This window comes from Lytechinus pictus, chromosome 11 (assembly GCF_037042905.1).
Source record: "Lytechinus pictus isolate F3 Inbred chromosome 11, Lp3.0, whole genome shotgun sequence".
NCBI lineage: Eukaryota > Metazoa > Echinodermata > Echinoidea > Temnopleuroida > Toxopneustidae > Lytechinus > Lytechinus pictus.
The window spans coordinates 34,547,173-34,691,351 of NC_087255.1; the positions used below are offsets into that span (position 1 = coordinate 34,547,173).

Genomic DNA, 144,179 nt, shown 5'->3' on the forward strand with positions numbered 1-144,179 from the left:
CACATTCAAAATTAGATAAAACATTGAATTTCTGTCTGTAATATGTAATTTCACCATTAATTGGCAGGATTATTATAACTGTAACATGAATGGAATTTTTGCACCTATCTGCTCCTAAGCAATTAGCTGGCACTATTCCATTGGCTTGTATAAATATCTTTATATGTTAAATGGATGATCCTTGAAATACAATGAGGGCATGCACCCCTGGCATCCCCGCCTGGATCCATCACTGCTCATTATAGGAATAGTTTCAACAATGTCTCCTTTACATTGTCTAATCACATCAATAATATTGATTTTGTCATAGCACACACCACTACATGTTTATATTGTACCCCATCACAAGAGTATAGAGAATACACGTATCAAATCAAATCAAGTTGCTTCCAGTGAAAGCACAATAAATATTTGGTCATACTGTACAAGTTTACCAAGGTGACACAAGCATTTTTTTTTTCTCAATGATCTTGACTCATATTTTATATTTTGTAAAAAAAAAATCAGTAAAACTTCTGCAAAGAATAGTCAAAGGATCTGTAATCCATAAATATGTATAAGTATTTTCTTTCAAAAAATATGAAAGCATTGTATGATGGATATATACATGAAACAGATAGGCACTTTCTGTACAATAGATTGGAAATACACATGAAAGGGGCAACTGTGCTTGAGTAAAAAGGGATGGTAGTCTTTCACACAAATATTAAAAGTCCAATGAAAAAGATGTGTATTAAGTACCAATAACTACACAAGTGCTTAATGTATCTGTTTATATCTGTAATTGCATTTGGTTATACTTTTTTGTTTTAGTTTACTAGTAGTAGCCTATATGAATACCTTCCTTGGAAATGACTGATACTGCATATCGTTTTTCCCCTAATGGCTCTTTTAAAACAGATTTGCAGGAAAAGTGCATTAATGACTAGCAGGCTCTCATATGCATAATAATACTAATCTTAATATTACTACCATAAACTATGTTGACTGAATACAAACTACATTTTGAAATCACTCACTTAAGAAAATCAAGAAATATGGAACAAGGTGGAAAGCATTCAATTATATAAGAAATGAAAACAAGATAAAGGACATATAAACAGACGTAAAACTCAAACAGTATTGCACTACATGGACTTTCTAACTTCAAACATGGCAAAACTTTAATTCATTTCTATATCAAATACAAATTTTAAATGCTCTACCTGACCTTTAAACTATTCAAAATCACATTTCACTTCTAGATAATCTTTATAGCAAATGCAACTACAAATCATCTGCAAATAGTACTGCAAACCTTACCCATAGTCATTTAACTATTTAAAAAGTGATCATTTGCTATCTGTGGACTTTTATTGTATAGCATTGAAAAGTAGTTGTTGGGGTAGTCTAGAGAAGGATAATGATGGATGGTAGCTAGGAACACAAGACGGATTACCAGCATAAACAGCGGATGGTCTATTTACACTACCTATCAGTAAAACCTCTTCTGGATGAGATCCTGTTGGATCAATTAATGACAGGATGTGACTATTGTATTCCACCAAAAACCATTACTTTACCCCAGCCAAAACAATAATCCATGCTGTAATCTACCATCATTCTCCAACTTTATACTGGCATTCCTAAACATAAGGATGGCTGGATCACAACAAAGCATGAGAGGGGGCGTCGTGGTCTTATGACACTAGTCTTTCAATCTGGGGGATGTGGGTTCAATTCCCAGCCATGGTGTGCTTTCCTTCAGCAAGAAAATTACCACACTGTGCCATACTCAACCCAATTGAGATGAATGGGTACCCGGTAGGAAGAAATTCCTCAAATGCTTGAGCGCCTACTCCTGTATGTGGTGGCTTGGCTACAGCCAGGGTAATAATACGATACCAAGTGTCAAGAACAGTAGAGTAGTAACTGTGCTATATTTAAACGGTCCATATTATTATTACAGGATTATTTAGCATCAAAACCATTTCTTTTCCCCATGCTATACTATACAAAGCACATAGATTTTTGTGTACCAAATGAACACTTTAAAATTGACTATGGATCAGGGTGATGGTATGTAGGCCTGTCATAGCATGATAAAGACAAACAGAAAACTACAAATCTCATGAATTCCAAAGCCTCAAGGTCATTCTATCACACTTAAATCACACATAATAATATAATTTTGTAATCCTTCTAGAAAATGATCTCTTGCTTTCATACCACTTGCACATTTAGACAAGTGAATAGAATAAAAACCCACTAAATAGTACATTCTGTATGAATATATCCCAATTATCACAAGATAGGCACAAATAATTTGGAAATGTACATTCCCCATTAAATCATTTCTAAATCACTTCAAAATATCACTCTGATTTTATACACTGCATTTCAGTACGATAGAAATATATTGACAATAAATAGCAGAAAATGACTGAACTATTTACAGAATTTTCACTAGCCTATTTCATTGGACGGCGAGTTGATTAGAATCCTATTACACATAAATCTTTCTTTCAGAATTTAACACAAATTACATTAGGGTTCACATGATTTCCTCACAATCATACTGAATATAAATCTGATAATCTAATAATCAAATGTCTTTAAACCCAATTAGGCTGAGGAGGGGCTCTCACACTCCTTAGTGTTTTGCACAATAAGTTTAAACTGTAAAAAATTTGCAACATCTCCTGACTTTTCCTTGAAAGTCTTGCACAACATTTGACACCAAATTTGAAAAGCCAAGGTATGCAGTTTATCTGCACGTGAAACCAAAAATGACTCAAAAACATAATTTTGTGTAAAATTTCAATAAAGGTAAAACTGTGTTTTCAATACAAATGTAGGGAATGCACGATTACTTTTGTCATTAATAAACAAAATTTATTGATAAAAAGGTTTTCATTACTACAAAAGTGTAGCCATAAAATATCAAGGTCCAAATGCAAAGAAATACATGATGAATTCAATAAACAAGAAAATACACAGGAAATATGGGGGAGACTTTTGCTGCAAACTCAAGTGGAACCTCTCAGTAGTATGATCTCCTTAAATAGCCCAAACTATTTAGTGTTAACATGTAAAATGTCATTTAGTATGACATATCATATTTTTGTTCCACTCTAAGTCTCTATATATCCAATTCATTTGGACATTGCTGCCAAAAGTACACTAATCTTAGTCAAATGATTCACAAACCTTAATTTGTAACTAAATTGAATTTGTTGTTATTTAGGGAGGCGCGATAGCTCAGTCGGTAGAGCGGGGGACTCGCATTCCGGTGACCCGGGTTCGATTCCCACTTGGTGCGCTAGTGCCCTTTGGTAAGGCATTAATCCTCAGTACCAGGTCCTTCGGAGAGGACCTTAAGCTGTCGGTCCTCTGGTTGCTTGCTTACAAGCATTCATGCTTTCTTAGCAATCAGGTAAAAAATCACCACCAATACCAATAAATGTCTCCAGAATGGAAGAAAACTAAAGATATAAAAAAATAGTTTAAGTGTTTTTACTCTCTTTGTTATCAAGCATTTGATGCAGGACGACTGAAGGCTTAAATCTTTTCTCCCCAAGAAGAATCTATGTTTAAATTTATAGCATTGACATTGCATAAAATCCTCTTCAGATATAAGAGGGAAATTTAGAGCAAAGCAAGAAACTAGAGTAGTCAATTTGAAGACAAAGGCTATCACGCCAGTCATTGTGTACGTCAGACCTGCTTGATCAGTGTTCTCAAAGGATGGCACAGATTGTACACTTGGTAACTGCTACCTGTTGAGCTTGTCTCTGCCCTCCTGCACCTCCACCAAGGCTAGCTCTCCCAAGACTACTCTGGGTACGAAGGGACTCCCCTCTGCTTGGGCTACGTAGACTCTGAGGGGTTGTAGAGTCACCTGACCTGGAGTTGTTGGTTGCGATGATCTCAACGGCAGAGTCTTCGATCTTAACTGCTGGTTCCACCTGGATGGGTTTGGTGTAGCGGGTGATTTGATGGATCACATCCTGGTATTTCATCTCCTTATCAGCCTTGACCCCTGACCCTCCATGACCTCCAACCCCTGAAATATAGACAAAGTCACCACATAAATTTCATTGAATTGTATGTACAAGTACACAGAGTTAGTCAACATTTTAGCACGCAGATATTTGCATGGTTCGGGCCGATTCAGCATAATCATTCGCTGTTATTTTAGCTTATTTGATTTTTCTTTCATATGCAGCAATGGCAGTATTATGAGGTGGAAATGTAATGTTAGCAGTTTCTGACTTGCAAAATTAGCAGAAACAATACAACTGACAGTTTCAGCACATAGAGCATCCAATTTGTCAAGAACATATAATCGGTATCATGCAGATATGTAAATAAAGTATCATAAATTAGACAAGATAGTCACATTGTGTTGCTCTAGATGCATACCGTAGTCACAATTCATTCACATAAAAAAATATGGTATAAATGAGACCTTTTTTGTATTGGAGTGACAATGTACTCTAATCCAGCTTGGACCTACTGTCAGGGCTGCTTCAAAGACAAAGTTCTATCTTTTAATAGCTCACCAAATAAAATGCTAAATTCATACTTTATCTTGAACCTGATTTCTCATTGCATAGTGATACACAACAAAGAAACATTTACAGAAACCTTCTTACAAAGACTACTTTTTTGAAACCCTTTGGAAAAATCTCACTTACCATCAAAGGTAACATAGATGAGCTGAGATACAATGAGGGCCATACCCCCAGGAGGTGGCCAAGGAACCTTCTTAAAGATGATAGGTATGATCGGTTTCTTGAGCTGATCAGCCAGGCTTAACTCTCGATTACAACTCTCTGAGATGATGTAATGAGGCGTGATGCAGCACACGAACACCTGTATCAACATGGAAGAAAAGATCAAAATTATACTCTTGCTCATATACTGCTTATCAGTAAACCTTCTTATCAGATGTCTCTAAGCACAGTTACGCAGTATTATTACCCTGGCTTTAGCAAAGCTTCAGCGTTATGCGAACTGCGTATGAAGGAATAAGTTCCTGCAGGTACCCATTTACCTCACCTGGGTTGAGTGCGGTACAATGCATGTGGATCAAGTTCTTGCTGAAGAAAATTAGCCAACGGCTTGAATTTGATCCCATGACCCTCTGTTTCAGAGTCTGGAGATTAATCCACTGGATCACAATGATCATTAATGGTGATGCAGATGATTTTCACCAATATTTTAAATGGCACAACAAAGATGATCACCACCCACTGGTAGAGTGCAAACTTCATCAGTGTACAGACAAATGGAATACAATATCTGAACAGATTTTAAATTGACAATGATTTCAGAAAACAGGCTTAAGTATTCATTGATGAAACATTCACATATAGGTCACATGCCTAATCTCGCTTGTGCAGTATTTATTCATTTTTAACACTACATAAATAATGGTATGCTTCAGCCAACAGATTAAGCAAGGATAATCGTGGCAGATCCAGCCCTATACGCCGAGGATCAGCTATTGAACATAAATATTAATTTCATTAAATCTTAGTTAACTGTAACCCCCTCTATTTTCATATTTGTTCTTTGTGCCCTCTCTATTTCCAGATTGTGGACCTGCCACCAAAACCTACATGGATATTCACACATTACCTTTGCACTGTGAATGCCTTCATAGATCTTATTGTAGAGTTGGTCACCTCCTCCCATCTGACCGATGTCCATCCAGCAAGGAAAACCAGTCCGTTCTAAGTAATCTCTTAAATTCCTCACATCTTCCTGAATATCCCAGTTGTAACTAATGAAGACTGTAGGGGGCGCCTTATTCACATCTACCATGCAGATTAAAAATAATACACAGTTCATGTCATATAAGAAATCAATACAATTTAATCAAAATTTTTATGATTGCAAGATTTCATTTCATAATTTAACATATTCTTTTTCTAGTTGTAAGCACTTTGGGCTATTCTGGAAAGAGTTCAGTACTGTGGGTAATAATAATTATAATAAAAATTATTATTAACCATATCAGACATCCGAGCAGGGCAACTTTAATACATTATTGATTGCTTTTGACTGATCAAAAGGTCGGTCAATAAGTTTCCAATTGTTTATCCACGGACCCAATTTATTGCCCGCTCAGGAAGTCAATGAGAAAATGCATGTATATGTAGCGGGCAATAAGGCAAAGATAACATCGGGGTATTCTACGCGGTTTTTGTACGCGTCCTTGAACCGCGCAGTGCTATACGTCACAATGTTAATCAAGTTGAGACAACGCTGGATACTGGGTCCCTAGGCCAGGGACGCGTCATTTCAATTACGTCACAATGGTAAAGTTCAGAGGCCCAGTCTGCTCAACATGACAAAATAGATTCCCATTCTTAACTCTAAAATATCTAAATTTTTAACGATTTTTGCTCTAGATGTCTGATTTGGTTAATAATAGCAATATTGACTGGCCTGGGGGCGAAAGGACATATATAAATATAAATTGATATAATCCTCGTCTGCGACTCGGGCGATATAAATCTAGTTTGGGTGATATATGTCATATCGCTCCAAGGCCAGTCAATATTGCTTTATTATTACTATTATATTAATAATAGGTCTCACAAATTTTCTAGAACTCAAACATCAATTGAAGAATGAGGGGATAATGACAGGATACCTAACTCATCATATTCCTAAAGAAGCTGCACACACATTTATGCTTATGAGGGATATACTCCCGTTTGGTTGGTTAGTATGGTTGCTGTATGTAGCTTTCAGGGTCTCAAATATTGCTAAAATGATAAAACCTTTGCCTCTTTCCTTGAAGCTTGTATCAAAGGCAAGTTAAAAAGTTACATTTATCTACACATCAAATGGTATCATTTGTTTTGTCATATATTTCTACCATTTACTGCTTACAAGACTGATAAGTCTAATGAAATAGGGCCCTGCATACCTTGACCTTTCTGAATGACCTCAATGACATCATCCCTCTTCATCTGCTCTAGGTATGAGAGAAGCATCTCAACGGATAGAGCTGTATTGCCGCTGGTTTGGAACCAGTCAATTAGGATGCATAATGCAGGGTTTGGTTCATCCTCAGTAAGCTTCTGTATCTTGGTCTTCTTGTATCCTACATGGTAAAAATACATGAACAGAGTATTCTTTCTTACAAGTTGCCCTTTCTTGTCTAGTGTCATTTGTGCATGACTAGTGCTTGGAAGGAAATGTGACCCTGCCCAACCCCTCCTATGCAACTAACGGCCCTGCAAAACTAAGAAAAAGAGCCCCTGGAATTTGCATAGGAACTATGACTACTTTCAATAAACAAGTGGAATGCCTCTGGCCGTCTCACCTGCATCACGCGATTCAATATAGCAGCAGTGCTGATTTTGAAAACTACTATAACTCGCACAAGATGTTCAGTGATACTTGGTTACTCTTATTTCCACGTTTTATGAACTAGACCAATACACTTATAGAGATATGATGGCAATTCAACAAATACCCCCAACGTGGCCAAAGTTCTTTGACCTTACATGACCTTTGACCTTGATCATGTGACCTGAAACTCACACAGGATGTTCAGTGATACTTGATTACTATTATGTCCAAGTTTTATGTACTAGACCAACACACTTTCAAATTTATGGCTGTAATTCAACAAATACCCCAATTTGGCCAAAGTTCATTGACCCTAAATGACCTTTGACCTTGATCATGTGACCTGAAACTTGCACAGGATGTTCAGTAATACTTGATTACTATTATGTCCAAGTTTCATGAATCAGATCCATAAACTTTCAAAGTTATGATGGTAATTCAACAGATACCCCCAATTCGGCCAAAGTTCATTGACCCTAAATAACCTTTGACCTTGGTCATGTGATGTGAAACTCAAGCAGGATGTTCAGTGATACTTGATTAACCTTATGTATAAGTTTCATGAACTAGGTCCATATATTTTCTAAGTTATGATGACATTTCAAAAACTTTACCTTAGGTTAAGATTTTGATGTTGATTCCCCCAACATGGTCTAAGTTCATTGACCCTAAATGACCTTTGACCTTGGTCATGTGACATGAAACTCAGGCAGGATGTTCAGTAATACTTGATTAACCTTATGGCCAAGTTTCATGAACTAGGTCCATATACTTTCTAAGTTATGCTGTCATTTCAAAAACTTAACCTCAGGTTAAGATTTGGTGTTGACGCCGCCGCCGCCGCCGTCGGAAAAGCGGCGCCTATAGTCTCACTCTGCTATGCAGGTGAGACAAAAAACTACACAAACATGATTTCAATAGCTCACAACAAATAGGCACATGCTAGTTTTTGGAAGGCAATTTCTCCCATTTCAGGAAATACTTTTCTCCAAATGCAATTATGCGATAACTTCAAATATCAACACTCTGCCACACACAGATTATTGATTTTTTAACTCTGTGGCAGAACTTGTGGTGATTCTAGAATAGGTGGTCTCCCCACAGCATTAACTTTGGGGAATTTTAGGGGCAATTTTTTGGCTGCAATGAGGGCGAAATCGCCCGTCGTGCTTGCATGTTTTCTAAGGTTATGAAAATTCAATATTCTCTGGTGAAAGCACTCAGTGACATACCAAGCCTATAGGCTAATGAAAGCCAGTCTGCATTCTCTGCTCCCGAGTTGAGTAGTTTAGCTGCTACACGAACCCATGATGGCACATCCTCCTCTTTGATGGTATCCGTTGTACTCACTTTGACTGGCAAGGGGGCTGTGTAATGAAATGGTAAGAGAGGATATATTTAAACGTAAAGATGTATTATCGGGAGATCCTCATCTAAATCTATATTTGAAGTTCTGAATTCAATTGAAACAGCCGAACAAAGTTCATATTCCCTTTTCTATAAGCACTTTTTCTTCACCTTAGATAGTCCTTATACTACATTGGCTAAACCAATTTGTTCTAGCATCGATGTAGTACTTATTCAAACAGACATTGTTTAAAAAAAGTCAGGAGACTGAAAAAACAGTCACATACTTATACAGGTATAGCAAAGTACAGTGATTTGTGGTCTAATTTTATTGCCCTTTGGTTTATACTACACATTGTCTTATACTACTTAGATTAATTCTCGTTTAGTCTACTGCATTTATTTCCACTCTGTCAGCTTATTAAATCATACAATAGGGTCTCACCAGGGAGAGCTGCTTTCTCTGAAGGAAACCACTTCTGAAAGACATTGGTTCTGATCCGTCTTGACTCACACATCACAACTTTCTTAGTAAGGCATTCTTCAAGGTTTAAGAAATGGAGGCAATTGTTCTCTTGGCAAGCTTGTTTCCCATGAGCCAGACAGCGCCGGTTGCAGGGGCACGCAACAACAAGATGGTAACGTACTCTCTTCATGCACATCTGCCGAAGGTCTGCCAGAGTACTGTCCAAGAAGTGACGAACCTGTGCAGAGAAAATCAATTCAATATCCCGTCTGCTACACCAAATCACCTTGGATATACTTCACTGCATATCCTTGAACTTGGAAGGAATTTTTTACTATCGATAGTCAGTATGACCAAGTATGTGCTACATATGCAGTAAGGAGAATTTTAAATACTTGAACTTGTGCAACCTGGGCAACTTGCTATACCAAAAATGATTGATAATGATAAATACTATTGATAATTATTGGCACAGGGTAAGCGTTGTATGTCAAAACCTGGCCTGCCATTTTTCATGTGGGCATGCTGTTTGAACGCACATGTATTAATATAAGTTGCCACTGCTTTGGCCTTGCTGATCTGAAGGTTCATGTTGTCTTTTCTACATTTACTTTTCACAAATGATGAAATAGTTATTAAAGTTTTTATGCTGCACTTTCAAGCTGTTGTTTTTTGTGCCAATAGGGTGTGTTATTTGCACAAACACCTACATGTTTTCATAATTGATGATATTACATGTGAATTTCTGTATTGCTTTTCACTCTGGAAATGTTATTGCAATACAGCTAAACCAGGAATTGATTTAATCATAATTTGCGATGAATCCTAGGTAACATATCCTGATAGCTTGTATAACAACTTGCATGAATTAAACAGAAAGCCTACCTTAGCACATGCTTCCTGGTTGGCCTGCTCTTGTTTAGCTACATCTGTTCTCTGATCTTCAGCATCGTATATATCAACACTTAACACCATGACCTGCAAAAAACAACCCACATTTTATAGCAACACTTCAACACCATAAGCTGTAAGAAACAAAAATAGTTATAGCAACACTAAACATCATATTAAACCTGTAAGAAACAACAATATTGTATAGAAACACTTAATGACATGAGCTATGAGAATAAGCAACACAAAACACCACGAGCTATAAGAGCAAGCAGCATAAATATGAACATATGGGCATGTGTATTATGATTGATTGAAAAAAGACAGAATGTCATGCATATTTTTCTAAAAAGTGAGCAATTGCTCAATTTCTACTTGAATTATCAGCCGCATAATATTAATTCATAAATTGGAAGACTTGGGATGTTATTTTATTGGATTCTATTGAATTCATCTTGTGATCAATCATGACCATATTTATTTATAATTTATGTTCAAGCAGATCTATAATACTTACCTTAATTCTGGCTAGCCTAGCAGGTGCCATCTCAAGAAGTGCATCATGTTCAGTATTGAGGAAAAAGCGAGCTTGTCTGAAGAATAGACGAGGCTCCCTACCGCCCTGCTCCTGGCTCCAGCGGACCGCTCGCGTCAAGATGCGATGGAACAGACCATCTTAAAGCACAAAAAAACACGATCTAATTAAGATGGGATTCATTTAACTTTTTGATACGAAATGTACATCTTTAGTACTTTAGGTGAGGTGAATGGGTACCTGGCAGGAATTTATTCCTTGAAATGCGTGTGCGCTGTAATCTTAGTAATTACGGCTGCCAAGCTACAGCTGGGGTAATAATATCCAAGTCCTTTGGAAGCGCATAGAGACATTATTCATAATCGTGATATGCGCTATACAAGAACTGTTTATTATTATTATTATTATTACTTGCAATTTTCTCCTCATCAAGTCATATATGAAGTACTACTGTTGCAGCTACAATTTATATAAAAAAATGGTGGATTAAAGATTTGACATAATTTGTCATGGATTAAGCTTTATAGATTTACCAAAATATAACAATTTGTAATGCTTGCCATAGGCTAACACATGTTTAAAAACTAAATTGACATTTCATAAGTATTAATGTGATGTTAAATCATACAGAACTAAATTTTAAATCTATCAGTTTGTTTCAGGATAGAACTCGCCACATATAATTCCGTCAAAGTGCAAAGTTTAAAAATCTCTCCACAAGGTATCTGCACAATTTAGGTATGCAATTCCACAACATAATTCGTATTCAAAGCATATAAACATAGAAATATTTTTTTCTTCCATTTTTAACAAAACTTTCATTTCATACTGACCAGGAAGAAAGCCATTGAAAGTAATATAGAAGGCCACAGATGCATTAGTTTCAGCCATTAGATCCTCTTGATCTGGACATTCACGTAATCTTGAAGGCACATAGTAACTTCTCTCTCCTAAAACAGCTTGGGATGGCTCATCTAGACTTGGTACCTGGAGACAATAGAAGTAAAAACAAAAGAATACATCTCAACTACATTATACTGCCCAACGTCTTTCCATAAAATCAAACTCATAATTCTTTAACACAGCGGGCAAATCTTATTCCATCTTCATCACAACTAGCTAATGCCTTGTGGAAGTGGTTTACGGTACACCATTGGTGTACTGTTTGGGAACAACATTTTCCTGAAAACAGTGAATATCGGCTAATGACATTTGAAGGTTTGTATGGTGTACCATAAACCGTGTACCAATTCCGCAATTGTCTATACCACCTTGCAAACCTTCAAAAAACATCCATCTAGCTAACTCCTACTACTTTGAGAAAAAGGTTGCTCCCAAACGTTTGCCTAACAAAGTTAACTGTGAGGGAATGGAGGAAGCTTATCAGCAAATTATCATTTTCTGATGATTTCTTGAATAATCCCAACAACTTAGAGCCCGTTTAAATATCTTTCCCCTTTTCAACAAGACAGAGCCAAAACAGATATTTTCGAACAGACTGAAGCATTGTCTGTGTGTCTTGGTACTTCACAGATCTGTGTCAAACAGATATGATTATCTACATGTTGGACTGACCTCTAACATCATCATTTCAAAGATATGAATGCTCATGGGCACAAGGGCCATGGCTGGATTTTGAACCACTAACTTTCATCTGTGTATAGACAAAAACTTGAAAAAGGATGGACATGACCTCATATCATTTGACCTTTTTACCCCTAGATGACCTTTGACCCCATCATCCTCATGGACACACATGTGGTATTACCCAAGGATCGTATGTACCAAGTATGAACATAATTGATGCAGAAATAAACAAAATGAGAGCAAGTTGAAAAAAAAATAACAGTTTTGTAACAGACTAACAGACCAACAGGAAAAGTAATTACTAGGTCTCTGCAGAACTTTGTTCAGACGACAACAAACAAAAATGCTATAGAGTGAATGTAGATGAGGAGTATTGCAGATGACCTGAAAGTATCCAAAAGTATTAAAAGGCCAAACAATACACACTTTTCCTCATCACAAACCTATTTCAGATTTCAGTTTTCCTGAATCCCAGACATCTTCTAGTGATGAGCACAGACCCTTTAACTCTTTGTGCGTTGGGCCATGAACCCCTCTGTGCTTAATTATTTTCAAGGAGGGGAAATAATGCAAAGTTCATGCAGCACCAAGTGTGCATTGGTGTGAAGTGCGCGTGGAAAGGGTTAAAAATACATTGGCTGTTGTAATCAGAATTTCTGAAGATGATTTGTCTAATAATATTTAAGAATATAGGCAATCAATGGGACATTATCTGCAGCCTACCTCACTTGTAGTCTGCCGTTCGCATAACAGATCAAACTTTTCCATGAGACCCACCAGGACTTGCTTCTGGTCTATCACATCATGCCACATATGGTCCAGAAGTTGGTCTTGTAGAATACCATACTCATCAAGCTTAGTCCAAGCATCCACCAGTAACTATACAAGAATAAAGAACATAAAATAAACCATTTAAATCTGCATGGCAATTTCAAAGAGGTTTCAAAGGAGAAATATATTGATTGCAAAGTTGAAGTTCATGGGTCACATTAATTGTAGAGAAGGCCTAGAGTTTTGGTTTGACAGGGGGAAGCAAAAAATAGGAGTAAGACAAATCTTTGGATGGAGAGTCTACAGAAAAGAACATACATAAATAAACATAGCGTAACCCTAATAGTCCAAAAGGGGTCGGGGGCATTATGGGCCCCTATCAACATTCTTCACGATAAAGCTGTAATGTGAGGGAATATTAGGGTTATAGGTTAAATTGAAAATGAAGTGAAATCCTCCAAAAGTATACCTATACCAATACAGTAATCTTTTATCGTTATAATACTTAATCAAATGATAACGAAAGTTGAATACACAAACAAGAGAATTCTAAGACAAAGGACCTTATCATTGACATCCTTGACAGCGATGATCCTTCCAAAGATATCAACCAACCACTGTGGATTGAGTATGACTGTATTCCTCAGGGATGTATCCGTAGCCCCAGTTCCACCGTAATAGATGATGACCCCAAGATCATGATAGAACTGAAGCATTGTCTGAAGGCCAGCTTCAGAACTGATTCCTACGGAGGATCCAACCTCGCTCATCTGTATGCAACAAGAAAACAAAAGCAGGGTTATACCTTTCTCAGTAGTATATGGTTTTGACATCTCATATTGCCTACCGAAGGAAACATTCAAGTTTACTTTAAAACAAAGACTGACAATGATCTCACAAACACCAACAAATATAAGATGTTTTATAACATGTTATCATCCAAGACCAGGTTCATATTTCATGTTAAAATCCCTATATGAATGACCAATAACAGGTTCAAAATGTCTGTAAAAATTCTTGTACTGTATGTCAATAAATGCGACCATTTCAACAACTTTAAAAGATAATCATCTTAAAATTTTCAAAATATTACAATAACATAATAGGTATAAAATGGTCAACAAAGTAAAGGCTTTGAATCTGAGTGTGCAGTCTTCTACATGTAATCTTCATTTCTCATTTCTAGACTAAGATTTCTTAAAATTATTTACGTGAAGGTAATGACATTGTTTTGGGAATTCATCTTATGATTACTCACATTATCTAATGACATGTAGTTAATACCCTGAGAAACCAAGTCTGCTATCTTCTGCTGGAATCGTATCCACTTCAGGGGTATATGTTCTCCCATGTAAGGCTCTTGCCTGGCAATATCTTCTACATGCTTACGAAGCTTTACAACCTGGCATAGTAGCAAGAAAAAAAAGGAGTAAATCATGGGTATATCTAATACGCCTAACATTATCCAATATCAGTCCCCTCTTTCGACTCTCCCCCTTACCCATCAAGAAACCGTCAATGTTGAATGAAAGAATGTGATGTTATCTGATCATTTTCCACTTATACAGGTACATGCATATATATATATATATATATATATACCGTATATATATATATATATATATTCATATACTGTTTATACATGAAATGTAATGCCCACGTCACAGAGTATAAAAGAAGGCCAACATATATATTTTTTTGACGGATGGTGTTAAAATATTCTGTTCTTTAAAATTCTCTTTCTATCCTCATTCACTCGTTTTCAATATTTTTTTATTTAATTTGAAAATAAAAGTAGAAATGACTTATTTTTGGTCAAAGAAAAATAATGAATAAAATAAAGTCAAGCAACAATCTTTATAAAAATTTTTTTTTGAAAAAAAAAGTATTAAAAATATATGACAGACTTTTGTTGCGACAAACTGGCTAAGGGTTGCGCTCCTTTATTTTGTATGTTAATGATTTAATTTGGCATACATTGCCGAACCCCAAACTGAACCAAAGTTCAGAAAAAATTGCCGAACCGAACCTGAACATGCCGCGTGACTTGCAGCACTATATAAAAATCTATGTGCGACACGCCTTTCAACATCCTGCTTTTGCATGCAGGGTTGAATTTCGTTTTTAATAAATTCAAATACAAAGCTGCCAATACCTGTTCATCATCTCCATCATCAATGTTATTCTCCACTGCATAAAATGTAGGAATGATGTGAGGATAATATGGCTTGCCAACAAGACTCTGTCGTATCCGTACAAACTTCTCTTCAACCTGTATCAAACAATTAATTCACAATAGAATTTTTTTTCAAAATGTACTCTATACATCTAGTAGGAATAAATCTAAATTAAATGCACCTGATGGGGGTTAACAGGTGATGATAATAGAATTATTGACAGGTGGTACCTGCGGAAGATACAGATATTTCCATCTCTAGACCTATACTGGCCTCATATTTTCCCAACTAGCTTGGGATATATATATGTCGTATTTTCCTGAAGGTAAGTCAACACTATATGAAAATGTATCATGAAAATATGGTAGGAAACATATAATTCCTATGTATTGTTGGTAAAGATCTGGAAGTGTTAACATATTGCACCACCCGAGACGGTCTGTCCATTTATTGTGCAGCTTTGCTTTATTGGTGGCAGCGGTGGGATGTGATCCAAAGGAGTCAAACTCATCTGTGCTTTAATCCCCCTAAAATTATGTCCTGTATACATTTTTTTTGTCAGAAAAAGATGTTTGGCATTCAAATCATATCAAGCTGATTTATCAAAATGTGCATAGAGTTGAACACCAATGAATGTGTCCCAGGGTTTGATCACAGCATGGATCACAACGTGAAATCCTTGGTAAACTGTTAAAATAGAGCATTTTAACAGTGTTAATCACAAATTCACACATTCCACTATGTGAACACACTGTAACATAATTTTTTCCCCCTAAAGTTCCAGTAGGGATAGTAACATTTTCTTCAAATATGCTGTTTGGTTTTCAAATCATCTTTCTTCCCTATTCAAATATCACATTACAGTTTATCTACATACATGAAAATAAGTTGTCACTTCAATCTCCATACTGCCTTTGCATTCTAATTACAATTCCTTACTACATTCAAAAGAATATTAAAGTTGAATGTATGTACAACTCACCATCCTAGCTTGTTCTACTAGGTCTGTGCCAAGGCTAGCCCTGTGTGTTCCAACCACAATGATAGGAGGAGCTAGCATAGTATTATCCAATGCATTCTTCCTATTCTCAGCTGTATGTGCATGGATTGAGTGCATCCAATAATCCATAAAATCAAGGTTGCTGAATTCACTCTCTGTGTATTCCAACTGTATGAAGTAGAAAAGATGATTTCATCAAATATTGATATTCTATTTTTTTTCTTTTAACCTGCAATCATATCTGTGAGACTGCATGAATATAAATCTGATCCTTTAGATTGAAAACAGCTCTCTAGTAACAAAATCATCTGCTGATCTGAATTACTCTCTTATTTCATAGTCTTATTATATTGTAAAAGAAATGACCAATATTACTAAATCCATTTCCAACCAGCATTTCGCTTCAATAAAGCCACATTTCGCCATTTATCATTTCACATTTATTCATAAATTATTCACATTTACATCCACTGCTGAACACACTTAAAATAGCATATTCAATATATGCCCCACCTAATAATTTTATGTCATGCACTACATTGTCATCTTTTAAGGTCTTATTGAAGAGACAGCTCGTCTCTTCCTTTTCCTTGTAACTCTATTTTAAGTACCTATGTATCATGCATGTCATGGTGTGTGTGTGTGTGATGGTGTGTGTGTGTTTGTATTATATCGTAACATGTGTTTCTTTTCCCTGTTTTGGGGGACTATGACTCACAAGTTTTTTAAACTTTCATATTAGTCTCAAATTTCATTCATTAGATTAAATCTCGATTGTTGCATGTTACTTTGTATATCTTTTATGATTTTATGATTGAAATAAAATTGAAATTGAATTGAATTGAATAATGATATTTTGTCATTCCTCATTGAGAATGTGTCATTCAGTTATAGAACAATAAATTGAAATACTTATGGTATGACATAAATAACCATAAAACAAGAAAATGAGCAGTTCTTACTGCATCGTCTCCTCTTCGTATCTGTGTCTGTGCTGAACCATCAAGATCATGAGTTAGATTGAAAACTAAAATATAAACTGCTCTAGATGAAAGAAAGACCTGGAATAAAAAAGAAAAATACACTATTAAAATTACTTTCACAAAACTGAACAAAAACCTGTCCATATTGATGCCATCAAGTCATATACTAATATTGCTACCTAACACTAAATGTTTTGAATTACACTCATCTATCGCACTGCAGTTTTAGACATCTGAAATGCAAATTTTTGTGTAATGTCTTTTCACCCATACTGTATACAACAATAAAGTAGTACAAATTAAAGGAACAACAGTTTTTCAATTTTTAGTAAGCACAATGGAGAAACACCATTTAAATCTACAAATTCCACTTCTTAAAACATGTGGTCAGAATTTAAGACCTGCAAATAGCTATATGGAACAGCCTCGTGCTATCATTATCCAGAATGTTCAAATAGATTCAATGAACATGTTTACCTGATGGGTAGTGTAATAGACTGATTGTCCAGCAAAGTCCCATATATTTAAGATAGTTTTCTTGGATTCATCTTGATGTGTTTCCATGTCTTCAAGAAGATCAGTCTTGCCATCCTCTGCTTCCTTGAGAAGTCTTTCAACCTGGGAGGTCACAAGGTTAAAGGTCACTTCATCCAGTGACTTGGCCAGATCCTCAAGCTGCTCAGCCTCAACATCAGTCTTTAAAATTTAAAATTTTAAAAATCGAATTACGATGATGGTTCTTATTGTACAGAATGTCACTATAAGTGAACCAAAGCTGTTGGAGCAGAGGGCACTTATCCTCCTTCCCCTACAACTTTCAAAACTTATTGGTTTTACTGAAGAAAAAAATATCCCCAAATCCAGCCAAAATGTATACCAATACTTCAATATCAATGGAATGATATAAAAAAAATGTCCAAATTACCACCTTTGTTGCTTCACTTCCCTTTTACATTTGCATATGTTGTGGTATAGTCAATATACTCTTGCCATTTGGCTGGAATGCCAGGCTTGTGTTGCTGCTTTCTTAAGAATTACACAATTCCTTCCAGAAGTTTTTGGCAAACATAGTTTTGTACAATGTATATACAGACACTTTGGTGGTAATTTTATTGGATTATCCAACAAATCATTTTGAAATCATCACAACTGGAAAAACAGCTTCGAATGATTCAATCTTACCTGATCATCAGTGGCATTATCACTGCTGCTATCGGTAGCACTAGTGATCCACACATCATCTTTAGAATCTTCTTTGCTCTGAGATGAATCTTCCGGCAAGATAACGGGACTTGACCTCTTGACCTTTTCTTCCTGGGACACCTTTTTCTTCCACAGGACCCTGGCTATATTGAGAGCCAATGCCTGTGTGTAGCTGTCCTGAAGACTTGATAACTCATCTGAGAGTTTAAAGAAAACCAACAGTATTTAATCAAATTTATATTTTTTGTTTATTTCCAATTTTGTTGCGAAAGGGTTAAGATATTTCTAATCAAGTTTGACCACAAAGAATGCTTTCTCAAGCATAATTCTTGGATGGAAACTAGTCATGATTGAAAAGGTTTACTTACCAAGAGTGTTTTTTGATGTTTCATCTTGTAGCCCTGTTTGTATCCTCCATCCTGATGCATTCTGTGTATTGATTTCACATGTATCCTTTGTATCGATCCCATCCGTGCTGACCTCTTCAGAGTTGTAACTGGAAATAAAGTAGGCATATAATGCATATTTTTTAATATGATTATATAATGTTAATGTGGTGATGATGATAATGCAATGAAGATGAAGATCATGATCGTGATGATGATGAAGTTGGTGACAATGGTGAAGATGATGATGATGGTGGCGATATTGGTGATGATGATGGTTTTGGCGATAATGTTAATGATTATGATGATGATAATGATGACGAGGATGTATTATATTGGTCATCCTTATCTATTAAGTTCTATAGGTTTTTGCACAAAAATGGTGAAGTCTGCACAGCATTCTGATCTCAAAACTTTGAAAATAATAGGTGCTACAGATCAAATTTCTATTTATAGAGTAACTCTTAGCGATATAAACATTTTTGGAGGTTCCAATGATTGAAAATTTAACATGGCTTTAAAAAAAATATTAGGGGTATATTAAGCTTGTATCAAATTGAAGTCCCGAGCAAAGATCCAAGCTACTAGCAGTAATATACCTTTGGCCCATAAGTGAGCGCTTCAGGCTAGTCTTGCCAACTTGGTCGTGGCCCACAAGCATGAGTCTGGTCCTGAATATAGGCTTGGTCCCGTTTGTTGCTGCTTGCTTGAAGGCCTCCATAGCATCTGGACCCCGGGATAGGATCTCAGATGGAGCTCCACCTTCCACAAAGAAAGAAAACAATAAATCAGCATTAGAGCAATTACTATTTCAAAAAACATCAGCTTGCTCAATGCATCATGAAGATCGTGTATTGAACTGTTTCACCAAAATTATGAAAACCTAAGTCATAACACTGCTATTTCTTGTCTAATTTTGATAAAATTGTCAGTGTTCTAATTGCAAGAAATCTGTTCACAACATATTATTTTCAGCCTGGAGTATCCCTTAACAGAAGAAGATAAGATTGCCTAAGCCTATCTGAACACTGTAGGAAAACTAGTAAAGGTTTGTCATACGATATCCGAACGAGGTCTATTATACCTTCTCCTCTGATTGTAATACTAGTAGTAGTGCCATAAACATCTAGGATGACCCACACAGGCATGTTCACATTAACGTCCTGAGGAGATAGTTTGTCTGTGGTAATGTTCTCATTGTTCACAAAAGAATACACCTCTCTATCTCTGGTCAAATAAAACGAGAGTATATTGCCCTCCTGGTTATGCCGGGAGTGCAACCCCCTGGCCCAATAGCCTGGTTGTGAGGATAGATGTGGCATCACAAATGGAGGGAGTTGGTCGGCATTAAGTGTCTCTGGAGACTTGTTGGTGAAGCCATAGCGGAGAGCCCCTGGCCAGGAGCCACCAACCGCTCGGATCTCCATCGTAACCTTCTCTCCGATGGGATGAGGCTGCGCACTGAACACGATCCCATTGCTGGAGCCGCCGGAGCGTGTGGCTGTGTGGTCATCCTCTAACACAATGTTCCTGCCATGACATGTAGTGCATAAAGTCATAGGCTGCATGATGCCAGGTTGTGGGTGACAGGCAGGATTCTAGTGTAGTCCCACACTGACACCTTCATGCAATGTTTGTGGTTAACTTCCTTCCATGATTTCAAATGCTTCACACACATTTAACAGTATCAAGTCATCTTGCACTGATGTGATTCATGTTGCCGTGTGTAATTCTGTATGATAAAAATAGACAAACATTAGAGGTTTTAATTCAGATATAGGCCTAATATAATTACTGAATTGTTCTTTTTGCTACATGTTTTTCATCATTAGGAGTATGGAACTCAGTCTATACCCAACGAAAGTAGAGGGCAGCAACACACGGTAGTGTTGCTATTAGGAAGGTCCACTTCCCCCACCTTTTTTCCAAAACCGTGTACAAAATCGTAAAAACGAACATATGATTATGATTTTTTGCATGGTCAGCCCCCCACTTTGAAAACCGTTCCGCAGCCCCTGCAGAGTCTGTGACAAGTCTAGAAATGAGTATATAGTGATTGTATTACTGACCAGCCTTGTATTACCGAACGCGCGCATCTTGCACGTCAGAAAATTATTTCATACACTAAAATTTTGCAATATGGGAGAGCGAAGTTGGCTCAGTCGGTAAAGCGTCTGCCCGTCGAACCAAAGATCGTGGGTTCGAGTCCACCCCGGGCGGATGACTGAAGCCAGTGCGTTGTGTATAAACGTCTCTCCCCTGTTTCATTTATGCAGGCTATAGTGGAAAACACTCCATCCCTCAGATAGGACGTTAAATGGAGGCCCCGTGTAGAGGAGAATCACCACCTTTGCACGTTAAGAACCCACTGCACTATTCGAGTAAGAGTAGGGGGAAACCCCGGTGTATAGTGGTCCACCTGCATTCCCCCAACCAGTTATCGGGAGGAGAGACCTGCAGGTCACTGTTCTGTGTGCGAGCCCTTCTTGGCGACCAAGATTGGCTGGCTCCTCCAATGCGCCTTTGAATGTCTTTGACAGATATATGGCACTATACAAATGCTGTGCATCATCATCATCATCCTTCCAAAGGGAACTTCAATAAAAGGCCATTTGTCATGAGGTTGCCCATCAAAAAGGGTGGTACTGTTACATATTTTGGTTGATTTGTTGAGTTATTCCTAAATATTTTCGAAACCAAAGGAGCAATGTCAACAAGTTTGGTATCATTTTAATGATGGATTAAAAAGAATGGCTCGAATTATCTTACAAGCTGATACTAGGATCCCAACTGTAGAAGTGCTGCAGAAGTTAGGATGGGTTCCAATAGAGGAGAGATGGAAATTCCAAATAATCAAACTTGTTTAAAATGCCCTAAATGGTAGTTGCCCACAATATATTTCAGATTTGTTCATCCAATTTATCAAACACCCACTCATACCGTACCAGAAATGCTGATAGTTAGGGGATCATAATACAAAAGTGTAAAACAGAGAAGGGAAAGACTGGGATTTCAGTACACGGTTCAATTCTGTGGAATAATATTCCATCTGCAGTAAGAAGGGCTGCAACCTTGCAATCATTTATTTCATACTATTGGAGAAACCGTAGATCTCAACCCAGGTTATAAGACACAACTCGCAAAACTTTATTCTGTTTGTAACGTTCTATTTTGTTGTTCTTTGTTTTTTTGTTTGTTTTTTTTTGGTATGTGTTTAAATGTAGCAGGGCCCTCTGGGAGAACAGTGTAAGTCACTGATGAGGCTACCCTGGATAAATAAGACTTTATAATAATAATAATGATTCATTGGCTAATAATCCAGAAAGTTTCATTACTTTAGAACTTCAGTTACACGTCTTTAAAGATGGAGCACCAGGGCTGGTGCCACCTGTATAAAGTAAATGGGGTACTCTCAATATTTTGTCAGGCATGATATTCTCCCGATTAAAATTGGAATTCCAATTTTTTTTTAATATTTCTTTTCCTAGATTTTTCTCTTTTTTAAATTTATTTCTTTATGTTAAATTCTTTGCCCAAGAACATTCTCCTGCTGTTTTTTTTCTGCTTTTTAAAGTCAAATGATAAAGCAGACTCACCTTGAAAAACCACTTTTGATTTCTTTACTATGCAAGAGCTTGTCGACCGGGGCATCTCGGACTTCTGCAGATACTTGGCCACCCTTGGCTACTTTTCAGATATTTTTTCAGAGGGGAACATCATGCCCGATTTTGTGCTCTTTTGGGTAAAAACGTTAATAATTTTTTGTGAAAACTGGACTTCCAACTACAAATTTGGTATCAAATTAAAGCTAGAACATTCTTCTTGTACTGTTAATTCATTGAAACATAAGTTTAGCAATATCATAGTCATGTAAAACCAAAAACAAGTTCAAAACATTGAAAGAAAAAATAGAAAAATTGTCAAAATTTTTCACTTTTTTTTAATATTTTCTTTGAACAGTTATTTTTAATTTCATTGTAGTTTTTTGTAAAAAAAAAAAAAAGAAAATGTGATTTATACTCTTCTGTAGGATAAAAGTGATACTTGAATTTGTTACAGATCTTAAAGTTCACATGACACAGGTAAGATGCATTCAGACCAACATTATGTGAAGAATATTATAAATATTATTTGGTCTACATGTAATGCTATTAATATAATTTCTTTCAAATTATTTTATACATTCAATCAGATGAACCCACCTTGAAATGGCAATGCACGCAAAAATAGCACAAACAGTATATATAGGGCCTACATTTCTTTCTTTTTTTGGGGGAAAAATTTGAATAATTTCTGGTTGATTTTAAAATAATTTCTTGACCATTAACCCAATAAAATCATGCATTGTTTGAAAGGATGTATACCTAGAAAAAAGAGACTTGAACTTGAAAAGGCGATGCACAAGCAAAAATCACCATGTAACGTAAAAGTAGGTGACCTCATGGTACATGACCAAAAAGATGATGAAAAATGGCTGGATGGGGGGGGGGGCACTCAAATTATTTTTTGATGGGGGTGTGCCTCACGAAATTCTGAAAAGGGGGTCTAAGGAACTTACTACAAGGATAAAGAATGGGGTCTTGGGAACTAAATATATCCCGGGCGGTGTGAATAAAACAGGGTCTACGGAACGGGATCGGGGCACTGTTACGCGCAAACTAGTAATATCTCTATGGGTGCATGCCATGGAGCATGCCAACGCTGTGCATGTGCTAGCCATGCATTGAGTGGATACTAGTTATTATGGAGGGAGTTGCGAAGCTGTGCGTGCATCTCTCGCATGCGGAGCTCGCGCTTGACGAATTTGGTAGGGCTGGGGAACTGAGATGTCTCGTCACGGGGGTCTCGCAAGAGGAGCAGGGCGGCTTCTGAACTTAAATTTTGTCATTCAGATTATCTAGAGAACTGAAAATTAGGTCTGAAAAAGGTGGTCATCAAAGCGGCACGTCCCTGTAGTAGGCTACTGTACCACCAATATATGTGAGTGCCCCCACCCCCGGGAAAAAATTGTCAAAAGCACACGTTCAAAATCAAATGGTCTTTATATTCTCAAAATAATAAAATATGGTCAAAATAGCTCATCAGTGATTTTCTTGTTTTCCCAACTTTTCCCATAGAGAACACACGTTCAGAAATTAAGATACCTTTTTCAAGTGACTAAAACATATTTCACATGCGAAGAGGCGGGTCTGACTGGAAGCTGATGTCGTAATAAAAATGATTTTGGCAAAATTTTAATCATGTTCTATTTTGTAGGTCTTCGTGTATTTATGGTGAAAGTTTGGTGAATTTTATGAGAAAAATGTTTTGAATTCATGAAGTGTTTAGTAATACGATACCATACACAACAAAACCATGAAAATGCGGAAACTAGACATATTTTCACCTGTCCTTTTCTTTACTGAGAGCCAATTGGATAAACATTTATGTGAGATTTTGAAAATGATATGGCAGTGTATCCTATTGCCAGACACCTTCAATTCAGTGCTTTAAAAATGACAACTAGAGGAAATACAATCAAGAAAAATTTGCACTTGCTATTCCAAATATTATGAAAATTATGTGATAAAATTGTTTTATATTTACTGTTTTCTTTGCAACGCACTTGCCACATACCCCTACACGAAAAACAATTGTTTTTGTGCGTGACAAATAACATGATTCATAATGATGTAAGAAAGAATTGGTGTGATTTTTTCTTCATATATCATATCATGAGTAAATTCTAAGTTTTTGTTTGCTTTTCTTTTACATCGAATCTGAGCAGGGGCCTGTTGCAGAAAGAGTTGCAATCAAACGCAACTCTAAACAAGTGGAATGCCTCTGGCCGTCTCACCTGCATCACGCGATTCAATATAGCAGCAGTGCTGATTTTGAAAACTACTATAACTCGCACAAGATGTTCAGTGATACTTGGTTACTCTTATTTCCACGTTTTATGAACTAGACCAATACACTTATAGAGATATGATGGCAATTCAACAAATACCCCCAACGTGGCCAAAGTTCTTTAACCTTACATGACCTTTGACCTTGATCATGTGACCTGAAACTCGCACAGGATGTTCAGTGATACTTGATTACTATTATGTCCAAGTTTTATGAACTAGACCAACACACTTTCAAATTTATGGCTGTAATTCAACAAATACCCCAATTTGGCCAAAGTTCATTGACCCTAAATGACCTTTGACCTTGATCATGTGACCTGAAACTTGCACAGGATGTTCAGTAATACTTGATTACTATTATGTCCAAGTTTCATGAATCAGATCCATAAACTTTCAAAGTTATGATGGAAATTCAACAGATACCCCCAATTCGGCCAAAGTTCATTGACCCTAAATGACCTTTGACCTTGGTCATGTGACGTGAAACTCATGCAGGATGTTTAGTGATACTTGATTAACCTTATGTATAAGTTTCATGAACTAGGTCCATATATTTTCTAAGTTATGATGACATTTCAAAAACTTAACCTTAGGTTAAGATTTTGATGTTGATTCCCCCAACATGGTCTAAGTTCATTGACCCTAAATGACCTTTGACCTTGGTCATGTGACATGAAACTCAGGCAGGATGTTCAGTAATACTTGATTAACCTTATGGCCAAGTTTCATGAACTAGGTCCATATACTTTCTAAGTTATGCTGTCATTTCAAAAACTTAACCTCAGGTTAAGATTTGGTGTTGACGCCGCCGTCGCCGTCGCCGCCGCCGCCGCCGTCGCCGCCGCCGCCGCCGCCGCCGTCGCCGTCGGAAAAGCGGCGCCTATAGTCTCACTCTGCTATGCAGGTGAGACAAAAATCACACGCAACTTGATTTTCAACCAATCAACAGCGCGCATTTTGGACTTGCGATTGATTTTTTGACTTGCATTTAAACGCAACTCTTTCTGCAACGGGCCCCAGAAGTTGGTAATAAATTTGTGTTTGCTAACCAATTTTCTTTTTATTTCTCATTTTTTAAACTGCATGTTCCATGGCACTATATAGACTATGCTCGTTCGTATCGACTATCGATGCGCCGTCAATCGTAGACGGCTCTGATCACGGTAAACCTCGCGCACGGGTACCTTGAGAACTAGCCGTCGACGATCACCCACAATACACCACACCTCAACATACGATCGAAGGAGCGGACGAGATTGAAATTCGGCAAATAGGGCCCATATTTCCGTCAGAAAATACATCAATTGTTAATGCAAAACTATGTAATAATATTTCAAGTATTTTCTGTCATTTCAGAAATAAATAAGGTAAAACTTGGATTTTTTCAGCTTGTTTTTGCAATCTTAATCCTTATTCTATGTATTGATCTTTGAAATTGAACTGCGGAAGTCCTCACAAAAGTAATGGTACAAAATTATTTTCGTATAGATCTACGGGTAAGCAGTAATGTGCGTGCCCGGAATCATTGATAGTGTCTGATAATTATCGGATAATACAGTCAATATACGTGACTCACCCAAGGCAAGGGTTCATTACATGCCGCCGCGCACAGAAAAATCAAGCCATAAAAGTCGTGTGTTGTGGACACCAGAAGTGAGATCCCAGCACGCACGACCCACTAGTAAGAAATCCACTGCCAAACGCGGTGCGAGGCCGAGGTACTAGTACTACTAACTAGTAATACCTCGCAATACCGTACGTGTGAGTGTCATGAGTGTACGTGACTATACTATTACTATCTTTTTATTTCACATGCCTACAAATGATTGGACGAATTAAAGTGAGAATATTCATATAGATCTAAGCGATCATTCATTCAATGAACAAGGTTATGATACTATTACTATTACTAATACTAGCGATGGGCATGATGCCAATGGGGTATTATTCTTAAACTGCACTAGCTCCATTTTCATGTCAACTTGGCTTCTACTCACAAATACGAAGACGAAGTTCAGTTCAAATTCTTCGTTATAATCCAGAACAAGATGATGTCTCCATGTTGATAGCACACGAGGTCCTCATCTACAAATAATACAAGGGAAGCCAATACAAGAAAACTACAAATTACGCAGCTTCCAGATCTCTTTCTATAATAAACACCGAAACAATTACACCTGCACCGTTGACTCGCTCGAGCTATACTGTATACAATGAATGCGCATGCATAAGTGCAACACAGGATCTTGCAGACGTACGTACGTACGTACGTCAGTCATGCACATATACCCATATGCACCGGCCCCATAAATTATGGCTTCGATCGTCGTGAAGGTGACGGAATTTTAGCGTCTGCGCAGATTGAACTGCGCAATCTATGGGCTGCCAAAAAAAAAGAGCCAGAAAAGGCTACTTTTAGCAAATTTTATATCCCGTGCATCATGAGAGTATGTATACGTCCATCTATGAATCGTATGATACAAATGACTTTTGAATATGCTTATAAATTTGATCATTAACCAATTCAAGACATCATTTGATACACTGGCGTGAATGTTGGGGAAGTCATACTATCCTAGCATCTATTTTTGGAAGCGGGGGATAATTTGTACAAAAAATATAGGCATACTCTTTACTTCAATTAGTGTACAATGAGTTATATACTGATCGGACTGGCCAAAAATCTATGTCGTTTATGAAACGCAGGGGCGAGTTAGGACACTGCTATTAAAAAAACAATTTCAGGGGCGGAACCAGGATTTTCCAAGACTGGGGGGGGGGGGCGCAATTTTTTTGGAGGAACTGATTTTGATAAGCAAAGAAAAAAAAAGAAAAACGTTTTCAACCACAAATTGAGGATATATCGTACCCGAAAAAAAATTGACAAGTCTTCAATTTCAAAAGAGGGGGCACACCTCTGTTTTAATGGCATTTTACATTACAAATGTTAATTTTGCTTCTCAAAGGGGGAGGGGGCACGTGCCGGCATTTCTTTACTGATTACTTGTGTTTTAATCCTTGACCCATGAAAGAACAGTACTGTATATTGGCAGAGCTGAACTGGGTGTCATTTCGTTACAGTCTCATGTCTCTTTATAGGACAAGTCCACCCTAACAAAAAATTGATTCAAATAAAAACAGAAAAATCCAACAAACATAACACTGAAAATTTCATCAAAATCGGAAAATAAGAAAGTTATGACATTTTAAAGTTTCGCTTGATTTCACAAGACAGTTATATTCACATCCTTAATTGTCGGTATGCAAATGAGGAGACTGATGACATCACTCACTCACTATTTCTTTTGTATTTTATTATGTGAAATATGAAATATTCAAATTTTCTCCCTGTTGTGGTGTGAAACCCCGGTGTGAAACAACGATTAATTCCTCCCTGAACATGTGCAATTAGTATTGTTTAATACTAGTGCGTCCCAGAAAAAACGAAACCGAGATTTAGCGATGATTTATCATAACTTAATCAAAAATAAAATAGACAAATGACCTACCAATGTAAAGCTTAGAATCTCCTCTTTCATCTGATATTACTTAGATTATTCCTCATTCACGCATGAGTGAGCAAAAATAATTTGAAGGAAGGATACCAAAAACTCATTTGGCGGGGGTATATGAATTTCAAAAAGAAAATCACATGTCTTAAAAGTTCAATATCTGCTCTTTAATTTGATACCTCAATTACAGAAAATGGTCAAGAAATAACAAAGTTCTGTTTATTTGAAATAAGGCTTGAATTTCCATAATTTCATTAAATAAACTGTTTTCACCGGTTTCCCACAGAAGCTATCGCATGATTAACAAAATACGTAATGCATGGCTGATCGTAAACAAAACGGAGTGTCGAGTGAGTTTGAACGCTAGCCTGTAAAACCTCTTCATTTTATGAAATTATTGAAATTCAAGCCTTATTTCAAATAACCAGAACTTTGTTATTTCTTGACCATTTTCTGTAATTGAGGTATCAATTTAAAGAGCAGATATTGAACTTTTTAAAAATGTGGTTTTCCTTTTGAAAGCTAGATACAACCCGCCAAATGACTTTTTGGTATCCCCTCTTCAAATTGTTTTTGCTCACTCATGCGTGAAGGAGAAATAATCTAATTAATATCAGATGAAAGAGGAGATTCTAAGCTTTACATTGGTAGGTCATTTGTCTATTTTATTTGTGATTAAGTTATGATAAATCATCGCTAAATCTCGGTTTCGTTTTTTCTGGGACGCACTGTATGGTTCGATCAAGTTGGTCCTTATTGTCAAATCTGTAAAAAATGAAATATTGTATAATTCAAACAATAAAAAACAAAAGAAATAGTGAGGGACATCATCGACTGTCTCATTTGCATGTCACTGAGTTGTGCATATCACTGTTTTGTGAAAAATAAGCAAAGCTTGAAAATGTTATAACTTTCTTATTTTACATCCTATTTTGATGAAATTTTCAGCATAATGCTAGTTTTCTTTATTTATTCAAATCAACATTTTTCTGGGGTAGACTTGACCTTTAATATTGTTGTTTCTTTGTATATTTTTATTCTAACTTGTTATTTTTTATCTTGCTTTTATATGTTAATTTGTACACTTGTGTTTTTTATTGTGAATTTCGGATAATAGGTAAATACAAAATACAAATTCCAAATTTTGAAAGTTGCATCAAATCCAAAATCTTTCTTTTCTGCAATATGTTTCTTTTAATTTGCACGACTGTGGGAGTTCAACTTTTTTGAAAGTTTATATTGTGGTCTGTGGTACCTATATAATCATAAAGCACCCCACTAGACCACGTCGTGGTCTACTTGTTCTGACTCCCGCCTTTCAAACAGAGGGTCGTGGGTTCTTCCTTCAGCAAGAAATTTATCCACACTGTGCTGCACTCGACCCAGGTGAGGCAAATGGGATACCGGCAGGAAGTACTTCCTCAAAAAGCTGTGCGCACCAGAATCGGTAGACTAGCTTAGCCGGGGTAATATAGGAGCGCCTTGAGCACCTAGCTAGGTCCTATATTATTATTTATTCCTGATTCATGATACCTTCTTTTAATTCTCGTCTCACCTTTAACCAGTGAGCAAATGAGTTTTCACTGAACAAAATATGGACTGTTTACTACTTACCACTTATCATTTACTATACGCTCACTTGCTGCATCTCTCCCATAATTACACACCCCTTGAAAGACGATTTTGGTTATCATTCTGCCTTCCAATTCATTGAAAAAATTGCTCGCTCGCTTCGCTCTCTTGCATATTGATATTTACCGTAATTCATTATTTTATATCCCAACAATCCATTACAATAAAGCCATCGAAAAAAAGCACGATATAGTGTAGGTCTCAAATATGGTAATATAACACTTATAGTATATAGGCTACGTATAAATTGCCCGTGATGTGATAATTACACACCACTTGAAAGGGGTTCGTCTCCAACTACAATATTGACATTAACTGCGATTCATTAGTTTTATAGCCATCGGAAATGTCGTTATAGACCTTTCACTGAAAGATGGTAGTATCATGTACATGCATCGTCATATACCCCCGTGGCCCCTTGGTGTGGGGGTGTCCCCCAATTTTTTTGTTTTTCAGGGAAATATATTGCATCGTTATGATTATTAATGATTTGAATACTTTGTTACATTTTTCGATTTTGTCACGCCTTTGAAACATTTAAAGGGGCTGTCTATGGAGAATAGAATAATACACGCCGCACGCCTGATCAAGGGAATTATATGGGGTGCTCCTATTACCCCCCCCCCCCATCACCCCGCTTCCCAATGCCTTGATTATTGTTAACCCTAAAAGGACTATGCTATTTGAGATGTATTGAGGACTGGGGGGGGGCATGATGGCCCCTCTTCTGATCTCGGCCGTTGTTCACACGACGCGCCGAAATTTGACACGCACATTCTTTACCACATAAACTACAAGGCAGTATAAAAAAAGTATGAAAATAATAATTTTTTATTAATTATAAATAAAATATGCAAATTTATTCATGAAAAATATTATTTGCAAATTTAACATCCAATTCCACTTCATTTTTTTTTTCCAGATGTCATCTTTGTAATGTAATTTAAAGGTTTCCACAAAGAAAAATTGCGAAAGCCAATATGTATTTCTTTGTTTTTATAATTTCTTTTGTATTTCCTTGTTTTTTCATACTTTGTTTTTCATTGTTTTTTTTTCAACGGAAATTATTACAGACCATTTAAAAACTAAAATAAACACTAAATTAATTCAGCAGAACAATTCGAAAGAAAAAAATAATCACCCTTTTATGAATTTCATCTCCCATCGACTTTGTACACAAAGTATAAAATTGAGCAAGTTTCCTCACGACATTGTCAAACGGCACGGCAGGAATGCATAATTCAGCTGAAAAAAAAGGAACAAGGATCGGTGCGGGAGGAAGACCCCGAGATCAAGTTATAGCATTGTACATCAATTGTCTTTTCAATATTCTGGAAGAAGGGGTAGGGTAGCGACATACAATCGATAAACATACCTTTTAAAACAATTTACCCAACCCCTCCGCTTGCCGCTATTATTCACACAGTACCCATCCCCTTCCCTTTAAAATCTATTCGGATATCAAGAAATGTGATACTATTATTTTACCTAATCCGACACGGTTGCCAATATAGCTTGAGATTGAGATGAATTTGTTTCCTTTACAATTTATTTTCTTATCAGTTTTTGTATATTCATCATTCCATGCTAGTTTTGTATTTTAATTTATCTTTCGGTTTATCTAAGCTTCATTTTAGCTCATCTTTTGGTTTTGTATGTATTCACATTATAATTGTTTAATTTTAATAAATATTCATATTTATTTTGTTGTTGATTTTTTATTGTTTTACTCGTTGGAATAAATTACTTGGTTTTATTTCACTTTTAAAATTTTGCCTCATTATTTTATTTATTCTATTCACTGATGAGACTTAGCTTTACAGTTTCACTTATCTCTTATCTTTTAAACATTTGTTTAAAAAAAGTTATACTTTGTATGTTTATATTCATTTCTTCGTTGACTAACTTATTTTCGGTAATTTCACTTTCACATTTCGTGATATTAATGACTCTAGTTGTTTCATTTTGATTTCATACGATTCCCTTTTACGTTCTTTTCCTATACATTAAATCATTTTCTTAGTTTTATGTGAACTATGTAAACATAATTTAATTTGACTTTTTCTTTTTCTGTATTAAATTCCTCTTTTGATTAATGAATTATTTTTTTAATTACAAGAAAAAATGATATATTCCCTTCTATTTATAAAAAATATGTAATAATTTTGTCGGTCAATTTTTATTTTTGTGTTCTTTTTTCTACAACCTTTCTCATAAACTTTTTTTTTCCTTTTCCTAACCTTTCTAATATTTCTCTTTTTCGTTTTCATAAAAAATCTTTCATACATATTCTTTTAAGCTTTGAATTCGTTTATCATTTTAATTTCGTTTTTTTATATTTTTATTACACGCAATGAAATATTTTATATTTTCCTTTACTATGGGATGTATTTATATGTAATTTTTTCCGTTGGTTTATCTTTATTGGACCACATTATTATTATTTTTCGTTTCTTTTGATAAATCAACTAATCATTGATTCTTACAGGGGTAGGAACTTATTTCATTGAGAATTCTATTATACCTATGATAAATTGATTACTCTACAGTATCTATTAAGAGATTATTAGGAACTATACAACAATTCGATCGAAATTCTAAAACTCATGACATAAAAAATATCTCTACTTTTGGTTTGATCCTTAATATCTTCGCTAAGGTATTTAGATAGCATTGGAACACTTTTCCCCACTGTCATTCCACTAGGGGGGGGGGGTAAATTAATTACGTACTGATGGGGGAAGGGGCGGGGGTGCTATCCCCAAGGAAACAAGACTGAAAATGGAACAAAATGAAATTGAGAGGGGAAATGTCATAGCCCTATATGAATTTTTTGATATTATGTGAAAATACGCCAATATTATATATACCCCCTCATAATTTGGACTGACTTCGCAACTGATAAACATTGAGTATTAAGGCGGATATGGAATGATTTGTAAATGAACGAGATTGCAATAGAAGGGGGACAGTGGCATTGGATCCAAGATACAAAGGAATATTGGGAATCATAAAAACTAAAGAGTAGTAATTGAAATGTTAAAATAATTATCCTGTACATCTGACATGGGTAATTAAAATAAAAACAATTACTGGAGGGGAAATGATCAATACTTTTTATAAGATTAATCAATAAAAAATAGGAGGAAAGTTTCCTTATAAGGAGTTTGTATACCTGCCATGGAAAACAATATTTCGTCATATGGACGAATTCGATGGCAACAGCACCAAAAGGTCCCGACAGAGAAAAAAACCCTTCAAATGAAAAATTCAAACGAAATGAAAAGGTGAGCTGTATATTAACGATAAATCGCCTTAAACTAGGACGGGTATAATAAACAAATAGCAGATAGGAATCACACTGGGGGTAAATGGCACTTCATTTCAATACGGCACACTGTGATATAAGAAATATAGTAGCTTGACTAGGCCTGTAATAATCAAAGCTACGTTCAAAACGGAACATATTTGAGCCGTTCCGTGTGAATTTTTCGTATCTTGTAAAGCCTTCAAGAAACTACTTCTTATCAAACTGGTTAACGGTCACTAAAACAATAGAATTATGAAATTCTTGTCCACATATGGAAAACAATGCATGGTCAGTCACCTGCACCTTCAAAACTTAAATCTCGGGTAAGAGATCTCCGCCCCTCTAATAAACAACTAAATGTAGGAACAAAAATTCTAGAAGAGGCGTTTGCCATTTGCCTCTTCAGCTCCGGCCGGCCGTCTCTCTAGAATGCTCTTCCTCTGAGGAACCGATGAGCAAAATCGCTTGAAGCATATAAATAGTACATTATTCTTATTAAAACAATATTGTAGGCTTATTATAATCCATTTATGCTCCCACACGTAATCAAACATTATTTTATCTGTAGTCCATTACTTCCATTTTCCCTCTGCGCCTTGGAAAAGTTCACTATAGGTGGTGCACAAAGTAAGTGCTGCGTTTATTTTTATTATCATTATCATCTATAATTATGAGAGGAAAGTAAATAACGACAAGAAGAGAAAAGAGAAAATAAACTAAGATAATCTTATTATATTTATACTGTCAATGAAATAACATTTTGATGAGGTCCAGATATCCGAAAATGTAGCATTTGGATTATCTGTTGACAAACAATCCATTCCAGCAGTTTCATGAAAATAATATGAATATTAATTTCTATCCGTTCCCTTGATAATTCATTAAAGGATGGACTAGAAGGGGTGTCATCTCATTTACCAATCTCATTATCTGCAAGGAAGTGGTCCATCGATCTGTACACCTCAACTGCAGATAGGATACCCAAAATACCCCCAGGCAGTATATATCCTAGACCAGTTGTTCATGTTTACGAGGGACCTTGCGACGCCAAATTACCAAAGAGGGTTTGACCCAAGACAGGGTGGCCGGAGCTTTATAAATCCCGAGTTATTTGAGTCCTGTGGAAAGCATGTAGAGCAGTTAATAGTCATGTGTTTTTTTTTAAGCAGACAGTTGCTTCCCCATGCAGCCATCGCATCAACAAGGAATTTATCAAACCAAACGAATCGTCCCATCGGCAAAGGTGGGGGGGGGGGGGGGTAATTTACCACGAATTTAACATTCAAAGAAGAATCGAATATGACAAAAAAAACAAAGGAAAAGGATACTGACATTCATAACATGAACCTCATTAGAAGTCGTACAAATGAAAATGAATATTGATACGTAAATTAAATGCCGTAAATAACACGTAAAATTTATTAAGGAGAGCACTTGCTGCATCGAGTTACCATCGATGAGCAATCGCAAAATAGTGCCTCCAGTCATTCTGCCACGCAAAATAGTAAGAAGTTATCGCAACCCCAAGGCGTTCAGTTTGAAGGTACACCGCTACAACACCGGAATAAACCATTTGTAATTATGTTTGCTTTAAAAATAATGCGGTAGTGTCGTAGTCTAGTGGTTATGACTCTCGGTTTTTTTTTCAACCTGAAGGACATGGGTTCGATTCCCCACCCTCAAGTATTTCCGGTGTATCAGAGTCGGGTCACTCACGGGGTCACAAGCTGCCTACATGCGTTTTGTTACGGAGTTCATACAAATGATGTTGTGAATGATGATGTGTGAAGGATACATGAAATTTATCCAGGGACTGGGCCGGTTTACTTTTATATTGTGAATATATATTTATAGCGGGTTTATACGGAGGTTTATAATGGTATCACCGTCCCGCGACAGCATCGGGATAAATTTGAAAACCAGTGTGAAGTCAGTTTCGGTGGGAAAATGTATTCAAACACAAAGTTTACTGTATAAAGATCATGGCATGATAGACAAAAGTCAGTGTCAAGTTTTCCTTTAGCTTTCTTTCCAAAATAATATCGCAATATAAACCGATCATGAATATTTTGGGAGAAGCTTTGCCGGACTCTGATAAATTACAGACATAGTCACATGACAGCGACCAAAGTTACAATTTAGCAATTGCTGGGATACACCCGCCACAGTGCCACTATTTCCGTTCAGGGGCAGCAATTCTATAATTCATCCCACCCAGCCAAACTTAAAATGGATGCATTGGATATCATGCAAAAGTACAGTAAGAAATACGTCTTGTTAAGCTAATAGAATATTGCAGATGTATTTCACTATTGTAGTGGTGCAACATATTAAGAAATTCCAAATCACGTAAAAGTGATCAAGCGTGGGAAAAATTGTAAAAGTTTGAACCCTTTTTTGCCACATGGAAGATAGTAATGTAATGGTGAGTTTTGCTATTTTCTAGGATAACTGTTAGGGAGTATTGGGAGCTTGCTGGTCGCTAGCTGAGTTAAAATCTGATAGGTACGCAAGCGTGGCAGATTGAAATACCACCAGTCTGTTCACTTGGTTTTATATTTGTTGTGGCTATGACAGCTCAAGATCGTATAATGGTGAGAGGTTGGGCATGAGGGGGATGCTTGCAGCTGAACATCTGAGCCATGCGAGCGTGTCAGATTGGTATACTATCTGTCAAGGTAGTTGTGATGGTGACGAGGGTTAAAACTCGTGAAATTATGGGAGATTGGGTACAATAATTGGGCAGGTTTTCTGCCACCAATGATATCATCGTTTATCGTTTGGGCAAATAGTTCTGCTATGCCAGGTTATCACGGTCCACCGACTACCAATTATCCAGTCACTTTGGAAGATCACATTGGACACCAAATGGCATATGGGTGGAATGTGTGGTAAATATGTTTGAGGGCATTAGCATCACCGGAAAGATGCAAATTGCCACTGCCTCCCATCATCCTCGGCTGATGGGAGCTAGGCAAACCACTTGCTGCATCTTATTCCCCAGCAATCACAAAAAAGTGCCTCCAGTCATTCTACCACGCATAACAGTTTCACTATACGATAGTTTCACTATACGATGTAACAAGTTATCGCAACCCCACGTCACTTGGTGGCAAAATGTATCCAGACACACGAAGTTTACTATATAAAAACCATGTGAAAGTGTCACATTTCCATTGTTTTCAAACAATCGTTGACAAATTTATGTTGGCATAGGACCAATTGCGTCAAAATGCATCTGCCTCGATCGAGCAGAAATAAACAAGCAATGGTAATCTTGAGTACAAATAAGGAGCTTTATTTCCAAAATATATATTACTTATGGTTAATCTAGAATTAAAATTTTGCGTGTCATACGGGACATATCTGCGCCCGGCCTGTACGACAAATAGCAATTTCATCCCTTGTTCACCATAAACAACTGATTTTGGTTGATTGTCATTTTTCAACAAGAATACCCGCTTGTACTTTGTAATTGCCACAGAACAATTTTCATTTCTGCACGCTTTGGCCAAGAGACTAGAAATTGTAGTCTAAATGTCCCGTACGCCCCGCATGGAATCGCCCTTTATGACTTAGTGCTTTGAGACAAACTTGATCTCTACATGCGATAGCTGCTTTTTAGTATGATTGATGTTACACGTGTATATACATGAAATGCGACCTACTCTTTGGTTAGAAATGATAGTGAATTTCTATTCACAAGATTGAGATGAAAATGCTGTTTCACAGGTAGAATACATAACGTCGGAACATATTTTGTAACTTTACGAAACAAAATACACTCTAAAAATATCATTGATTTAAAGTAATTCTACATCGGGTGTGAGTAGTAGCCCGTCGAACTCTTAGATTTTGAATTATGAATATCTTCAAGCCTTAACAACTTAAAATCAAATCTTACAGAAAAAATTTCAATTATAAATCCAATGTTTTGCAGGTAATTCACATCCAGTCTGGATCTATTTTAAATCATTTTAATTAAGAATGAAAGTGAATTGTATGAAGGGCCATTCTCTCCTTTTTGTGGTTGTTTTGATAGTTTTCACAAGGGATATCAATTTTCATTTGTATATACTGTATAACAATATTCAGAATTTGAATCACAAAGATCTGTTTTGAGTTGGGTCCAACGTTTAGAAAAAAAACTATCATCATAATTATTGAAACACAATATTAACATCAGCTGAATGGAATTGTTCTTTATCTAAGCACCAATCAGATATAAATAGATTTGATTACATTGCCAAAATGGCCAATAGCATCATTCATATTACAATTTTGTAATGCTGCAGTATACTTTTACACTTTTTCATATCCATTCTACATGTTACACGAAGGTCTGGTGCTTTAAGGGGGACCATTGGGCTGAGGGAAATATCAGAACTAATAACCCAGGACCAAAATACAATTGAAACCAGTTGGATTTCCAACTGGATTCAACTGGTTTCACTTGGTCTTAACTGAAATGTAATGAAACCAATTGGAACCAGTTGGACAACTGGAAATCCTAACTGGAACCAGTTGAGTAACTGGAAATGTCTTCCAACTGGAAATGACTTTTCTAACTGGAACCAGTTACGAATCTAAAGGTGAGAGAAGAGGGGAAGATATAATAAGAAAGAGAGAAATGAGGCCGGGTAACCGCTCAGGGAGAGACGTTTGGGATCTGCGGTTTATATTTATAGATAAGAATTTTCTTCAACACACTGAAACTAACATGAGTAGGTTTATTGCACACTGATTTCTTTAGTTCATTTCTTTATGAATTTTCAACATACAAATCAGAAAATACAGAAATGTAAATCATTAATACTACCCCCCCCCCAAAAAAAAGAAGAGCTTACCCTAATGGATACTATCCAAGCAAAATACATATCACTAATAATCACTAATAAAGATTGTTTGGATTAATTTGGAAAATGTTGGAAACTCAAACAGCAACGTTCAATTTCTCATTTTTATTATTCAATTTTCTATGCATATACTTAAATTTTCAACTCTGCACAAAATAAATGTATGATTTATATCAAACTAGGTTCTATCCATTTTGTAAATTGTAAAATTTACAATACCTCATCAATTATTTTGTTTACTCTTATTTTTACTGTGTGAAAATAATCATGACTCAAATAGACAAATAACATAGATAAAGAAAAGTATAAAATAAGCTCTAAGACCTAACCACTTAAAGGGCAAGTCCGAAAGTTGATTTGAATAAAATGAGAAAAATCTAAAGTTTCCGATTCACTTAATTTCACCAAATAGTTATACGCACATCCTGGTCGGTATGCAAATGAGAAGACCGATGACGTCATCCATTCACTATTTATTTTGTATTTTATTTTATGAAATGTGTAGTATTCTAATCTTCACCTCATTGTCGAGTGAAACAACAAAATAATCCTCCCTGAACATGTGGAATTAGCATTGTTTAATGGTTTAGTTAGGTTCGTCTTTGTTGTCAATTCTTTATAAAAAAAAAGAAATATTGTATAATTCAAACAATAAAAAACAAAAGAAGTAGTGAGTAAGGGACATCATCGACTGTCTCATTTGAATGTAAATAAGTTGTGCCTATCACTGTTTTGTGAAAAATGAGCGAAACTTAAAATATCCTAACTTTCTTATTTTACATTCGATTTTGATTAAATTTTCAGCATTATATTAGTTTGATTTTCCCCACTTTATTCAAATCAACATTTTCTTTGGTACTCCAGGCTGAAGATAATATGATTTGAACGGATTAAGAAAAATCAGACAAACAAAACACTGAATTTGATCAAAATCGGAAAAGGAATTAAAAAAAAGTTATGGCATGAAAGATTTGCATTATTCCGGTGTAGCAGTTCTAGGCATGCCTTTATGAATATACAATGAGCAAACTGATAATGTCATATCCCCACTTGTTATTTTGTATTTCATTGTATGAAATCAGGTTTATTAAAAAACTTTCCTACAAGAAATAAAAAAATGAATTGACAACTGAATTAGTGCATTAAATATTCATTGCAGCAGCAACTTATTTCATTAGAAGGGAAATATTATCCACTCATGTATGAAAACAAATTGAACAATTAGGATTTAATGTAATACATTAAGAAAGGGAAAGTGGGGATGTATCATCAGCCAAATTTATGAATATTCATGACAGCGTGCATATACCGGTAAGTCACAATATATTGCTAAACTTTGAAATTCAATAACTTTGCTATTGTTATTCTTTATTATCTGACTATACATCTTAAGCCGGTTGAGGGCGCGATCCAGAAAGCCTGGACCAGGAGGTGTACTAGCTCCATGAACTCGTCACAGGAAAAAACAGAGCGCAGCACATCAATCGATGGGCGTGGCCAAACAGGCACCAGTTTGATGCGTGGTTTGCGTGGTATCAATAATCAAGACCAGACGAAGTTACCTTTCTTCTTATCTTCATTCATCTTTCAGACAGTGGTCTGGTATCATTTAGATTTTCGGCCAACTAAGTTATAGTAATATGAGAATTACTTTCAAGAAAATAAATACATTTGATTTTAGGTTAAGATTTTATTTGAGCTTCCCATTCCCTGTTTCATCCTGCAACACGTTTAGGCCGGCGTTTAGGACCTACCCCATGATTTGACCATAGAGCTATTAACAGCTCCATGATTTGACCAAGGAGTTAAATAAAGGTGATAGAGGATCTCCTTGATCTATGCAGTTCGTATTACCACTTTTACCCGGCTTTTACCTAATTAAATAGGCCAACCTGAAATGTTTTGGCTATTATTGATGACATAGACATATGAACGTTCAATGTATGTGTGAACAAATAAAGTGGATTCAAAATTGATTAGGAACAGTCAGTGAAGCACTTTGCCCCCAAAACAAAGCAAAAAACCCTTAATCATTGTTGTTAGGGGATCGTCAAGGGTGGTGGGAAGGCTTGGGGAAATTCCACGCCTCTGATTGGTCGACCAGGATTAAGCGCACGTGCAGCGGTACAGCTGGGCCGGTGGATTGGAGTGAGCTGCATGCACACGTATATGCACTGCATTGGTGGCGCTGGCAGTTTCTCAGTGGTTGTGGGGGAAACGGATAGAGGAGTTAACGTATTATTTACATGGATTTGGTCTTTTCTTCATGTTTTAATAATCAAGATTCCTTCCAGCCCTGCTACAGTTCTTCCTGTTGTCTTTCATTTGGTATGTGTTATTGCTCAGCTTACTTCGTTAATAGTAATAGGTGATGCGTTAACACGGTAAATTAGTTTCCCCTTCCCAGTTTGTGTCTTTATCGACGTCTTACGTTACGACTACAGAACATATCTAAGTATTGTCAGTGTCATGACTATGCAGTGGTTACACTTACCAAACAATATTCGTGTGGTTGTAATTGCCACTAACTTGATTATAAGACAATGCTGTTAAAAATGTAAAATTACAATTTCACTTTGGTTTAGACCCTTAGCTTTGACACCTGTTAATTGCACTGGCATCAGGGAGGAGGGGGAGGGGCATGATCAATGAGGGGTAGGGTAGGGACTAGGGTATTACTAATATATACTAATTAAATATGTCCCAATGCCTTGTACACCTCGCATTAGCAGGTTTAGTGACTGCCCGTGTACTAACAAAAACACCCTTCACTTTCAGTTCTCAAGAACTGATTTTTTTTAGTCATAAAATTATTAATTTTATGCCATTTACATTCTTGACTTGACCAACCTTTGTAATGTATTCTAAACAAGCAAAATTTCTGACTGTTGCTCCACTCAGTTCATTACCTCTGTTATGTCCGTATTAACTTGAACATGTTTTGGCCAAACGAAAGGCTTCCATACGTCCCCTCCACTAAAATAAAAAAAAATATGGAGAAGGTTTATCAAGAATTATCTAACATATATCTAAGAGATTTAAGAAGGAAAAGTTGGATATATACCAAAATATGGCTTTATTCCTTCAAAATGATGAGTGTGTGTAATTCCCAATGGCATCGGTTTATTAAGTAAAAAAAAAAAAAATACCCAATACTCTTGGAGAGTAGACTAGAAAATCCATGCATGGATTTCAACAATTCCTGCTAGCTCAGTGAGTAAGGCGACAGACTGGAGATACCTCGTTCTGTAGCGAGAGGTTCGAACCCAAGTTCCAACCGGAAGTAAGGAGAAAAAAAGAAGAAAAAGAGGACGAAAGAAAGGGGTTTTGGAGAAGTATTTTTTTTAATTAGTGGAGGGGACATAAGGAAGTCTTTCCAAACGAAATCCTGTATGGCCTTGTTGCAAAGGTTATCTGCACAAAATGAGTATTTACTTGGTTATAAATCAGTCAATGAATTTTTACAACTTATGATCTAGAATCTATATATATTCATTTTTGAAAATCTTAATAAGTACAATTGAAAAGTGATCATAACATTCATATTCATCTTCATAATTACAATTGAGTCTGGCATGAGTGATTCACCATTCTCACTATTTCCAGTTACACAGTAATTCACATTAATTAATTACTGAATCCGAATAAGTACATGTAGCATGAAAGTCTAACATCAAACATTAAAGGTCAAGTCCACCCCAGAAAAATGTTGATTTGAATAAATAGAGAAAAATCAAACTAGCATAATCAAAAATCAGATGTGAAATAAGAAAGTTATGGCATTTTAAAGTTTTGTTTATTGTTCACAAAACATTGATATGCACAACTCGGTGACATGCAAATGAGACAGTCGATGATGTCCCTCACTCACTATTTCTTTTGTTTTTATTGTTTGAATAATATTAATACAATATTTCATTTTTTACAGATTTAACAATAAGGACCGACTTGACTTAACGATATAGTATTGAACAATGCTTATTCCACATGTTCAGGGGGGAATAAATCGTTGTTTCACTTGACAATCAGGAGAAAATTAGAATATTTCATATTTCATACAATAAAATACAAAAGAAATAGTGAGTGGATGACGTCATCAGTCTCCTCATTTGCATACCGATCAGGATGTGCATATAACTGTTTTATGAAATTAAGCAAAACATTGAAATGTCATAACTTTCTTATTTTACATCCGATTTTGATGAAATTTTCAGTGTTATGTTTGTTGGATTTTTCTCTTTTTATTCAAATAAATTTTTTGTTGGGGTGGACTTGTCCTTTAAGTATCTCGGGCCTGGGGATGAGGATTCATGAGGACAGATCCTCAACAGCCGTGAATATGGGACTAGTTACGACATTGTGTACACTAATGTTACACCTATCATGACAGTAATCGCTGACTACCTCTCGTATAATCATAAAACTCATTATGCAGAGCAGGCAAGGTCAATCCCACCGCTGCCACCAAAATATTAATGAGACAAGATGAGTAACCAGTTACAGTACTGTAACTTATTACTTAATAATAGAGTTTATTGAGCCATCTCCATGCTTAGAAAATAATGATCTTTAAGAGTTAAATTTACAGGTATTCTGGTGATTGAGTTTGTCTGAATATAGTCTGAAGTAGTGAGACTGTGGCTGGGTCTACACCACAGAGTTTGGACAGACCTGGGTCCCGTAACACAAAGGTTTGGGATGAATATCAAATATGAAAGGAAATATCTGATTGGTTCCAAGTCAGTATTTTGTGCCATATGCGCGTGTAACATTGATCTTGATTGGTCAGTTCATTTAGCAATTGATCTCTAATCCTTGTGTTACAGAGCCCTGGTCTTCACTCTCTCTAGATACGATCTAGTGCTTGCAGACTAGTCTGAACACATCTCATGTAACAAATCAATAAAGGTACTTTGAATGACAATAACCTGGATTTTCTGATCTACTCTAGGCACTGGTATAATCAATGCATGATGTAAGTACATGTAGACATATATTTACATACATGATACACCATTTGACATGGTTGGTTGATAATTTATCCTAGAATTGAATTCATCTTTGGTAATTAGTCTTACTAAAGATTCTGAAGTTTGAAAAACAGGAACAGAATGGAATATGAACTGTATATAAAGTAGACTAAGAATATCCTCTGTGTAAATACATCTCTTATGTAACATCTATTGTCCTAGTCACACGTAAAGAGTCTTTACAAAACAAAAATATAGCTACATGTATTTGCTTTTTTTCAAATTTTGCCACTGCTCACTGACTCTCTGTTTCAATATGACTGGGTGACTGTGTCAAAAAGATGTATTTGTAGGTGTTTCTGATTTGACTCTTTGAAATTTAGAAGTGTCAAGATCAAAGATGATATCACAAAATAATGTGATAGACATAGCATTTATGATTGCAAAATATTGTAAAGAAATATTGTGCATTGAATTTGATTACATGAGGGAATCATATTTTAAAGATATCTCCGAAACTAAATTTGGTAGAATTGATTTTGAATTCTAATCATTTTTCATCATTCACTAATTATTTTTTTAAGTAGTCTATTGTCTCTCCAAGGTGAATTATCCAACAAAATGAAGATTATTTTTATGGTTTGTCCTTTTCAAAAGGTTGACACTGTCTGCCTACTGAATGAACAATCTTATAACAAACAAGAAGCTCTATAAAACAATCAGTTTTTATAAATAGAAATTGTTTTGCATTGAAGAGGCTGTATAATGATAATACTAGTTATTTCTGTCTTGAATCCATAGAATGTTGTACTTGTATGATTAACTTTTTGAACGTTAAACTTCAATTTCATGGATGTACAATGTAAAGAGTTGTTATAAGACAAAGTGCAAAGATTTCAAAATGGCATTAAATCATTTGATTTGATAAAATTATCAGTTTGTTGTTTCATTGTATGGCACACTCTTTGGGGGTTTGTGTTGAGGCTATGGTTTTGTTTAAGTACATATTACACAATGAATGATCATATTAACCCACTGTGCTTTTGCTGAATCGCACTGTATATTGCAAAATGGTATTGTACTCACTGTGTTTTTCTTTAATCTTTATTCACATATTGAATAATAAATAATGTTTTTGTTGAAATACATATTAATTTGTTGTGCAAAGAATGATGTATTTTTCCTTATTCATGCCAGTATAAATCCAAGGTTGACTGACGGAAACTTTTCAACAATGGTCATTAAAATCAAGTAATCAACCCATTGAATATTCAGTTTAATGGGGAAAACCCCATGGTACAATGATGATATATCTTTTTATTTTCTTTCCTGTAAATTCAATGAAATGAGCCTTCTGAAATCTTCACTTGATATGTAATTAATTGATTTTCCCATTTTTTAAAAATTGACTTGAGAAAAGGCGTCTGTCTATTTTCTGTACTAACAGTAACATGTTTTGGCATTGCATTGGAAAAGAGAACAGCCTTTATGCACCATTCATCTGAGGCAATTACTGAAATATAAAATCGCCATTATATGCATCCAGCCATGCGCTTTTTAAACATCCGAGTTCATTGTTCACCTGCATTGTGTGACTGTCTGCTCCATTTCACATGCATTGTTGAATGTTATACAGGCTAACACCTCCCGATCATATATTGAGAGAAAGTAGAACAACTAACACCTCTGTACGAACATTGATTTGTATTTCTACGAGCAAGTTGAGATAGGGTGGAATTCAGTGACGGGTCCAGGATTTTGAAATGGAGGGGGTGCAGCAAAGCAAATTTGAATATTGAGAGAGTGCCTGTCACTTGCACCACCGACTGACCCTATAGTCTGCAGGCACAGACCCTGATTGAAACTTTGATCAACAAATGTGTCTCCAAGCAAAGACTAGCACAACTGAGCGAGAGGGCCTTCAGTACACAAGGCATGAGTAGGCTGCAATTCAGACCCTTAACTCTCGTGAAGGGTTTGCACAGTAGACTAGCCTGGCCCTACCATTGGAATCTGTAGGCCTGGGTTTTTTTTTAAATTTAGTTTTCCTCTCAAAACATGAACTATAAACTTTCCCTTGAAGAGGACACATCAATGAATTAATAATTGATCATCCTGTCTGTTTACAAGAATGGTCTGCATACACACTACACAGACCTGTGTTAGTCGTACATCATCAAATTGTTTCAAAATTCCATATTTATTTATTTTTGTATTTATTGATATATTCATATTCCACAATCATCAAAGTACATTTATAATAAATCCTTTTAACACTGAAAAAAAAGCATAACACACAGGATTGAAACGTAGCAATGAAATGAAAAAAGTGGAGGGGCCTACTAAAAAGCAAAGCTTGTAAAATGTAGACCCCCTATCAAAATTTTATCCAAGGGTAATATGATATAAGTAGAGTAAAATAATCAGCAAAATTCTATAAAATTATATATAAACACTGTAACACAAATGTATTTACACTATTTACAAAATTAAATATTGACTTTAAAATAATCAATACTACCGTGGGTAAGTATGAGGTTCACAAAATATTTGATTGAATCAATAAGAATTCAGAATAAATTTTTTGACGAGTAATTTAAATCGGTTTAGATTAGCTGCCTCTTTTATTACTCTGTCCAGAGAAATCCAGAGTTTTGGTCCTGTGAAAAATATAGTTTTGCTAGAAAATACTGTTCTACTTTTGGGTAAGTGATAGTCATTTGAATGTCTCGTATTATATGAATGTAAAGTATTGTTTCTCATAAATTTCTTTTGTAGGACATTAGGTACACTATTTCTATCTAGCTGATACATGAATTGGAATAGTTGCAAGCGGTACAGGTCATTGACTTTAAGGATACGTTTATGACGAAACAATTCATCTGTATGAGCTCTATATATATCGTAATGAAATGAAATCGTAATGTTTGAAATTGAAAATGCTTTGCGATCTTTTATCATGAATGCTAGCCATTTCCAAAAATGATATTCATAGAAAATTATGTTTTTGTACTAAAATTTGTAATCTATATCCTGTGCTATTTAAATGAATGAAAGTTGTTTTTATACACCTCGTACACTAATCCTCGCTCTGCTGAAATAACAGTAAACAAAGCAATTGAAAATTGTAATGACTGTGTGATGTAAGTTTTTTAATAGTCATTCGTTTTTACTCGTGATCTATTTCTCTTTTAAACTTATACAATATGGTGAAGTATTGAAGCTAATCATTCATTCAGTTTGATTTCAGCAGCTAGAATGTTTTTATATTCATTATTGAAATAAGTTGCAATAGTCAGTTTGGATTGTTGATTCATATTTTCCCAGAATTTATTCAATATGGTGATTTATCTTCTTATTATTATAAAAGAAACTAAAACTGGACTTAGTCAAACGTGAAAATTCCATTTCAAATTTTATTGTTTATACATTTAATATGGAATCAGTCCTTTGCTTATGTCTTCTAAAACCTGTTTTCTCAACTAGTCCTTGCACATAAATCTTTTGGAATAATGGCATTCAGAAGTCACCAGGTGCCAAGAAAGTCAGTTAATTAGGTTACTAGGTTTCAAGCTAGTTACTATAGGTTTCAATCTACACTGACTGCCTCCTTCAATCCTGAAGATTCTTGCAGTATTGTAGTACTGGGGACCGGCAAGTGCAATACACCGGGTGAACACCCTACTCTTTGACGAATAGTGTATTGGTTTTAACGTGCATAGGTTGTGACTTGTGTCTCTCCTATCCACGGGACCAACGTTTGCGTTTTTTCCGATGGACGGAGTGTTTTCAAACTGCATTCACACCTGGACTGAATAGTGGTGAGGCACGCTTACACACAACGCTATATATAGCATCAGATTTTTTGTTAGACGCGTATGATAGGCATGAGCAGGACTCGAACCCCTCACGTTGAGATCTACGATCTTATCTGAAACATGCGCTCTAACCGACTGAGCTACATGTACGCTGCCTCCACAGTTGATTTATAATGCCTTCTAGCTATTGTGTATGATGTAGGGTTGGGCAGAGGATGTGATGATTTTTGCACCATCATTGTAGATGAGTCATTCTCTCTTATTTTTCTCTCTTTATTTTTTCATTCCAGACACATTCTGTGTATATAGCAAGTAACCATGGCAACTGAACTAAGGCTTGAAGATATCCTCTCTGGTCCTTACACCTGGAAATCAATGCGGCCTTGTGACCTCTCCAATTGCACCAAAGAGTAAGAGAGTCCTATTCAAATGTTATCAAATTTAAACACTGTTTATGAATGAAAATCAATGTGATATTGGACATCTAGAAAATGGTAGTATAAGTCTAGGTGCTCTATATAGGCTTATTCACTCATACAAATGAACATGAATTATTTAAGGTCTGTTTTTCACCGTTCAAATGCGTATGAATAATATACTGTCACATTGTACCCGACAACATCTTTCCAATTTCTGGGCATTGTAGATGACTTGGGTCTATGACATAAATACATGTATGTGTGCACATTATGTGGTATATGCAGGTACATACTACACATTTTTTGTAGTATGCTGTGTGGGGGATCATGATGGAGATCATATTGGAGAAACATATTAAGGGTGATGATGAGTCATCCTCTCCTCAGTATTTTGACTTCAGATTTTCATGCAGTAAGCTGCAGTTTTCACCTCTATTGGGGCATTGCAAGAAAATTGTAGTCATGCAATGGCAAATTTATTTCCTGTTCCCAATAATGCACTCATACATGTTCACTACTAGATATTAATTGTAGATTTGCCATTGATTGTTGATCTGTTTCTTGCAACGAGTACTGTAAACTGATTTGCTACTCCTAGAATATAGGCATTTATATAGCGCCATCTATCAAGAAATATTCTATTCCGAGGCGCGATGTTATTATTATATTATTACCCCGGCTTTAGCTCGAGCTGCCTTTCAGCGCTCATGCATTCAAGGAATTAATCCTGACGGGTACCCATTCACGTCACCTGGGTTGAGTGCAGCACGATGTGGATACATTTCTTGCTGAAGGAAGTTACGCCATGGCTGGGATTCGAACCCACGGCCCCCTGTTTCAAAGTCAGAAGACTAATCCACTGGGCCACAACGTTCCAGAAATAGAAATTTACTATTGATTGTAGATATTTTCTTGCATCACCTCCTATATCTAGCAGTGATGTAATGTTGATATATGAAATATGACACAGACCTTGCCCTTCTCATTGAAATGTATTAATAGTAGTCTGCAGGCACAGACCCTTTGTTTTTGCAATTTGCACAGTGCATAATGCAGAGTCTGAAGTAGTAAGCCTAGATTCACTGTGTATTATGGCTGGCTATTAATTGAATACAGACAGAGCCCTTAGGCATACATAGTCTTTAGACTTTACTCTAGACCTATTATTGGTTAAAGTGTCAAATATTTAAGGCTGTGTTTACAGACTAGTGTAATACATGAAGTGTGATATGAATTTTGCTTCTGAATAACGATACCCACCTCAACTTGGCACTAGCCAGAATGAGGAAGTAATCAGTATTACTTACCCCAAAATGATTCTAATACTTAATGATACAGTAAATGATGCTGAAATCCAGGGGGGGGGGGGGTAGGGGGTTCATTTAATCATATTTCCCATTGTCACATGAATTACATGAACCTGTATTTTAGTCAAATTTACAGGTGACCAAAGCTGGTACTAATCTTTAAATCTGCTCATGAATAAAGAAATACTTTTCTTGTATCCCTTGGGCAGTCTTTATGTTTTGGCAAAGATATTACATATATGTTTTTAATTTATCTTCATTATTTTATGTGTCATTACAGGGATATCTTAGCTTATTTTGAGAATAGTTACAGTTTGAATGAGAGCATCTTTGCTGCTTTGAGAAGTAAGTATTATATTTTGTAGACTTTTTTTCTATAACAATATAATGAGAAGAATAACCGAAAATTACTTCAGAAAAAATGTTTTGTCTAACACCAAAAACATTTTAAGCACTTTAATTGGTCAGCTGAAAGATTTACTGCTGATGTAAAGAACCATAATTTATTCCTTCTTCCAAATGATAAATTTTTGGTGAACAGTATAGTTTGTTTTATTCCTACATGTATTATATCATTTGTGCCTTGTAATAGTGATCTTTTTTAAAGATTTTATTATGCAGGGGTATTTACATTATACTACTAATTCAATGAATTAATTGATTGATTGATTCATCTATTATTTATTTATTTATTTATTTATTTGTATATTTATTTATTTATTTATTTATTTATTTGTTTATTTATTCATTTATTCATTTATTCATTCATTCATTTATTCATTTATATATTTATTCATTTATTTATTTATTTATCATTTATTCCCATAAAACAAATACAAATCAATATAACATACAAATACAAGTAATGGTTTTTATATTTTATGATAATGCTACTATCTATTCTAGCATTTAATTAATTATCTCTCTTCTACTCATTAGCAAAAGATGCTTTCTACAGAGCACCAGATAGACTTCGCCTTCCACTCATCTTCTACTTTGCCCATACTGCCACAGTGTACATCAACAAGCTTATGTTAGCTGGACTTATTGAGGTATGAAGTGCTAAATCTCTTTGGGGAAGGGGAGGTGGCGAGGTGTATTAGGACTTACTTTTTTCTTAACACAATTGCAAAAAGTAGCATAAGAGAGATGGATGGGTCTTTGTGGATTGTGTTCTGTAGCCTAACTTGCATGACACAGCAGGTTTTAACTTGTGCCTTTATTTTTGTATGATTCACAAAGTTTGAAGTACTCTGTCAATATATCTGATTTATTTGAATCATGAGCAAATGTTATAGTCTCGTATGTTAAAACAGATTGTTATTACATACTTGTCAACTTTGTTAAAGATTGGCAGGTTTTTTTTTTTACGGTTGTCAGTGTTAGCTGGTGCTGGGTCATCTTGATTGCTTCTACATTTGACAATCTATTGCAAGCTTCGTTATGCCTGTATATCATAACAGAAAAGGCGGTCCTGTATTTACCAAATCCCCATGTACGATAAAGACAGGCAGCTCTGTCTACATCCCCCAGAGCAAGGTTTGATTATCATTATGATGATACCTTGTTTGAAGATTTTGCCATCCATAGTAACTCCATTTATTGATAGAGTCTTGTCTGCAATACAAGCCTCTGAGTAAACCCTCTAGGCAAATATTATGCAACTCTTACTTTGTTGAATAGGAGCATGGAGCTCTATGATAGGAGTGACCTTTTTCCATATTCTGTGCTGGTTGCCTAGTGCACTGTCTTGCTATATTACTCCTGATAATTATCTCACTTTCTTACTGGTGCCAAATGAATTAAAATAAACAAATTTATTTCAAGTTTTAGAATTTTAAGAAGCTGGATTTCATGAGAATTCACAAATTGTTTACCGTACTTTAATTTGAGAAATTGCGGCTTTGATCTAACTTGCAATTTGCTCATATCATTAATATCACACGTGAGCATTGATTCCAATGAGTTAAAATTTGTATCTACTTCTCCTCCCTCATTATCAACAATTTTATTTCTAATGATGTAATATTTTATAGAACCAGACTAATGTGTGGATTAAATTACTTCATCAATATCCCCAATCAGTTTGATGCAATTTATATAATGTGGTTTATATGAAAAATGTTTGTGCCCAGAGAGAATGTCATTTCTATCCTCTGGTTTCCACATTTATATGTATACTGTAATTCTGCCATTTTTTTGGTCCCATGACATTTACTCTGGTGACAATTGCTCTGCTGTAAATTCAACACATATACTAATGGAATGACCAACTTCAACACTGGATTTAACACTATACTCTATAAACCTAATCCTAAATCTAACATAAAACCCAATTACAACCCTAACCCTACATCTTAGACAAAATTAAGCCACAGCAATTGCCACAGGAGCAATTAATGTGTCACCGGTTTTTCATTACCATCCAATTCTCAAGTATTGTATTAAAGTGATACTCGAGGCTGAAGATATTTATATCTGAATAAATAGAGTAAAATTATCAGAGCAAAATGCTGAAAATTTCATCAAAATGGGATAACAAGTAATGATGTTAAATTGAGATTTAAAATTTAGCAATATTTCTTGAAAACAGTTTATATGCACGTCATCATGAATATTCATGAGGTGGGCTGTTCCATCCCCACTTTCCCTTTTCTCTGTTAGAAATCATAATTGTTTCATTTTTCATACATAAAAGATGTGTCTCCATTATAATGAAATAAGTTGCAGCAATAAATAACTTCTGCACTTACATGGAATCTGTTGTCAATCCAATTGTTGGTAGAAACATTTTGAATAAACCTACATGTAATTTCATGGAATAAAATACAGAAGAACAAGTGGGGATATGACATCATACATGTAAGTTTTCTCATTGAATATTCGTGAAGACATGCCTTGAACTGTTTCACCGAAATATTGTAATTCTTTAAAATTGTATAACTTTGTTATTTGTTATCCGATTTTGAACAAATTGTCAGCATTTATTTTGCTCTGTGGATTGTACTCTATTTATTGAGATATGAATACAGTATCTTCAGTGTGGACCATCCCTAATCCCTAAGTCTATTGCTTGTTGCCAAGCAAATTTCTTTTTCTCTACACTCTACATCTATCATAAATTTCTCGTTTGTGCTGACTATCATAGTGCTCAGTCTGTGGACCCCCCCTTGCAAACAAATAAGAAAGAAAAAAAAAGGACTCGAAAAGAAACACTACGGTTATCTAAAAGGTGAACGTGTTTGAGTTGATAATGTTAACATTAATGTAAATATTTGAGCAAAGTGTAATGCTAAAAGTGCTGAATCATGTTACTTGTTTGAATATGCTTCACAGGAAGCCTAGCAAGCCTAGCCAATAGAAGTATTCAAAGAATATTATGTATTTTCATAGAAAATGCCTTTCATTTATCAATGTGTGTATAGCCAAATGCTACTTCATTGTACATAATGAAAATGTTGATTATCATCTTGATTGTTGTTGGTCTTGTGTTATACACTTTTTTACATTTGAAACATTAATTATTGGTTTTATTTAAATTATTTGTTTGTGCTTTTCATGTGCTGATTAATCAATTAATTGATACATTATTTATTTATGTATTTATGTATGTATGTATGTATGTATGTATGTATTCATTCATTTATTAATTGATTAATTCATTCGTTCGTTCATTTATTTATTTACCCTGCGATACATTTCTCATACATTTACCTTGCACTTTTAGTCAATTGAAATAAAACGGATACATTCAAGCTTTTTGTATCAATTTTTGCCACCCAAATTGAAATTTCAACACTCAGTAAGTACAACCTTTACCCTTTATGTTCCAGCTGGATATGAGGACATAACTGAACTGAACAAAAGTTTATATCAGACATCTCCAGCATTTTTTCACTAAGTTTTTATTAATTAAAGTGAATTAACATTTCATTTTTCATTTAATACTTGTTTCTCCACACTTTTCCAAGCTTGACAATGATTACCAAATGAAAATCAAGCCTAAGCCATTTCATGTATATCACAGCTCAATGTAAAGCAAATATCGTCACGATGGCCTCGGTGTGTGGGGGAGTGGGGTAGGGCGAATTGCACTCTTCGAAGTGTTTTGGGAAAGGAAACAGGTTACAAAAGGTAAAAGATATCTTCAAATCAATTTTACTAGCTGAATTCTACGTGTTCTTCATGATTAAGGTCTATTTTTATTCACATAACTATTTCAAAGTTCTGCGCAAATCATTTTTCACTAACTTTTCAAAAGTAAGTGGTGCTCACTCAAGCGGAAATATTTTTCGACAGTTATATCGTCATTTGCTTAAATGGATCTGTACCAATGTTAAAATGTGGAAAAATCTTCAGGATATTACAAATGTATAATTTTACAGGATTTTTTCTAAGTGTAAACTTTTTTTTGATACGCACTGTATATTACTAAGAAAGTCACAAAACTACAATAATTGAAATGGCTGTATCACTTATTAAATGCAGTTTAAAATTCCATAAAACACAATATCAGACCCATCACATTGTTCACATCTCTATTCGTTTAGCTCCAAAGGACATTCCGATGATAAACCAAATTCCCATACTCTGTGATCAGTACACTCCCAAACATGAATTATGGAAGTTGAGTGTATGTGGGCTTTCCCTACATACATGTATTAACCCTTTTCCCCTGAATCATTTTATTAGGCAGCTGTTTCAAAGGTATTTATGAACAAAGTTACAGGTGCTATTTTTCACGAAAGTAATGGGCTTCTTTTCAATTTTTGAGTTCAATTGTTTATCTACAGAATACAATTATCAATTTGATTTTTTTTCCCGTTTTCCTGCCCCCCCACATCATGGTACACTCTTTAGTTAGTCAAATAGATCTACATATTGAACAAATGTAATTTATCAATATTCAAAGAGTTTTATTCGTAATCATCTTCATGAAGCCCCTTTGGCAATGTGAACCCAGATCTGTGATGTCAGAGATGCACACTTTTCCATTACATAATTAGGCAATATTTCCTTAAATTTTATCTTTTCTTTGGTTTATCATAAGATCAAGTAATTTTTAATGAGAGGACATGTAATACAGGTTTCAGAACATATATCATAAATTACCTTTTTTTTGGTCCCGTCATCATAATTAACAAAAAGCAGATATTTTGGGGTATATTTTCACTGTCCAAAGGGGAGTACATGGGCAAAGTCACAGATCTAGTTGACATTGCCAATGGGAGGATTGGCATCCCATCAATTACTGATCCTGACTTTCAAATGCTCATAACTTGTTGTACAATCAATTATATTCAAACTTGTGTTGATTTTCTTTTTTTTTTCTGCCATCACAAGTTGACTTGTTCTCTGGGTTTCATTCTCCTATCAAACCCTACCATACTTTCTACCTCCATGGTTAAACTATAATAGAGTGCGAGTTGCTAACTTATGAGTTTAAGCATGGAGCATGGAGGTAGAAAGCCTCCGTGGTTTAAGCCATCGTAAAATCCCTCACTGAGTAGTTGTACAAATATTTTGTTATGAAATGAGAAGAACAAAATAATTTTGTAATATCTGTCTCTTGTTTTTGTGATGCAGGAAAGAGTAAACTTTGAATATGAGACCATGTTTGAGACGGGCGTTGATGAGATGTCTTGGGATGACACTGTAAGTATGCAACTAAACTTTTGAGAAAAAGGATCTAATAAAAGCATCCTTTCAGATTTTTATTTTAAAGATTATTTCTTTTATTAATGCTTCAAAATTGGTATAATAATAATATATCCATTTATATAGCACAGTACATATATATACTCAACTGCGCTTTGATACTTGGTATCATATTATTACCCTGGCCATAGCTGAGCCACCGTATTTGCGCTAAATTGTCAAGGAATAAATCCTATTGGGTAGCCATTCACCTCACCTGGGTTGAGTAAATTTCTTGCTGAAGGAAAACATGCCATGGCTGCGATTCGAACCCATGTCCCTCTTAGTGAAAGACGGGAGTCGTAACCACTAGACAACTTAATATTGGACTGAAAAGTTGGAGTTTATAATGATATAAATAGATAAATTATATAAAGTATCATACAATATCCATGGAAGTATTTTACAAGTAGAAAATCTTAGCTTATTTTGGGAAACTAGTTGGCCTTCATATTGAATGCAGATGATTCCATTCTTCTGTTACAATTAGTTTTATTTGTGATCAGAATGTATGCTATGCATTTATAAGGAAAGGCAACTTAAATAATGTTCACATTTTTACTGTTGACACATAAACTGGTTTAATGTGTTACACTTTACCACATAGTCATGCATCTGCAAGGCTGCAAGGCTCTTATAGTTCACAAAAAGAAATTGAACATGTAAAGGCTTGGTCCCACTGCACTTTCGGATGCAGAGAGAATGTAAAACGGAAAAGAATCTTGCCATTCATTGGGAAACATTATGTATCCGTTGTGTACTCTTTGCATACGTGTTTCATACGCTCTATATCCGTCGAGCATCCGTCCACTGTGATTTCATCGTTCGCTCATTTTGTCCATTGTCTGGAGCAAATGAAAATGGATGGAGCCACCCCGAAATTTTGCTTGTCCATTGTTAACACATAATCTTTTTAACAGATAAACACATATCTTTTAAGAAGCACATGTATTAGCCCAAAAGAAAACAATAATTCTTCTACACTAATAGACTTACTATTTCTATGGTATTATTTTGCGTCTCTAAGAACTGCTTATTATTGTCACTTATAGAGACTTATATAGGGATCCAAATGTCGTCTGTCGTCCGTCCGTCACAAACCTAATGACACATAACTCCACAACTGTAAGTCGCTTTTCAACCAAACTTGGATGGTAGATGGACTTGGGGGACCTGCATGTTATGCTGCAGTTGGAGGTCACATGGTAAGGTCAAAGGTCTTTTTCAGGTCAACGTCAAAGTTTACATGCAGGTCAACGTTAAAGTTTACATGCGAGACTCTTATGACACCTAACTCCGCAACCTTAAGTCACTTTTCAACCAAACTAGGATGGTAGATGGACTTGAGGGACCTACATGTTATGCTGCAGTCGGAGGTCACATGGTAAGGTCAAAGGTCATTTTCAGGTCAACGTTAAAGTTTACATGCAAAACTCTCTTATGACACCTAGCTCCGCAACTTTTAGTCAATTTTCAACCAAACTTAGATGGTAGATGGACTTGGGGGACCTGCATGTGATGCTGCAGTCAGAGGTCACATGGTAAGGTCAAAGGTCATTTTCAGGTCAACGTTAAAGTTTACATGCAAACTCTCTTATGACACCTAACTCCGCAACCGTAAGTCACTTTTCAACCAAACTTGGATGGTAGATGGACTTGGGGGACCTGCATGTTATGCTGCAGTCGGAGGTCACATGATAAGGTCAAAGGTCATTTTCAGGTCAACGTTCAAGTTTACATGCAAGAATCTCTTATGACACCTAACTCTGCAACCGTAAGTCGCTTTTCAACCAAAATTGGATGGTAGATGGACTTGGGGGACCTGCATGTTATGCTGCAGTCGGAGGTCACATGATAAGGTCAAAGGTCAATTTTAGGTCAACGTTAAAGTTTACATGCAAGAATCATATGACACCTAACTCTGCAACCGTAAGTCACTTTTCAATCAAACTTGGATGGTAGATGGACTTGGGGGACCTGCATGTGATACTGCAGTCGGAGGTCACATGGTAAGGTCAAAGGTCATTTTCAGGTCAACATTAAAGTTTACGTGCAAGGCTCTTATGACAAGTGTTATTCCATCCCAGTCATTTCACAATGAAGTTTCGATACAATTCTGTTGCGTGCCCTCGCAAATCACGATATTTCTGGTTATTTTCATAAGTGGGCGAGACACAAAATGTATTTTCCCTGGTTTCTTCTGAGACAGTGATTACACCTATAAAGTAAAGTTTTGGATATAATGTATAAAAGAGGCTCCCAATTCTCCAGTTGCTGTATAGCAAAATAAAATAGACCATATTTCCTCATGAATTTGCAAGTGTTCAGTTTTTATTTGAGTTCTCTATTTATTCCCATATATGGTCGCATGCCATAAGGTGCTCCAATTTCGCGAACATGGTAAAAATAGTCAAAAAAAATATTTTTTGTTACATGATATAGGTATTACGAATTTACAATTCTTCAAATAATGAATACCTTAACCTACATGTAGGCTCATATAATTTGGTGTGTATGATACTAGCATGAATCCCAGGAAGCCTATTGATTTGAGGTCAAAAGGTCAAAGGTGGAGGTCACAGTGACATAATTTCATCTTACCCTTCTGAAGTCCTTGTAAATGTGATAACTAATTTGTTTAACTTAACCTAGGCTCACATATTTTGGTGTGTATGATACTAGCATGGATGCCAGAAAGCCTATTGATTTTATTGATTTGAGGTCAAAAGGTCAAAGCTTAAGGTCACAGTGACATGCTTTCATCTTACCCTTCTGAAGTCCTTTTACGCGATAACTTAAAGTTTAACTTAACCTAGGCTCTTATAATTTGGTGTATATGGATCCCAGGAATTCTATTGAATTTGAGGTCAAAAGTTTAAAGGTCAAGTTGCCACCTTCCACTTTTCTTGCTTGACCAATTACTCACTTCTCACTATGTGCTAGCCCCAGCGACACTTTAGTGAGCAGTTCTTCTAATGATCACAAGACAACCGTTGCAGTCTATGCATCTATGTTTGATATATTTAGGATCTAGCATCAATCCAAGGGTGTAGGCTAGAAGGGGGTGCACTAGGTGCACATCCACCCTCCTGCTGAGGCAGAGGAGTTCTGGTACTGGCCCGCGCCCAAATACACGCTGGGCGAAAAGTTCCAGTAAATTGCTTTCACATTGCCAAAATACCTGCGACCTTGGAAAAATCCCCGCGAAAGTTCTCGTAATTTTGACAAGTAAGGGGGTATTTTCTTTTGGGGAGATTATGCGTAATTTGCTTTCACATTGCCAATATTACCTGGTATTTTCTGATTGGGTAAATTTCCCGATCAGAAAATACCTGGAACTGACGAACTTTGAGGCAGTCTGAAACCACCAAGTAATATGGTATTGCCCATGTACAAACATCTATATATTTTAATGTTTTAAGAATAATAGAAAAATTAACAGGGTTTTATCATGCATTCTGCACCAAATATGTCTACTGGGATTGTTCCTTCATCGCTGAAACTAGCTCGAGTTACACCTGTATTTAAAAAAGGTGACAGTACTGCGTTGGGTAAATATCGACCCATATCACTGCTGACCTGTTTGTCTAAAGTACTTGAAAAATTGATATTTGTTCGTACGGCAAAATTCTTTAATTTGCATGATTTATTTTATCCCTTGCAATTTGGTTTTCGTGAAAATCATAATACTACACATGCATTATTAACAATAGTTGATAAGATTGCCAGCGGAATCGACAAGTTTCAACATACTGTTGGGGTGTTCCTGGACTTCTCCAAGGCTTTTGATACCATTAATCATGAAATTTTGTTACACAAACTTAATTACTATGGAGTCAGGGGAATAGCCTTGGAGTGGTTCAGAAACTACCTAGACAATAGAAAACAATTTGTCTCTTTCGAAAATTTTAACTCCGAAACAAAACTTGTTACTTCTGGGGTTCCGCAAGGCTCTATTATGGGCCCCCTACTTTTTCTTATATACATAAATGATTTTTGTAAAACCTCCAATAATATTTTTTTCTCCCATAAGGATCCACGCCATTTGCTTGCCACCATTAATCACGAACTAGTACATGTATCTGAATGGATACTAATACTAATTTACAAAGAGTTGGCAGTACTAAATTTCTTGGGGTAACCATTGATAATAATCTTTCCTGGAAAGAACACGTTGATCACATTTGTAAAATTATTTCGAGAAATATTGGTATCATAAACAAAGTAACATTTTTCTTTCCCACTCATATACTATTTAATTTTTATTCAACTTTGATCCTGCCTCATTTAAACTACGGTATAACAGCATGGGGGAATTGTGCTGACTGCCTCCTGAACAGAATTTTACTTTTGCAGAAAAAGGCTATTCGTATTATTTGTCATGCAGATTTTGGTTCACACACTAACAAACTTTTCTATAAATATAATATTTTGAAGATTGGTGACTTGTATCGATACAATCTCGGAAAACTCATGTATAGTTTAGATAGAAATGAACTACCAAATATTTTTTATTCCATGTTTACTAAAAATGTCGATATTCATCATTATCCTACTAGGTCCGCCGGGCTCTTTTATCCACCAAGAGCTAGAACCATCCTTTTAACTTTGGAACTCCCTTATAGAATCATTACGTAACAAACCAACACATTTAAGTTTCATTCGAGGGTTAAAGAAAATTCTTATCCTTGGGTATAAACCCCAGAACTCAAACATTTCTGTATAAGCAGCTACCACCTCTTGTTCTTCTTCCCTTCTTATTTTCTTCCTTCTCTTTCCCCCTCCCTCTCACATTTCTTTTTTTTTCTCTCTCTCTTCCTATCACCTTAATGTCTAGTTCTATTGCTTTTCTTATTTTCCTGTTTGGTCTATGTTTTGTAGTGTGTTTTGTTCTGTTTCCTTTCCTTTTTTTTTGCTGTCTTGTCCTGTTCTGTCCTGTTTGTGTGCCTTTTTTGTTTTTGTCTTTGATTTGCTTTTAGTATTCGTCCTGTCTTGTCCAAGTGATTGTCTGTTCACACACTCCTGAAATCATGTTTTTTTTTATACAGCAGGGGTATGATATAATATTTTTTTGGTAATTGTAACATAGTAGGCATAAAAAGCTTGACCCCACTAGTATTCTTTTTCATTGTACAAACCTTTTTAATTTACGATTTGAATTTCATTGATCAAAGATATACTTTAATTAACTATTTATTGCAGGGAACCCATACTATATTAACAAGCTTTGCTTTCCAGTGGGTTCCCTTTTTTCATTTCTGTATATTATATTTTTGTGTTTTGCTATACATTGTAACTTTTGTTAAATTTTGGAATGAAAAAGAATAAATGCAATGCAATCAATCAATCAAATAGGTAATTCAGGTGCCAATGTTGACAAAAGAGCCTCCGGCCACTTGAAAGCCTTAAAAATTGATCCATTCACAAAGTTAAAAAGCTTGATGATATTTTGATACTTGATATTATTTAACAGTATTTTTGTTATGGAAATAGTCATGTTGAATGGGAAATATTTTTGAAAAGTAAAAAAAACAAAAAAAAAACCCCAGAATTTGAAAACAAAGTAAAAGTAAACTTTTACATGTTCTCAATGATCATTAATGTGTTGACCTTCTTTGTGAATGTTATGGTGAGCTGTACATTCTTGAACAATTAGTATGCTCAAGTATAAAGAATGTATAAAATTTATAAACAGGCCTCTTATTTATTGGGATATTGAAGATCAAGTCCACCTCATCAAGAAGTAATCAAAGGAGAATGACACTGACGATTTCTTCAAAATCAGATGTGAATGAATTTTCATTATGGACATTTGATAAAAAAAGTGTGACCAAAAAACATAAGCGTGCCCTCAACAGCACTGTCTGTTGATTTACATGTATATTCAAATAAACTAGTTTTAGGGATGAACTTTGGGTCTTAGAATGCAGTCAATCAGAATTGAGAATCAGGCATGCATCCATATCAATTCCAGGAAACAATCAAGGAAATGTCTTTTTTTGTTTTTTGGTAGAACCTGGTATCAAACGTTAATAAAGTAGGAAACATATATCCGATTGTTAGTAGCATTCACACACAGAGAAACAAATAAAATAGGCAATTTGATTTTTGCATCATGACCTGATGTTTTTCTCATTTTGTTTGTGTGTGGACAGAAAAAAGTTAAAGGTCAAGTCCACCCCAGGAAAATGCTGACTTGAATAAATAGAGAAAAATCAAACTAGCATAGTGCTGAAAATTTTATCAAAATCGGATGTAAAATAACAAAGTTATGGCATTTTTAAGTTTCGCTTATTTTTCACAAAACAGTGATATGCACAACTAGATGACTCAGTCGATGACTTCCATCACTCACTATTTCTTTTGTTTTTTTATTGTTTGAATTATACAATATTTCCTTTTTAATAGATTTGACAAAAAGGACCAACTTGACTGAACCATATAGTTCCACATGTTTAGGGAGGAATTAATCGTTGTATCACTTGACAATGAGGAGAAAATTAGAATATTTAATATAATAAAATACAAAAGAAATAGTGAATGGATGACATCATAGTCTCCTCATTTGCATACCAGCCAGGATGTGCATATAACTGTATTGTGAAATTAGGCGAAACTTTAATTGTCATGACTTTCTTATTTTACATCCAATTTTGATGAAATTTTCAGTTTTATGCTTGTTGGATTTTTCTCTTTTTATTCAAATCAAATTTTTGTTAGGGTGGACTTGTCCTTTAAGATATATCCCATTCACAGTTCCTCAATGGAGTATGGGAATGTGAAGAATTGCTATATTTCTTGCCAAGGTCTGATGCATGTGTATGAATCCCCTTGCGTGTAAAACCACATTGGCTTGAGGACAATCTCCAGGTGTGCAAGTTTGATCTTTTCTTGCAATTTCTTAGGATTTTTGCTGTGCAAGAAAGGTCAGAAAAAAAATCAAATTGCATTTAGATTGTGATAAAAATGTTACTTCCCCTTTTGTACATGTATGACAAGCCTTGTTGTCAGGATGGTTGTTGAAAATCAACAGCAGAAAAGGGAGAGGCATTTCAACATAAAATTTGGATTAAAAACTGAAATTCTAAGAACGATAGTGGACATCATATTTAATCTGTGCATCGATCAAGTAAAACCAATTGCTCTTATTTCATTACCTGAGCACCAGCTAGACTTAGTATTATTTCCCTTGCATGTGGCTGGATTTACCTGTTTTAATGGCAACATTTATTCAATTACGATTTAAAAAATGCATGCCAAAATCAATAGTGTCATATAAAAATGAGACAGGAAAAAAAAGCTTTATTTCTTATTTTCTTTCTTAACTCGTAAAAGCTTAATGAATGACCATCTGGGATTATTTTTATGTTTGATCATACACAATAATCAGGGCAATCAATAATGGACATCGGCCCCACCATGAACTCAGTGATTTACAGGCCCAGGATAACATATCAAAAGGAGAAATTTATGATGGAAAGAGAAGGAAAGAAAAACAAAATTGAGGGAAAGATGTAAAACAGAGAAATACATGTAGTACAAGAAAAGGAAAATGAGGAGTGAAAAATACTAAATCCATGCATGCTATTGCTACACTTGGAAGAAAGGGATTCATGTCATATGGCCTGGTGGGTGTTTCATAAAGCTTTTTGTAAGTCAAGAGTGACTTTAAGAACGACTAATGAACCTTTCTTTCGCGCTAAACCATTGCCAATGAACATTTTGGTGTATACCATTTACCAGGAGAAAGGATCACCAGTCGTACTTGAAGTCGGTCTTAACTTATGAACAGCTTTATGAAATGGCCCCCAAGTGCACTATAATTTCACACTTGTTTCAGACTGATATAGGTTTATAATCATTCAAAGTTGTATTTCCTAAATCAAAACAATTATGGCGAGTATATTGGCTTTTTCCCTTTTTGACCTTTGAATTTATTTCATTGAAGCTTGAACGAAAGCATTTTGGACTTAAGTTGTTTATTAGACTTTCATAATTGCTCAAGTTTTGATGATTTTTTAATTCTCTCTTCCCTCTCTTTTAAATATATGCATAGATGAAAGGTTACAAGGCCTCCAACAGAACAGAAACTTGTGTGTGGCCCATTTTGACATGAGGTCGTAAAACCTTTTTAACTCGGGACATATTTTCATTGGAATTAAAGTATAATCACATGATGATTACGCTTTTGTCTTTTAGGCAAGAGTAATGTTTTATTATTATTAATTTCTCATACTAGTTCATGTGTCCCCCATTGATATGCCAGACAAAGGGCAAGTAAAAAAAGTGAGTTCAAAGAATTTGATCAAGTTTGGATCAAGAAAATAATCTCATGAATACCATTTCTTGAACAAGTTTTGATGTTTTTCTTATTCTCTCTTTTTCTAACCATGTCTCAGTATAATGCATAGATGAAAGGTTACAAGGCCTCCAAGAGTACAGAAACTTATTTGTGGCCCATTTTGACATGAGGTCTGAAACCTTTTGTAACTCGAGGACATGTATATTTTCATGGGAATTAAAGTATAATCACATGATTAAGACACCTTTATGATAGTTTATCACTACCTTCTTAAAACTAGTTTACTGGAAACTAGTTCAGTGGAAACTAGTATAACGTGTAGTGAGAACTGTTAAAGCGATCTTCCAAACCGAATCAGAAAACCACCTCGCGATGTAGTTTTCAAGATCTCTTTGCCTCGTTAAACTGGTTTTAGCGTAAGCCGACACAACCGTTCTTCAGGAAGCGATCTTCGTACATTTTGAGCGCGCTACTCCACATGACAGGTGTAGAATGCCTACGCTGTGGTTTCGGATTTCGCGCGAAACTTGTCACCCCACTGAGAGCGTTTCCATAGCAACAAGATCGCTTTACGTGAAGCGATTTTGAAAACCACTTTCATGTGATCAAATCGGAACGCTAGCCAAGCGATCTTCCAAACTGGTTTCCTGAACGTAATGAGAACAACGCCTAAATTTGTGTTTTTTTAGGCAAGAGTAAAGTGGAACAAAACCTTTTAAACAAGTAGGCTTGTCTCGAAACAGAAAAATCAAAGAATAAGAGCAAAGAAAGTTTGAGAAAAATCGGACAAATAATGAGAAAGTTATGAGCATTTGAATATTGCAATCTTGAATGCCATGGAGATCCTCCAATTGGCAATGCAACAAGGATTTGTGATGTCACATGTGAACATTTTTCCCTTCAAATGGTGGACTATAAAATACCCCAAAATGTCTCTTTTTGCTTTTTCTCATGGTGATACAAACTCTTTATCCATGATATATTCTTTGAAAATCTGTATTACATGCTCTCCTATAGAAAGAACACATGATCTACTGATAGATGTGATAAAAGAGGCAGTTTTAGTGAAATATATACTAAAGTAATGGGGAGAGTTGTTCACAAGTGACATCACACATCTTTGTTGCATTGCCAATGTGAGGATCTCCATAGCATTAGTAATCACAATATTCAAATGCTCATAACTTTCTCATTATTTGCCCGATTTTTCTCAAACTTTTGTTGATCTGTTTCTTTGATTTTTTTGTTTCCACACAAGCTATTCTGTTCCAAAGGTTTCATTCTCCTTTAATTATTATTGATTTCTTATACTAGTTCATTTATACTCCACTAACCTGCCAGACAAAGTGCAAGTAAATAAGAGAGTGAATTCAAAGAATTTGATCAAGTTTGGATCAAGAAAATAATCTCACAAATGCAATTTCTTGAACAAAAATCAAACAATTATTTGTTACTCTCTGGTGGGAATACTTTTCCTTTATTAATTCCTTTTCATTTTTGAATTCCTCTCTTAACATTTGAAGAACAATTCATTCATGAGATGTGTTTATATTACAAGGAAGTGAATCATCGACTATAAGTACTCTTGTAAGCATCATATTAAATGAAACTTGTTGAAAATGAAAGTGATCACTTTTATAGTTTTCTAGAAATAGAAATTTGAGACATCAATCATTCAGTTCATCTAGTTTTCAGTGTTGGACTCTAAAGGCCTACATCTGAAAAAAAAAAAAATCCACCATCAAGAAAAAATATGCATTTTAGTCAGCAATTGTGTGAGTTTGAAATCGTGTCCTGTAATTCAGAAAACATGCTCATTGGGCCATGTCTATCCCATCAACATGTTGATTTATAAAACAAATGGAGAAAAATCAGACAAGCATAAAAGTTCAGGCATTTTTAAGAGCTCAATTATATTGATAAAAAGGTTAAGCACATCCTGGTTAGTGTTAAGGGAGCTGCTGATATCGCACACTCACTTTTTTCTTTTCGTATTTTGTGTAGATTTGTTGAGGAGGATCTCTACAATATAATAAATTATGGGGATCATGATTTTCAGACATACCAAGTCTGGCGCATTATGCACGAGACATTCACATTATCATTTTGATTATTATTTTTGTTTGGCATCACCTGTGCCTGGGAGGCGAAAAGCAAACTGAATGACTGTGACCCACAGATCTCTCCTCCCAATGTAATTTGTTGGGGTAGAGCAGGTGGACCACTACACCGGGGTTTTCCCTAGCGTGCAAAGGTGGTGACTCTCCTCTACACGGGGCCTCCATTTAACATCCTATCCAAGGGAGTGTTTTCCACTGTAACATAGCCTGCATCTATGGAACGGGAGAGACGTTCACACTCAACGCACTGAACCCAGTCATCCGCCCTGGATGGACTCGAACCCACGATCTTTGGTAACAGGCAGACGCTTTAATACCGACTGAGCCAAGATTACAATAGGAACTCCCCTGAAATCTCTTTCTCATGCATGCATCACAGCCTACCCCCTTATACAATGACTGTGATTTCACACCGAGCCACAGAAAATCTCACGCTTAGCTGGTTTTGAACTTGGTGTTTCTGGATTTTGCATGCTCGATTAGGAAGCAAAAAAGTTTTACATTATTGAAGGAAAAATAAAGTGATGTGGAGCAATATGCAATTATTTAGAGCACGTTCCACCTTCTTGCAAATGAACGTGTTGGAAAATTGTGCTGCTCAATCGGAGCAATCAGACATCAATGCCATATTCAGAAGAATGAAATACATGTACATGATTCACTAAATTCATAGTCATGCAGTCTGTTTTGAACTTTCATGAAAAATATACATAGTAGATTACAGTTTGATGACACAAGACTCTCTGACCTACATGTATGGGTAATAATAATAATAATACATGAGATTTGTATAGCGCACTTTCCATCTTGATTAGATGCTCAAAGCGCTTCAGAGCAGAACAACAAAAACTATTTACATATAATACATGTCTGAACAATAAGTCAATGTCTATCAAAAAACACTCTTATACCCCTTTCATAAACCCAATTATGCGGCTAATAGCAGCATAATGTGGTCGTAAAATCGGAGGAGGACCAGAGTTATCCGCATTATTTTGATGCTGCAATTATCTGCATAATAACGGCATCGGGACCAGATTTCGACTTTATGAACGCATTTTCAAATAATGCGGATAATTGCCATGGTGCGGTCACAAGGTCACCCTTTTCCAACACAACTGCATTGGAGGGGGCGTGTGCAGTTGTCATGACGATTATCCGCCTTTTTCAGGACGGGCGCTCGTAAAAATAGTGCGGATTATTTTTGGAGTTTGTGAACGCAATTTTTATTGAATTATTCACATTACTCTTAGGCGGCTAATTGGAGGATGGGTTTATGAAAGGGGTATTATACAGGTATGTTTTCAGGTTGCCCGTGAAGGTGGTCACTGAAGTCTGGGTTTTCAAACTGTGTGGGAGAGAATTCCACAGGCTAGGCCCTGCATGAGCAAAGGCGCGTTCCCCCGCATGATTTCTTAGCAACTGGAATTTGTAAGAGATTAAATGATGAGGATCGTAAATCTCTTGAGGGTTGGTAATTATACCAGCCTCTGATCCATTTTTAATATTCACTCCTCTTAGTTAATACACTATGAATGATAGTTAAACCAATACCAGTCTGTCATAGTTTATTGGTAGCTATATATTGATGATTTGTACACATCTGTTTGCTGTACAAGAATTCCATCTTGTTTTGATCTTCATTGAGCTTACTTTAGAGTTTAGAATCATTCAAATCTGTTTGCATTGTCTCAACAGTGATAACAACTTGAGGTACCTTGAGGTCAGAGTTTTAGTTTCAAATGATAAAAGAAAATTTTCCTTTTTTTATTTCCTAAAGATGGACATTTCATCAAGGCAATGTGCCACTGATAACGCTGATAACTGTTACAAGCTACCGAAATCCAACAGAATTGCTGAAAGCACAATTCGTCAGTAAACAATGACTAAACTGAGCTTAGAGCTAACACTTTGTGAAAACATGCCCTTTGATAATCAATCCTATGACATAATGTATGTGTTTTATCCAACCCTAATATATAAGAAATGACATGTTTGTTTGAAAATAAACTCTGATTAATTTACTTAATGCAGGAGAATTATCGCATGGGTGGTAGCTACCAATGGCCCTCTTTGGAAGACGTTGTTCAGTTCAGACTCAAAGTGCGAAATGTCATCCGGAAGGTTATTGAAGCCACACCCCTCGAACTTCCAGTGACCCAAGATAGTAAATGGGTAAGTATAGCAATGATATTATGTAATATATGACTACATGATTTGGGGGGGGGGCAAGCCTAGGCTCCCAAACCTTTGTTTTTCCAGTAAAAGGAAATTCTATGAGAAAACGCTCCTCGTGACTGATGATATCCCTTTTTTTCAAAAAAAAATGGAAGAAAAATTTGGCCCTTATCAAAGTCATTAATATCTCAGATTGTTTGTAATATAGGTCCCTAGACAATTCTGAGGGTTTAGGCCTATATGTATGGAATCATTATAACGTGGATGCTACAATTTACATCCTTTTATTATTCTCACCTTTCCATGATTTACTATTTATACTGGGGAAATTATCCTACAATCTTACAAAGTCTTCCGATTGATCCAAGCATTCATAACTATGGAAAGCTATGCAGCAATGCCAACACCTAGAATGCATTCATAGTATTAAAATGATTGTATTGGCAAATCATTGCGCTCCTCAATGCTTCCAAAGGGTAATTATATACATAAATTGCAATAGAATTCTGACAGTGATGGATAGACTGATCAATCATTTTTATTTTATTTTCATTTATTGGTTTTTGCAACATTTTTCATAATGAAATTCTGGACAAGAAAATACATATATCTGAAATTTGACATCAAGATAATGAACAATAGTGTTGTATATAAATCATCAAATATATCATACATAAATGAAAAATATTAAGTGGTATTTTCTGTTACACATTAAATAGGATGGTTGCAAGGGTCCTCACAAAAGCAAAGCTTGAAAACGTAACAGCCCTGGAAAATAGCCGAAATAATTAATATCTATTGTCATTAAACGTGCAAGTGCATGAGGGACAGGGAGGGGGGGGGGGGGGCAAGGGAGATGCTTGGTCCTTAGCATGACATGTTAGAAAATAACACGTTTTGTTGTTTGATTTTTAATTTATAAATGTTCTAGATAAAAGTCAATGTCTAATTGAAATAATGATAACAATGATAATGATTTTCTTTTTTTAATTTGTTAGGTATTGGTTTAATTGCAATTCTTTTATAGTTCGTTTAAAGGAATAAAATGATTTTGTCAGCTTGAGTGAATCTGGCAATGCATTCCAAATATCAGGTCCATGATGTCTTAGTCAGTCAGACTGCAGGTCCCAAGAAAGTGGCTTCTTTCATCCAAGTGATATTCATGACTTGAGATGTTTTGCATATTAAATGAGCTTGATGCGGACCAAAACACCTCTTTTCATTCGGTCATTGCTGCTCTAATTGTGCATCAAATTTCATGAATTTGGTACCATTGTAAAGACGAAGAATCATTCTTTCAGGTCATGTGTTTGGATTTATTCCAGGATTATGTAATATAGGTTAAAATTTTGATCTAAAATATGCTACAAAATAAATATTTTCACCTGACAAAAGCTGCTATTTTCACACTTTATTTTTGTTTGAGCCCAAATGATTTTTATATCACGATAAAGCTGAATATGTATGCTTTGAAATAATATAGGTTTCAAAATAAGAATTGGTTTAATCGGGTCAAGATCACACTTTTCATTTGCCAAGTACATAAAGCAGTTTGAAAACAAGAATACCGCACTCTGATTGGTCAAAGAGACCACACAATGGCAAATTCCAACGGTCCCAGTGCCTGGGTTCGTGGGAAGGTCACACTTCCCATGTGGTAATCTCCTCAAATACCCCGCGCCTGTAGTTCTGTGAACCTTATCCAGCCAATCAGAACTCTGGATTTCATGCAAGTACAAAATTTCAGAAATCTCGTCTTGTACCTTGGTGGGAAAAGTGTGATCTTGACCCGATTAAAAGGTGCCGCATATCAAAAGTGGCATTGTGAGAAAGTACAGAAATTCAGCTTTATGGTGATAGAGATATCATTGAGGCTCAAAATAAAAAGTTTTGCACAATTTGCAAAAGAAAACAGGGGAAGAAAATTCAGTTTTGAGGCACATTTTCGGGCCAGAAATTTACTTATTTAACAAAATATTGTATCCAAAATAAATAACCAATATGAAAGAGTAACTTTTACTCTATCTGATGGTGCAATAATATTTCATTTACCTTGAGGTTAAAACAGGTAAATTCTTAGAGAAAGAAAATCTCACGAATCACGAGATTTTGCAAGGAGGAGGATTCAGCCACGAGATGATTTGGATGAATCTGGCCTTTTTGCTCATTAGCATAGGGACCTGCGGTCTGACTGTAGTGTTTTATGTGCAAATAGTGTCCTGGGATTGTTTAAGTGAATATTATTTCATGTTCTTGTTGGATATGAGTGTAAATTGTTATTATATGAAATAAATCCGTGAATGCTGGAGGAAGCATGTTATAATTATATCTATGCATAACAGTGCTATTTGTAAAGTATTAATATCATTTATCTTAAATATTTTCAGACGATAAAAAAGAGGGTCTGTATGTGATAGATATGCAGATTTTGAACAAATTCTAACCGCTTTCTTTTGCAATAAAAGTATATGATCAAGCCTTGTATTGCAGCTATTCCCCCAAATGAGGTTACAGTAGTGAATATAAATGGTAAAATCAATGTATTATACATGTATATCATAACAAGAGATTTCTCTGGTAAGATATTTTTTAATCTTTATAGTATTCCAATTCCTTTAGCTACAGAGGAAGACACGTTGCTTATGTGCGGAGTCCATGATAAATGCTTGTCTATTGTGATACCAAGGAATTTTACGTATTCTTTTTTATCTAAAGGCACATTATCAATTGTTATATCTTGTGTAAAATTTTCATTTCTATGATATGATTGAAAATACATAACATGAGTTTTACTAAAATGTTAAAGTTGAATTAAGAAGACGATTCCAAATATTGAGATATTTACATTAATAGCAACCTTACAACCCCCCAAACACTAATAGGTGATTCGACCCCCCATTTTCTTTTTTCAAAATAGTGAATTTGAACGATTTATCCCTACCCATTTTCCCTGAGTTCGCTCCTGCAATGCCTACCGAGACGGGTGTTCTTTGAGTGTGACGTCACCGGGGGGTATTCGGTCCCGGTGTAGTAAACAAGGCAGTGCCGTTTTGTGTATTATGCACGTACTCCTTCATATGGAATAACTGCAGTTGAAGTTGTATCTGCGAGCCATAGAACTTGCAAAGAGGAAATGATTAAAATATTTGTGGCCGTACTATTATTCCAAATATGTGAATTCCCTCAGAATGATACCATAGACCCTAAAGGAATAATTTCAAGGTGAATAATATGAAATTTGATCGAGATCTTCTCACCAGTCGATAACGTAGCAGACGTGTTATTATGACATATTTATCCGCGTGTGACGCGGCTCTTGCAAAAAAACACAGTTGGTTGCGGAATTGCTTTGTGCCGACCGGCTGCCCGCTCCGGCGCAGCTAGCTGTCGAGCTACCGTACCGTTCTTGTTGTCTTCAACCATAGAGATGTATACTAATTACTATATACATCTTTCTGTCTTCAACTCACTTCCGAATTGCGTTTGTATGTGTGACGGTGACCCCTAGCGTAATTAAATATAGAAAACAACTCAGAAGGCCGAGAAAGAATACTATACGTTTGGTTCAAGATTGTTCTGTGGAATGAGCTATGAGTGGAAATGATCCAGAGGATATAAAAGTGGAGTCAAAGACAAAAGAAAAGAAGAAAAAACGCCAGCGGATCGCTGCATGGCCATGAACTAAGTCGACATACCAGACCATAACAGTACACTCAATGCCTGGGTGTTGTGTGTACTAGTATTATGCGTTCAGCGCGCGCTGAGCTAGCCGCCGGAATTACTTTCCAGCTACTCACTTGATTGAACATCGTGATAAAATAAATGAGAAATAGTGAAAATATCATTCAATAACTCACCGTTTGCTATCTTACATCATGATTGAAGAGTTCATGGTGGTTATTCATACTGTTTTTTATACAGGGAAAGTAAAGATTTGTACGTATCAGTCCTATTTGTTTGATTTGAGTTGCTTTGAAAAAAAATTGTAAAATATCTTTCTCTCTCTGCATAGCATTTCTGTATGACATTCAGGCACCTCTTATACTAAATTCCCCCCGGTGACGTCACACTCCGAGTGACTTTTCTGTACACTCGTCTCTCGGGCTCTGACAGGTGGCTAATTTCATAGACTTTCAAAGCAAAATATCGAGAAGGCAGAGGATTATTGTGACATGCTATGTGTTTGAACAACTTATATATACTATATATTGTATGTAGAACCTATATTTATGGAAACTCACCCCCTTCTTAATTCAACTTTAAGAGATAACTTATTACATTTAAACCATGATGAAACTTTATTTGATTCTAAATTCATTATATTTATCAATTCTGGTAAGTTCTTGTGAGATAACAAAATATTAGTATCATTGGCGAATATGATGAAAGACAGAATGGAAGATGAATTTACTATATCATTAATGTATACTAAAAATAACAAAGGTCCCAGAATAGAACCCTGCGGGACGCCGCAATTGATAAAAGATACAGGAGATTTAACATCATCGATAGAAACGTATTGTTGCCTATTGGAAAGATAACTCTTAATCCATGACCAAGCAATGCCCCTTATCCCGTAGTTATACAACTTATGAAGTAAAATACCATGGTCAATGGTATCAAAAGCTTTACTTAGGTCCATAAATAACTCTGTGTAAGATGGGGCCCTGATGTCAAGAAGTAATTGTGACAATATTAGGGCCTAAACAATTTATTATTGAAGATTTTGAAAAAATCTCAAAGAATATCAGGGGAGCGTTGAATCAACATTTCTTTCCGTCAAGTTGTCAGATCTGACAACTTTCCTTGAATCTGATTGGCTGAGAAGCACCGTTACTATGGTAACTCTCAGATAAAAGTAGACTTATCGGATTAAAGTCCGACAGTTCCTTTCATGAAATGATCTCCAGAGCTATTAATTTTTCATTAAAAATCCTGTTTAACACATCATTATAAAAGCAAAGAAGTGTTTAAAACTATGAATAACTATTTGTTATACCTGTTTCTTATCGTTGCAGTGGGGCCTTTTCATGGGCTTTGAGCATGAGAGAATCCACATTGAGACCTCATCTGTCTTAATCCGTCAGTTACCTATATCCATGGTCAGAAAGCCTGCTGACTGGGTCTCTGGACCTGTCACATTTGGTGAGGTTTTGTTTGAATTCTGTCCATTGTATTATATATATTGTATTATATATTGTATTGATATTAGATGAGACCCCAATTGCTGCACTAAACTTTGAAATGTATATATTACATTGTTTTAAATTGAGTTTATTTAATACAGCTAGATAAAGTCTTGTATGCATAACAATTGAACTTATGTCAACCTAAGCGAACACATATAGGATTTATTTACTCTGTTGTTGAACACACCCCCAACCTTATCATTATGTTTGTTTGCATTGTTGATAATTTTTCTACAAGTAATGAAAGATTACATAGTTATGATATATCATACCTTATGTTATCTGCCGCCAAGCATGATTTGATAACAAATAAAACAGTGATTATGTGCGTCCTGACTCTTCCCAGTCTCTAGTGTTGTGGTCCTGGCCTTTAATTTGTCTTCAAAGGAAAATGTTGCATTTTGATCTGGCAAAGTCAGGAAGACGTCAAATAACTGCTAGGCACCCATTCATATCACATGGGTTGAGTGCAGTTTAATATGGTTGAATTCCTTGATGGCAACCTATACTCCTCAAGATGAAGGGGGGGGGGAGGGGGGTAATCTTTATGCGTTATCCCTCTCCATAAAAGATATGACGTCATACACCAGTGGTGGCCATGACCATGGGTGCGATAGAAATTTAGGTTCATAATCTCATGAAAAGAATCATTTAAGAAGCATAGACACTAGGCCTGGGACGAATACCCTTTTTGCCATTCGATTGTTCGCCAGAGTAAACAATCGATTAGTTCGATTAATCGGGATTCCTGGAATATCAGAAATCACACACACAAAAGTTGACCTACTTCCATGACCTACCGGTAGCTGCGCTAACTGGTACATGTATGATGGGAGTGGAACTAGGAATAAATGCATTGTATGTACATACAAGGAACATGTACTTGCTCTGTTTTGTCATTTATCCCGCCCTCACTGCACACAATGAACGAATAGCAAAGGAGATTGAGAACTGTGCGTGACCGCTATATGGTGCATGGATGTGTTGTATGTATTAGCTATGCTTGCACTTGCTCTGGTATGTCATAAATCCCGTCCATGAGTGCACACAATGGACGAATAACAAGGAGTTTGAGAACTATGTGCGTGACCTCTAGAATGCATGGATGTGTTGTATGTATGTATTGCGTATGTTAGTACTTGCGCTGATATGAACATATATACATGTAGGTCCCGCCCATGAGCCCATTCCAAGAACGAATAGCAAAGGAGATTGAGAATTGTGCGTGACTGTGAATGGACGTGTTGTATGTATTGCGCTGATGCGAACGTAGATCCCGCCCACAAGCCCATTCAAAGAACGAATAGCGAAGGAGATTGAGAACTGCGCGTGACTGGGAATGGATGTGTTGTATGTCTTACGTATGTTAGTACTTGCGCTGATGAGAACGTAGATCCCGCCCATGAGCCCAACTCAAAGAACGAATAGCAAAGGAGATTGAGAACTGCGCGTGACTAATTTTGCGGGGGCCTATTTCGTCGGCGGTTCTAGTTGGTTTAATAGGCTCTGCCTCAAAACTACCTCGTACAGTGACAATGCTTTCGCGCACGTGGTAAGTCACTGATATTGTTTGAGTGGGCGGGTATAACATAATAAAGCAAGTTCGATACTGAGGTGTGGCTTCTCAGGACTGATTCAGAGGATTCGCGTACAAGTTAACTATTATGGCAATATGGGCGTATTTGTTAGCACTTTTGGAATGATTATTGGGCGTGGCTGTAATCACATACAATGTATAATGAGCAAACTGAGCTCACCCGACTCAGTGCGTCCAGCACAGCGCCTATAGAGACGTACGTGCACATCAGCCCAACACATCTGAATTGTGCGCGGTCGCCGCGGCTTAGTCGTCATTGTGTGTCATGAAAGAGATACGATCTTTGGAATTCGTTAATTTTAGCATAATTTTCATTTGATATCTTGCACTTTGTTTTCAAAAATCTAAGTTTACAGTCATGTACTTTTGATAATCGAATGTTTCAAATCAGTAATCATCATCTGGCGAACATTCGATTAGTGTAAAAAGTAACATTCGAGTGCCGATTGTTGGCAAACTGATCGAATGCTTCGATGGATCGAATTTTACTCCCAGGCCTAATAGACACATTATCTCTCTTTTTCTAAGAATGCATAATTAGGTTGTGTTTGCATAAAAGTTGGTCACTAAGTGTGCAGAGTTTCAGTTACATGTATTAAAGTGAGCCAGTGTTGGTTGACATTACATGTAGTTGACTTTAACTGGATAATTAGTGTCCTTTTCAAAGAACCCACAACCCTATTCTTGAGTTAACTGTGTATGCTTCTATCAAAGAACTAAATGATTAAATGACTAATTGATTAGTTTGTTCTATTCTACCAGGTGAGAGCCCTATGAAGAACCCCTTTATACCAGTGGAGGCTACAGAGGTGTTGATGGGCAAACCTAGGGACTTCCCCTCCTATGGCTGGGATAATGAATATCCACAACTTCATTCCAGGTATGATAATAACACACCAGTTTATGCATACCTGCATTTTATAGTGCTCAATTAATGAGGAAATTATACCCTTTTTACACAGGATTTTCTTAGCCCCGGACTATCGCTAATCCGGTACTATCCTTAACCCCGTACAATTTTTTTCCTTTTCACACATGCCAAATTGTTATTGCTACCCCCGGATAAGGAATGCTTGCTTTTCACACACGAAACTCGCTAACCCCGGATTAGTGGTAGCTCATGAATATTAACGAGCGCACTAAGGGGTCATGCATTCATTGGCCCGTATTCTGAAGTCGGGTTTAACTTAAACTCAGGTTTAATGTTGTGGTTTAAGTATGGACAGCCAATTGTTACATAATCACTAACAGTAGATATATCATACTTCAGCTCATTCGGCTCTCAAATCATTCATAATTGTGTAGGAAGTATAAATAGATGATTGTCTTCACCATCGATGAATGAGAAAAGAGCACAGTAAACATAGGAAACATACAACTTAATAAAAATTTTGATACTTTTGGCTTCCCATACTTAAACCACAACTTTAAACCTGAGTTTAAGTTAAACCCGACTTCAGAATACGGGCCATTGTGTTTATGGCGTGCGCTTTTTCTCATCGCCGTGTTTGCTGTTCATGAATATTCATTATGCTTACCTCTGATTGGACAACAGGGCCGGCTCTGTTGCGGGGCATGAATGGGAGCGCTAAGCCCACTTTCGTTTTACACTAGCGATCTTAACCCCGTACTATCGCTCTTAGCACCGCAATTGCTTGGATAACCCTGCTTTTTTGCAGGGCCAAATAATCCCGTACTAAAGGTGGGGTTAGCCCACTTTGCAAAAATGATGTGTAAAAACAAAGTGGGCTAAGCTTAACCCCGTACTATAGGTGGGGCTAAATGGCAATTTAGCCCCACCTATAGTACGGGGTAAAGGAAATTTTAACGTGTGTAAAAAGGGTATTAATGTCTAACCTACTATTAATTGGAGTATATAATGAGATAGAGACAGAGAGTGAGTTTTTCTTTCAGAAATGGATGTAAACTATGTGTTAGATTTTGCCCAGTTTCATAAACATGTTATGAGCAACATGGGGGCTTGAAAAACAGGAAGCTGATCAGGTCATATTTCTTTCAAATGATATAATTTTATTTTAATAGAATTCAAAATATTCCATTGCTTCAATATTTCAATGCGATAAAATGTGGTTTGACTCCTCATTAAGCATTTGGATTCAATGTTACTGTAAATTAATGTGATTTAATATTAGTTTTGTATTAAAATAAATTCTTGGCATAGACTTGGCCTTGAACTTCTTGACATCCGTTTAGTAGGATGCCAAACAAGTATAATTGAAACAGTGTTTGCTTTACATTTGATTGAAACAAGTTTTGCATGTGTATGAGTCATGTTAATTACTGTTAATTTTGTTTCAGTATTTCGATTTTGCCCCCAAATTATCACCCCAAAATAACTGCTTTCAGCCATCACAATACTACTTTGCTGTTAATGCATAGCCATCCCTCTATTTATGCAGAGTGAGTCTTTCAATTGGTTGATATGTGCTTTATATCACAGAAAAGAGACAGAATCTTGAATCATTGTTGTAATAATGATTGTCGCGCAACATTTTTTGACTGCGCCGCTCGCTGACAATTCTGCGTCACCCGGGTACGTGGTTCCGAAATTACGCAACATTATGTAAGTGCATGTCAGACCAAAAATTGCTCAAAAACATGATTTTGTGTACAAAGTCAATGCAAATTGTGGTTTCAACCAAAAATCATAAATGTATGATTATTTTTAGTTTTTCTGGTCTAAATGTATTTATTTTATGCTTTTTATAATCTCAGAAGAGTCCCCAACAAATTTTATTTAAAAAAAAAGGTCAAAAAACAAAGAAATACATAAGAAATTGCAAAAAACAATAAACTACATAAGAAAATGATTTGATATCGCCATTTTGTTCATGTACACTTGCAAAGAACACCACACAGATTTTCTATACCAAAAATTAGAACATTTGGAGCTTTATTTAGGGAGTTAGAGAAAAAATATGATTTCACATACTAATTACACATAGATTAGTATAATCACTTAAGGACGTTCCACAGCTAAAATGAAGTCCATGTCATTTTAACAAAATTTTGCAGAGAGTTACTTTGGTATCTATGCATTATGAAAATGGAAAAAATGATATAGGTTCATGTGCTTATTTTTTTTCTACAGGACTTCAAAGTCGCCGTATTTGAATGATATGAAATTTTGCGTAATCAAGAGAATTCTGCCTCTCTTAGACCTCACGAATTCACCAAATGAGTTTAAATCATCTTTACTCTGTTGATATTGCATCAAACTTCTTCAAACTTTCAGGATATGTAACTAAGTGGATACCAAACTAGATAGTATATTTTAATTGGCAAAACTATATCCATTTGAGTCAGCAGCGCCCTCATTTGACAAGAATGGTGCATAAACTTCCAAAAACAAATCTTCAAAAGACGTGAATCTACTCGAAAAATTAAAAAAGTATAGTTTAAGCTGTACTTTATTAAAAAAACCATGTCATTTTCATCAGATTTGCCAAAATTGTAGAGGAATGCATTGCAAAAGTGTAGGAAAGTTAAAAATATGGGGTCCATGTGCTCGTTTTTAAACTATCAGTGTCCAAAGTGTTGCAAGTTGGCTTGAAAATCGCCTAAAATGCGCCGAAAACGTGCAAAAGGCTAATAAAAGCGTCTAAAATGCGAATGGTTCTGTAATTCTGCTCCCAAACACTCAAAATCCATGTCATTTTCATTATACTCTCTAGATTTGTAGAGAAATATATTCTGAAGGCGTTAAAACATGAAAAATATGGGGTCTATGTGCTCGTTTTTAAACTATCAGTGTCTAAAATATTGCGAGTTGGCTTGAAACAGTCTAAAATGCGCCTAAAACGGGCAAGGGATTAATACCGTCCAAATTGTCTAAAATACAAATGGTTCCGTAGTTCTGCTCCCAAACATTCAAAATCCAAGTGATTTTCATCATTCTCTCTAGGCTTGTAGAGGACTATATTCTGAAGACGTTAAAATATTAATAATATGGGGTCCATGTGCTCGTTTTCGAATTATTAGTGTCCAAAGTATTGCTAGTTGGCTTGAAACAGCACAAAATGCGCAGAAAACAAGCAATTTAAGTCTGATAATACCGTCGAAAATGGTTCCGTAGTCTGCATACTTCCAAACATTGAAAATCCATGTCATTTTCATCATTCTTTGCACATAGATACTTAAGCAACTGAATATTTAAATTATGCAAAAATTAATATGGGTTCATGTGCTTGATGTTTTGCTATAGAGCTTCAAATTTTACCCAAATTAATGTTCTTAAGAATTGCGCATTCAAAATAATTTGGCATTTTTGAACCTCACGAGATCACAACAATGAATATAAAGCTCTGTTACTCAGTCAGAATCCATGAAAATTTCGTCAAATTTTGCAATATAATTAATAATTGTATCCTTATAAAAAGATGGATAATCTATTTATATTGATATAAATTGTTTGCTCTTTTAAGTCTAACAGCACTCTCAGTTCTTAGAAATTGCGCGAAAGATAACAAAACTCAACCTAAAAAAAAAAAAAAAAATTCAATAACAACTTGAAAAGAACAAGAAGTGCTGCAGTTTATTCAAAACCCATGTCATTTTCACCAAACTTTGCAAAGTTGTATGGGAAGTTATATCTAAGAGATGCAAACATTAAAAATTATGGGTTCATGTGCTTGTTTTCAAACTATCAGTACTTTTATTAGAGCAAATGTGCTTTTAAATCATCCAAAAACGCACCAAAAGCTGTGTATCTATGTTAGAAAAATTCCAAACCACTCGATCATTTTATTTAAACTCGGGGTCATAATCGTCACACTTGCAGCACTACAAAGTATTTTGAAATTGTAGAGGAATTTTAAAAAAGGTCCATGGAATAATTCCAATTCATTAGCTTCATAACATAACACATCGGATCTGCATTAGTGCAGATAAGGAGAAAAATCAGCTCATACCTACAGCTGATTAATCACCTGTTCATCCATTGTGAAGTCAGCGCGCGGAGTGTAAAATATGCGCAGATCATGATGCGCACAAACATAACTGTGGAACTTCCTTAATAGCAATTCGCATGAAAAAAATTACTACACAATTTTGTAGATTATGTCCTAGACAAACCCCTCCCCGGCCATATGACCTCCCAAAATACCCCGGCTTAGATAGGGTTAAATAATCGGACCTTTCACACACTCACTCAAAAACTGTGATTTGAATTTGAAAGGTCACATGAGCCCTGGCCCCCAAAAGATGTTTTGAAGGTCAAGCCTCTCACACTAAAAATTTGTACCGTATTTTGAGTAAAACTTAACTGGAATTCACCTCTGGAGTAGAATTTGTGATTGTGATTCTAATCATGTTCTAGTTTGGTTTCACATGTGCTAAATATTTGTCATTAGCCTTATTTTTCACTGGAATCATCATTCAAATTACAATTTTACTTCCGTGTGAAAGGGTGGTAAGTCTACAGAGCTATGAAATCTAATAGGCCTGTGATTCAAATTTATGGATGTATCTTTCTTGGTAATCTCCAAGGTATACCATTAACATGGTATCAATAAATAGATTACATGTATAAGGACTTGTGTTTTGCATAAATTATTTGTTTTGTGTCTGGCAAGCCTGTAGGAGCTTTTAGGTTGTGAAGTAAAACCTTGGTTTAAAATAGATTAATTTGAATATCTTGGGAAATCAAAGTGCGCTGATTTATGATATTTGTCCTGGTTTGAATTGATAACAATGTACACAACTTTTAATACGATAAATGAATTATATAAGAATGATGAACCATTAAAAACTGATCAAAACTTAAAGAGCAGATTCTGTTATGAATGCAAAGAGTTTGAACCGGCAGAATTCATGCATGAAGGGGCATGATGGTGTATAGCATTCCATTGCAAAGTATACATTTTTTCATCTATTAGTATTTACTAGACCATATCGACTAGATTACATCAACGTGCAAAACCATCAATCAGAAGCTCATAAGAATAGTAATACAATAAATGTCATGCACAGCTAGGTAATAGTACTCACTTCAGTTATTGCTTTGAAAAACTATTCAAATTTTGTAAATGCCAGATACAAAGGAGAAAAATAACAAAGAATTGAACAGGTTCAAAGCGATCATGTATGAAGGGGCTACCTTTGAGGTACCGATATGGATAATTTTACATCTTTGCAAGAACAAAGTTTGACTTGCAGTAAACCTCTGTTCACATGGGATATGGCTATTTTAATTCTATTCATTTCAGTTCAATTTGAGTCAATCCAATTCAATTTATTTCTTTAATTTCCAATTCAAACGTAATACAAGGTAATGGTACGCAGGATTTTTTAAGGGGGGGGCAGTTTTCAAGCTGAAAGAAATGTTGACAACCCCCCAAAAAGAGTCTTCACCATAAATCTAATGGTATCAAAACAAATTTAAGGGGGGGGGGGCGGTTTGAACATTTTTAACACCCCAACCCCGACCCCCCATGCGTACGCCACTGAATCAGAAACAAATTAACAGATTGACATTTTAAAGAAAACAATATGAAACAGAGCATATTTGAATGGACATGAAGGGGGGGGGGTTCTACGAACAGCAATGCTTTAAAAGTATGGATTTCATAGCTATCAAAGAGCCAGCTTCATGCCCGAGATATCACAGCCACCTTAGGCTCGAGGTTGTCTAGATAACAAAAGGCCATTTTTAACTCGCCAGGGGATGGCAAAGTATAATGATAAAACTGTTAAGGTTATAGCATTAATAATTTCTTATCATGTGCTGGGACAGTCCTATCAGTGGGATCTGCAGTAAAGTCAGCAAAACACTTGGCTTCCTTCAAAGAAATCTAAAAAATAATCTCTACAAAGATCAAGGAGAAAGCCTTTGTGAGACCTGTACTGAGTATGCCTCCTCAGTTCTACAAAGAAACACATTGATAATAGAGCTGGAGTCTGTACAGAGAGACGTGCTGCATGTTTTGTCATGAAAAAGTACCACAAAACTTAAAGTGTTAGTGAGATGATTAAGACCCTCGGCTGGCAGACTCTACAGCAGAGAAGAAAGATCACACGCCTTTCCAAGCTCTTCAAAATAACCAACAATCTTGCACATTGCCCAATAATTAACTCAAAACTTGTCCCACTACCAACTCGTCTACGTCGTTCTTACAACAGACAGTTCAGCTGATCACCTGTAGAACTCAGTACAGAGGATCTTCATTCTTGCCTCGCACTGTGAAGGACTGGAACGGGCTACCAGCTGAGGTAGTGGATGCTGCAACCCTTGACACATTTGTGACAGGGGTCAGCAAGTAAACGACATTCACCAGCAATGTATTTTTTATCTAAAAAAAAAATCAAATGTTTCAACAGTACACGAGGATATCGCAGACAAGGTCAAGTGAACTTTCTTCAATTTTTGCCATAATAATCAACACTTTGATTGTGGGCATCAACGGAAAGACAGGACAAGATATCATGTTGCCCATCTGTAGTGGATTGTTTTGTGCACCATATGTCATGATTTTGCTTTGATTCATTTGAAGATTTTTATATTATAACTTAAAAAAAATCATCGAAGTAATTAGTTTTGAAAGTTTTGAATTGAAGCGACATATGTTAGATTACACTATGTAATATTGGTGATTGTCATCTCAGTCTTCCACATATCTGGTCAGAATCTATTTGTTATTATGGTACTAATTATGGTACCAACTAACCCTATGAGTTGACTTTAAAGCATATACAGAGGAGGATTGTGAGATCCTAAGATTGGCTTTTCAAAATAGTTTATGCTAGGCAGTAGGCATACAGTTGTGCTCACAGTTAGTGAACTCTACAACGAAATGTATTCCTGTATGCTGAGTGTTCAATAGGTCGGCACCAACACTACAATGTTCGGCGAGCCCAGAGAAACAAACTATTTAAAGGTCAAGTCCACCGCAGGAAAATGCTGACTTGAATAAATAGAGAAAAATCAACCTAGCATAGTGCTGAAAATTTCATCAAAATCGGATGTAAAATAAGAAAGTTATGATATTTTAAAGTTTCGCTTATTTTTCACAAAACAGTGATATGCACAACTAGGTGAGTCAGTCAATGATGCCCATTTCTCACTCTTTCTTTTGTTTTTTATTGTGTGAATTATACAATATTTCATTTTTTATAGATTTGACAATAAGGACCAACTTGACTGAACCATGTAGTATTAAACAATGCTAATTCCGCATGTTCAGGGAGGAATTAATTGTTGTATCACTTGACAATGAGGAGAAAATTAGAATATTTCATATAGTAAAATACAAAAGAAATAGCGAGTGTATGACGTCATAGTCTCTTCATTTGCATACCAGCCAGGATGTGCATATAACTGTTTTGTGAAATTAAGCGAATCTTTAAAATGTCATAACTTTCTTATTTTACATCCGATTTTGATGAAATTTTCAGTGTTATGCTTGTTGGATTTTTCTCTTTTAATTCAAATCATTTTTTTGTTGGGGTGGACTTTTCCTTTAAATGTAATATTTTATCACCTTACTTCGATCACAATTAAAGAGAAATTCCAGTAGTTGCAGTAAACACTGATTTCATGAGAAAGTCTGTAAAACCAGGCTTAATTGTCAGTATATCATCGAGGATCTAGATCTGGTACAGTTACATAAACTGAACTTTGTGAAATCTTGAAATCTACGCTGAAAAATGTTCAGACTGAACTTCCCCAACACAGATAAGCGCACGTGGGACAGTGTATAATTATTGCTTTGAGCGTCGGGCCCGACGCTCTACCCGAATCCTGTGCTTATTTGCTGATTTCTCAGCAATTACACAATTTCTTCCAGAATCCTTTGGCACATGTGTTTTATTTATACAAACAGACACTTTGGTGGTCATTTCATTGGATTCTGTACGAACTCATTTTGATATCGTTACCAAAACTAGCATTTACCTTTAAATATGTAAAACATGGTAAAATTTGAACACTTCAAATATGTTCATTTTCTGGTGAGCTTCACTCACGTTTTAGCACCACTGTATGGTTAGCTTTTTCAAGAGGCCTCCTCAGGGTAACGGGATTTTATTCCAAAGATGAGGTTTGAAAGAGCATCGAAAAATAGCATCGCTGTGTAATGATGTATGCAATTCAATAATCACAATGAATAATCATCTTTTATTTGGAAATGCCAAGCGCAAAGAAATAAATCAAAAGGATGCAGAGCATTCATGTATGTATGCATGCATGCATGGATGCATGTAAAATGAAATGTTAGTGGAGCTGTGTTGGAGCAGTAAACTTAGTCATGCAATCTGTTCTTATGAGTCAAGCTATAGTCATTGCAAGAGTACATTCATGATTTCCAGATTCATAAAAAACCTGGAAATGCTAAATAATTACAGCCCTAGCTATGATATATTTTGGAAATCAAGGGAAATCAAGATGTATCAGCCTATATGTTAAGCATTCAAATATTATAACTCTACCACGAAGGATTTCTGACCAGATGCCTTCATATTGAAAATATGAGAATAAACGCTTGGAATATTCAGGTCTATTCTATGCATTCCCATATATATAACAGTTATAATAACAGTTTGTGTAATTGGCTCTCAGCAGAAATGAATCATCAGTATTTGCAGATTAGACAAGAAAAAAGTTTGAAAATGACTCTTAAGTTGTAATTCCATGTAACCCTGCTTTTATGGCAGATATAGACAAGAAGATGCTTGAATTATCAACTGTGCACAAATTTGCAGCTCAGTGAGATTCCAAAACAGAAAACTGATAAGAGGTGTAGTATAGTTTCATGGTACGTTCTTTGTTGGGTATGCAGTAAAATGACCACCAAAGCTTGGCGTTTCGACAAGTCTGTTCTTGTCGTCTTGAGGAGAATGAGTAACGTTTTTTATTAAAAGCAAGCCTTTTAACACTGTCAAGGTGCGCCGTGTACCCACAAAAGAATACATGGTGTTACACGAAACCACTACACTCTTTTTATCCATGGAAACCTTCAAAAGTTGCATGAAATGGAGTTTAAGTCTGACTAAAAGTTAACACTTAAACTCCCTGTTCTGGCATTGACATCACAATGGTCAGATCATGTACATAAGAGGTACACTTCTGCATATAGTCATTGATTGAGTTACTGAATGTGTGTTGGCATTACAGCATGACTTTGAATCACTCACAACTCTTTGTCAAAACGGCCTCCTGTTCTTTATTGATCTTCTTACAGTGTACCAAGCTTTGAGGCCAGTAAATTCCTGATCACTAATAGGGAGTTCCTAGGTTTCGTTGAGTCCAAGGGATATGAAAATGAGAAGCTTTGGAGTAAAGAAGGCTGGAAGTGGAGGACATTCCGTCAAGCAATCCACCCAACATTCTGGGTGTGTGATAAAGGTAATATAAGATGATAAGATGTTAAAGTGGATACTTAAGATGAGATTGGTTGCATGCGTGCACATGACCAGTCATCTATTTGGCCTATTACATAGATTTACCAATGACCAGTGATGAGCAGTAATGAGTTATGTCTAATGAGTTACATGGTTTTGAGATGAGGATGGCTTATCAAATAAGAAGGATCCACCTCACTATTGTATAAGACTTATATTATACCTCATTTTATTTGGGCTTTTCCACAAGATTTCAAATAGTACTTCACCTTGCTGTCCATATTGAAAATGTAACATAAGTGTTTATAATTTATCTTGCAGAAATATACGGTTTGTATTATTATCATTCATAATGACTCTCATCTTTCAATCTGTGGGACATGGGTTTGATTCCCAGTCATGGCTTGTTTTCCTTCAGCAAGAAATTCACCCACATTGTGCTGCACTCAACCCAGGTGAGGTGAATGGGTACCTGGTACGAAGAAATTTCTTGAATGCTCAGCGCCTATATGGCAGCACAGTTATTAAAAGCCGGGGTAACAATAGCAGCGCTTTGTATCCTCAGGCAAAACGCTTAGTATATCCAGCTTTTATTATTACTATTATTATTATTCTTCACTCCCTTTATATTGTAGGTTGTGTATCAGGCTGTGGAGGGGTATTGGCTGGTTACTCACATTGCAAGGCAGATCAAAACCAGAATGTATCCACCTACAGGTAATATAATAATCATCTACAGTACATGTATAAGCCAGTTTGTAGTTCCATTCTACGCATGATCAGAAGAAGGTCATTTATATCATGAAGTGACATGGTGATTTAATTTAATGAGATAAGCACCAACTTTTATGTCTTGATTAGTGATATATTCTTTTGAACTGTTTTTCATGAGATCCACAAAAACGACAAAACAATGTACGTCTAATAGCGACTGGTATTTCACAGTTGGCTAAATACATGCTAATGCATTCAAAGTAGAATACATGTAACTTCATAGAGTGTTCATTGGTGTGCTATTCTAGTCACCTGGTATATGCAATTTCTGCATCTCGCTATGTATGGCATGCTTACATAATATTTTATTTTGAAATCTGCCTATCATAATGAAAGAAATGAAAGGTCATTTGAGCGAAATTGCCCTTGAGGTAGCTACGAACTGGTCTATTGAATTATATCTTCTTTTCTGAAATATTTAAGACTAATAGTAATGAAAATGTAGTGCGTGATGTCATTTGAGTATTGATTATTTTCTTTCATTTTAAATAATTCATGCAAGAAGGCCCAGAGTTCCATGCTCATGTCATTGTAAAAACTGCATTTCCATGCAGTTATTAAGGACAAAACATGCCATTAAATGTATTCTTGCAATACCACATCAAATATTAGGCTATATAAATTATGCTATTGTAACCATGCACAAGTCACCCAGATACAACTCACGGTGTTAAAAAAAACCCTGCTTTTTGTTTGAATGTGAAATCTGCTTTGCAGGTACCGATCGTTTTGTGAAGAGACTGCTATTCCCTGGGAGTGGCCTGTAGAAGTGAACTATCATGAAGCTAAAGCGTATGCAGCATGGAAAGGTTCAGACTATAGACTGCTAACTGAGGCAGAACACAACGCTCTTAGGGATAGACAGGTATTGTTATGTCTTTCAATGGTGACACAATATTTGCTGCTGCGACATTTGCTCCGATCATGATATTCCTCAGAGGACATAGGGTTAGAGTGAGGATCGTAATAGTGTTTTTGGTTCAGAATTATGTGACAATAGGGATTAGGGTTTATTTAGTTTAAGAGGTTAGATTTTATGATTTTCTCAACGTGCAGATCTTCCATTGAAGCAATTGTTGCTGGAGCAAATTTCATGAAAACCTTTTATTTAACTACTGTATATTTCTAAACAAGTGGACTAAACTATCTGATAATTAAACTTATGATCAGAAGAGGTTGTGAATTTTTGTCTAGCACTATGTGACAACATTTTTGGAAACAAATTTAATACATAATATTGTTTAACATCAATTTGTAACAGACCAGAGGTTTATTATGCCCAAACAGCATTATAAAAACAATGAAGACAAATGTTAATGAAAGTACATACTTTTATACAGGTTCCTGTCTCCAAGGGAATTGAATCAGACCTTATTTATGACAAAGAGCTCCACAAGAAATGTAACCTCAACCTTGTATTTGGCACTTCTACAGTAAGTATACACGTATATATAGGCTCAAAAGTAAGAAAGTATTGTGAAAATCGCAACTTTGTTGTGTTATTGCTTTGTGTTATTTTCTCAACATGTTTTTTTGGTGACCCTATATCTTGTTATCATAGCATATTTCAAGATATTAACAAATTTTGGTTGTAGGCATGATCAATATTGGATTTTTCAATGAAATCACCTTCAAGATTTCAGAATTTCTTTTAGAATAATGTGAATAGAATATTACCTTGAATGAAGAATACTTATATATACTATATGAAATGTTATGAACCAAACTTTCCTTGGCAAATTGCAAAGTCATACAATTACTGGGTTTTTAGACCAAATGTAGTTTAGACCAAACATCCATTTAGACTAAAATGAGTCAAGCCCATGTGGTATTGGACTATCTAAGAAGTAGACCAAATGTAGACTATTAAAGTGAATATATCCTTCTTCCATTCCTCTATCTTCCGCAGCCTGTTAACATGTACCCAGCCAATGAGAAGGGCTTTCATGATGTCTTTGGTAACGTATGGCAATGGGTAGAGGATCATTTTAATGGGCTACCAGGCAGTGAGACACACTACCTCTATGATGACTTCTCTTCCCCTACCTACGATGGCAACCACAACGTCATCCTTGTAAGGATTTAACCTTATTCCAATGAATGCATTTGAATATCAGATAACAGGGCCCTGTAAGACAAAGGTTAGCGATTGATCGTTAAATGAAACAGCCTATCAAGATCATTGTTGCATGTGCATTTAGCTTAGTAGACTGACGAGGAACCAATCAGAAGTGTTCTTTCAAAGTGTTCTTTCAAATTAGTGATTAATCACTAACTTTTGTGTTACAGGGCCCAGGTCAGTTTGATCCTCAGCATCTGCACCACCATGAAAAATTAATGAATAGATTGAATAAATAATATTTTCACCACAAATTTCACAATGTTCTTTTGTAGGATTTTTTTTGTAGGTACATGTATAAGTTTCTTGTTTGTAACGTGTTAATTCATATTTTAATAATCTTTTGTTAGAACTTTCTTTTGTTATTTTGTATATGCCAACATGGTCTGTATATTTTGTTAATTTTGGTTTCTAATTAGATAAATAAGGGCCACCTTTTATCACATTATGGTGGTAACAAGGCCATAAGAAAAAAAAATGAGATTAAAAAATAGAAGATTATGATGTCAATGATGACTATGATGCAGACAAAAATGTTAGGATATTTACTTCATCTGATAAAGGAGAGGCGAATCACAGGGAAACCTCTCCACATCATAATGTTAAAGATTTAATTGTTAACAAAGTACATGGAATTTACGATCCCTTCGATTAAATTTGCTGACCCACTTAGCTCTTTTTTTTTTTACTTTGGAAAAAAAATGATAATGCAAACAGTGACCAAACCCCTTTATACTTTGATACTAATGGTAATAATAATGACAATGGTAATAATAATGACAATGATAAAAGTAATGAAAATAAAAAATATGCAACATTCAATGTTTCTGTAGTACTGCATGTTATAATCTGGCTTCAACACTTCTACCCTGATCAGGGGCTTGAGCATTCACAAGGAATTCCTTCTTATATACCAGGTAACCATTTACTACACCTGGGTGGAGAGTTACATTTGAAAATAAACAACCTTGCCAAGGAAGTGAATGCTGCGATGGGATTTGAATCCTGGCCCTTGTAGTTCAAAGTCCTGGGTGTGTTTTTACCCTATCTAGGCCGGGGTATTTTTGGAGATCATATGGCCGGGGGGGGGGGGGGCCTCCCAGGCCCCCCTTGAGATCTCGGCCGTCGATCGCGCCGAAAATTGGCACACATCTTGCCTGGAACATAATCTACAAAATTTATTTCATGCAAATCGTTATTAATTAATTATGCTAATTTATGCGTAATTAGTATGCAAAATCATACTTTTTCCTCTAATCCCCTAAATAAAGCTCCATATGTTCTTATTTTTGGTGTAGAAACTCTTTGTGGTGTTCTTAGCAAATGAACATGAAAAAAATTGCGACATCAGAACAATTTCTAATGCATTATGTTTTTTTTTTGCAATTTCTTATGTATTTCTTTGTTTTTTGGACCTTTTGTTTTTTATTGTTTTTTCAATGAACTTTGTTGGGGACACTTTTGAGATCATAAAAAGCATAAAATAAATTCATTTAGACCAGCAAAACTAAAAATAATCATACAATTATGATTATGGTTTGAAAACACAATTTGCATTGACTTAACACGAAATTATGTTTTTGAGCAATTTTTGGTCTGACATGCACTTACAAAATGATGTGTAATTTCAGAACCGCGTACCCAGTCGTCGCAAAAAGATGCGCAAGACTTGAAAGTAAAAAGTCAGTAAAAAATTTCGCGCGGCGAAAATATTGCGCAAATCGTTGAGGGGGGGCCCCCCCAGCCTAGATAGGGTTAAGTATGACTTGCGAGTCGCATTTAATTGCCAACAGGTATATGATATGCAGCGCGCAATCTTATTGATTAATACTCAGTAGTGCTAAAGTGAGACTCTTAAGTCATACTTAAATCTTTGTGTAACAATCTCCAGATTTATCCACTGTGCCACAATACCTCTAATATTACTCTATCTTTCTATCAGGGAGGATCATGGATATCAACTGGTGATGAAGCATCCAGGTTTGCTAGATATGCCTTCAGGAGACATTTCTTCCAACATGCAGGATTCCGTTTGGCTCGTTCCACATCATCAATCCAAGAGCTACCTGTCAGACTTGTGCGCAACCCAGCCCAACAAGATCACGGTATGTATTTCAGCTATTCAACATCTGTAAATATGGTTGTAGAAAAGGTTTAAAAAACAATGTAAGGAAATTTAAATAGCTTACCCAGAGTTTGTCCTGAATCTGCACAGATCGCATTCAGTTTTGTCTTTTTTGTTTTGTTCTTTATCTGATGTGGTGGTAAATTTTTGCCACACTTGTACAGTATACAAATAATGCATGTAAGCTTGTGCATGCAGGGCCAAATAATGAACGATGTGCGAGAAGAGCCAATGGATATACCACACCGAGGTCCGCAGGACTGAGTGCAGTATATCCATTTTGCGAGTCGAACGCAGAGTTCATTGTTTAGGCCCTCTATGCACAAGAATGCATGCATTGTTTGTTTTATACGACCTCCCTCCCCATGTTAATGAGTTGCCCCCAATGCTGTATTTGATCTAAATTCCAGACCTCACACTATCCTGCACTCTGATGAGGATAGTACATTTTGTAATGACATCAGAGTGCAGGATAGTGCATTTTGGATGCCATAGTGCAATTAGCTGAATATTATGTGATCATATATGGACACAATCAGATTACACAACATTCTTGGGAGTTGTATAATATTTTTTATATGAATTAATGATGCATTTCATTCATTGGACTGATTCCTGTTTATCATCACTTTTAAGCACAAAACATATTTGTAGCTGTCCAAGTAAAACCAAAAAAATGATCTGCTTGTTAAATTTGAAGACATGGCAGAACAGATTTCATGCACTTGCATATTCTCTTCAAAGAGAACAAATAAATTCCAAGTTCAATTTTTATTCAATCCGAAAATTTTACGGAAATTTTCTAAACCTCTCAAGGGTTATTTTTCCAATAATTATAGAATAAGGGGCTCCTGTCCACATTTAAAGCATGTCACCCAAATTTGCATGTATATTTTCTTGCAGTTGAATCCACAGTTTTTGAGATTTCTTTATTTTGGGGCTCTTATTCACATTTGGGCATGCCACCTGTTTTCTTTGTGTATATTCCACCATTCTCTGACGAAAGATTGTCTCTTACTGTGAATCTTTCAGAGGTAACGCTCCCCCTGGATGACATCAATAAGAAGCTTGTTCTCACCACCAATAAACAGTTACATATGGAGACCCAAATCAATGCGGAGGAACGTCTCTTTGAGGAGTATGTCCTTGATGAAATCAACCTCTCCACATCCCTGCGTAAGATCTGTATGGCTGCTGCTAAGAGACACGGATCCAAGGTGGCAAATGCCCTCGATGTAGGATGTGGGTGTGGCCGATTGACCTTTGAACTTTCCAGAGAGGTTGAGCATGTGAGTATGAAATGATAGATATATGCACCTTCTTCTACCCATTGTGTGTTCATTTAATTTCTTATCTTTAACATTTGACACCTGTTTACTTATCAGTTGGAGCTCTCAAGCAACGAAGGATGAAGTTTTACTATTAAAAATACAATGTCCATTTATATGATTGCTATATACTTCTTATCTCATGTTGGTAAAGTTATCTCATTAACTCCTGTTTTGGTTTGAGTAGAATTATCCCAGATATGGTCTGTTATAAGGGTTGGTAGTAGAATTTGATTTGTTAATACCTAAGTAGGTAGCTCTGAAGTTTTTTTCTCTGCAAATTGCACTCAAGATGGACTAACTCTTGAAAATAATTATGAAGGTCAAAATTTCATAATTTTTTTTCCTTTATCTGTTTTGGATGTGAATCACCTTTCAACAAGTTAAAAGGGGGTATGCAAAATTTATTGCTTAACCCTAAAAGGCCGGGGGGGGGGGGGGGCAATGTGTCTAAGAACTCCATACTATTACTCAAGCTTTAGCACGGCTACCTTGATAAGGTGCTTGAACATTCAACGAATTCCTTCCGACAAGTAGGGGAAGGCGGGGTGAGTTGAGCATAGGGGCAAGTTGAGCCACCAGCTCCAGGCCAATAATGGATGAGTCAGACATTGTGGTAACCCTAACCCCACCTCATTGTTTTCAACTTTGAAACAAAAAGTACTTTTTTGGAGGGAAAAATACAAATTTCAGCCAAAAAAGTAAAAAAGGGTGTGAAATAGATAAGTGCTTTTTACACATACACGTCTTAAAATATCATAAAGACATAAGAACAACATTGTATGGATCTGCATTTTTGTCATATAGTCTTTTACATGATGGATGCATTAGAAATGTGTGGATATGAAATTATCGCATTAAGTTCCGACTGGGGTAAGTTGAGCCAGCCAACATGGCGCAAGTAGAGCCATGGAAATTCTTATGGTAATGTATTTCTTTTAAAAACAACCTTAAAAAGCCATCGATATGCAGGCAGAAAGGAGCAAATTTATAAGACTGTTCTTTTCCTTTTGGAGGATGTTATTATTTATAGAGAATAAGCAAGTGAAAATAATTTAGATTAAAAAATGACATCGCTGGTTCTTCCCCCATACATTTTGTAGGCCTACGTAGTTTTTGTGGCTCAACTTACCCCACAGATGGGGCAAGTTGAGCCATTTGACATATCTTTTTTCAAAGGTGACAATGACTTTCAGTGTGGGGGTAGAAAGTTATACATAGGTGAAAAATATTCAGAAGAATTCAATTTTAAGGCAAGGTACTTCTTTCTACAAGATTATTAATCATATCAATTCTAACATGCAAAAAGCAAAAAGTGTCACAACTTACCTCGCCTTCCCCTACTTATTTACTATATCTGGATAATGACTAACAAATCTTGATAAATGCCTTGCCAAAGGATGCAAGTACTGCAGTGGGATTTGAACCCAGGACCCTGTGGTTCAAAGATTAATTCACTGAGCCACAACTTCTCTTTGACTTCATTCAGGTTATTGGTTTAGAATACTGTGATGTGTATCTGAAGTCTGCTGAGGAGCTCCTATCCAAGAAACAGAAGTTATTCTACTGTCCTAAAGATGACTGTCGAAGACCTGCCAAACGTCTGAAGAGATCATCACATGATGGTTGCACCATAACTGCCAAACTTCCTACAGATACCAACCCTTCAAGAATAACATTGAAACAGGTTAGCTTCCTAACAAACAATTTTATATCAAATGAGAACGGTGCAGAGTGATAAGAAAGTTGTCCAACTTCAAACTTCATTACTCAGGAAAAAGGGATATTAAAGGATTTATTGAGACTTAAATATTCAAAATCTTCCAACTTATGTAATATTAAGTTTTGATAAGTTCACAATTGGCCAATGTGTAGAGTTCCTAATTAATTGAAAAGATAATTTTGTGGCTGTCATAATTAAAGAAAGGTAACTGAGGATTTTACTGATCTGATAATGGTCTGGACAATTTATCTTTTACCTCCAATGAGCAGAGATGCCAACCGTTACGGATTCGCCGTATTTGTTCCAATTTTATTCCTCCAATTACGGTGTTACGGCAACAATAAAAAGGTTACGGAAAAAACAACTACAATACATGTGTATTGTGTATTGGTGCTGTGCATGTGTATATATGCGTGTATTGTGTATTGTGCATGTATATGCGTGTATTGTGTATACATGTATCGTGCATGCAGCGTGTGTGTGGCCAACGGTAAACCAACGGGAGTTTCTCTACTATAATTTATAAACGCGCGCACTGCCTACTACGTTCATTGAGTTATGCTTTTATCAAGGCTTTCTGATTAGAATTATCGATATCCTGGCCAATCAATGCGAGCGACAAGTTCCGAACGCACGCACATAGACAAGCACAAATCAGCGGCACGAATCGCGGTATAATAGCGACTGGTAAATACGACTGTAAAGATGATGACGTCATCCAAGATGGCAACTCACGATGACCAACGAAGGAATCGAGGATGACTAAGTTTTGATCATCATTTGAAAGGAATTAGCGGTAACTGCGTTCTAAGGTACGATGTTTCTGAATTTTATATATTTTCTCGTAAGTTTGGATGTAATTATTTTTTCATAATGTGACATTTGATGTACCAAAAACGATCCGAAAATCGGGTTTCCGCCGAATGTTAGATCTAACGTTACTGCTGCATGCTGATACGGAACTCAGGGAGCTCCGGCCCGAAAAGCGGTCCGGAGCTCCTTGGGTTACGTACGTATCAGCTAGCCCAGAGCTCCCTGGGTTAGCTGATACGTTGTCTTAATGTACGGGCCAACAACTCTTCAGTCTATGTATTGGTGAGTGGAGCCAACGCGGTTCAGCTGAACAACCAAAATACAGAGACTGAAGCTTTTGGTCTAGCGTTCTATGAGAAACACACAACTAACTACCGTCAGTTTTTCAAACCTAATTGACTTCAAAGTCATCGATCACAACAAGGTAAGAAGCCACTTGGTCCTCCCCCCCCCTCCCCTAAATTTGAGGTGGGGGCAGACCCCCCCCCCCCTCCTAATTTTTTTTTTTGCTTGTCCAATTTTTTACCTGTGACATGTGTCCATCCCAAAATTAAAGGTGGACCCCCCCTAAATTTTTTTTTCTTGGACACTGTCCCGGCCCGCGATGAGTTTCAGTATTTTTGGAGGACACCTAGTGGCATCCCTGTATAAACGATGCTACTTCGCGGGATGTTCCTGAGAAACTCCCATTTGTTCCTGACAAATATGGTAAATATTCCTGACAACCATCCCTTTAGGTTGGCATCTCTGCAATGAGTATGATTAATACTGATGAAGCTTCTGTAAGTCTGAAGCAATTTGCCATCATTAGGACAGTAATGCTTGGGGTACAGTTGCCGTCTATTACAGTATTTAAAACTGAAGCAATCAACATTTTGTGATGATAATAGGACTATCAGAGGACTGATTTTCTTGATGCATTCAAGCATAGTCCTCTAGCCTCAAGCAACATGTAAGAAGTATTTCTTTAAAATTATCATATTATTTGCAAATCTGCACATGAAAGGAATACGCAATTCAATTTCCTCCGAGTATTTGCCATCCCAACATTTTTAAAAATACAATGACTATTTTTCTTGACAGTTTACTTGGATACCCAATGAGCTTAGTGGATTTGATCTGGTTGTACATCATTGCTTGGATAGAGTGCAGAATAAGAAAGGTAGGACAGTGTTTTCAGGTTTGTCTGCTCAGGCAGCTGATTACCATTTAATAAAATCTAATAAAGATTAACCAGTTTCCGATCACCACTGTCACTCCGAGCTATGTAGCTTGAGACAAATCAATACCTTTCTTCATGTAAAAAGCAAGCTACACTTTTCCATTCACTGATAATCAGGACTACACTAATATCAGGGGAGTATTCATGAAGCAAAAAGGCAGTGATTTAACATTTAACCTGTTTTGAGTTGAGCTGATTATGCTATAATACACATTGTCAATAGATCCGTCACATATTTATGCGCTGAGTTTCCAACTGGTGTTTTTCAAATAGGCTTGAACACACGAGTGCCCGATTAGGGTAGCCATGCATGCCAAAGCCGGGTAGTTCCAGCATTTAGAAACATTGTATTAAGCACTATATAAATTTTGCATATTATCATTATTTTTTATTAACAGAGTTGTAACACAATGCAATAACATTAATGGATGAACAAGGAGAAAGAAAATATTCAAACTACTTCCTTCGGTATTTAAATAATGATAAAATTTGTTCATTTATGATAACTTTGAACAGCCATTCTTTTCAGCTGCAATAATTTTGTGACTGGATTGTATTCTTGTACAACATTTCTGTTTATTGGACATCCATTTTTGGTATCAAAGTATAAAAGCATCATATAAAGGTCTGGGGCCCTTTTCATGAAGACTTACAAAAATGGTAACTTTTCCATTATGGTATTACCATAGAACCTTATTGTTATTGGCTTCTGAGCCTTGTTACCATGGTAATGGCAAAGTAACTTTCGTTGCAACTCTTTATTAAACATGGCCTAGAAGAGGTTTCCTTTCATTTTTGTCTCGCCTGCATAGCAGAGCGAGACTACAGGCGCTGCTTTTCCCACAGCGGCAGCGTCGTCAACATTGAAATCTTAACCAAATTTAAGTTTTTGAAATGTCATTATAACTTAAAAAGTCTAGGGACCTAGTCCATGAAACTTAGACATTAGGGTAATCAAGTATTACTGAACATCCTGTATGAGTGTCAGGTCACATCGCCAAATTCAAAGGTCATTTAGGGTCAATGAACTTAGACCATGTTGGGGGAAACAACATCAAAATCTTAACCAAGGTTAACCCTAAAAGGACGGGGGGGGGGGGGGGGGGCATGATGGCCCCCCTCAACGCTTCGCGCGATATTTCCGAAACGCAAAAGAATAGCGCCGCTAAATTTTATGACTTTTTTCTTTAAAGTCTCACACAATTTTTGAGACCAAAATTTGCGATATACCATCGCGACGTCACATGACTTTTACGAGGCAATGTCATGCTGAAAATGGCTCATTTTTATACTTTGTGTACAAAGTCTATGGGAGATGAAATTCATAAATGGGTGATTATTTTTCGTTCTAATTGGTCTGCTTAATTAATCTAGGGTTTGATTTAGTTGTTAAATGGTCTGTAATAATTTCCATTGAAAAAAACAATGAAAAACAAAAGATGAAAAAACATAGAAATACATAAGAAATTCTAAAAACAAAGAAATACATATGGAAAAAAATTGGCTTTACCTTTAAATTAGATTACAAAGATGACATCTGCAAAAAAAGAAAAAGAAGATTTGAAGTGAAATAGGGTGTTAAATATGCAAATAATGTTTTTCATGAATAAATTTGCTTATTTTATTCATAATAATAAAAAATAATTATCTTCAGAATTTTTTAATACTAGGTTGTACTTTATGTGGTAAAGAATGTACATGGCAAATTTCGGCGCGATCACGCGAATGGCAGCCGAGATCAGAAGAGGGGCCATCATAGGACATAGGAGTAATCCAGTATTACTGAACATCCTGCCTCATCTAGGGTCAATGAACTTTGGCCATGTTAGGGTTAATGAACAGTGGTGTTTTTTTCAATAATTATTCAATAGTTGTTTTCAAAGTCAGCATTGTAGCTATATCTGCGTAATGCAGGCGAGGCTGCCAGATGCGTTCCACTTAATGAAGAATAGCATTTTGAACGTGAGTTTTAACACGGTGTTTATTCATTCATGATTCACCTTAACTTGTAATATTGGTTTGTGTGTATATCTTTTGTGTATCCCTTTTATTCATCATTCTCATCTATTGTGTGTTTCAGATGACCCTTGTTCATTTGCTGATTTTAATACCAGATCACTTAACTTGCTGTACCTTTTCTTTCCTGATTTTCTCCCTATCTTATACAGGTCAAAATGTATGTAAAGCGCAGAGTATCATGATCATCCCTGCAAGTCTAAATATTCCTTAAATGAAAGTTAGATTGAATAGTTGCCCTCTAAACAATCCAGAACCCACTTCAAAAGAACTGAATACATCATTCAGATATCACATGTTCCTAAATGATTTTTCCTTTGCAAAGTCACTATTCTGCTTGTTACTGTGTTATATATTGGATCTTTTGTAGAATTTTGGTGTTAGCAGTGGAATATGTCTGTAAAAGTAGCCAAGGTTTCCATGTTTGATATTGAAATTTCCAGTTACATGTAGATATTTAATATTTGTGGTGTTTTTTGGGGAAAAGTTGTAGTTATCATAATTTTGGTGGCAGCAGTGGGATCAATAACATAAATGTATACAGATGGATTTTAGAACCTGAATTGATATAGCTGGGTTTTTTTTTTCAAGACAATACTGCCTTTTTGCCTATTTTGTCAAATTTCTGCTTAGGTTACATCCATTTTGTCTGATAGCCATGTGATTTACAATAAATGGCTAGAAATATTTTCCTTACTGGTTCATACATGAATTTTCAGTATTTCAGGATTTTTTGGCAGTTCCATGATGCCAGCAATAGGATATAGATGAAACACGGGTCAGTAAGAACTTCAAGCTAAATTATAGTCAACTTTAAGCTGTGGCCTAAAGTAATGCCTAACTATAAATACTGCTTCAAAATTTTGACTATCAGTCACCATGGTATTTGGGATAGCTTATCAGTTTTGATGTATTCTCCTACTTAGACCAGTCTTATTAGCCTATGGTTAGGAATGTCATAACTTTAGCTGGGTAGTCTTCGAAACTTTGGCCTTTATGAATTATAGATTGAAACCAAAATTTTTCTGAATAGAATATAACTGTAAATTTGAACTGTATTTTTGACACAGTTTTTTCCCTGTCCAGATAACATTCAAATTGTTACTTTTTATTTGTTATTATTATGCAACATATTTGGTTTTTATTTAGGTCCAGACATTATAACTTTGTAGAGTAGTTTTATATTACAATTAAATCAGTCTTTTTCATAATGCGGGAGAGAATATGTACAAGTCCTTTATTTAGAATATTTTGAATAGTACCATGTGAAGGATGTACATATTGCATCTGAAAGAGAAGTTTTTAATAATTTGTACTATTATGAGCTTGAGATTAAACACTAGAAATAAAAACTATAGAATTGACTTTGCAAAGGAAATAATATTATTTCATTTTCATGTATTAAAAAAAATATGTAATTGGCTTGAATATCTGCTGTGAGTCAAGATTTTGTAATAGAAATCTTTTTTTAAAATAGAAATAGTCGTATTTCATGGTGATATGAAGTTTTTGAAGTGGGTTGTGGGAAATCTTGGTTGCTGAGCAAGAAGTGACATGGAGGATATCAGTCATCCCTGCAAGTCTAAACGTCCCTCTAAAATAGTTCTAAAATATTAGATTTAAAAATGTACCGTAATGAAAATGCCTTATGGAAATGCGAATACAGAAGAGATATTTCAAATAAAACCGAACTTGACTGACATATAGTACATGGACACAGAATTTCATATATTTCCCAGAACAGGAATACACACTAATGTAATATATCTCCTTTTACTATGAACACATCCAAGATGAACATTAGTGATTAGCACACCTTAGGCATTTGCATTTATTTTATCTTGGATGAGACTGGACGTGGGACACTTTGCAGATGACATCGCTATGATATCATTTACTCTGGATGTGATCATAGCAAAGGGATGATTTTACTTGCAAAAAGTTGCAATATAAAGTTTTCCTTTACTTCTGTGGTTGTGAACAATAATATGAAAGACAAAGAAATAACCATAAAGCACCTACCTCAAATGCGTCCATCAGCAAATAACAAAAAATGATTCATAAAGTTCTCATCAATCGAGAGTATTTCCATATGGCATCCATCTGTGTTGGTCAAACTTTGTCTTGTGAGAAACAGATTTTTTTGTATCATCTTTTAAACAATGATTTATCAAATTTTTTTTTAATGAAAATCTGTTATATACATATAAATGTGTTATTTCAAATACCATGCCAATGCCTCATAAAGAACAGTAAGATTGAAATCAATCATACTCTATAGAACCGGCATTTTCAGGTCTACATGTAAGTGTTTACACATAAACTAGGATGTGCTATGTGGAATATATATACAAATAAATTTAGAAATATCAATTTGATACAATTTTGGATTTGAAAGTGTTTATGTTGAGAGAAGGAGATGAAAGACCAAGACAAGGTTTGATGCTCTTTGGACTAAACAAAGTCTCAAAAGCGTCAGCACAGAAAAAATAAAATATAAAACCTAAATCATTCTAATAATATTAAAACATAATCTTTAGTATAAAATCTCATCAAAACTGATGGAGCATGGTAAATGGTAAGAATTTTTTCAATTTTTCTTCATTTTCATTGTATTCTATTATTGTGTATGTTTTTTTTTTCATTATTTGTTTGCATGTTCATATTCAAATATTTTAGAGAAGACTGGTTCAAAGGTATTATTGAACATTGTAAGTAAGCAAGCACTGCATGAATAAGAAGTCAAAGCAGCTGTACGCACAATTAAAGAAATAACATACTAATATTTCTGCAAATGTTCATGTTTACATATTTTTGTAATACATTTGGACAATATCTGGAGCATCTTTCCCAGAAGTTTTGATGTTCGTGCGATTCTTCTATCATGTTTGGTTACTTAAAAAGCTATATTCACTGATATCTTTGAACTCCTCTGACATTCTGTTTGATTCACATTTGAGAAGAAAGCATCGGCAAAATACTCATTTGTGTGCTTTCTTTTTCAAAAGTTTTTGCCACATTTTCTTTTCTTTTAATCTATTAATATTCGACTTGGCAACTCGAGAGTTTGTTCATGTTTCAGAGTTAGGCATTACGAAGAAGGGAAATTATTGTCAGATGTTCTGGGCCATTTTGATGATCCAAGTCCAGAGTCTTTGGAAATGCCAGAGGCTACTGGACAAGACTGCAATCGTAAAGTGAAGCAACAGTTGAAGGTCATGCTCTGACGTTAAAACTTGAATAGAGATATATGGATTGAAATACTGTTAAACAGGATACTGAAAAAAAAGTTGTTTGATCACCGAGGATATATGAGAAATAATTTTCAGTAATTTTGAGGTTTGCTATTTATGATAGAAAATAGAGAATGGGAATCCGTTCTGTTGAATGATGAAGAAATATGAAATTTCCAGATAATATGAAGGTACGTCCAGAGTCAATGTCAATTGTTGCTTTACTCTCTCATCCATCTTGTGATGGGCAGATCTCATCAGTTCTGCTAACCATGTGATGGTCATATGATGTGCATGTGATAATCATGTGGTTAATTACAGAGCAAGGCATATTTCCTGCATGTGATTTGCATGTAATGATCATGCGCTGAACATCCATCTGATCCTATCTAATGCATGTCGTTAATCCACATTTTCTACTGCTTAGCTTGGCTGATTCGACTATGGGAGATTCTTACACCAAGTGGAATTGCAGTAATATCTGGCCTCGGCGACTGGACAAGACAGAAGCTAGAACCCATCATTGGAGACAAGTAAGTTCTATCACATGTTGTGGAGGTTATGTTGCCAAGTGGTCTGGGGTCCCTGAATAAGTATATATCAATTTCTGGGGTTAAATCCCTGGCCAGGGCACATATTGCACAGATCAAGGCATTTAATTGGCAAAGCTCCTTGAAATAAATTGACATGTTATTATAAGTACCAATATGTACTTCATTTTTCTTTTTTAGAAGTTCTATTTCATGCATTTCTAATAAAGGCTTGTGATGTGGTTTCTATCAATAATGATGTATTAATATAAGGTGAATTGAGTAATAACCCTAACCACAAACATCAAACCTTGGTAAATCCTGAGGCTAAGGTCACAACCTCAAAAATTAGCCTGTTCGGCGACTGGGCGAGAAGTTTTTAGCCAATTTTGCCTGGGACCCAGCGACAACCATCCGGGCACCACTGGTTTTGGTCGCCGCTTAAGATTTAGTGTGGAGTTAATATTCTGGCGGCGCCTGTTCACTTTTCACTTTCTGCCCTAAATACGGTGCCTCAGTGGTCACTTTCCAGGCGCCGATATAATCGAGCAGTCACCGTCGAATGATTTAGGTAAAAAATTGAACTCGTTGGATTAAAGGCTGTCGAGCGGTCACTGGCCGGTTGCCAGTCGCCAGCCGCTCAGAGATCGGTCAATGATCTCACAGTGAATTCAAGATCGGCCAGGCGATTACTAGAAAATAAGCCGGTGACCGTTAGGAGACTGCATGCCCGGGATGCCAAACAGAAAAGTTCCCTGCTTTGACCCATATTTAGCTTTGAGTAATGGGTAATCAACAGGGCACTGCTTGGCCACCGATACGTCTTTTTACAGCCCGCTTAACTTCTCCAAAAATCGTTAGGCGATGCCTAAATTCCAGCGGTGCCCGAGCAGGCTACTACTCGGTCACCGCTCTGAGTTTTGACTGGAGCCTTACACTGCCAAAGCTTTGATCTGAGCATGGACATTCAACGAGAGCATTTTATGACCACCACCTGTTTCCAGCTGTCAAAATTGCTGTCTAACCCTTAACTTTCTCTTTACGCGGTTTTTACAACGACCGCCCGGGGTGATTGTTTACACAAGCTCCTTTCGCCCGATGATCGTCACCGATCGATCACTGGCCCTCTTTCGACCAAAGACGGTCATGTTGTAGCCCCGATTGCCAATAGGGAAAGTCCTTACATTACCTAGAATGCAATGCGCAATTCATATCCGGTTTTTCAGTACATTATTTTAGGCTCTCTATAATGTGCGATTGTCGTCTGTCCATCAAAAAAAATCCCGTTAAATTTCATCAATCCTGTGGAATTTTATGCCCAAATGAAAATCAACTTCTGACCGAAGGTAAGCGCTACTATCGACATCGATACTGTCCGAAAAAGCTGAGATTTTAACGTTTTTCCGCAGATTTTTTCGTTGAATTTCAACTGCTTTTTTGCCGTAGATATACGGATCTGCAAGGTGATGTCAATGCATTTCATTTCCGGTTGTTAGCGATGTACGTAAAAAATACGTTTATGCACGCCTGTTTTCTTGTTTCTGCTATCATTTTCATAGCGCTAACGTTCGCTGCTGTGCGTTGCTTTTGATAAAGTGAACGAACAACATCGCAATGGGTAGGAGCAGCGTACAATTGATTTCCGCTGTCAATCAGTGAGAGCATGTTTTACGACCGGCTTGATGGGTGTCAGATGCCAGCGCGCTGTTAATAAAAGGATTAGCGGCGACGGTCTCTGTGTCAAAGGAGGGGATTCGTTGAATGTCCATTCGTAATAGGTCCATGATCTGAGTAACAAAGCAAAATGTGTTGATTGTAGCAATAACAAAGAAAGCTATTGACATTGAAAATGATATAAAATTTACTTTGTAAATCTTGGTCTCTCTTATTACTTGTCTGATTTCTTTAATGCTCTCACCATTCTGTCATTTCTGAATTTTCTCCTTTTATTCAAACCCTTTCATTACCAAGGTTTCTATTATTTCAAACAAATTTGATGCTTTTTTTCTCTAAAGATTGCGGTACCTAGACACGATTCCTGTTCATTATGGTTATGATTACTGGCTGACTGAACCAGATAAGGAAACATGGGTTACTGTCTGGTGTCTGAAGACCAGAGAAAGTGGGCAGTCCATCTAGACTCATCTGCAAAAAAACAAAGTCAGGCATATCATGTAAATACAAGTATAATTATTCTTAATTGCACTCTTCGATGATCTTTCAACTGATTCTTCCATCATGAGGTAGAGACGGTTCCTATAATATGGGATGTCATAGATCACCAATGAGAAATAATCAGTGGCTCAAAATATGCAGTCTATTGATGAATTGCCTTTTCAATTTGTTTCTTGAAGATGGTGATCTCATATATATAGGTTGTGATCTTGGGATGGCTAATGCTTTAAATCTGATCTATAATCCTTATTATTTCCTTCAGATTAATTTACTTTTGGCAAATCAGTGACATTGGATATCCCTTCCATTTTACTTTTGGCTCTATGTCAAAGCATAAAATTCCTCTAATTCATTGAATAATTATTAGGCCTATCATTTGCCACCTTGTTTTTTTTGTGTGTGTTTGTCAATTTTAGGAGTATTAAAACAGCACATAAATCCCATGTATGGGACAAAATATAATCAAAATGCATTAAATGGTCTTTCTAAGGTAATAATAATAATATTGACTGGCTCTTTCGGGATACATCAAATATGTCGCCCTTAAAAGAACCATATTGCCCTCGTCTAAAGACTCTGGCCAATAAGATTCTGTTGTGGGCAACATATTTGATGTTCCCCTCAAGGCCAGTCAATATTATATAATTAACACCAAGTGTCATGATCTCTTACTAATATTCTATGACTGATAAGTTCTCAGAAACATAATTTTTTTTTCTGGAGTATTTGAATATATATATATTATACTTTATTTTTACAAAATTTTTCTTGTATTAACTGTTAATGCTTGATATCACAGTGTGTTGTTCAATACCATTATGATTTTAGAACATTATATATATCTGATACTAGTATTCCTTGTCAGATGAAGATTGTTTTACAGTAAGTGCGCCCTCTGTGTTGAGACTTATACAAGGTAAGATGTACAATGAGTCAATCAGTCTGAAATTATCAGTCTGAAATTATGTTACATAAAAGATCATTCCTGTATGATTACATGAATTCATATTTATTATAGAAAGAAGGTTTATTCCAAACAATCATGCTACAATCTGAATTTGATCAACCAACTCAATAATAAGTATTACAATCCAACTTAAGAATTACCTATAGTATTCTAAAGAATACCTAATATATTATAAAATAACTACATGTAATGTATATGTATGAAATATTGATGTGTGGGTTTACTTGCATTATAGAAGTAATTATGTAAATATTTGATGTCGGTACTTTCTCTTTAAGAAATTGTATTCCAGTCTGTTGTATTTGGTTTAATTTTTTAGGAAATTCTTTCCACATAATGGCAGATTGTTTAGTGCTTTCTCTTCATGTATGGTGAAAAACAGTATGCACCTGATTATGGTTTAGAATTAAAAGAATATATATATTTCTTCAAAAAGTGATTTTGGTAGGAGCAAATATAACAAAGTGTTTCCTTTGTTTTAAAGGGATTGCTTTTGTTAGATCAGTATTTTATAGAAGCAATGCATGTGGCATTACAACTTGTAACAGCTGTTTTTGTACATTTTTGTTATGTAGTATGTTTTCTAAAGCAGTCATGTGTACAACAAAAACAAAATGATTTCCTTTCTGTAGGATTTTTATTTTTGACAACTTTATACAGAATGATATCGCAGATCAGAGACATTTGTAGATTTTCAGTTGTCCATACGATGTTATCCTAGGGGAAAAACAAGCCCAAAGATGGCAGTAAAATTTTTTCTAGTCAGCAATTTTTCAGATGATCTGTGTAGGTTTGCATGGTGGAGTTTATAACATGGAGAAGGTTTACAGGTCAGCAATTTTTGTACAAGTATTTTTGTGTACATCATGTGTGTTTGTTAGTCATTGTGTTCATAAATGTGTTTATATTATGATACTTATGTGCTATGCACATTATGAAACTATACTATGATTGCAATCATGTTGATTGGGTGAAATGATTTAGTTCACCGAGTCATTAGCAGACCCATCTAACACATCCATGTGTGTAAGTGGTTTGCCGACCTGTATTTCAGAATATATTTTGATAATCTGGTAATATCATTCCATACCTGCATCCAATTGGGAATATTAAATAAAACAATTTAATCAAATTTGATAATCACAATCAAACTATTGCCTTTATCTATTTACACTCTTCCTTAATCAAAATGACTAAGTCATCTTGTTTTAATTGTAACCATATTACATATGCCAATGATTTCATGTGTTGGTAGTTCTTACATGCTTTGTATGTATATCTTTTAAAGGGGGATTGAACTGTGTGTTATAAATGCGTAGTCTTAAAATATATACGTTTTCAGATATCTACTTATACTACAGAGAATAAATTGACCTATAATTGTATTTGTATAGAGAAACTAAAATGTTTTGAGAGGTAAAGTAATTGTTTTGCTACGTGGTAACATGTTTATTGTGATATTAAAGTATTGAGTACTAGATAATTAGCATGTTATCATTCAAGTGGGTCTATATTACTAGACTGCACTAGCATTATGGGTCAGGGAACTAGCCAGGTATGAGTAGTTGAGGACTCGAGATGGCGCTATTGGTTCGTATCTGCTTAAACCCAACTATCTGAAGTAAACACAATGTAACCAAAGTAATGTAGATGTCTATATCACATGCCTCCATTGGTACACCTGTATTTCTAATATCTGTATAGATCTGCTAATAAGATGTACATGTAGGCTTTCCTGCACTCACAAGTATTTTGTCTGTGATGAAATGTGAGTGATGGTAAAGAAAAGAGGTGTTTTTGGTTCCCTGTGGGAAACAAGCAGCAATGACTTCTTACAAGGTGCTTTATGAATACAAGGCTAAAACTTCCTCATCAACGAGTATTCAGGAGGAAGTTGATCTACCAAAGAATTCTTGAAATTTTTAAGTCATACTTACATTCATTATCTTCACTTCAATCTTTTCATTACTGAATTTAAATAATGTATACAAGGTTATTTTGGCAACATGAATGTCATTTCATAATGCTGCGTAACTTATGATGTTATGCAATATTGTTGCTGCTTCTTTTGCCAAATGACATTGCCCCAATTTTACCTGTTGTATTATCGTGGGAGTGAATTTCCTATGACCTTTATGAATGTTGGACAGTTTCATTACTTTTCATCTGTGGTCTCGTAAGGTTAGTGATTGATAGTATGCTTCAATCTTATGATTGATTATATATCAGAGTCAATGCAATCAATCGTAAAGATATTCTTGATTGCTAAGCTTTGCGTTACAGGCCCAATATGTTTATTCTATAAAAAAATTCGATCTTCCAAGATCTGATTTTAACTTTAGCTGATTGGGAATCTGAAACAGGTTACCAGTCATGTGACAAGTCATGTGATTAATCACTCAAAGCTTACAAACAGCTTTATGAAACATCACATGACAGTGTAGAAAAGTTTGAACTCAAAGTGCTCATGCGAAGTGCACAGTTACATTGAGTTCCATTATCTTGAGATATGAACTACTCAAACACTCCCATAATCCTTACCAACAAATGCTACATATTAATCATGTCATATGATCACTAGCATACCTGAAGGGGGAGGGGTGCAGAATACCCCTCTTCACCAATGTTGACCTTTTTTGTGCATGTCAGAAATGTTCATGTTGGTTTCGGAAATGATGGCAATAGTTTGACCTCTTCTTTTTAGTTGTCATAAAATGTGGTTAAAGCGAAAGTGCTGCCAGATATTATGGTGACCTTTCACCCCTCTTCTTTTTAGTTGTCATAAAATGTGGTTAAAGCAAAAGTGCTGCCAGAAATTATGGTGACCTTTCACCCCTCTTCTTTTTAGTTGTCATAAAATGTGGTTAAAGCAAAAGTGCTGCCAGAAATTATGGTGACCTTTCACCCCTCTTCTTTTTAGTTGTCATAAAATGTGGTTAAAGCAAAAGTGCTGCCAGAAATTATGGTGACCTTTCACCCCTCTTCTTTTTAGTTGTCATAAAATGTGGTTAAAGCAAAAGTGCTGCCAGAAATTATGGTGACCTTTCACCCCTCTTCTTTCTCATTTTCAGAAAATGTGTGACCAGCCACCCCAATAAATGGCTAAAATAAAAATGTTGGTCTTCAAAAAGGAAAAATTGGTTTGTGTTAAACAGTAATCTTCTTCATTCTTTCAAATCTGCAAAAAAATAGTTGATAAAAGACAAGATTCAGGTGTTTTTTAAATAGAATTTCCCAAGATTGCACAGTGTTGCATGCTTGAGTATCATTGTTCAAATTTTACCAGTTTTAAGTCACGTTTACACCTAGGATGTGCTTTTTCAAGCTTAATAATAATCTTACAAATTTATTTTGGGCGACTTATTGTTGTTTTTTTGCCGGTCACTTATTGACTTTCGTGATATTTTCCAGGTATGCCACTGCTTATTATTAATTTCATTTTTAAACAAATGATTAATCAATCCAACTTAATCCTAACCTTTTTTTGTGGCTGTCATGCTGCGAAGAAACCGTAGGATTACAGTTTGACTATAAACAAACATTCCTATTTTCTGATGAAGACCAAAATGACCAATGTAGTATGACACTTGATTAAACATTTTTATTTACCTTATGAAATACTTATTTGTATTTGTTATTGATGAATATGTGCAGCAGCTGTTAATGCAATCAATCTAGTTTAGGTTTGTAAAATCTGAACTAAACTAGAGACCAGAAACAGATATTCTAATTATTGTCATCAATTAGCAAATATTTTTAACATGCAACACTTTATATACAGTAATTAAATAACTACTTATTTTGGATAATAATACAATTCAAGCAGCTCTATAGACCTCGTTGATTACTTTTTTTTAGTGTGTTGGTGTATTTTGTTTTATTCTTAAGTTCTCTGAATTTATAAAAAAACAAAAATTGGCATTACTCCTATGGGTTTAAGATCGCATGCTCTATCGGTAATGAAAATCAAGTAAAAAAAATTGAACCATTGGGATTCGAACCTGCAATCTACTGCTTGCCGGGCAGCGACTTAACCCATAGGAGTAATGCCGAAAATTTGTTTACAAAATGATAATATCTCCTATTAAAGCCTCTTTATTAACTATCTATTGTCCACGGCGGACTGCATTTGTTTAATGAGTCAGAAAGAAGATGATCGAGGGTATTTGAATTCCAGTTTATCGTAATTTAGCAGTGAACCAGAATAGCCTAGTGGTTAAGTCGCTGCACGGCAAGCATGCAATTTGCGTCTGTTACGAAGGGCCCCAACGAAAATCAGCTTGATGCTGATTGGGCTACCCTTCTTTTAAATATTTCAAATAAATAAATGGCAGGTTCGAATCCCACTGGTTCCATTTTTTCTGACAAATGATTTTCATCACAGATCGAGCATGCGATATTAAACACGGGAGTAATGCCGAAATTTTGTTTACAAATTATAATTTCTCACCGGGTTCCCAGCCAAACGGATAAAAAAATACCTCAAATCAGGGGAAAATGCCTCAAATGAGGAAAAAATCAGGAAATTTTGATCGGCCCAAAAGTCGAAAGCACGGTAGTCTGGCAGACTCTGTTATATTTTGTTGCATATCAAAACAACATCCATTAAATGACTGGTAATTGTGTAGCCACTTTGACTGCAATACAGTTTTTATACTGAAAATACATGTAATTCACTGCAACAACTTAAGCAAAACCTGGGAATGGGTTGAAATAATTATCAGGGAATTTTTAAACTTCATCACTGGAAAAATCAGGGAATTTTGTTTTCTTGAAAAGCTTGGAACCCTGTCTCGTATCTAAGCCTCTTTTTTTATAGTTCTATGAAATATTTTTAAATGTAATTTATTTTAATTGAGGATGGGTCAAGGTTTACAAGACTTCTCTACAATATAGCGTACGAAGTATAATGTGCTTATATTTATATTCGGGGAGATATATATTCCACGTAGTTTGGCACTATTGATTTTTGTTATTTTAAAATACTTCCGCAGATAAATAATAGTTTATTCAAACCAGGTGAATCTTTGTACTGATATTTTGAAAGAAAAGAGGTAAAGAGAGGAGAAAGGAAGAGGAATCTGACGAGGATGGGAGATAGAGAGGGGAGAAGATAATTATAACATTTCTAGTGAAATCAGCCCCTTCTCTGTAAGTTTAAGATTAAGGGAGGGGGGTGGTTCTTGTTAGAAGGGGAGGCCCCATCGATTCCACCTGTCCTTTTCTGGTATTCTCTCGTACTTTCTATGTGGTTTGGAGCTACTTTTGCTCGAGTCAATCTAACCACGGATGACTAGCAATGATGCGGGTTCTGATTGAAAACCAGTTTGATTTCATTATCACGCATTGCAAGACACAAACTACATGCTGCTTTGAAATTGCGGTATTGTGGAGAGAAAAGAGACAGTCAGCACCTCAATAGATGTATGACACTGCTATTAATCGAACTATATCATTCGTCAGAGTTCTATTTAGAAGTTTTTTTCAATATATTTTTTTATTTCATTACCCCCATCATTTCGTCAGGTACGTCAACTAAATTCTTGCATGCACTTTTTAATGAAATCGTAGGTAAAAAATTAGAGTTCATCTCTTTAGAAGTAACAGGGAGATCTTGCTTTATCACATAAAACGGGAATTCCAATATAATAGCTATATGATAAGTGATTTTTTTTACTCGTAGTCTGGAAGCGTTTTACATGCCAGATTTCTGCTCCTTTCTGATGCAAATTATTACCAAAAACACTTTAAAGTTGATTAAAAAAGATTGCAGGCTTCAATTTTATTTTTCGGATGGGCAAGTATTGATTTAGAAGAGAAGACGGAAAGAAAGGAGAAAAAATGAGGGTCGGAAGGGGATGGATAGAAATGAAATAATAACAGAGAGATGTGGGGACTCTGAGGAGGAATGAGTCAGAGTAGAATAGCGTTTATGGCTGATAGAGATGTATAAGGGTAGGGATGGGGAAGAAGATTTGTAACAAACATAATCGATATCATAGACTCTTATTTTGTTGTATTTAGTATAATCGCAAATTGCCTCGATATTGGTCGTTCGAGGGTAACCCCAGTGGCGTTGCTAGGATTTTCCCCCATGTTTATCCCGATCGGTCGCTCAGAGTTGATTTTTGTTTGTTTCTTTGAAGGGGGTAGCTCTCACAGTAAATTCTTAGCTATATTCCTATAAAACAACATAAATATGAAATAATCTCATAAGTCCTAGTAATTTTTTTTATTTCATGTATTTTGTCCTGAGAATTTAACATTCTGTGCAATCTTTGTGATCCTGAACAAGATGCATATGTAACTAGATAATTACTGCGAGGGCCAAGCGCGAGCAGAAATTTGTAATAAACGTTCTGGCCTGATCTATTTCAACAAATAAATAATGCGAGCGCGAAGCGCGAGTTGAAAACTTGACATTCCGATGAATCCGATCTAAAAAAAAAATGGGCATTCTAAGCAATTTTTGTAAAGGGATAAGTATGTTACTAAACAATTGATGCGAGTGCAAAGCGCGAGCGGAAGAAAATTGAGATTTTAGACCTAAAAACGAGACAGTCTGACTATTAATATTTTGTAAATCATGAATAGGGTGGGTATTGGGTAACTTCCTATATTAATAATATAAGCGTGAAGCGCGACCTGAAAAAAAATGTTGATATTATGATCTGAAACTGGATAATTTAAGCATAAATAAAGAACACGCTTCGTATCTCAATAAACATGCGCGCGCGTGTTGTAGATTTAGACCTAGAATCTGGGCATTCTGAATATATATTTTTTTATCATGAAGATCAATAATGCGAGCTCGAAGCGCGAGCTGAAAACATTTAATATTCCGATCTAAAAAAGGGACAATTTAAGCACTGTTTAGAAAAATTGTGAAGTGGATGTAGATCGCACCTTATAAATGATGAGAGCGCGAAGCGCGAGCTGATATATTTTTATTGTTATTTTGTCCTAGGAACGGGACATTCTAAGGACATTTTTTTCATCATATGAAAATAATGACTATCTTCCTATTATTCTTAAGCGCGAGATGAAATTTGTCGATATTCCATTGTAAAAAGGGCCAATTATATTATGAATTTATGAAAATGTTTTTTTCTTATTTATCAATCTGATATGCCTAATGAGAGCGTGGAATTGTTGACATTAAGGCCCCCAAACTGGATATTTAAAGCATTTTGTAATTAAGAAAAGGACGCATGGGCTAATATACTTTTAACAATTAATGCGAGCGCAAATCGCGAGCCGATTTTTTTTATAAACTGAAAAAAGGAGATCTTAAGTAGCCTGTTATAGAACTCATCTAGAGATATACATAACTCACCAATCAAAATGCCAGCGCGCAGCGCTAGCTGATAGGCCTACGTTTTGACAATCACACCTGCAAAGGGATATTTGGAGAACTTTATGGAATGCACGAAGACAATATAGGAACTTGGCAAATCAAATAATAAGACTGCCAACGTAAGCTAAAAATTTTGATATTCAGGCCATAAATGTGTGAAAAACATATGTATAGGCATAATGATTGTTATGATTTTTGTGTTTCACATCTGTGCTCTCATTGTCAGAGAAATATGTATCACACTTAAGCAACAAAATTAATGTAAGTGATGATGTAACTAAGGCCCTACAAATTTTTCCCCCTAGCAGCAGCCCCCCGCCCTCGATAGCTCCTCCCCTGGGTAACCCCCTTCCCATCTCTTTATAATACGATCATGTACGTTGATATTTCTCTCCGGTGACACGACACTTGTTCCTGCGACAATCGCTCCGGGGTTTAATTCGTCATATATGGTTAGGCAGGGGCAGATCCAGGAATATTCGAATAACAACAACAAAAAGACACAGGTTTACAGGATTTTATTTTTTTGGGTTGTCGGTGGTTTCATGATCCATCACTTCTCTGTATAAGCGTGTACAAAACGTAATAATGACCACTTTTTTGAGGGGAGGGTGGGGAAATGGACAGCCCCAGTTTCAAGATTGTTCCTCAGCCCCTGTTCCCTCCTGCTATAAAACCACCCTGCACAACAATAAAAGCATTTATAAGATTATCACTATGCTAAACGAGACAAAAATAATAAAAACATATAAGATTTGAGAAAAACTCATCGGGCATTAAAAAAGGACTGCCACAGAAATGTGATATTCTAATTTAGTTTCCGTCGACAATCTGATTCACATTTCCTTTCCCCGATCTAAATTTTGACATGTTGACGTTCGGAATCCAATCATTTTCTTTATCAATAAGCAACGTTTGTATAAAATCACATCATACAAACATGAGGAAGGTCATATAAATTTCTCGTGTCCTTTGAGTAATCTATTTTGCCATGTTATTAATGTTCTTTCTGCTTCTGATATGACCGTTAGAATTTCGTAGTTATGTTGTTGATTTTAAGTACCCCAAACAAAATGGAAGATTACTTTAGAAGTGCAGGTGAAAGGAAATGCTGGGATATCGCCGCAATAAATTGGATCTTGTATAATATTTGTTACAAAAAATATAACGAAACGCCTTTAGCGAAATCCTTAAAATTCCCTTGCACTCGCAGCGGCGCAACATATTTTATCGATCTGCTTTCATAGAGAAAAGCAAAAGAAAAGTATTCCATTCCTTAAGGAGACCCATGCTCAAATCATTCTCCAAATGTCTTGCAGTTTTCAAAAGTGACAGTGACATATGCCAGAAAGAAGACACCGGGCACCCAGCCAACCCTTCTCTTGGCCCGGGGGTTCGGCGACGTTGCCATCGCTCTGTCGTCTACAGCAGCCTTGGATGTGAAGGGCTGCATTCGTCTTGATATAGACCTATGGCAAGTCGGTTTCAATTTGTGTGACAGCGTAGACATTGGTAACGGGTTTATAACACTAGCAGAGGAACGTGCATGAAGGTGAGCGACTTAATTACCTTACACATGATGAACAGGTTAAAATTATAAAACCCCATTTCATTTTAAGAAGGAGAGGAACGATTTTAAAGGACACGTCGAAGAAAGAAAGAAAATAATAGTAGGCCTAACGAGTTGGCGGTAATAGTCAAATATGACTGGTCGCCATTAATATCCAACAAACAACAGCAAACATTTACAATTTTTGTACAATCTATTTCATCAAAAATTACTATCATCTTGATTCCCATATCCCACACCTTTCTTCTTAGTTCTGTTTCAATGTATTATCTCGCAGAAAGAAACCATGTTTTGTAAAAAGAATTTCCTTACATCAGATTAATATTCTAGCACTAGTTGTAAAGTGACTTTATATATAGCCTACACTGAGGCAATCAGCGTATTAATACACTCTACATTTCTTAGATTCACATATCCACATGGATTAAAATCTGGAAACAAACGTCAAACCATTCAGCTTGTTTACAGGCTTTGCCTATCATAAAGTGATTCATTCTTTCCGGAACGCTATTTAATCCATCGCACATGGTTGTGACCCACTCAAGCAATCAAATACAGTCAAGTCCTAAATGTCTCATTTTGATTGGCTAAAACCACAAAAGTGTTTGAAGCTTGGAGTTGCGTTAAAATAGAAAACTTTGAACCACGAGGGTCTAATTAATCGGTGAATTATCGGATGGTCTAATACCACTTGGTCTACTTATCAGTTCGTCCAACTTTACATGGTCTAAACCCATTTCGTCTACAACCAGTTCGTCTAATCCAATTCGTCTAATTACAACTTGGTCTAATTTTCATTTCGTCTAATTGTCATATGGTCTAATGACCGTTTGGTCTAATTTCCACTTGGTCTAATGAACACTTGGTCTAATAGCCAAATGGTCTAATGACCACTTGGTCTAATAGCCAAATGGTTTGACCACTTGGTATAATCGCCAATTTGTCTAATGCCCACTTTGGCTAATCGTCACTTGGTCTAATTTTCATTTGGTCTAATTCACACTTGGTCTAATGTCCATTTATTCTTATATAACATCATTCATTATTATTCATTTGATCTAGAATTAACAAATATGATAATGGATAAATAAATTCACCATGCATGTCGCCAGGATCCGGATGGGTAGAGCCGCGGGGTATGGCTGGTGGGCGCAAAACCTCACCGTGGAGGACTATCGATGAATTATTTTAATGATTTATTCTAATAAAAAATAATTCTTATAATTAGGCCTATGAGGATGAAAATTATATCATACTCATAATCATCACCTCATGTACATTATACAGAACAATAAATTGGGGACCTTGTAGCTTATAATGGTCGAATGGCGGGATTTCATCAGAATAGCATTATTATGAAGAAAGAAACGGAAATATAATGTAATTGATTGTGTGGATACGTATCTGGTAAATATGTTTATGCCTCTTTTGAATTATTGTTATGCACCATTACCCCGGGGGGGGGGGGGGGGCACTTCCATTGACGAGTGGATACCATGCGCGACCATGGGTCTCGAAAAGCACCCTAAACACGTATTTTCCATATTCTGAAATGCACCCTTTAACAAGTATTGGCGTGTGAAACCCTACCCTTAACAAGTATTGGAAACAAAACGATACTCTTGGCAAGTATTCCGTGAATTGACCCCCTACACAAGTACAACAATATTTTTATTGTTATGTCACTGTCGTCGCTTTTACCTTTACCAGGGGAGCGTTTCATGAAAGGACTTGTCGGACGTTTTATCCGACAAGTACTGTTTTATCCGACAGCTACTATGGTAACGGTGACTCTCAGCCAATCATTATCAAGGAAAGTTGTCAGATCTGACAACTTGTCGGACGAAAATGTTGATGAAACGCTCCCCTGATTGTGTTTAGTACAGCCCCATCTCCCACATCTTGCGCAAAATCGTACTCTTAACACGTAGTGTTGACTCTTGGGGCAAAAAGTACATCCTTTATAAAAACATATTAGTCTTAATTTTTTACACCCTCGCAAATTTGACCCTAATCACGTAGCTTTCCTAGCGAAAATAGATACCCTTTTTTCATTATTTTAGTGTTTTTGACACCCTTATTACGTTACGTACGTAACGTGTCCTATCTTGCAAAAGACATCCCTTTTACGTGTTTTTTTGGTCGCGCATGGTATCCGCTCGTCAATGTAAGTAGCCACCTCCCCCCCCGGGACCATTACCAGCGATATTTGAACTTGATGGAAAATAAGCAAATAATTATCGGGATAATTATGCAGTTTGGGGGATTCCAAAAGTTACAAAGCCATTCGAACATGTTAATTTTGTTATGAATATTTTGTTTAGTTATTTCAATAGTTAGTTTGGAGGCAAATAGCAGACCATTATATTTAGTTTGAAAATCCCAATTTTTTCAAAATTTGGGGATAGAAATATACGTCACTCTAACTGTACTCCAATATCGAGGGGCGCTTTAAAGCCGGCGCGCGGAAAGTAACCAGAAAATAAAATAAAAAGTCACCAAACTTTACAAATTAGATCAAGTGGCATGTAGACGAAATGAATGATAGACTATCTGGAAATTAAACAAAGTGGAAATTAGCCGAAGTGGAAATTAGACCAACTGCAATATAGACCAAATGAATAATGGACCAAGTGACGATTAGTCCAACTGGGCATTAGACCAATTGGCTATTAGACCAAGTGGTCATTAGACCAATTGGCTATTAGACCAAGTGGTCATTAGACCAATTGGCTATTAGACCAAGTGGTCAATTGACCAAAAGAGAATTGGACCATGTGGGTTAGCCTGTATGTTGTTAGCCCATCTGATGATTAGCCCAAATGATATTAGACCAACCGTTAGTAAACCAATTAATCATAGATCCATGCAAATCTCCATGCATTGGTATTGTAATTATCTTTACATACATTAGCCAGACTTGTGTGTAGAGTAAAATACAATTGATTCCACGTTCCATTATAGTAGAAATCTGAAGAAGATATGAAGTAATTTTTATTATAATTCCTATATCTTATACGGTTGAAAGGGGGAGGGATGATGTGGGACAAGCCGAGAGCAATTCATTTTGGCTTTTAAAATCATGGGCCGCGGAAACGGGGGGAGGGGGGTCGGCACTAGCGTACCTACGGGGGGGGGGGGCAGAGGGGGCAGTCTGCCCCCCTGACGAGCCACAACCCATGCAAAGGACATATCCCTGCCCCCCCTGACGAGCTTTTTTTTTTGCTTGTCAATTTTTTTTCTGGTACGAGATCCTTCATTTGTGATTGAAGATTGTGATTGTTTGCATGGTCAGCCCCCAGCCCCCCCCCCCCCCCCCACTTTGAAAACCGTTCCGCGGCCCTGAATAGACACGAAAGAAGAAAAGTATAACAGCACAAAATATGGGATTGATTGATGTATGTACACTCTAAAAATAAAGTTCTAATTTAGCTCTATAAGGAGCTTGTATATGAACTAGGAAACTCAGCACTCCAATGCAGTCACTATATACAAGCTCTGTAAGTGCTATATCAACACTTCATTTGTAGAATGTATAGGGAACCACACAAGTTACTCTGGTTAATAAAATCAATCTCAAATCAATCATAATATTTACAAGTGACCCATAATCGGAAACAATCATTAAAAAAATCATCTATTTTTACTCCGGTGTTTATTCTGTGGCGTTAGTTCAACGCCTACAGGTGCTATTACAATACCCATGAATATTACCTTTACCGCGGAGCTTTCAACTCCTAGCTAGGGTGTAGATCTAGTACCTCATGATAGTCCAAAGGGAGACAACCTGGTGTTAGGTTTAACACCATGGGTTTTTTTCTTAAGTGTAGTTTCCTTCTTTCCCCTTCGTGTGTTTTTCATCATTTTACAATTTATATCCATCCTAACCTTCTTTCGTTCCTCCTCCGAATGTTCTCCCATTTTTTAATAAGTTGACCACCCATTAAGGATCGCTCCTGCTGTAATCTTTGGAGCTTTCCATGAACCGTATTCTCAGTGATTTTTACCAACAAATGTTATGAGCTACTAGGAATCGTTGTAAGTGATTGGCTGATAGTGAAAATCACTGACAACATCACTTCATGAAATAATCCCCCGATCCTCGTTCGTCTGTTCAATCATCATGATCAGAATGACAGCTAGATCAACTGGCTTTGCTGTACGTCACATTCTAAGGGTGCTTGACTGGTCAAAGCACCAGGGGGATGTGAGGGCAAGGTTGTTCTCTGTGTCACTTATTCATGTTTGGAGATATATCTGGAGGGGAATTGCGGAAGAGGGAATGGGGTGGATGCGGGGGCTGGTGTGAGTGTATGTGGGTACGAGAGGGTGAGCGCGCGCGCGTGTGTGTGTTTGTGTGGGATACGTTCACGAATATGTGGGTTAAGACGCCTGATAAGAAGCACGGAAGTCTGCGGTTCGATCCCCGGGTTGGTACTTTCGCTATTTAGCTAGACTGTTCATTTACAACTCTTAAAAACTCCAGCAATGAATGATAATTTTTAAAACAATTTCAGTGTCTTTATCTTTATTCTTACCACCAATATACTCTAATCATTTCAAATGAAAGTAATAATGTTGCAATTTCGAATGTTATAAATTTCTCTATATCTCATGCTTACCGCAAAACATTAACATTGTAATGTTTACTTCCGAGTTATCCAGATCAGAAAAATCCTAAAATGATAATCTAGATGCTTCTTTATTTTTAATACAATCATATCAAGAATTGTGCATTAGGTGTCTAAGCTCAAGCCTCATGTTCCTGTTACTATGACAACGCATTCAAGGGCATCCTTCATCACCCACATAAAACGGAAACATCGGGTCAAACGTCACCATCCTTATTTTTCATCGCAAATGTCTTAGAATATGAGATTTGGCAGACGATGACAGCTTCTGAAGGAAAAAAAGAACTATCGCGTTTTTGACGGAAAGCACCTCTTCGGCGCGTAATCAGATCTCAGAACCCCCAAGCGTAGATAATAATAAAATCTCTTATCATTATTTTGTTCTATCCTCAAGAATGCAACGATTGAGGGGTTATAACGTCAACTTTTTGTCGACAGAAGCGCTCTTCAGGGAATTCCCATTTCCATCAATCGTTGGAAATTCATTACATGTTTTGAAACGAGCCATTACAACACAAAGAAGGAATGAAGAAGAAAATTTTTCACAAATTCTGCTATGCTAATGGGTTTCAAGTAACATTGTAGAGAATTCAAATGAAAACATCTGTTCATTTTTGTTCTGAAAATAGTGTAACCTGAGCGAAGACTACATTAGTACGATTGCACTTCTTTGTAGGTATATATGAGAAATGAGGCTTTCCAATCTTCCAATAAATGCAACACTTTTCTTGAAACTATGTCTATTACAGCAAAGCGGGGTAAATTGCCAATTCGTCCACTCCCAACTCGTCCACTCATCACATGGTCTTCCGTCAGTGTACCTTTAGTCTAATGCAATTCCGTCCATCAACATTTCGTCCAACAACCATTTAGTCCAATAACTATTTTGGTCCAATCATCACTTTGTCTAATCACCACTTCGTCTATTACAATTTCGTCTAATAACCAGATTGTCTAATACCCATTTTCTTTTTCATTCCTTTTGCACAATCAACACAATCAACATAGTTTAATTAGACCTCATATATGGACTAAATAGCTATTGGACCAACTGGTTATTAGACGAAATGGCATTAGACTAGATGAAAATAGACCACGTGTTGAGTGGACGAACTGATGGTAGGCTAAATGATAGTAGACGAGTTGGCAATTGGACGAATTGGCATTAGACGAATTGGAAATAAACCCCGTCTGGTGAGTGCTAAAATGATATTGTGTTCTTTCATTTTACCATGTTTACGGGATATAAACGCCCTTATTGCTCTCACCAGATAACCACCCGGCGATTATATAACATACTATTGCCGTTCTTGCAGGTTTTAAGAAATCGAAGATACGAAAGTCAGAGGTTGTTCGTACTTCAGGGAGTAGATTCCCAATGGCGTCAATATATTTGCCGCAAAAGTAGATTTATACATCTAATAAATTCTTCTATTGACGAAATACATTCCATCAAAGCTTTTTACATTTTTTTTTAAATGGAGCTTCTAAAGTGTAGAATATAGCATTTGGAAATATTAAACATTGGAACAGAGCAGTTGCTCGATTGCAGAAACACCATTTATAAACTAATTAAAAACTTGACGAATAGCCCAAATTCAAGTGATTGATGTTATTGGAATTTTAGTGTTATCTAAAGATACGTGTATATATGTTAAGCATGTATTACAGGTAAAGGTCAATTCCATCCCACAAAAATGTTGATTTGAATAAATGGAGAAAATCAAACTAGCATAATGCTGAAAATTTCATCAAAATAAGATGCAAAATAAGGAAGTTATTACATTTTAAAGTTTTGTTTATTTTTCACAAAACAGTGATATGCAAATGGACAGTCGATGATGTCCCTCACTTACATTTTCTTTTGTTTTTTTATTGTTTGAATTATACAATATTTCATTTTTTACAGATTTGACAATAAGGACCAAATTGACTGAACCATATAGTATTAAACAATGCTAATTCCACATGTTCAAGGAGGAATTAATAGTTGTTTCACTTAACAATGAGGAGAAAATTAGAATAATTGGTATTTCATATACCATACAAAATAAATAGTGTATGGATGACGTTATCAGTCTCTTTATTTGCATACCGACCAGGATATGAATATATTAAGTGTTTTGTGAAATCAGGCGAAACTTTAAAATGTCATAACTTTCTTATTTTACATCCGATTTTGATGAAATTTTCAGTGTTATGCTTCTTGGATCTTTCTCTTTTAATTCAATGCAACTTTATGTTCAGGTGTACATGTTCTTTTAGCAGTTTTGATGAGATAATCGCTATATTTCAAAATTAGGAAATAATAATTTTAAGGAAACTGATTCGCCCAATAACAGAAAATCACAGTTAGGTTATGTTTAGCAATTGGATAACAGTCTAACAAAAATTTAATCCAAAACATTGATTAAAAATGGAAAAAATTATATCGCCTATAGAAAATGGGGGCACTGGATCCCCAAAAGATTCAACCGCCCCAAAAAAGGAAAAAGCAGAAGAAACAGAGAGAAATGGAAAGGAGCAATCGTAAATTAATAGGTTATTTTATGAAGGTTTGATTGATTGATTGCATTTATTCTTTTTCATTCCAAAATCTAACAAAAGTTACAATGTATAGCAAAACACAAAAATATAATATACAGAAATTAAAAAAGGGAACCCACTGGAAAGCAAAGCTTGTTAGTATGGGTTCCCTGCAATAAGTAGTTAATTAAAGTATATCTTTGATCAATAAACTTCAAATCGTAAATTAAAAAGGTTTGTACAATGAAAAAGAATACAAGTGGGGTCAAGCCTTTTATGCCTATGTTACAATTAACAAAAAATATTATATTATATATATACCCCTGCTGTATAAAAAAAAATGAGTTCAGGAGTGTGTGAACAGACAATCACTTGGACAAGACAGGACAAATACTAAAAGCAAAACAAAGACAAAAACAAAACAGGCACACAAACAAAAACAAAACAGGACAGAACAGGACAAGACAGAAAAAAAGGAAAAGAAACAAAACAAAACACACTACAAAACAAAAGAAGGTTACGTGAAACTATATTACATTTCCATCTTTAAAAAAGATCGACACTCTCGCGACATTTTGAAATTTTGCCCCACACGCCCTGTTTGGTCCCCTCATATTATTTGGCTCACTATACGCCGCCGATCGCACACAAACTTGCCTCTAACTTTGACACATGCCTATCATTATCATCCGTTGTGATCAGCTTTAATCATTTCCAACCACCCTCCCTCCTCCAATCCCGATAAGAGATCAATACATACACCATTCATCATGTCCCTCATGATGATCTTACATCTCATCTCTTTCAGTGATTGATGCGTCAGGCATAACTCTGTCAATATTTGGTTAAGAATGCTCGGCCTCCGAGCAACAAATTAAAAACACTTCTGAGCCGAAAAATTATCGACTTCAGATCATTTATTTCTGTGTATGACCGCATCTTGATATTTTATTCCCCACTCTCCCCCTCTCTCTCTCGTCACTAAATGTAAGAAGTGTGTATCCGATAATTTGCGACTAAATTAAGATCCACTTAGAGAATGCATGACGATATAGAGGGTGGCGTGATGTCATTGCCGCGTTAAAATAATCAAAACGGATGCGAAATCTATACTGGTTATATTCTTCGTAAAACATCCGGTAGGTGTGTAGCCAAAGCCAGCGTCGTACGCCTATAGCAATCGAGTTTTTTCCCCCTTGGGAAATATTCCCAAGGGGAGTGGAGAAGAAATAAATCTAAACTAAACGTAATTATTTGAGTATTAACCAGATGGGTCAGAGGCCAAAATCCAATGATAACTGGATTCTGGATGATAACATAAAGCGCTTAGAGACGTATTCTCTTTGTCATAAGCGTTTAAAGCGATTATCATTTGCTAATTTTGTTCACTACCAAAACACTTTAATGAAATATGTTGATTTCAATTTGATTTTAGCACGTATTTCAGATGCAAATCTAACCTTATTTGTTGGAAAAAGGGAGATAATTGTTAATGAAGTTGATATGTAAACGAAAAATAGTAAAAAGAAAAGTCATCCTATTGCATTTTTTTTAATAGTGCACACTTTCCAAAGATTAGATTTGTTCAATTTTTTTGTACTGAACAGTAAATTGGGGTAGAATTCACAATGCTCTGTTTTACAACATAAATAAATTATTCATAGAAGTACCATTTTGCGAAATTTCTGTTGGTGGAAGTAGCATGATTTTATCGAGGTAATTCAAGGGTCACCTCATCTACAATTCATATATAGAAGTCCCCAGATTTCTGAAATAGTACTTTGAAGTTATCATGACTATATGGGAAAGGGATTTATATTCACCTGCCTATGAAATTCGCTCTCTCAAAACAGATGAAAAACACGAGTTGGTAAGATCACTTTTACGCCTGAAGGTACATCTTATCAAACATCCACATCATATTATCTGACAGGAAGAGTACAATTTGTACTTAGAATCTGTGCTAACTAATCTCAAAAGACATTCTGTATATAATAGAATAACATATTTACCTTGCTTTATCGTACTGTGGGTTGTTTTAGTATATATACATAAATTGTTATGTCCATGGATGGCGAAGAAAAGTGTTTGTGTCTTCCCATTGGGTTACCTTTTTTCACCTTACAGAGATGATAATAGCCACAATCTTGAAAAATATCACGTTGAGTTAATTTGAAAGCAATCAGATTCATTAGACTTGAACATGTTATAATTGATATTAACAATAACATAGAAATTCCCCAACTCGATCAAAAACGTCTTTATACAAAAGATTTACTAAGTAAAAATCTATAAAAAAAAAACAATCAATGAAAATACATACGTCAAAGAGAGAGCAAAATATTTTGATTTATTTTGTGAGTGTATCAGATAAGCATTATGAACAACACGACTGTGACGTGTGAGGTGAAAGAAAATTATTTTGTAAAAAAATTGTCATAAATTATATTATTGCAGTATTCTAACACGGTTGATAACCCAACTGCCTAAAGAAAAAGAAGAAGATAAAGAAGAAGAAGAAGAGGAAGAAGAAGAAGAAGAAGAGGAAGAAGAAGAAGAAGAAGAAGAAGGAGGAAGAGGAGGACTCAATGAATTTAGTGACATGCCGATCACGAATAGCGTTCAATCATGCATGGTACCATCACCTTTGTCACTCGAACTGAAAAACCTGTCCTTAGGGAGACGCCCTCCCCTCTACAGGGGACCAACCCTCCCCCTCAAGCCCAGGGTCAAAGATCACTCCACTACGTCAGAGCAAGTTCTTGACGGCGACCCAACTATACTTCTGTTACATTTGCTGGCAAAAATGTAATTTTATTACTTCTACTTTAATCTGCTTTCTCTTCGATATATATTCTATATTACAGAGCATGGTGAGTAAACACGTTTTTCTGATTCCTTTTAAAGAATCTTGGGGAAATATTTGCTGATTATTTCTTCTTTCTTTCAAAGAACCACATACTTATCAAAGGTGGATCGGGGGGGGGGGGGGGATGTTAATACGATGTTAATTTGATAATAAAATTGTCCCTTTTTCAGAATGGAATATCCACAAGTTTCATCTCGCGCTTACGAAAAGAAATAGAAAGATATTCATCATTTTCATATGATGAGATAATGTTCTTAGAATGTCCCGGTCCTATGTCAAAACTCAAAGTAATGATAATAAAACATACAAACTATATCTTGTGTTTTCGCATACATTTTGCGTTCGCATTATTAATGTAGGAATATTTCCAATTACTCATCCTTTTCATGATTTACAAAACATGAATAGAGTGTCCCATTTTTAGGTGTAAATCTCGATTTTTTCTGCTCGCGCTTCGCGCTCGCATCAATTGTTTATTTATATACTTATCCTTGCACGATTACAAAAAGTGCTTAGAATTTCCATTCTTCAGGTAAAAATATCAAAATTTTCAACTCGCGCTTCGCGCTCGCATTTTTTTATTGTTGAAATATGTAACGTCTTCATGGCTATTTCCAAGCAGCCTTTAACAGATCCTTTTTTATCATATCAAAACGTAAATTAAAAATTTCTGCTCGCGCTTGGCGCTCGCATCAATTATTTAGTTGGATACACATCTCATATGAGATCACAAACATTGCCCAGAATGTTTATATTTTAGGATAAAATGCATGAAAAAAAAAGAAGAGCTCACGCTTGGTGCTTGCACTATTTACAAAAGGTTTATGAGATTAATATATATATATATTGACTTATAAGAATAAAGTTTAGAAGTGACTGTTAGGACTACCCCTTCAAAGGAACAAACTAAAATGAACTTCGAGAGCCAAAGGGGAAAAAGTGGCTGGAAAAAAAATCCGCCCCCCATCGGCGAAGGCTGGATCCGCCCCTGCTTATAATCATTTGATTGCTAATGATGAGGAGTGATGAAGACAGAAGACAACTTGCCCTCTTTGAGCTTTCAAGTTTTCAAAATATTGAACATGAAAAAAGAAGAAAGAAGAGTAGGCCTATTGAAATGAAAAGTCTGGTAGGTTATGAAACCTATGTTTCGTTTTTTCCCTTTATCATGATATATTGCCGCTGTCCCTGTTGAACATTTACTATAATTCAAACATATATTTAAAACAACATTTTATCAAGCTCAATTTTAATATATATTTGTTTCTCATATAGCTTATCTATCATTTCCTGTTTAGCATTTTCTTTTAATAATTCGCTAGACAATTGAAATAATACGACGCAATCATCTTTTGTTTTTTTGCTTTTCATTTGCTCTATAGACATGATAGAGAGACGATATGTATGATGTATATTCAACTGCATGATTAGCATGATAGATATAGTACACTATTCAATTTTGCTATAATTAATGAAATTTATTTTTCTGCTGAAAATTTCGTCCAATCGGTTATTTCTAAATGGTAAAATCTCTTCAATCTACTTATCATTGATATGAATGGATAATACTGTTTTTAGAAATAAAAAAAAGCTGATTAAAATCCGAGAAATGATAAATTGAATAATTCGGAAAATGCCCCAGAACAATGAGTTCGTGACTGGGCTGTGATTTTTCTTTATTTGATGTTGTGATTGTAATCGGTTTGAGAGACAGTCGAGTGTCTCAGTATGTAAACACTAACTTGTTGCTAAACGACATGACCGCTTTTCCCCTTTTCTTCATTCCACGTCACAGCCGCCATATTTTCATTTTCCAAGTGCACATAATGAGGAAAGACAAAGTACACTAGATTTCCTTCATCTCTCATCCCACTCCAAAATGTCATCTCGTAATTATGAGTTTTAGAGGAAGACGAATGCTTTTGTTGGGCGGAATAAAATATTTCGGAATCTTGAGAATAAAAACAGAATGAAATTGCTTTTGTGTTTACTCCTATAACAACCAGACAACGCACAAATCTGAATGAAGTGCATGTCCTATGTTTATGTGAAGGCCATCATAGCAATGAATTAATGAGAGCAAGATACAAAAACACTTCTCATTTTATGCTACCGTTTTTACCAAACTCACGATGGGTAAACTAAAAGCGTCTCGAAGGCTTTTCAAATAGTTGATACTGTATTACGCAGCGAAAGCTGTGATGTGACGCAAGAACACTTCTAATATTATTTCAAATGATGAAAAAGCTATCAAAAGTTCTATGTTAAAATGACTACAAATGACGCCTTCAAATTACATTCGTAGGGAAGCTAAAGGTGCATGATTTTGACTCAAAAGCCTCAAAATACCGCATCCCTTGTCGTTTTTCTGCCAAACATACACCCTCAGATTCAATTTCAGTAAATCAGTTAACATGGTTGAGTACGAACTTTGACGAACCCTCACAAGTATTCGAAGTCACAACATAATTATTTTATTGTGATTAATGTATTCATGTTTTTTTATATCGTAATTGTTTGGGGTTTTTTATTGCTTTTTTTTATTTGAGCAATAAGTTTATAAAAACAGCTCAAAAAAAGATTTTGTTGAAGATCAGGGGCAATATATTTTTAGTGTTAATTGATATAAAACAGGGAAGGCTATATCATCCATGATTATTATTCTTTTATTTTATTTGTTTATTTATTTATTTATTTTTTTTTTTTTTTTGGGGGGGTAAGTTTTTTGTTTTAATTAGACGCTAAGAAGATAAAGGGTCAAATGTGATTTTCATGGAGGGACACTCATTCATATCAAACGTGCGCGATCACATATATCGAAGTCTTCACCAAATGCTTCGTGGTACAATGGTTACGACCCTCGTCTTTCAATCACAGGGACGTGGGTTCGAATTTATTTATTTATTTGATATTTCGGAATATTATTGTGACAGATTTCCTTCCCTCCCCAAAAAAGTGTAAATTTTTTTGATATGCACTGTCGAACTTTATAGATGTACGTATGATCTTACATTTAGCTCAACTCTGAATTATTAAAAACCCTCGATTTTATCATTGTCCTTAAAATTTTATCGCAATGTCAAGATCGTGCAATATAGCGATTATTAAGTTGAAAAATATGAAATCAGTATGAAAAAAAAAACGGAGGCACCAATTTAATCTTAACAACCAAGCAATGGTTCATAATGTTAGTACTTACGTGAGTCCATGCTATTCCGGATACCGAACGGATCTTAAACACAAGCTTGGTATTTATTAATAAAGTTATTTTTTATAACTACCAGATATGTTTCAGTATTTCCCTTACTATTGTTGGTTATGCTCAACGGGTAGGCCCTAAGGTGTTTCTGCTAACACTCCTTCCCTGATGCTTATCGGAAACTGTACTTCCGGTTTGTTATATACTTACGGAAATTATGCTCTAGTCACACACGTTCGAAACCAACTCCATATCGACAAAAGCTATTACGTTATTACCAACGACAGACCAACTGTTGGTGTTGATTAGGTTAGGTTGGTGTATCTGTACTTTCATTTTACGATAGCTTCATGGTCAAGGCGGTTAGATATTTTGTTATAAGGCCCTTCTACAAGGTCGCAATTGCATCGGTATAACTGGGTAAAAAAAAAAAACGATCGACGGAATGACCAAATATAGCATAATAGTTTTAAATGGTCTGCATGGTTGGCTTCGTTCGTGTGACTATATGATTTATTGTGAAATGTTTAAAAGATTTTAGCATTTATCGGCTTAGCCCCTGCCATTGTTATTCTGATGTGAATGATTTTTACGTCTGAAATATTAACCACTGCTATATTTATTCCTGGCAATTTTGTACTTTTATCTGTAGCATATTTTTTGTATTTTGCAATAATCTTTATTTTTTTTTCTACATCTGATTAAAAAGCAACAAACATTACAATTAGAAAAAAGAATGGTTATGATTACTAACAATCTCTATCCCTGCTAATTTTTAACATTTTCTTGTGGCGTTTCACCACTTGTATTTTTTTAAAACCATTGTTTAACCACTGTTATTTTTACTCAGCACTTGTCATATGAAAATAGTTTACTGCTTGTAACGCTAATGATTGCTAGGGATTTATATCCTGCCAACTTTAAAAATAACCTTCTGTGGCCTTTTCAACTCATGTATTTCACTTTCATCTCTATGGCTGGTATTCTTATTCGACTCGTTAAGGAAGAATGCTTCATCAGTCCATTCGCTGAAGATTACTGTCTTCACTCTATAACACGCAGTCACCAGTAATTAGCTTCTCTACAATCATAATGATACCAGCACTGACCTTCTACATGAAATTAAAAGTGGTGACATTGTCTTCAACAATTTTTTTCTCGAAGTCCTTCTTAATAATCCGAAGAATTCTAGATATGACCTAAACCCTTGTAGCAGCCAGAATCTCCAAGGCAACGACGAATATGAAAACAAAGAAATAAACAACAACAATAGCATCGAAATACTGATAGGATAGAAATGATGATGACAATTGATGTAGACCGCGATAGAGTAAGTGTTTAAAAGGGAATACATTACATGGAAACTAGACTGCCGTTTTCAAAGCTCTTCTTCAAGCCTCATAAGACACTTGTGTGTAGGAAATGTCAAGGGCGTGGAGAATAATTACCACGCCTATAGAGTAAAGGGTTTCTTATCATCATACGTGGAATATTATTCACAAATATGACATGAGTGCAGTATGGTCAGCCCTGAAAAAGAAAGGGAAATTTTTAGTCAAGTTTGATAAATATACTCAGACTTAAAACCATGGTGCGGTCAGGGGTCTTGGTTGGTGACTGCGCTACAGAGCATGTCTACATGTATATCGTACTATTCACGTAATCCGCACACAATTAATCGGTTTAATATCATTGATCTTAAATATGGACAATCATAAATACACAATAATTAAGATAATAATATACGCTCCAAACTCTCATTTGCTGATACAGACAAACCATTGAATTTCTCTTGATTAGTTATTAAAGGACAAATCCACCCTAACAAAAAGTTGATCTGAATAAAAAGAGAAAAATCCAACAAGCATTACACTGAAAATTTCATCAAAATCGGATGTAAAATAAGAAAGTTATTAAATTTTAAAGTTTCGCTTAATTTAACAAAACAGTTATATGCACATCCTGGTTGGTATGCAAATGAGGAGACTATGACATCATCCACTCACTGTTTCTTTTGTATTTCATTATATGAAACATGAAATATTCTAATTCTCTCCTAATTGTCAGGTGAAACAAGGATCGATTCCTCCCTGAACAGTGGAATTAGCATTGTTTTAATACTATATGGTTCAGTCAAGTTGGTCAATATTGTCAAATCTGTAAAGAATGAAATATTGTATAATTCAGACAATAAAAAACAAAAGAAATAGTGAGTGAGGGACATCATCGACTGTCTCATTTGCATGTCACTGAGTTGTGCATATCACTGTTTTGTGAAAAATAAGTGAAACTTTAAAATGTCATAACTTTCTTATTTCACATCCGATTTTGATGAAATTTTCAGCGTTATTCTAGTTTGATTTTTCTCTATTTATTCAAATCAACATTTTCTGGGGTGGACTTGACCTTTAAGCCGACTGAATATCAATAGGGCCCAATGTGACGAAATAGGAAATTTTCCAGACTATTTCGATTATAAAGATTACAAATGAACAGATGGATGAAAATAGATTTGATTAATGGTTATACAGAGCAGTAAACCAATGCATGAAATACATATTCGGTATCATAATTTACGAAATTCGATGTACAAATATTGGGATTTAGTTTAAATGATTGTTTGAAATTTTATGATGAAATTCATTTGGGACTAACCTCGATTTCCATGTTGCTATTATGTCAGCTCTAATGACCAAATGTTTTTTTTTGTTCTATATACATATATATATATATATATATATATATATATTGGATACATATGAATAAACAAAACCTGAATAAGTGGATACATATTAATTCGTTAATTTAGTAATGCACATGGTCATTTACAAATGAAAGTTAGCTTTGAAAAATGTAATGTCATTGTATTTTTGTCATTTGCAAGAAATAAAAATATGTAGCTGCAGACGTCCAGATAATGTAATATGACGTGCCAATAATTCTCGTGACCTTCTTATTTAATTACAAAGTGTGAAGTATTGATCTTGATGATAAATATCATCATTTTCTAATGATTTGCAGAATTAAAACGTCATGTTTAGTTCTTCATATAGTGATCATCAAATATATTTTAGAATGTTTCTAGATTTGAGTGACGTGAATAGAGCGATAAGAACATTACAGTCATGGAATCATGCGAAACATTTATTATCTGTAAGGTGGATAAAATACTGCTATGTACTTTGAATATGAACCTGTTAATTGACGATTTTAAAAGTCCCTGTTAGATTCACCTCTATTATCTTTATATGTGATCTGTTTTGAATGTTAATTGCCTTTATAATAACCTTTACATTTAATGATTCTATCGTTCCACATCATGTCCTAACATGCTTTTCAAGTCCGTAATCTGTTAGAGTTTTGCATTTTAGTCTATTACTTTGGCGACACAATGTAAAACTCGTTTCTATAAATCCTTTTGCTCATAAAGACAAGAACATTCGGATGAAGAGGGAATGAGAGAGGATAATTAAAAAAATGTTTATTGTACTCCAGTGAAGAATACCACCAAGGAAGACTTTCAATTTTCTTGCAAATCGCCTTTTAAATACTTCTATTGCAAATTAAGCGACAGGCAAATGTCATATCCCCAAATAGATAGACCACTCAATGTTTGTTTTATATCAGAAAAAAACACATGGCAAATACGGAAAGTACGCAAATAATATTATACTACAAACATAACAAGAAGCATTTGAACGACACAAATTAATATTAGACTACTGCAGTCTTGTATGAGAATAACCGAAAAGAGCAGATCCGGGTCCATCACATGATGAAACTAAGTTTATGTAACCAATTTTCCAGCTCTTTAGCACATCTTCTTATTTTATAACTCATCGGGTAATTAAGATTCCATAGCCTAAATTTTTCAGAGTACAATGACTTGAACCTTAATGAAACATATCATTCGGTAGCATTATCGGTAGTTATTCAACAAACATTCGTGCTTTTAAGCGTATTCCGTGATTGTTTCGTGCATAATCGTAACGTTCCCAAAATAGATGCTTAAATTCTTTATGTTTTATTAATTCAAAATGTGAGGTGAAACAGTTGAAATACAGATTGAAGTCAATGATCAATGCACAAAACAAGGGAAGAAAGTCATTCAAATCACATTTTCTTCGGAATTTTTTAGATGCCTAAAGTGCATTTTGTCCCGGGGGCATAGTGGTAAAAAAAAGCGGGAAGAACATTTGAGATGACGGATGAGGATTTATCTGCGCATTGAATGGTGTGATATTGCAAGAGTGGTTAGGAAAATTCACCAACACTTGTTATTCCCATTTGACAATACTCTGTAAATTCAAAATATTCTGAAAATGTAAATTAAATAATGTTCCACATGCTTAGATTCATATGAACGTGAAGATCGTTGTAACATAAAATGGTTATATTGTTTAAATTCATTTCATTTCGTCGTATGATTTCGTATTTCTAGGCATCAGTGTTTTGGTCCGTTGTCATAGCTACCTACATGCATCCATTTTAAACTGAAAGTATGGTATCATTAACAAAGTGACAAGTCCATGTTGAGTCTATTTTCATATTAATCCACTCAGTAATCAAATGTGTTTGTGCTTATTTATTTTTTTGTTTCGTATAAATGGCTGACATGTATGCTTACAATACATAACTACAGTAATTGTATTATTCATCTTGATCGATTTATGAAGAGATGTAAGTGATAAGTTGACATGTTTTATTGATGTAAAAAAAAATGAACCCACATTCAAATCATGAATCATATATATTTGAGATATAAAGGTATTATATGTACTAAAAAAGCAAACAGACACGGTTTCCGTCAACTCAGAAAATAATAATTGATAGATGAATAGAAAGTGTGAGGGGGCAATTCTCTGGACAAAGCGTAACGTCAAGAAGAAAAAAAAAAGACAAATTAGAAAAAGAAAAACAAGCAGACAAACAAATGAATATGTGATTTTGAGTAACATAAAAAAATTGACTAGAGACGTGCAGCACGGAGCGTCCCCCAAACAACAACATCTTGCAAATCAAGATCCGACTGTTATTCAGTTCCACAAGATTGAAAAAAAGACGTTGTCATGTCAAAGAAATAGCGAAAAATGGGAGCTTTGCTTCGCATTTTGGGCTTGGCTGAGCTTGATATTTGGTTGATTCTGAGCACGTTGCTTCACTATGTCCAGGGGAGTTACCGTAGGGCTGAGACTAACAAGGGCGCACAGGTTGACAAGTGCCCTGTTGAAAAATGAAGTGGAACTCACTCGGATGAGAAGAGAGGGCCCTTGTCAGCTTTAAAAATAAACTCAAGTTGCAACTTTTCTGTTTTCTTGAAATGCTGCTTTTTTCCCGACCCCTTCCTTCACTCCTTGTGCCAATCGTACATGAGCTAGACTTTCATTTTTTTTTGAAGGTATCACAAAATGGGATTAATTTTGTATTTTATGTCGAAGGAATCAGTGACGTAACGGTCTCTTTATGGTGAACTGATAACACAAATTTTATAATATGAAAGAAAACTCCGTAGCCATGCCATTAAGTCTCGTTAAAATATGTTGGACTTATCCAAAATATATTCAGGGACCGTTTTGCAGTACATACGTTCTTGCGCCCACTATAGGATCCATAATATTACAAATGAACTGACAAATAAACATTAAATTTGCCAGGGACCACGGAACGGTTTTTAAAATGGGGGGGGGGGGGGGGGTGAGCATAAAGTGGGGGCTGACCATGAAAAAAAATGACAATCAGATGGTCATTTTTACGTTTTTGTTCACGCTTTTTGAAAATGTGTGTGTGTGGGGGGGGGGGGGCACCAAGCCTTTCTGGTTCCGCGGCCCCTTTTTGCATCAACATGGTCAATATGCATGGGAGGGAGGTCTGCAAGGTTTTAAGCTCACTGTTGCATCCAAGCTTACAAGGGGGGAATGGAAAATGTTTTAAACGATTCCTTATTCTTTCTTGCTGGATTGGAAAATCAAAATATCTTCGAACGTAATTTAAAGCAAATATAACTTTGAGGCGAAATAGCATAACACGTGCGAGTCTATTTATAAAAGTACGAGGGGTTTCCGTCTTTTTGTGTTAGGGGATTATCATTCGGATGATCTTTGATAATTGTTAGGAAAAGCTAAAATGATATATGGGAACTCTCTACCTTCAATGCAGTTGCATTTTGACGATGATTATAATTCTTATTTATCCTTCTCCATTTTAGCAATATACACTTCTGCCAACTTTTTAATCAAATAAGCGTCAATAACTGCAATAAGATATCAATATCCTTTCAAAATATGTTCACAATCAACAACACCATCCACTCTTATCCCTCACGAAACTCTGACAAATTTCATTTGACGAATCCAAAACTAATAATAGCACACAAATCAATTAGACATTACGGTGCAGATTTATAGAATAATTTATCACCTGACATTAAGTTATGCTCTACACTTTATTCATTCATGGCTGTTTTGAAGAGAAATACACTGTTGAAATATAATACCAAAAAAATCTCTGTGTGTTTCGTATATACCAACCGATATTACAATCCCCCCGCACTTGCACTTTTACTTTTATCAACATGATTATAACTTTCTTTTTTGAATTTTTCTTTCACTACCTACTTTTTTGGTAATATTCCTAATATTTTGTGCAATAAAAGATAAGTCTCTTTTATTGCACTGTTTGTCTGGTTTTCCTTCCCCTTTCCTTTTGAGGCCTTTATCAATTTCAAGCTCTAAGCTTAAGATGAAGGTCCCCCACATTTCAAAATGTATGATGTCGATATATGTATATGTATAATTTTTTTCCTGCTATTTGTTTTAATAATAAAAAAAGAAATTTATCAGGTATAAATATATTTCAATTAGATTATTAGAATGTATATATGCATATGTTATTCATTATGTCATTTGCTTATTGTTATGTTATGCTAAGAAAAAATGATTACACTTGTATATACTTTTGTTATTGGAATGTGGAAATTAATAAATCAAATCAAATCAAATTTGGCATGTCAAATTATAATCGATCTTATTGATAAAATCCCTGGATTGCTTTATGAACGACTATCCCAATACCCGACCTTCAACGAAACAACCATGTCAAATGATAAAACCACACTCTCTTCCGATCGACTGATAACGGGAGGAAGATTCAATCCAATCATCTAACAGTGGTTTGCACAATGAAATAAACTATAAAAGAACTGTCAGATAGAAATTATTGTTACTATTCAATATAAACTATAGTTTATACGTAGTTGCAAGAGACATTAGGCTATTTTCACGATCACCATGTAGACGCTTTCTACAACGCACCAATTCATTTGACAATGCAAGTCAAATCACCATGGACAGTTGAGTTTTTGTCGAAAGCTATTGGACCAGGGGTGTGTGTGTGTGTATTTGAGTTTTGTCAGACGTGTATCAATCAGATATGATTATTTACGTCTGGGACCGACTTTAACGTCACCATCCGAAAGATGTGACCGGGGCTCGAACCTCGAACCTCTGCATCAATTTGTAACTTCCCCACCTAGCTTGGATTACAGGCGCACGCCACAACGCCCAGTTGGACCAGGGGGTGTTTCACAAAGATTTAAGTGGGACTTAGGTCGCACTTAAATGCCGACACGTACATGATATGCAACGCGCAATCTTATTGATCAATAAGCAGTTATGATCTAACCAATGCTGTCATGCCTTTTATACTGCGCGCAACGTGACATTCAAGTGCGACTCTAAGTTATACTAAAATCTTTGTGAAACACCCCCAGGGCCCCATCTTATAAAGAGTTGCAAGTTGCTGGAAAGCCAGCAACGTCAACATCTAAAATGCATGTTCATTCAAAATATTTCCTACATAAATGTTGTATATTCATACATTCATTGTTTCTTTCTATATGCTATATGCTTCTCTTTGTTTACGAAGGACATTGTGCATATTTTCTGTAAAATAAATTATGACATTGAAGGATTTCCATACAGCTAAGGTTCATCGAATCAATCGTAACTCTTTGTAAGACGGGGCCCAGGACAGCAGATCGTAATAAGATTCACACCGGATGAAAAATTGCAAATATGTCGTTTGTCCAGAGTCAAGGGGAGCGTTTCATGAAAGGACTTGTCGGACGTTTTATCCGACAAGTCCCATTTTATCCGACAGTTACTATAGCAACAGTGCGGCTCTGCCAATCAAAATCAAGGAAAGATGTCAGATCTGACAAGTTGTCAGACAAAAATGTTGACGAAACAGTCCCCTGGACGACACTGCTATTTTGATTCAACGGTTTTTAACAAAGGGTATTTTGTCTTTGAAGGGCTGTTAAGAATAGTCTCTGCGTTATAGCATAGAGCTATATAGCTCCATGGTATTGATTGCGAAAATTCGCTATTATGCTTCCGGCTGGCCCGTCCGTCCCGTTTTCGTGTCAAACTTAACTTGACGGATCAACTTTGGTCGGATTATAGGCCTACACCGAGAAGTGACGATGATCTGATTCGATTTAAAAATCACAAGATTAATGGTCAAAGATCACAGAGATCACTGTATACAGGCTTATATTGGAATAGGTTTGATATTAAGTGAAAACCGTTTGAGGCATCGACATCAAACTTTATTCAAGTCTATGCATATTAAAAGGAAAATGATCTGATTAGATTTGGGGTCATATAGTCGCCAAACACATTGTAAAGGGCCTAATGAAGAATTTTCACCCATGCATCGATGTGTCGACTAACCCCCTTGATAATTTCTAATTACTCAGCTTAAGCTTCCACCCTGAAATAATGAAAGATGTAAGACAGATTGCTGCGAGTTTGATGGAATGACGATGATAAGAAGTTTGTAGAATGAATCCCTGGACGAATATTCTCTGACGTAAAATGTTTTGATTTTATCATCTTAAAAATATAAACCGTCTCGATTGCGTCCAGCTTCTACGTCGTAGATGATTATAATATTATTCCGGGAAACAATAACAGTCGTTATAATTATGATCACTTACTCACCAGCAAATTATGAAAAACACACACATAATCATATTTCTCTGTTTCAGTTACGACTTACTAACAGTGCTTAGAGTACATCGATACTTTACATAAATTAGAAATGAGCAACCTATGGGCAGAAGAAGTATCGAATATTCGAATTAAATCTTATAGCGCTTCAAATTAAATCAATGTGCGTTTCTTTAATGAAGCATTAATTGACCAAAAATGCAAATAAAATCAACTGATTTTTATTTTCAAAGAAATTACTTTGAGAAAATTATATCTTAATTCCTATATTGATGTGCCATACAGGGCAATATTTATTTTATTTCATACCCCCAAAATAAAAAGATTTAAAAAATCTCATCCTATGCAATAAACGACGCAATTATTAGTGACCGGTTAGCAGGGATGATATGCTGTGTATTAAACAAGCGAAACCGTCTTCATACCTACATGACACATCATCGGATAGGTTTGGATTCGGATTCATTGGAGTGATTTGATACACATGCGTCGGGTTTGAAGCCGGCTCCGACACTGGCTTTGTAGCCACCTTCACGCCCTACAATAAATGAAGCCGCCTCGAGATCACTATACCCCCTGATACACATGGTCTGAGGCCGGCAATAATATTGTGTGCTGGCGTCGCGTCGCCTTTTTACGTGGCACCAGTCACCTGACTTTTCATAAAAAATATATTTCTGTTCTTAAATCGGTCCGTTGGCTTTAACTATTGTTCGCTATTTCTATATAGTTCAGTGATCAAGTAGCCTTTGTCCAATGGGGGGGATACACATCCCAATTGCAGGACTGAAGCCGGCTTCAACCACAACCAAAGGTGGACTCAGTCTGAGCCGATGTCAGTCCGGATTTCTAGAAAGGAGGTGTTAACGTAAATCGAGACGCCTCCGACGCCAGCCTCAGTCCACTTTCGATGACTTGGTATCACTACCCATAAATGTATAAGATAGCGGGAGGCGGATGAATCAAATCCCTTTTGTCTGGTTGCTAAGATCGTGTAAGAAATAACGAGCTTTCTTAAACATGGCAACCGAGAACAAACCCACGGAGACAAAGGAATCGAAGCGAGAATACTACTTGTAAAGAAAGTTGTGATATAATACGTGTAATTATCTTCCTTGGCCAAACATACAAAAAAACAATTGTCATTAAGCCATTCATATCTGAAAGCTATAGGTGACAAAGCAATTAATTATGTTATCATGCTGACATGAATCTCGGTAATATAAATGGAGAATCTCAGAAAAATTATAACCAAAGTCATTCAATAAGGCACTCAATTTTATGCACATACGTGAGATAAGAAAAAAGGCATACAGACATATTATACGCGAATGAACATTTTCTGAACATTTATCTTACAAATTCTTTGATTACACTGTAAATATCGGAAAGAACTATCTTAAAAATCTTCGCCAATTCCAGCTTGAAAAATATTCTTTGTACCAATTTAAAAAGAAAGAAAGACAGACAGAAAATAAGCCATACGAATTTTTTTTATTGTGATGTGGACCCGGACTAAAATAAATTTCACTGTAAATCGGAAAATACATATACATCTCCAATAAAGTCTTTATTTCATAACATCTACACCTTATCGCTTGGGGGTCATTTACAAAAACGTAAGAGGCTTCCGCCTGTAATGTATAGTTTTGGAATCGGTATAGCTAATTTTGAAACTGTCATTTGGAAATCATAAAGCAATGTTAATTTCTGTTGAGAATGTGTGCACTATTAGATCACATGGATAAGAGTGGGTTGTCCGATGTTTCATTACGTTGTTATAATACTGTATATGTCGTTTATAACTTATCGACGCGATCCCGTTTTAGAACAATAACTAAATATTACATAGGATTATTAGAATACATTGCTTAAAAGGGGTGTTAATATTTACCTGAATTACGTAATCATAGGGTGATATCTTGTCTTAACTATACACTCTCCCCTTTTGCAATTAGATAGGACAGTTATATTTGCGCTTCGTATTTTCGACTGTCAGTAATGGACATTTAAAAGAGTATGCTATCTCTGATAATGTTGGTGAGTAAATAATCTGATTCATTTGATGTGAAAGTCACTGACATCTTGGCTTCTGATGAAACAAGTTCGATGAGAGTGTTGATATAATCAATCAAAGTTGATACATGTTACCACGTGCAGCAATTATGAAAGAGGTTTCTCATGTTTGTGGACCTCGCCCGTTAAACTTGTACACAGTTTATTTTAATTTGCTATTGAACTTTACATTTTTGACAATATTGTTTTATCTTATTAGGAGGAGCGGTCCCAATAAGGATTCAAGAATTTCCCGTCAGGTGCGGAGCTATTAGGGCAGTTATTTTGCGAATCATATTTACATATTTTCCTTCATTCCCATATGTCTTAGGCGTTAGGAGCCAGTAAATCATCATAAGATTGAAAGTCATTAAATTGAAAACACATAATTATGATACTAGATTCAAGAGATTTGGAAATTTTGCAAATAATTTCTTTCTTCTCAAGAAAAGAAAAAAAAAGAAATGGGGAGAAGAATAAAAAGGAAAAGGTACAAATAAGAAAGGAGAGTTTTTAAAACAGAGCCTTTTTTCAACAAAGTAACAGCGGTAATATCAGTGATATTACCGCTGTTACTTTGTTGAAAAAAAAAAACGTCATCTTTCGCTCGTCTTGCCTATCAAAATTGGTGCTGCCCCTCACGCATCCGTTTAACAATTAAGTTTGACGAAAGGAGTGGGGTGGAAACGTCTGACGTAACACCAACTTTAATTTACCCACAGTTATTCTATTCATAAATAATTACATTTATCTATCGCTTTATTTCAGGTCATTTTAAAACTGCACTAATTACTGCGGGTTGACAATCTATGGAAAGCCTAATGAAGCAATTTGGCGGTAATTATGCATCATTTGACTATACTATGGATTATATAAACAAAAGCAACTCTGAAGGGCAAATAATGTTGCAAATAATATTTTTCTCCATATTTCTTAGGAACTAGGAAGTAAGTTCGACAATCATTATATCAGAAACAGATTTATAAATGTATGAAATGTATAAAAATAACTTTTCTTGCCAAATTAAGAAAAACAACAACCTTAACTACGTCTAATGCACATTACCAAAAGGGTCTAGAACTGATGCGTTAAAAAATAACGTTATACAAATGATGCATGCATATGAGTTCATTATGCGATCTATCCTTACCCGAGTTGAGGCTCTGTTCAATCAATTGCAAGAAGCCGTTAGGCTGGGTGCAATGGGGTGAACACAGCCTCAACGAGAGTGGATAGGTCGCATAATGGACGAATGAAAACATGCATCATTTGGTTTATACAACGACCCTTCTACATTGTGTTATTTGACAATATAGAATACAAAAATAAAAGCAGATGGAATTAAAATATAATTTGCCTTTGTCCGACAATTCATTTTCTCTGAAAACAAGATTATTTTCCCCATGTATGAAAGCAGTTATTTTTTTCGTTATTTTGTGACGCGCTTTGATTCATGAATCTTAGTGCGCACAGTAAGCCTCGTTGATGCGCTTACTTCGATGCGCGCAAACACACACACACACACAAAATGTACATACACATACATGCTTAGTGGTACACACTGAGGGAGAGAGCCCAACCGTTCAGTGGAAAAATGAGAAATGCACGGTCGCCGTGCAATGGAAAATAAAATTTGCATGCAGCACAAAATGGATCAAATATTAAATGGCTTTCAACCAATCAAATTACAGGAATCTGTGTATGAGTTGTATAATTATATAATATTGACTGGTCTTGAGGGGAACATCAAATATATTGCCAGCAAAAGAATCATATTGGCCCGAGTCTTTAGACGAGGGCAATATGGGTCTTTTAAGGGCAATATATTTGATGTTCCCCGAAAGAAGGGCAGTCAATATTTTTATTATCATCCAAATCAGATATCTAGAGCAAAAATCATGATAACAGTGATATCTTTTAAGAATAAAGTTCTGTTGTGTCATGATAATATCAGTGTCTAGGCTCTGCACTTTACCATTATGACGTACTTGCAAGCGCCCAGATCCAGCGTTGTCTTTATTATGACGTAGATCGTTGGTGCGCGGAACATTATGAAGCGTATCACTTCATTAGCATCCTCAAAGGCCCGGATGTGAGACCAGGGAAAATACAAAGGTATATTTTGCGTCGTCTCTGCATGCAAAGTCAATACGCGCATTGAGACCGAGGAAAATACAAACAATATACCTATCCCTTCCTGATAATAATAAAATACAGGGAAATACGGTTTTGTAAATGACCAGCTCAGATGTCTGATACGGGTGATAATACTTAATATTTCTTCACAACAACTTTCAGTAGTTCATAGGATTGAATATATTAACTTTTTCTACATTCAACACTTATCTTAAACCTCCCAACGTAAGCCGGTAAATGTTATCAAACAAAAACAGGCACCAGAATTCCGAAACAACAATTATTTCGAGCTTTCGAACATTTACAAATAATACTATTTTAGCACCAAAAATGATGATATATCATCTAAGAAGCCAAATTATCGTATTTGTTTGAAAGAAACAATCATGAGGCAAGATGAAAAAAAAATGAAACTATATATGCAACGTTTCTCATCCTCTTAGCTTGAAGTAATATCATTACGGAAGTATTAAATCATGTATCGAAAATTATAGGCGCCATAAAATTGAATATTGTGATTGAACACAATTGGTGATGATTGATGAATGTATTACAAATCTCAACCGGCAGTGCTCTCGGGTTAACTTTGCAGGAATTCAATCATAAGCATTTTTCCTGAATCGGCGAGGTCTTATCATAAAAAAGACATTTTGTCTGCTCATCATTATGAAGATTCTTTTAAGGTCTACGGCACCCCAGTAATATATTTGATCATTCGTTTTCCTATAAACCATTCCCATTTTTAATCTCGTTACCCGTCTTCCTATTGTTTACCAAACCACAGTAGCAAAAACAGAGACGTAGGGCGAAGTCAAACAATTGTAAAGATACAATATAGCCTTAACAAGCAATTCAACATCATGCTTTCCTCCAAAAATCAGTCGAAACAATTTTCCAGTGTGACGTCAGCTTACGTCATATGTGGGAGGGAGATGAACCTTTTGTTTCTTTACTTTCTTTCCCCTCTCTGCGAGAGGCACGTAACGCCATCAAGGGTTGCCATATCTTTCAACCAATCAACGGACACCGAAGAGAAGTGAAAAAATAGCGCATGCCCAGATTTCATATAAACCATCGGCGCTGTGCGACCGTAAAGTCACTTACAAACGCAGATTTTGCCCTCCCTGTAAGAGTTGTTTAACATCCTGCTTCAGATTTTGTGTTTAAATACTCAGTAAAGAAGAAGCCGAAGAAAAAAGCAGCATATAAGAAAAGGCAGTCAGGTTTCGAGCATTCGGGGTCCGAAATTACCAAAAAGGAAAGCTCAAAAGACAATTCTAGTAGTTAAGCAGTAGACGGACAAACCAAACCAAGTCTGGTGGGGACAGAAGGGGAAAAACTTGCAGACCGACAACCGTTGGAGAGAACGGGGCTTCTTTTATTTATTTTCTCCATACCCAGACCATACCCAACCTAATTAAGGTAAGTAATTTCTTCAATTGAAAATGAAATTACGTGATTAAATGTTTAAAATGAAATGATTAGAATGAATTGTAATTATAACGTACATCTTGGTGCGGTAAACACAGAAGTGTGATCAAAATTATTCTAAACAATTATACCCTTTTGGTTGAAATAATTTCTTTATAAAAATGACTTGTGTTAAGCTAATCTTCTGGATAACAGGTTTCAACCGGTTTAAACTTATATGCCAGTCTGTCGTACTTATAGCTAACCATACTTGCTCTACATCCTGAAAATTCCGAAGGTATTCTTTCAAAACTTGTACCAGAAGTTTGATAACAAGGACAACCAGATTGGGTGGTTGCTTATAACTTAGGGTTTGGAGTGTTCAGTGTGAATTAACTTCAATATGATTTGAGGTTTGTGACAGATGATTGATAATTGACCCAACCCTTCGATGCCTTGAGCGCTACCTGATCTTAATATTGAAGAAAGCAAATAATTGTTATATATACCAGCTCTCTCTAAAGAAATCGAGAGTATCTGAAAAAAATGTGAAAAGGCGTCAAAAATAGAAATTAATTGTTTCACATCTATACCGTAGATCGATTCCATCAAACTGATTGTTTTTAAACGACAATGATGGCATCTTATTCGGTTTTACATTGAATAAGACATTCAAGCATGTTCAATGTTTCCTACAAACCGTGGCAATTATTATTTTAAATCTGATTAAATAACAAAAATATGTTTATCTACTTGTAGAATATATTTTCCAAAACTAGAAAAAGTTAATTGGTTTTGCCTCCGGAGAATAAGTTACTTTTCCATCAACGAGTGTACTACAATACTTGAAATTAAGTTGGAATGCCTCACAAATTTTTACCATTATAAAGATTTTAAATGAATTGAGATTAACTCGTTGCTTTGTCATTGTTGTCTATGAATCACTTTTGAGTATTTTTTAAAATTATTCATATGTTACTCTCACTGGCAAACAAACTTCGACCCCTGTGTAGGTTGAAAAAAAAAAGTTGAGGTTATACTTGAGCACTGTGAAGTAGAAGTAGAAGGAGCATGTTTTGTATTTTTAATGAGTGGCAGCTTTTAGTAAAGGCTCCCATAACGTGGTCCAGGACTTGTCCTGTGAATAGTGTTTACCTCGTTATGACTCCATTTCAAAGCAACCGGGAATGTCTTTATGAATCTTTAATTATTTTAGGGAAACATGTTTCTCTTTTTGACTCCAAGCATCTCAGGTGACTGCTACCTCGCAAATGCCCCTTAAAAAGGTGTTTTGAATTTAAGAAGGGCGGGAAAGCAATTCAAAGCTCTTTTAGGGATCATATATCTAGGTTTTGGAGAGATATATCTATACAGAATAAACATGATATAGGGATGATGAGTCTACATCTAATCGATGCCAATATGTACCTAAAATGAAGCTATTAATATACAATTTAATTATCATCATCAATCTTATGTTGTTGGAGAATACCATCTCATATCATGATGAAAAGAACGAAAATAAACCGGTACTTTCAAATTTGTTAGATTTCATCAGATATTACTTCGATAATCGTATCTACGGTATCACAAATTTATGAATTAGGTAATATAGACGAAGACCCGTGATTTGGATGATTTGAGACTATTTTACTTTGCTTGTTACTGTAATTTAAGCGAGACAAGGAAATGCATTGTTATGTTTGTAACCCCCTATAAGCATATCAATTATTACAATATTTTTCACTTTCTACATCCTCATCATTAACCTCGCATTTATAGATTCCACCTAAACATCTTTTCAATGATATATAGCTCATTGCTGGCTTGGAGAACCCTAGTCCATTGTCAAGGGAGATTAATACATCGAAATTAGATGTCTCGCTAAAAGTGTTTTCCATCATAAGTGTACCTACCGATTAGTATCCGTGGTCAAATCTAACATGAAAGATTAAGTTGCATTCGGTATTCCTTTTTATAGTGCAATGAATTATATACTTTTTAAAATCCGTTTAATCCGATGGACTACATCATTTATTATAAAATTAATTAAATGAAATATATAAAAGGGCCGTTATACCCAGTGCTTTGCAACCATACTGATGATGGGAGTGTGTGATAAAATATCAATGATACAAATAACATCATGTACTTTAAAGATATATTTCCCCTACGTAAGTACGCTAAATGTTCATGTTGAAGATTAAATCCAAATAAGTGCTGGCCGATAACAGATATCATACATAATTCGCGAGTTTCATAATTAATTTTTAAGAGAAAGAAGTTTAATACCTGTCTGTACTTATGAATACAATCCCGTGAAAGTTTGTTTCTGTATATAATATATAAATGATTTCAAATGAAACCCTGATAGACTGTCTCAGGAAACATCATAAATGTGTTACAAAATAATGTCTACTACAATATGTTTGAACGACAGAAAAGTAAAAAAAAAATCACTTTTATAATCATAATAATAGAATTATATAACCTATGTTACACCTTCTGTATGTGTGTGTGTGTTGTATGTGAGGTTATTTGTATGTGTGTGTGTGTATGTGGGGGTGGGGGGTCTGTACCTCTCGCTTTCGCTCTCCCTGTCCCGAAGATCGACCTTTAGATTATCACTGAGAGATATGACTGAGTTTCGAACCTCGGTGCTAAGTTGTTCATAACTTTTACTGATCATAATACGTCACAGCGATAGGTAAGTTCATACTCTTTTCATTACATTCCCGCTGGGTAACAAACAACCTTCCCAAGATGGTAAACTCCAATAACAAGACTCCAATTTAATTTGCCAATGACAGATTGATGCATAGATGCAATCACATTAATGTCAACTCTCGAGAACATTTCATCTTTAAAAGTATACCCATCACGACGTGCATATAGGGTCGTACAAACTAGTGGGCTTCGCGCGATTCCTCATTTGGACATGTTGGACAAGCAAATACAAAAATAGGAAACTTTGGACCGTCTTATACTTGATATTGTTTTCCTTGTCAAAATTTGCAACTGTCGACTGTTTTTTGATAATCTCCTTTTTTTGCTTGTCATGTTTTTGCTGAGGCATTCTTCCTCCATGAACAACCCTTTTTTATTTTGTCGATGAGAACTAAACAAGGGGAGCCCTTCAAAAAACAACAACTTGTGAATGCCCGATCAGATAAGGATATTAACCCTTTCCTCTCATTATTCTTTCCCTGTTTTCCTATTATAGTTTCCCCTACTTCTTCATCCTAATTTGGCTTTTAAAGTCAATGGCATATTCTTTTGTATTTGAAAATGAGGTAAACAGCTTTTTGAGAAAAGAGAAAGAAGAAAAAAGTGAAATCGGAGTCAGTTTCCTGGAAGCCCTAAAGCGTGTGATTACACATGTCAATGTACCTTCTGTTTTTAAGGAGACCTTTCAGTCTACAGTTACTGTGTCCTTTTGCGATGGGATACTCAACACCAGTTTGACTTTAGGCCGTTTTCTTCCATTTTGAGGACTTGTTAACGCGTGACCCGCAGGGATATTGAAAGGGTGTTACGCTATGGTGTTAACGAGTGAAGAAAAGTTTAAGCGCAGTGGTTTTGTTTGGGAACAGGACGAAATGGAGAAAAAACCCCAGAACGAACCAAACAAGGTATATGAACCAATTGAATTGAAGAGGGAGCTGGAGAGAAAAGAAATAGAGAAACATCGTTTAGAGAGAGAGAGAGAGGGGGAGATAGAGGCAGCGAAAGAGAAATGAAAAGAAGGGACGGAGGGATCAGGGGGAAGGGGGCAATGTATTAGAAAAACAATAATTTTGTGCAGGGTTACTTAAAGCTATTCTTTATATAATTATTTTCATTAATTCTACGATCCTACTTCAACAACATTATTAGGCTCAATTTCCACTACACTAGATTATTGAAAATCATGATAGAATATGTGCTCATGCACTAGTGTCTCGATCCCAATAACTTTTAAGCAATTTCTTCACGATGCCGTTTTAAGCACCGAATCCCACTTAACATTTTCAGTGTGGCTCTTTTTGTGACCAGTAAAATGTTAACATCGTGTTTAGTATGTATTTATACCAAACCGCAACTCGACGAACTGGTACGAAGTCAGAAAATAGTCTGAAAACTTCAAGGGAAGAATGGAGAAAAAAAAACTGCCGTGGAGGATGGTTGATGAATGCTACTGACCACTACTGCAGTATGCATGATCCTAAAACATCTGGGATGCCGACAGAAAGGATATACTTTAACAGAGTTCTAGCGCAAACAGTACTGTCCCCCCTCATTTGAAGACAAAAAACCATAGGCTAATTAGTTCCGCGGTGGACCAAGGTGGACTTAAATGGGATGTTCATGTGACTTTCAATGTCCTGTCAGAGAGTTCATAAGCACTCACGGGACAAGGGCCATTTTATAAAAAGACTTAAGATTGTGATTACATTACCATGGAAACTAACATAGAGACAAGGCTCAGGAGCCAATCGAGTTTTAGATGATAAAATGTACCATAATCGTAACGCTTTTTGACATGTGCCGCAGATGC

At 35.7% G+C, this 144,179-nt stretch overlaps 3 protein-coding genes across 4 annotated transcripts; 2 read left to right on the forward strand and 1 right to left on the reverse strand.

Moving 5' to 3' along the window:
* Nucleotides 1–494: 494 nt before the first annotated feature.
* Nucleotides 495–26,926, reverse strand: LOC129271251 (uncharacterized). The gene is made up of 21 exons (XM_064106413.1): nt 26,588–26,926; nt 19,784–20,431; nt 19,299–19,461; nt 18,682–18,809; nt 18,293–18,510; nt 17,588–17,806; nt 17,090–17,188; nt 16,110–16,295; nt 15,106–15,222; nt 14,209–14,352; nt 13,514–13,720; nt 12,903–13,058; nt 11,426–11,579; nt 10,575–10,732; nt 10,052–10,144; nt 9,146–9,404; nt 8,586–8,720; nt 6,926–7,102; nt 5,626–5,804; nt 4,680–4,857; nt 495–4,045 (listed from the first exon to the last, which is right to left on the reverse strand). The coding sequence occupies exons 2-21, from the start codon at nt 20,265–20,267 to the stop codon at nt 3,720–3,722; spliced, it is 3,780 nt and encodes a 1,259-aa protein (XP_063962483.1). The 5' UTR covers nt 20,268–20,431; nt 26,588–26,926; the 3' UTR covers nt 495–3,719.
* Nucleotides 26,927–40,041: 13,115 nt separating this feature from the next.
* LOC135155919 (uncharacterized) lies at nt 40,042–59,629 on the forward strand. Its single transcript, XM_064106415.1, has 7 exons — nt 40,042–40,228; nt 46,979–47,098; nt 48,695–48,759; nt 49,354–49,466; nt 54,001–55,675; nt 56,144–57,582; nt 59,467–59,629. The coding sequence occupies exons 2-5, from the start codon at nt 47,007–47,009 to the stop codon at nt 54,091–54,093; spliced, it is 363 nt and encodes a 120-aa protein (XP_063962485.1). The 5' UTR covers nt 40,042–40,228; nt 46,979–47,006; the 3' UTR covers nt 54,094–55,675; nt 56,144–57,582; nt 59,467–59,629.
* Nucleotides 59,630–66,572: 6,943 nt separating this feature from the next.
* Nucleotides 66,573–106,709, forward strand: LOC129271252 (uncharacterized). Of its 2 annotated transcripts, XR_010295064.1 has the most exons (15): nt 66,573–66,708; nt 71,730–71,856; nt 74,260–74,377; nt 83,694–83,857; nt 84,489–84,570; nt 85,345–85,492; nt 85,968–86,060; nt 86,537–86,701; nt 88,689–88,851; nt 89,904–90,160; nt 91,689–91,886; nt 93,819–93,897; nt 99,634–99,739; nt 101,752–102,401; nt 102,543–106,709. XR_010295064.1 is itself a non-coding variant. In XM_064106414.1 (14 exons), the coding sequence occupies exons 1-14, from the start codon at nt 66,580–66,582 to the stop codon at nt 101,873–101,875; spliced, it is 1,953 nt and encodes a 650-aa protein (XP_063962484.1). In that variant the 5' UTR covers nt 66,573–66,579; the 3' UTR covers nt 101,876–106,709. The 2 variants fall into 2 exon arrangements, 1 of the variants encoding a protein (XP_063962484.1); XM_064106414.1 differs by having other exon boundaries at nt 101,752–106,709.
* Nucleotides 106,710–144,179: the final 37,470 nt, after the last annotated feature.

Coding starts and splice junctions, on each gene's coding strand:
- LOC129271251 (XM_064106413.1), bottom strand. CDS start 20,267: ATGCAGCCTATGACTTTATGCACTACATGTCATGGCAGGAACATTGTG. Junction 10,733..11,425: donor TTTCAATGGCTTTCTTCCTG/GTCAGTATGAAA, acceptor TTGTGCTTTAAG/ATGGTCTGTTCCATCGCATC. Junction 7,103..8,585: donor TTCATTAGCCTATAGGCTTG/GTATGTCACTGA, acceptor TTTACCATGTAG/GATACAAGAAGACCAAGATA.
- LOC135155919 (XM_064106415.1), top strand. CDS start 47,007: ATGGCAACTGAACTAAGGCTTGAAGATATCCTCTCTGGTCCTTACACC. Junction 47,099..48,694: donor CTCTCCAATTGCACCAAAGA/GTAAGAGAGTCC, acceptor GTGTCATTACAG/GGATATCTTAGCTTATTTTG. Junction 49,467..54,000: donor TGTTAGCTGGACTTATTGAG/GTATGAAGTGCT, acceptor TTTGTGATGCAG/GAAAGAGTAAACTTTGAATA.
- LOC129271252 (XM_064106414.1), top strand. CDS start 66,580: ATGGGTGGTAGCTACCAATGGCCCTCTTTGGAAGACGTTGTTCAGTTC. Junction 86,702..88,688: donor GCAACCACAACGTCATCCTT/GTAAGGATTTAA, acceptor TCTTTCTATCAG/GGAGGATCATGGATATCAAC. Junction 99,740..101,751: donor GAACCCATCATTGGAGACAA/GTAAGTTCTATC, acceptor TTTTCTCTAAAG/ATTGCGGTACCTAGACACGA.